This window comes from Schistocerca americana, chromosome 1 (genome assembly GCF_021461395.2).
Source record: "Schistocerca americana isolate TAMUIC-IGC-003095 chromosome 1, iqSchAmer2.1, whole genome shotgun sequence".
In the NCBI taxonomy this organism is placed as follows: Eukaryota; Metazoa; Arthropoda; class Insecta; order Orthoptera; family Acrididae; genus Schistocerca; species Schistocerca americana.
This window is the reverse complement of record NC_060119.1, coordinates 332,150,700-332,272,595: the sequence shown is the minus strand read 5'-3', so window position 1 is coordinate 332,272,595 and position 121,896 is coordinate 332,150,700. Positions and strand designations below refer to the sequence as shown.

The following is a 121,896-nucleotide window of genomic DNA, read 5'->3' as shown; positions in this document are numbered from 1 at the left end:
TAGGAATTTAAACGTTGCTATAGAAGATTGGCATCTTCTCGAATAATTATGTTGCATTATGCTTCCGTTAGCATATTAATGTCCGGTGCAAATTTTAGATACACAGGTTCTTCTGGAAATATATAAGCATGCTGCTGTTGCTGCCAGTTGGTATTACGCGTACATGAATACATCGTGTGTTGGAACTCTGTGTATCGTAGATCTTTGAACTGCTGTAAAACAGAAAGGTCTTTGCCGACCGTAGGGGATGGTTGTTGGTGGGGAGTTACAAAGTTTGTCAATAGTTGAAAAACTGCCCAAGAATGTCAGAAAAGTTGGACCACTTGAAATGGGTAAATCTCGGATTGAGAGTTGGAGGAGCCATAATTTTACACCCAGTAGAATATGCAAAAGTCCTTATTCAGGTAAGATAATGCTTATAACTGTACGTTACTCTGTATGCATAAATTTAATATATCTTGATTACAATTTTTTGTGTTTTAGATTGGTTATGAACCTATAAAACCGTATCCAACGAAGACCCTGTTCGGAAAGCCGGCTCTTGCTCTTCCAAATGTGTTTCAATATGGTAAGTTAACATCTTACACCTTAAATAATGAATGCAGTTACTTTTCCTTACCGGTGATTCGTAAGATTACCGGCTATTGCTGATTAGTGTATTGTGCAGTACGAATCTTGAAATGCGGGTTAAAGGAATGATGATGAACTATGTTGAGCGACAGTATTTGTGGTCATGCTTATTATTCAGTGTCGTATTTCTTGGGAATCAAACCTTACCGGAAAGTATGTAGAAATCATTCATTCCACAAAATTCCTAAGGCGACACCCCAGACAAATATCGCGATGGTTACTTTGAAAGGAAATGGCCTTTGTTCCGTCTATAATGACCTTCGTTATCGATGGGACGTTAAACGGCGATCTTATTTCCTAACGCAGCGTGCCGTAAATAACGCCGCCTTGTAGTTACTAATCACATTATCTCCAGTGGTCATTGATATAGCGCAGTATATGCAAGAAATCTGTGGGCAAAAGTACTGCTTTATCACTGGGACAAGAAATTCAGTATACTTTGGGAATAGTTAAGTCAGATGCCCGTATTTGGCTGCTATGTATGTGCACTAGGAGAGTGCTATCCCACAAATTCAGGTTTTACGTATTTGCCATACTAGAATTTTTTTGTGTCGTTGTGTGCAGTATTGGTGAAATAAATCGTTTATGGGTATCTTGCACTGACAGAAGAATGGGAAATGATAGTTCAAGCTTGCCTTACATTATACTGTAGGTAGCTGTAGAAGTTATTTTTATTTTCCGTAATTTCTATTGTTGCTACAAATACATCTATGTCACATATGCACTTCATTTGTATACGATACATAATGGTTTATCACACCCTTATGAGGTATACTTTCCTTTCTACATAGAATTTCGTATGGGAAGGAGTTCACCAGTAAATTGTGGAATATTTAGGTGTAGTCTTGTTCTTCAGGCATTAACTGTTTCACTACATTTAAGGTTTATTATAGTATTTGTACTGCTTTGAACCATCTGCAGAGTAAAGAGCTAATTTTATTAGTCCATGGACTTACATTTTGTTGTTATAGCCAACTGTTCAGTGTAAGGAAATATGTTGACAGCAGGTCAGGAGTATAAGTATGAGCAGCATTTTTGTACAGAAGAAATATTTTAGCTTGTAAACTTGGTAACTGGATATTAAGGTAAGCAAATCCTAAAGCTTTACTGACTTTTAAAGTTTGTCTGTTTCTTATCTTTGCACATGAATCAAGAAGGAGAGTTATAAATGGGAGTTCAGTACTGTATGGTTTTGTTTTCTACTGGGTAAAGAGCCTTTGATGCAAATTTGTGACTGTGACAAGGCTTTGTCTGATTAAAGTTCAGCGTCCTTCTGTGCCCCTAACATGTCATTCCAGACAAGAATTCTGGCCTTGTTATTGGGTCCTTTCCACTATATAGCCAGGATTGCAAAGTATTGCACTGGAGCACAAGATAAACGGACAGTAAAAATCCCTCTCAAGACCAAAAACGGGAATTTGTGTGTGAACAGCACACTACTTCATTGTCTGTGGGTTCTCACAATAAGCAAAATATCATTCACTGAGCCGGCTGCTGCCATTGTGTGAGGAGAATTTAACTTGGTCACAGAGCATATTGAACGACTTATTGAAGCTGACAGTACACATCCTGCACGAGATGTGATCCTGTGGCTAGTGTGAGGACACTCTTGCTGACATATGAAGTAGTAAGTCTTAAAACTGCTGACATCAATTCTTCACTTATCTCTCTGAGAGTCTAATTACTGGATGCCCATCTATAAAACTTTTTGCACACAAGCCTGCAGCTGTCATCATCATCCTCTGCAGACTGAGTGCCGTACAACTTTTGTTAACAAGCATGTGTTGAGCACAGCTTCCAGGATTGGTGATACACCTCCATTTAGTATTCAATAAAAGTAAATTTTTACTCACAAGATAGAGATGTAAGTACCAACATTGTGTTCTGTGCATCGGTTTGCACTTATGGAAAGATGGATAATCTTGCCCATAAAACGTGGTTGCTGCAGAGACTGAGTCTGTCATTCACATAAGGCCGGCAATAAAACAAGCTGCACCTGAGTTCTAATTCTTGTCATATGCACGATCAACAACACTATAGGATGTGGAAGTGTCTGGAGAAAGTCTTCTCTCTTCTTGAGCTGTTTCAGTGCTGTATCTGCTCAGGGTTTAGTGGTAAACGTTGCACAATAGGCACATAGTTGAGAGTTAGTCCACTGCTTCCTCTATTTTACTGCATTTTGGGTGTCTGCTAAATGCATGTCTCATGGAACCTCAAAGATAATTAACTTCACTTTGTCCCACTAGTAATAGCAAAAACTTCCAGAAATAATTCCACAAAACAGCTAATGGCTGTGTCAAGATCAGAATAATTTATGCCCGAGAGTTTCCTCATCCTGCAGCGGCCATCCACTGCCTGGCATCAGATGCCATCTGATCAGCTAAATGCGGTGCATTGTTAAGAGTGTATTTGTTGACTAGTATTTATCTTGCAGTTGTGTATTGAATTTTGGATATTTGAAACATATGGACATTATTCAAGTGTTGTAAAATAGAATTACAAGTAGAAAAAGGTCTTAACATTTGCAACATATTGCTTGCTGTGGTTGAGAGTGGCGAAGCTAAAAGAGGCAGTTCAAAACCCTGTATTGTGTATGGGATAGTGCTTTTGGGCAAAACACATACAATTTTTTTTTTAAGAAAGATTGTTCTGGCATGAATGATTTTCCACGTTCAGGAAGTATCGAAAACTGACTTGTGATCAAATGTGACCATCTGTAATGTGACACTGCATTCAATAGTCATGTTTAATTCAATGCAGCATAAATTGAAGGGTGACTATTACTGAGTTTTTGCTTCAGCATCATCAGCTCACTCGTTGAGCATTCCTCTGCAGTATTGTTACTGTTGACGAGCAATGGAAATTAAAGGCAGAGCCCTACAACACTTGAGCAAAGGGCCATATGAAAATAATACTTCGCAGGTGGTGCCTTGAGAAGAGTGTTGTGTAATGCAAAGCACACCCCAAGGGCATGTACATCACACCTGGTGTTTGTTGCCAACTGAGACACCCATCGCTCTCTGTGTGAAAAACACTGATAAAACTGTCATATGTTGCTACTACATGATAATGCAATCTGCTGATTTCAAAAAAAAAAAAAAAAAAAAAAAAAAAAAAAAAAAACCCAAGAGTTTGTTTGGTAATTATCCCATATTGTTCTGATCTTATGCTCTCTGATGTTTATCCTCCTGTTCCTTACTGAACAACCTTTAGAAAATTTCTGGGCAGAAATGCATTTCAGGCCTGGTTTGACATTATCTTTTAACTCGGTAAATAGTTTTCTAGTCATGGATTCGTAAACTACCTGAGGGTCATTCCATCTCAAATCAACTAACAGTCTGAACCTTGATATCTCAGATTCCGATGAATTTTTTTTTTCTGGTAATGTACAAACTAACACTAGCTTAAATTAGAATTTTCAAATTTTTCTGACCTTTTGGTTTTTGAGTTTCAAGGGTTTAAAAATAAAAAAAACTCCGTTTTTGATCAATCGATGATTGTTTTAAAATGCTGTAGCTCAAAAACTATACAACCTAGAGAGCTCAAACTTGCACCATTGTTTTCCTCTATAAATTCCCTTCAATTTGATATGTAACATGACTATGCTACCTATATCTCAAAATTTTAAACTATTCCAAAAAAACATTTTTTGAAATTTCCAAAATACGTACTCTCGGATTTTTTTATAAAAATTGTATGTGTGATCCAGTCTGACTACGTGCATGCAAAATTTCAAGATGGGATCTCAATGGGTTCTTGTATAAAATAAAATACCGCAATACACGCCAGTGAGGTGAAAAGCAGACTATTTCTAGGCTATGAATACTAAGGTAGGCCTATGTAATTCTAACAAACTAGTGTTAGTGGGTACATAACCTGAAAAAAAATTTATCCAAATCTGAGGGGTTATGGTTCAAATCATGTAGTACAATTGGTTGATTTGACATGGAATGACCCCTGAGCATTGTCAGACTATTTTAGATAATGCGGGAAAATACATGGTGTTTGAAAAAGAACTCCCTAGTTTTTGTGTGTTCTAGAATCTGTACAAAGTGACATACACTATTTTAGTTTGTGGTGTTTGATTCATCAACTTTAAAAGTTCGGCTCCCCTGAAGTTAGCAGGTCTGCTTGACCTTGAGACGGCACTAGTGCTGTTTTTTTCCTGTTTCCTCAGTCTAGTCCAGGCGTGCATGCAGTGCAGAGCAACTTGGCAACAATGTATACTCGGCAACAGAAAGTGCAGTGTGTTACCTGGCTTGTGAAAAGTGATGAGTCAGTTATAACAGTGCAACATAATTTTAGACGTCAGTATAGTGGTGAACCACCTACAGCAAAAACTATCCATCATTGGTTAATGTTTTTCAAGGAAACCAGTGAAATGTGGTGAGAAGTGGAATATCATCTCGACGTGTGCAGGGCAGCAAATGGATCTTACGTTGAAGTCTACTAACATTAAACAGTACTTGAAGGAATTCTTTCATGGCATGTACTCATTGATGTAATTTTTTCATTAATTTCCCCATTAAATTTATACTTAAAACTGGGGAGTTCTTTTTCTAACACCCTGTAAATTGATCAATTTCCCTCTTGATATTTACTGTTGTATCCAATAAACTAATGGAAAATGCCTTAAAGTAAGCACTGTACTATCACAAATGAAATAAAACTTATGATAACTTTGACAAAAGTTTATTTTAATACCATGAGGTATCTGCGGCGTGAGCGTGCCTGTTTTGGTTCGAATTATAATTACTTACTCTGGGCTTCAAAATGGTTTATTTAGTTGTTGTCCTGAATCATAGTCAGGTGGTACAGAAACGTGGTATTTCATAAATTCATTTATTTCATAAATTCACAGAAGCCAAAAATTATGTTGGCAGAAGTGAAAAGATGCTTTATCAGTTGTGAAGTATCATACTTCTTCACCCTTACATTATGGGGTACTGGCATTAAGAAGCATATGATGAAGATTTAAGATTTGCTTTTAATTTTCAGACAGGTTGCTTGTAGCTATGTCACAGAGTAGATAATAAGATGGCCTCCAGTGAGATTTCAAGCGAGACCCTGTGCAGCTTTCACCTTATAGCGTGACTTCGTTACTTGTGAGCTGTTCAAGAGCTGCAGCATTTGTCTCCATTATTGTCCTAGTGGTGGTTGGGACAGGTAAATCACAATGTAAAAGATGATTAGTTATATTCTTCATGTCATACAACTTGCCTGGGCTCAAAAGCATAACTTGATGACCATATCTTGCATCTTAAGCTTAAATTGCTCAGCTAATTCAATAGAAATGATACAAATATATAAAGTGAATTTAGCAAGGTAATTCCAGGAAGTAACTTTTTAGTCATAGTTGCCTAAAATAATGTGTATTGTTGCAAAGATTCAGTGATACTACCAGCAGGAATATTACCAGCCGCTGTGTTCCATGAATGGGCTTGGAAGTGACTACAGCTTGCATCCCAAAGACACGGCTGCTGAGGGCCAGAATTTGCAAAGTATTTGTCAGTTGCCTTACTCGCATTTCTGTAAGTAGGTTTATGGACTAATGTAGTTATTAATAATACTCAGATGCACAACTACAAATTAAGCACCATAAAACAGTAACTGTCACAGTTACTTGCGTAATTCTGTGTGAAGTGTACACACAACTAAGAAGCATTATTCACCAGATACATTATGAGTAGGAAACATATCGTTTTTTATAATTGTAGGCTTAGAAAATACCTTTCTTGAGATCAGCACTATCCCTAAAAGATAGGCACACAAATGCTGAGACAGCACTACAGCATTGATTACAAAATGTGAACATCTACTTTGTAACTGACGAATACATTGAAGTTACAAATCAAGAAGGGCTACTGTGCAGGAAACTATGTGCTGTTATTTGTGTAATTCTGTGTGTAAAAAAAACAATTTAACATGGAACCAGTGAATCTATCCTGTGCTAAAATTCAATTCCAGCTTCTGCTAACACAAAAGAAGCATTTGTTATCAGAGCATGGAACAGTGACCACAAAATGCTGACACTAGTGTCTAGCATAAGTAATGCTTAAGCAAAACTATCGTTCAGATTATAAATACTGAAAGAATGACACATATCATCTACTTTTTATGATTACAGTATATCCACTGCTAATGCTTTATTAGTAGAAACAGAAGTGCCTATTTTGAAGAGCTTTGCAGTTTGCGTATGCCCGCTGCTTGAATACTGCTCAGCAGTGTGGGATCCGTACCAGATAGGGTTGATAGAAGAGATAGAGAAGATCCAATGGAGAGCAACACGCTTCGTTACAGGATCATTTAGTAATCGCGAAAGCATTACGGAGATGATAAACTCCAGTGGAAGACTCTGCAGGAGAGACGCTCAGTAGCTTGGTACGGGCTTTTGTTGAAGTTTCGAGAACATGCCTTCACCGAAGAGTCAAGCAGTATATTGCTCCCTCCTACGTATATCTCGCGAAGAGACCATGAGGATAAAATCAGAGAGATTAGAGCCCACACAGAAGCATACTGATAATCCTTCTTTCCATGAACAATAAGAGACTGGAATAGAAGGGAGAACCGATAGAGGTACCCAAGGTACCCTCCGCCACACACCGTCAGGTAGCTTGCGGAGTATGGATGTAGATGTAGAACCCAAAATAATGACAGGTTCACCAAGCTGAGCATGTGTCTGAGACTATGTAGCACCTGAGCATACTATTATTAATTTGTTCCTTGACATTTTAATATGAATGATGCTTTTAGATTACTGCAGTATGCACATGGGAATTATAAAGTTGTAATATGTTGTCTCAGATAGGCAGGCAGTTCTAAAACTTGCTGCTGATTCATAATGCCAAAGTAACACTATGTTGGATTATAGTCTAGACTTAAATATCTACCGGAAATAGTTGCTCAGCAGTGCATCAAAAGCCTCACACCTCTGCACCCCACATAGACAGACCTGTTAGACGTCAATTAATCGGAGAAAAATTCCCTATGCCTGTATCTTTCGACCAATAACGTAATTTCTTTTGCAGCACATTGTCACCCAGTTGTGGAGGCAATAAACAAGTGTTACTGTTTACTACCATCATTCACAGCTGCACCCTCCACCCACCTGTTACCCCCAGTGAGGATGTGTCTCAAATTGTGACGTGAATGCAGATTCATTCCTATATTAACCGGCTTCTTGTTGCAGCTTCTCTGACTGGGTATTCTGCCACTGCTCTGTAGTTAAATATGAATATTTTGCATGGTGAACATCCAATGTTACCATTCAAAAAACAGTGAAAATGAACAACAGAAAATGCCTATGAACTAATAAAAGTTTGGTAAACTACATCAGTCACCTGACGATTACAAAAAGCTCCTTTTTGTAACTACACAGCATTGAAATACGACTCCAAGGATTTCGTAGGATTCCGTTACTTAATTTCTTTGCAGTTGTTTTCAATTACAATAGAAGAACAAGAGGAGGAAGACATCTAACTTTAAATGTACTTCTAGTGGGATTTGAATCTATATATAGGCCTACAGTTGCGGTAGGACACAGCTAGCAAGACATCAAGAATGTAAACATTCTCTTTTAGCTGTTGTAGTCTAAGGTAGAAAGAAGCAGGTTTCCCACAAAGTGAATGAGACATTGTAATTTACTCATAAAATAAGCTTCTTGCAGTCAAAACATTTTCCAACTCAGTCACTTATTATGCCTGAATTGTTTGTAATATTTCATCAGAATTACAACTAAATAATGAGAGAACTTACTGGGATAATTCAGGTGCAGTCTTGTAAATCCATCAACTGCCACTTCAAGTATGCAAAATCCACTATGTAAATGCAAGGTACACTTAATGGCATGAACATTATGACCATCCATTAACTATCAATATAAACCTGTCCGGGCGACAAGTATCTCTCTCTCTCTCTCTCTCTCTCTCTCTCTCTCTCTCTCTCTCTCTCTCTCACACACACACACACACACACACACACACACACACACACACACACACACACACACTGTGCATGCTGTTCGTGTGTAGAATGGGGAAGGCACGTGATCTATCTGTGTTTGACTGAGGGCAGATTGTGATGGCCCATAGTCTCGATACAGACATTTTGGAAACTGCACAGCTTGTCAGTTGTTCGAGCAGTGCTGTGGTTGAGGGTCTTATACACATGGTGAAACTAAGTAAAGGCATCGTGGGGCTGGGCAGCCACCCCTCATTACAGATGTCAGACATCGTAGGCTGGGCAGGCTGGTGAAACAACTGTGTCAGAACTAACATCAGACTTTAATGCTGGACTGAGTACAAGTGTGTCTGAACACACAGAGCACCGAACATCCCTAAGGACGGGCCCCCACAGCGGACAATCCATACATGTGTCAGTGTTAACATCACAACATTGGCGACTATGACTGAAATTGGCATGTGACCATCAGCACTGGATGTTGGCCCAGTGGCAGAGCATTGCATGGTCTGATGAATCCCGATACCTTCTTCATGAAGCCGATGAGAGGGCATGATTCAGTCATCTTCCAGGGGAACAGCTCTTTGACACCTGTACTGTGGGACAGAGACTAGTTGGTGGCAGCTCTGTTATGCCCTGGGTAACATTCACATGGACATCCATGGGTCCAGTGGACCTTGTGCGAGGCATCATGATGACCAAGGAGTATTGTGCACTGGTTTGCAGACCATGTACACCCCTTCATGACTATATTGTTTCCTGAAGGCAGTGGCATTTTTCAACAAGATAATGTGCCATGTCACAAGACCAGGAGTGTAATGGAGTGGTTCAAGAAACACAGTGGCAAGTTCCAGTTGCTGTGCTGGCCCCCCAACTCGCCAGGTCCGAATTCCAGAATTTATGGCAATTAGGTGACTTGAGTGCAGATGTGGTGCCAGTCCCCTCCAGCACTCTGCCAAAGTATCCATGACAAAGGTGAACATACTGGCTATTAGGTGGGTGATCATAATGTTCTAGCTGGTCACTAAATATTAGAACTTCAAATAAGAAAACTGCAGCTGATAAATATACTCATACACCACTTCACATTCACCTGGTCACATAGTCCGGGGCAGAGAAAATCCCCAACGCGGCCTGGAATGAAACTCGCGATCTAGAGGTAGCAATGCTAGCCACTAGACCACGAGCTGCGGACACTTGAGAAGAGAGAGCTTCCTCCAGATAGTTCCACATAATATAATGTTGCCAGGTGGTTCCTATGGCCAGACTTTGAATTCTGAGGGATTGCTGGTTTTATTGGCCTCATTAAGTGAACGACTCAGACTTTCTCTGGCAACTAGGTAAGACAGTACCATTGATGACTGATATGTACTAGCACCTTTGAATTCAAGACACTCAGTTTTAGTAGGGTTGACTGTAGACATCATAGGCTTCCATGACTTGAAATAATATGGCAACATAACTGGAGTTAAACATAGTTGATGACACTGCATTATGGTTTTGTGATGCATCTGTTTTTATTTATTGTATTTGTTTTCATTGTAAAACTCTTTATTCTTGCAACTTAACTTGCTTATGATGTTGCTGCATTTATTGCTTTTCATCCAAGAATCTTCAAAAATTCTTTTTCTATATTATATAATGAATTTTACAAACAAGTTATCTTCCTTGTTATTGCTTAAACAAATACTGCCCATAGAAACACCATGGTCATGATTACACTGGCAACAAGCAAAGGACGCAACTTGGTGTGCAAAGTGATGTGATTATGTGCAATGTTGCATGATGCTGAAGCAACAGTAATCTGTTAGTATGATGATTATATGTATAATGAAGATAATACTATGTATATAATAATTAATGTGAATATGATTATGAATAAGAATGATGAAACTGTCTATAGGTGGAAGGATAATATTAACCATGTGAAAAAGACAGAGATGTCATTCACTGCTTCCCTTCCAGCATGGGGACTTTTAAATGAAAAGTGGTTATCTCGTTGCTGGCCACTAAACAGGAACATCTACAGTATGATAGAAAGATACAAATTTAAAAATAGTTCAACCTACCAAAATTATAATTTTCTAAAATTGTTTTCCTGAGATAAGGATGGAAACAGAAAAAGGAAATGGCATGCATTAGGACTGAGTGGAAGTAAATCCCTACAAACCTTGAACACACAAGAGATACACATTATAAGAAACAAAGTGGCAATAACAATTGTATAACACCTTGAAATTCAGCACTTCTGTGTAAGAGTTGTCAATAAGTTGTAGAGAGAAGCTTAATGCAAAGAAAATAAGTATGAAAGATGAAGACATAACTCAAACCAAATAAATGACAGAAATGTGTATGGGAAATTGGTATATGTTAACAAGGTTTTCAAAGTTGTGGCAGACGATGTGAATGGGCTGTTAGTGTCATTTAGGATAATTAAAGTTTTGTTGTTTCATACCTGTTTAACAGAGATGCTGGAGGAAAGGTGGCAGTGACTGGAATGTTGAGGAACTGGAACACATGGGAAGGGTACTTCATCTGATATCTGTGAGATCTTCATAGTATTTGGATAAGTTCTACTTATTTTGCCTGGGTTATAGGCAAGGGGCATTATGATGTGTAAATTGACAGCTGTTGAATAAAAGCTGTAGTTGGGGGTATGGGTGTTTCAATGTTAACAAAGGTTTGGGAGCTGTGTGAGAAGTGGAGCTTAACAGTGTTTCCCCTCTAGCTGCTGTATGCAACTTAAAACTGGCATTCACTTCACTATGCTTCCTGCTATCCTAGTCTCAAAATTGATTGCATTAACAGTCAGCCACAACATTATTAAATCTTATTTTCACTTGTACTTCTCATCTCTCTCCCCTCTTGTACCCAATAAAACCCAGAAATAAGCCAGTACACCGTGCATTGAATTTCTTTGTTAGTTTGAGTGGTTGTCATTCTGTGTGTTGGTTAGTTGCTTGTGTTTACATGTCCAGAATTGTGACTTCTTGTTATGATATGGAACAAATCACTTCTACAATTTTATCTTCTCAGTAGAAAATGCGACAACATGCAGATGTTTTGTATGATGTCTTAAGTTTCTTCTTCTTCTTCTTCTTCTTCTTCTTCTTCTTCTTCTTCTACTACTGCTACTACTACTACTGTGCCATTCAGAAATTGTTGTTGCAAGTGGTGGAAGAAGTTGTGAAACAGTTGTGCGGATGTGAAGTGTGACTATTTTGTAATGTGTTTATTGGAGCACAGCAATGAATTTTTGCGGTAGCTATGCATCTGTCGGCTGTAACATCACATTAAATACATAGGAATGTGTGTAATTCTTCTTTTAGCAAATATACAGTGTACTAACAAAAATTGTTTTGTTGACAGTGTCTTACATCAAGACAATTGATGGTGTCTCTGGATGTTTTAGAGGTATATCTCCAAGGCTCAGTGGAATTATTGTTAACGGTCTTGTCTATTCACAAACATCTACATATTTAGGAGGAGACAAATATCTCGAGGAATGTGATGAGAGTAGACTCTCGGAGCAGGAAAGGTAAGTCTCCTGTAGTGTATATTGCTATTAAAATGCCATAAATTAAACAAGGTCTGGGTTGTTACATTACAAAATAGAGAAAAAACATTGATTGCAGAATTAGTTGTGTTAAGTGACTTAGTTGTGAAACTGAAACAAAACAACATTCCAGTAATTTTCCAAAGGTACAAACAGTTGTCCCACTTCATATAAACAAATTTTCTCGATTTTTATTGTATGTAGAGATTGACAAATACCCAGTGAACCCAGTGAATGGGTACTGTTACTTGTGAAAAGCTGTACTCAGGAAGAAAGTGGAGCAATAAAGTGAGGTTATGGTGAACCTTTTTTTTTTTTTCTCACCGGTAATGCAGTTTCTTGGTAGTAATAGTACATTTCCATTATTTCAATAAATAGCTACGTAGTGATGGTAGGTATGTGAAAACATTGTGTGGTAGAAAATGGTGGTTGCAGTAAACTTTCTCAGGAGTTGTATGTATGCCACAGTGTCTTTTTGCTATGGTCATTTACTTCTGTGTTAAATGTGTGAACTTGATCATAATGCTGTCCTTGCTTATCTTTGTCAGTTTGTAGCAACTTGGGCTGTATTAACAAATAAAAAAGTTTCTGATAAGTTACATCATAGAATCTTGAAGAGGCAGCAATTAGTAAGACACCAGAGAAATTTCAGACTCCACCTTACATGCCTGCTAAGTGCTACAAGCTCTGAATATAACAACCTGAGTGGTAAAATGATGGAAGGTGAAGCTGCTGGGCTTCGTTTGTTACTGTTAGAACTCCTCAACCATTATCCTTAGCACTCACCTATCAGTAGTAGCTTTATTGGAACATGGTCACTTCTTCTGCATTAGATCTGTAGGTGGTTGCAATTGAAATACACAGTTCTGTGTCTACTTAACCCTCATGATGGCCGGCCAATGTGGCCGTGTGGTTCTAGGCGCTTCAGTCTGGAACCGCGTGACCACTACGGTCGCAGGTTCGAATCCTGCCTCGGGCATGGATCTGTGTGATGTCCTTAGGTTAGTTAGGTTTAAGTATTTCTAAGTTCTAGGGGACTGATGACCACAGATGTTAAGTCCCATAGTGCTCAGAGCCATTTGAACCCTCATGATGACACATTTTAGTTCTGCAGTCGTGACTTTGTCTGCCACTAGTGTCCCAGAATACTCTTGTAACCTTACTCACACACCTTATGGAAAGTGTTGAATACCACTTAATAACTACCTACATTATATGTTTAACAGAGAAGAGTATTGAATGGAGGTATTATGACTGGATGTTCAGAAAGGTTAACTGGGCTCTTTACAATCAACTGTAAGTTATATTATACATACTTCGCTAGTGTAAAAGAACGGGTGGGACCTGTGGTCATCAGCTCAGTCACTAACACGTCCGTACTGAGATCTGTTAGTCATTATAGAAGATATTCATTGAGGAACAGACACACAGAACTACAAAGATTGATAATCAGTTGTTTGGAGACAAGCTATCAGCATGTTAGTAAGCCGGGCCTATAGCTAGGAAGAGATTTGAGAAGATGAGCACATAGTGTGAGTTTCTGAACCATATAAACAGTTCCCCATCATTTGATGTAGTACAGTCTGTAATGTGGTTTTGTGGGTGAGGATGAATATGTCCACTCACTGCTGTACTGGAAATTAAATTAAAAAGAAGTCATAGTTTCCGCTACGGTGCTGAACAGCCTGAACTTTTTTGAAATTACAATTGTAGCCAATCCAAGACCCATATTGAGTAAATGGTGTAACTGTAGAGAAATATTGATGGAATTTTTAACAGTGCTGCAAAAATAATTTAAAAAAATATTCTACTAGATGTTCACTGTGTGCCATAAAATTGTCAGTCAGACTTTGCCATCCTAACTCATTTTTTAAAAGTTTCAGTAAATGTGGAATTTTCCAGCTCCACGATTTTATCCTCATAATTAATTTCAGTTTCACTGCAATAAAAGCTACTAAACTGCTACAATTTCACTTTTAACAAGGGAGTGACAGTCACTATTAAATTCGTGGTCATCTCCGCTGGTTCTTCTCTCCATGACTGTTGTTGACCTCCTCCTTCCTCTAGCCAGTGCCGATAATGTCCAGTACATGTCCACTGTGGTTAAAGCCTACTACTCCCTAGTCCACCATAGCATCTCAAACTAGAATCAAACTTTACATGGGTAAGGTGAAAAGTTCTCACCCCAGCACAGATATGACATTGATAGTAATAATTTTGTTCTGTTGTGTTCACACATGTTAAACAATAAATTATTGACTCATTATTAATAATAGTTTTGTTTATATGGCTTTTTAAAGATGACATGTTGTCTGTTCTTTGTTTAAATGGATTAACAGTAATATCAAGACATCATAGAAATCTAAATTATTATTTATTATCACTAGAAACTGATCCAAAGGTTTTGAAGCTTTACGAGGAATCTTTTATGTTTTTCACCAATTAAGAAATGTAAAACTGAATTCAAATTTGGTTGTATTTTTTCTTCTTAGAGATTTAGGTGAAGGGTGTCAAAGAATTCAACCACAGATAAGAAACTGTACAATATGGTATTGAATATCACCATCTTGAGCATATTTTGAGCACTTTTGTAGGATCACACCTAACTCTAGTTCACGACACTGTGTTGTGCAGCATTGCAGCTAATTATCACTCAGTGATCCTATGAAATTATAACAATGTGTTTTACAAATAAGATTTATATGTTGATCTCGAGTTGCTAGATCTTTCACGTTTCAGTGAGAGATGTAATTGATAGTTCATCCAAATCTAAAGACTCTGAAAGTGATAGTAACTTTCCAAATGGTTTACCAGAATCAGATCAGAAACAATGGAAGAAAGGCACCTTTACAATGCTGGAGATATGTAACAACTGTAAATTTGCAGACAAGTCGGAAACTAATTTTCACATCTACAGTAATGTCATGGTGGTGACAAAGCTTAACACAACTGAAGAAGCCATCACAAAAAGCACCCCAGAAATATTCAGCACAGAGCAAGGCAGGCTGGATATCCCTGTCCCAGGAGGAAGCCCAAACGGAGGCTACTTACCATGAGTAGGTACATTAAACAGTTATGTTGCAGCACTCAACTCTGCATTGGAAGGCATGTCTGTAGCAACCAGAGGGTTAATACATTTCGCAAATAACACTTTTGTTGAGTGAGCAAAATATTTTGAGAACTATGTGGGAAGAGTAGAGTGATGATGGATCATAGGGAAAAACATCAGAGTAGGAGGGGTATGAAGAAGCTTTTTATTCAGATAAGCTACTGCCTGGTGCCATGTTCATTGTCACTCGCAGATAGTGCCACTGGTATGACTTCGTTAAGTTTTGCTTCATATTTTCCATATAACTAATCTGAAGGCAAGTCTGTGACTATTTAAGCACTCTCCAGTCACCCAATGACATTATCTAAAAGCAAGTAATCTGCATCTCCAGCATAGAAACGTTGAATTTCTCAAAACAGGTCAGAGTGCTGTGTGAAATTGCCAAACCAACGGCCTGCTGCACCTCAGTTTCAAAATAGTCAATGAAAGTTCTATTCAGCTACATGTATTTTAAATCTTTGTGCTTCGATTTGTGTGTAGAGGAATCTTAATTTTTACAAAGGGTTTGTTTGATTTGTTTCATCGTGAGAACAATTTGGAGGACCCAAGACAGTTGACCATCTTGTGGGTGACCTGGTTATTTAATGTGCTGCTGCAGTGAGATGAACAATTCATAACTCACATTAGTAAATATTAGCCAGGAAGCTAACAAAAAGCAGCTCTTGTTGCTGTAAGGAACTTTGAATCATACTGAAAATAAGGGAGAAGGAGCTTATTAAAATCTGGAAAACACACTTCCTGAACATTGCAGTGTCACGATAATTATTGCAAAAATATGGTAATAACTGTATGATGAGAGTCTTAAGTGTCAGATATATGTTTGAGACATTGTATTGTCAGTTAAAGAACAGAAGAAAAGTTGGAAATATAAGTATTTAGGTTTAAGTAGCTGTTAAGAAGGACTTACAGCCTGTGGAGGGATGTTTTGACAAAAAGGTCAAATCCATACTTAAATTCATAGTCTTGCAGCAATGCAGGCATGGCATCATATGATTTTTTGAAATCTTCAAAGTTAGCTATATAAAGTGGGTATGATGAAATCTGCTGGGTGAAATGAGAGACTTTAGTGATGGGTAACAACTTTCCTAGTATTTGGCTCATTTCCTTCCATAATTCATGTACATACTCAGCAATACAGGAAGTGTCTGCCAGAGGGTAATTAGCGCTGTACAAAATGTTAGTTCCTTCCTGGTTTGAGTGTGTTTGAAGTGCAGGAAGATGACTGTTTATCTGCATACACTTTTCTTCATGCCTCCACCTCCACCCTTGCCCCTCCCACCTGCACCCTTGCCCCTCCCACCTTCCTCTGTGCTCCCTTCTCCTCTTTTTATTTACTAAATCCTCTGCACCCTTGTGCAGCCACTGAGTCATCTGTTGAAAGACCTATCTCACACTATCCCCCTACTCCCTCCTTGCCTCGTTTGCTCTCCGCTACCCCCTCACCACCTCCCTCAGTCTTCGAAACTGCTCTCAATAATCATTAAACTCAGTGCAGATGCGATTTTATGCTTTTTGCTATTCATATGTGTACTTTTGCTTAAAACTTTTTCACATGTAGAATTGACTCTGATTTATATTTTTTGCAGAACATGTACCATATGTTAAATCAAAGTTTCACTTATCTCATCCTTCTCTGTTCTGAGCTGAAAACTTCACACCTTGTCTTTCTGTAATAGTGGGGCGTGGAAATCCTTTCAGTAATGTAATTTATCTTCTTATGACTGATGTTCATTTTCAATCAAATGGGCAGACTTAATGCTTTAATAAGGCAATAGTACATACAAATCATGTTATTTGGGTGTCAAATGAGAGGCCAATTTGCAATGCCATTTTAAAAAAATGTTTCCCATACTGTCTGATATTTTGTCTGCAAAATTGTAATTTAAACAATGGAAACTCTATGTTGGAATATCAATAATGTAGGAAAAGATAATTTGGTAATTACTGTGAAGATCACATGTTAAGACACACACACACACACAAGTAAGACACTTACACATAAGCATTTGGCCACAGCCTTTGTCAGAACAAATCTTCACGGTAAGTAATAATCTATGTTGCCTCCATGAAGTAACTGATGATCAGTGAGATATTGAGGGTGCCATTTATGCATTTAGCTGTAATCGCTGGGTGAGGTGGCACAGTAGTTAGCACACTGGATTCGAATTGGGGAGAATAATGGTTCAGATCCCTGATCAGCCATCCAGATTTAGGGTTCATGTGATTTACCTGTCTCACTTAAGGCAAACACCAGTATTGTTCCCTTCAAAGCTCACGGGTGATTTCCTTCCTCTTTCCATATTCTGAGCCTTCACACTGTAATGACCTTGTTGTCAATGGGATGTTAAACTCTAATCTTCCTTCCATCATTCTTTATCTGTGCTCCTGGCTGCAGGTGGCAGGAATCAGAGAGAGGATGCATCTTGTTTCACTATGTGCCCTCAGACTCCAACATGAGGCATCCCATGTTTTGCTAATATATAATCTGCTATCTTTGTTCATTAGACTCTGTGGAGAGATGTGCATGGCTTCTTCACATACTTAGTCTTAGGCGAAAGTAGTCTGAGCACCTTTGTTTCTCCATAAACCATGGGCAGTTTCAAAAAATTGATATGCCGTGCCCAATTGATGAACTAATGGGAGTTCAGTTTTTGATTCATGTCCATGACTCTAGTACTCAGGTGAATTATTAAAAATGAAGGTACTCAGATGGTTGTGTTTCTTCTGGAACTGTGCTTAAAGAAACAGTAGGTATTTTGCTTGGCAGACATGCAGTGAACATAGATAATGTTTCTATCTTTGCAATATATGGGACCCTATTGACACGCAGAGGGTGCAATGTGAAGCGAGATATAAACCCTTGGTGATGCAGCAGCTAGCAAGTCACTGAAGTATGGCTGTACTGAGCACAATGGTGTCTGTACCTGGGGACAGAAGTCTCAATAATTGTATAAAAGGATGTGCTGCACAACTAACTCATCATTCATCAGCAGTCGACTGACGATGTCTCACTGCCAAAAACAATGCAAAACTGCCAACTTCTCGTGGCAGAACACTGAAGAACTCAAATTGTCCTTGTGCTGATGCAATTGGAAACAATTTATTTTATGTACTGGTAAAGCAAAAAGAAATAGTTTGTCTAAACAAACACATAGTGAAGAATGATAATAAATTAATCTATAATTGTGTTGTAGGGAAATTAAACAAGATTTGTATCCAATTCTTGCCTTTAGTTTCCCTCTCTTTTCTTAATTGACATGGTACTTTATACAAAGGGTCCTTTACTGTACTTTTCCTGAGAGTGTAAATGTTTCATTGCATAAATAAAGTAAAAATTATCATATTAATGTTGGGGTTAATGTGTTTCTTTTTAAGGTTTTCGCGACTTGTTAATAAACTGACTATTGACATAACAGCTCGCACAGCTGGAATTATTGCAAGCCAGCCACTGGCTGTGATAACATATCGGATGATGGCGCAATTTATTGGTGGTGAGGACAAATATAGGTAAGATAGAAATAAGTCATCAGATTTTGTTATTAAAATACTTAGGCATTCAGAAGCAAGACCAACTAACTTGACTTATCATGGGACTGGACAAATAAAAATTGGAGTAGTACTATTTTTAGCAGAAACAAAAGCATCATTTTCAAGTGACAGCAACTGTTGTAATAAATTTACAGATAAATCAAAACAGGCCATGTATTATTAGATTTTTCGTTCATCAGGCACAGGCAGCCTCATTTATTCATTGTCCTGGCAGCAGCATGATAGCCCATGTCTAAGATGTGGTTAATTCCTCTTTTCCTCATATTGATTACTGACAAAGCTAAAGAAAACAAAGAACTAGATCCAGGAAAGTCGTACGTCAGTTTGGAAATCTTGTCTGTCCCCATACCAATCTTTGGTCATTTTATTTTGGTTTCAGTGGTTTGCTGCAGTGGACTGAATCATACAGTAGTTAATAAGGGCTCCATAATGAGAGTAAGTTGAAGGTGGTTGTTCCCAGATGTTAGAAATATCAATAACCCTGTGTTATAGTTGTGCAGTTTCTTGTATTTATGTTACAGGCTGTGTTGAATGGAGTAATTGTTAATAAACCTGTGCCCATTTGTATATCAAAGAGAGTGCTGTTGTTAAACACTGAACATGCATTAGAAAAAGAGTACTTTAAAACCTTGTCTGGTCATCCTGATTTGGATTTCCCATGGTTACCTTAATTGCTTAAAGCAAATGTCAATATAGTTCATGTTCAGAGGACATGGCCTATTTCCTTCTCTATTCTTGTCCCACCTGAGCTTAAATTCTCTCTAATCACCATTTCATTGTCAACAAAAATAATAAATTTTTGTCAGTATAATGTAATTGGATAGTTAAAAAATCTACTCTCCAAGTGGTGACAGAACATGCACATAAAGGAGGTTATACTTGCGCAAGCTTTCGGATCCAGTGGCGCCTTCTTCCGGCAGAAGGGTTGAATGGGAAGGAAGAGGGGTGTAGGAAAAGGACTGGAGTAGTTTAGGTTTAGGAAAAGAGGTAGATTTCGGAAAAGTCATCCAGAATCTCGGATAAGGGGAGACATACCGGACGGGATGAGAAGGAAAGACTGATCGTTGGGGCTGCACTGGACAAAATTTCGAAACCTGAAAGCTTAAAGATAGAAGACAGTGTAATATGCAAGACAGAGATTACTGATAAAACATTGTACACAAGTTAATAAGAGTGAAAAGCTAAGTGCATTGTATGTATCAGAGGTGGGAGGGGGACAGCGAAAAATAGACAGGTCAGAAAATGAAAGATGTAGGAAAGTAAAATGGAGTGAAGAAATGCTGAGACGGAAGAATTAAATGTAAATTAAAGTCAAGTGGGTGTCGAGAACCAAGAACATGTTGTAGTGCTAGTTCCCACCTGTGGAGTTATGAGAAACTGATGTCTGGGAGAGGAATCCAGATGGTGCTTGTGGTGAAACAGGCACGGTGGTCACCATTGTCATGTTGTAGAGCATGCTCTGCAACAAGATATTGTGTTGCCAGTACACGCCCTCTGCCTATGGATATTCACCCTAACTGATAAATGAGTGAGGTGGTGCAGTGATTACCACACTGGACTTGGGATTCGGGAGGGCAGTGGTTCAAACCCGCACCCAACCATCCTGATTTAGGTTTTCCGTGATATCCTTAAATCACTTCAGGCAAATGCCGGAATGGTTCCTTTTAAAGGGCATGACAGACTTCCTTCCCCAGCCTTCCCTAATATGATGGGACCAGTGACCTCACTGTTTGGTCCCCTCCCCCAAATCATTATTATTTTCCTCCTCCTCCACCACCACCACGAAACTTAATTTGGAGGCAGTCATCCCGATGTAAAAGGCCGAACAGTGTTCACATGACCTGTCATTTCACAGGTGGTTCTCCCTTTGATAGTATATGTTTTGCCAGTTACAGGATGGGTGTAGGTGATGGCAGAAGGATGCGTAGGCCAAGTCTTGCATTGGGGACAGTCAGAGGGGTAGGAGCCATACGGTATGGAGATGGGTGCAGAAGGTGCATAAGGCCTGACAAGGATATTGCAGCAATTGAAAGGGTGACGAGAAGCTATTCTAGGTGTGGTGGGCAAAATCAGATAGAATGGATCTCATTTCAGGTCATGATTTAAGGGAGTCTTGACCTTGTTGAAGTAGCTGATTAACACATTCCAGATGAGGATAATATTGAGCAACAAGTGGCGTGCTCTGAAGTTGTTTTTTGGTGGGATCAGCAGTACCACGATTGAAATGTGGGGGCCTGGGATATCTGCTTTTGAACTAGGCTGGTGGGGTAATTACCTCCAGTGAAGGCTGAGGTGAGAATGGGGGTGTATTGCTGTAAAGTGTCTCCACTCCAACAGATAAGTTTGCCTCAAATGCCAAGGCTGTGTGGGAGGAAATGTTTGACATGGAAAGGATGACAGTGTCAAAATGTAAATATTGTTGTTTGTTTGTAGGTTTGATGTGGACAGAAGTGTGTTGCTGGCTTTTGATGAGGATGAGATCAACATCTAGGAAAGTGGTATGGGATTTGGAATAGGACCATGTGAAATTTAATGGGGAGGAGGTATTCAGATATTCCAGGAATTTTAACAGATCAACCTCACCAATGAGCCCCTATGGTGAAGATGTCATCAATGTCTCTCAACCATACCAGGGGCTGAAGACTTATGGATACCAAAAGCCCCGTCTTAGTGATCCATGAAAAAGTTGGCAAAGGAAGGAGCCATCCTAGTTCCCATGGCCATGCCCCTGATTTGTATATCTACTCCTCAAAGGTGAAGTAATTGTTTGTAAGTACAAAATTGATTAAGGTGAGCAGGAAGGCTGTCATAGGTTTGGAATCAGGTGGCTGACTGAGGAAACATTCAGTTCCAGACAGACCATGTACATGGGGGATGTTGGTAGAGAGGGAGGTGGCATCAGTGGTGACAAACAAGATGTGTGGTGGGATTGTGACAGGCATGGATTTCAGATGATTTAGGAAATGATTGGTGTCTTTAATATAGGAGGGACGTCTTTGTACTGTGGGATGAAGGTGTTGATCAACCAAGGCAGATATACTTTTGGTGGGTACTTTGAAGCCATCAACTATAGGACTTTTGTCAGGATGTTGTTCTAATCCTCCTCCTTGGTATTTATATTTTGTTTTTGAGGATGTAAAATAAACCCACTTTACAGATGGTAACACACATTGTGATGCCAAAACATTGAACATTTCATTTAGAACTGCCAAAAAGAAAGCTTGGTCTTCTTTATCTACAGAGAATTTCTTGTGCAGAGTGTTTACAATTATATGGTGGTTGGTTATGGAGCAGTTCCTTAAATAGGGTTTTAGTTTACTTAAAAGTGACAATGTACAGCATTCTATGTAATTGGCCTAGCTTCTGGAAGGCTAACTTACTGTAGTACTTGGATTCAGCACAAAGGAAACCAAATAAAGTTGCAATCTCTCAAACTTTAGCAACAAAGGATGTGAAACTAATTGAGGGTAAACCAAATAGAAATAAAGAGCATATAAAATGTAACTCTACACTGAAACATGTGTAAGGTTCTATGAAAGTTTTGTTCCTGTTTGCATTATGTCCCTTAGGTACATAACACTCTAACATTTTTATTTTTTATGTAGTAAACAGTTGGTTGGATCAATATGAAAGTAGTTTGAAAAATAGTATTTCCTACACTTCTCAGTTACTCAGTATAATAGCGACTGACGTCTGCTCCTTTTTCACATGTTCACATTGTAATTTCAACTAAATGTACCAAATAAAATTTCTAGTTATGTGTCAACAGAAACAGGCCACTCAAAGATAGTAACAAAATTGCTAGGTTTTTGACTTAAATTTTCTTGATCTAACAAAAGAGTAAAGAGCTGGAGTAAACAAGATTAGGCATAAATTAGGAATGTCAACTGAGACCCCAGGCCAAGAAGAGACAGATGGAGTTTCTTGTTCATGAAACCTAATGATTTTGTGAATATCTATGTCTGTGCGTCTCTCTCTCTCTACAGCTACTTGGCAAGTAGATTGTTTTGCATAAAAATGGAAGTGAAGGTCCATTTTGATTATGTACAAGGTGCTTGGAAATTCTCATTACAAGCTACTAGGACTTCTAGATGGGAGTGAGTAGATACTATTTTGAATTAGAACTATTATCTGTAACCATGCCATTTCCACACCACAACCATTTGAAAACATGTTGGTAACATGGCCACTTTTACAAGTAATTGATGCAGTATGTCATTTGTTTTACAATTACACTAATTAACAGTCGAAGAAATTGCTCTTGGACTCATCGACGGATTCCTCTTAAACGTGATGCAGTAGGGCCTGTTCTAATTTGGGTGTGCAGTGTCTCCATAGAGCACCACTGTCATGCCAGCTGACAGTGGAGGCATCTTTTCTTAGAGTTGTGTAATTGTGGTAAAAAGTGTATGTGATGAAGTCAGACGTGGTGGAGAAAGATCTCCATAAAGGCAACGAGCAGCTCTTCCATTATAGAGAGCTTCGCCTTTGAGAAGGATCACGTCATTGTGTTCTACAAATGTGGACTCAACCATATTGCTCCAACACTCCCAATCACATGAATAAGGCTCAAACCAGGTCAGAGAGGTAGAGTAGATGTCAAATGACATTAGATGATCCGGTGTAACCACCCCTACCATGACTACCCTGTTGCATGCCTACCTAGCAAATATAACAACAAAAATAATCGATTTTTGACAGATAATGTAACTGTGTAGATAAAAATCTACTCACCACACGGCATCAAGAGAACGCGCATATAAGAAAAAGGTTTTAAGTATGCAAGATTTTAGAGCTAGTGGCTCCTTTACTGGCAGAAGGGTTGAAGGAGAAGGAAGGGGGGTGAAGGAAAAAGACTCGATAGGCTTGGGAAAAGGAGTAGTTATGGGAGGCTCATCAGACTGGATGAGGAGGAGGGACTATAAGTCTCCCCTGACCTGCAGTTCTGGGTGACTTTTCCAAACTATATCCCTTTTCTTAAAACTCTCCTTTTCTTTCACCCCTCTTTCTTCCCCTTCAACCCTTCTGCAGGAAGAAGAAGCCACTAGCCCTGGCAGCTTGCGTACGTGAAACCTTTTTTTATACTTAGCAGCCATGTGTTCAATTGGCTGTAGCACAGAAACGGTACATTTCCATATTTAGGTTTCTATTCAAAATATTACCTACTCATTCCTCTCTAAAAGTCCTAGAAGTTTGTTATGGAAATTTCTGTACACCCAGTATATCAAATATAGGTGGGTTTTCTTGGCCTTAAAACCCACATCCTTTCGTCTTTCCCTCTACCTCTATCGGTTCTCCCTTCTATTCCAATCTCCTAATGAACTATTAAATATGAGCTCGTGAGTGTGGGATGATGATCATGTAAATTATATGAAATGTGAGAAGGCTGCTTGAATTTCTAAAGAAATAATTGTCACAATGTATTAATGCACAACTGTTTTTTGATCTTGAACGATGTCCTTATTCTGTGACAAGTTTGTTTGTACTTCATCATCTTAGTGGCACTGGACTAGTGGCTTTCTACAGAAGTATTCTTGTGTTCTGTTTGGTCATGTGTACAAGGTAATATTCAGTTAGTAGTGTTAGATTTCAAAGTAGGAACAGCGGAGTCTGCACAATCCCGTATTCTTTCCTTACACTGCTCGAAACATTCTTGCATGTCATTTTCATGATTACTGATGCATTTGCCTTCCAGCGGAGTGCAATAATATATCTATGGCAAACTGCTTGCCCCCTGCCATTGATTTGATAGAGCAAGTTGAAGGTTGTCACAGCATAAGGACACACTTAAAGATTGAACAGTCACACACTAATACACAGTAATAAGCTGTTATGCACTTAGGAAAATTGTTTATTGCTGATTCTTCCACATTCAGCAGTGGCTAGTCTCTCATCAGCCCCCTTATGGAAAGACTGTTGGCACAGTCAGGGCATCTCCATGTTACAAAAGCCTACAGTCAATGTAACCTAGAAATTTTTTGGAGGGACTGTGAGCAAAACTCGTGACCCTTAAGTAGTTCAGTGAGTGACATGTTATTGCTGAACATATTTTGTCTGGCTCATCTGCTGTGCCTTAGTTGGTGTGTGGGGCTGAACCAAAAGTGAGGCTAATACTGGCATAGCTCTAAATTTCATGTGGGCTTAAGCCTTTTTGGCTGTACTGACAGTTTTCACCTAATGTGTTTTCTGCAGAGGAGAGGGTTTTAATTTGTTGTTGATTCTGTAAAAAGTAAATGATTTTCTTTGTTTCAGTAACATCTTCAGTTCAATTGTCGAAATATATAGGGAGAATGGTATTGGTGGCTACTTTAGTGGTCTAATTCCAAGATTATTAGGAGAATTATCAGCTGCAATCCTTGTAGCCACACTGGAGTATGCAATTAAGAACTTTTTCGCTGCTGAAAATGATAAGCATCGTGTTGTATCGTCTTTAGCATCAGTAAGTATGACGTCAGCACATTAGCTATACATTACTCACTATGAATGTGTGCTTTAAGCATTATATTTCTCAATAATATATTAATTGGTATTCTCAATAGAGATGTGGAGGAAGCCCTCCCTGCAGCTACTGAGGGTGCAGGGTACAGTAGCTGTTGCCCAAGTCGGCACCAATGATGCCTGTTGCTTGGGTTCTGAGGAGGCCAGCCTCAGTTCCTACAGGAAGCTGTCAGTAGTGGTGAAGACTGAAGGCCTCGCTCACAGGGTGCTAGCAGAGTTCATAATTTGCAGCATCATGCCCAGAGTCGATCGGAGTCCTTTTCGTTTGAAGCTGAGTGGCGGGCCTTGGTCTGAGACTGTCAATTCTGTGACTATAGGGTGCAGGTTTCTGGACCTGCATTATAAGGTGCATAGATGTAGGACTTCTGTTGATAGATCAGGAGCACACTATACAAAGGAAGCAACTATGCTGGTAATGGAATACTTGTGGAGTGCACATGGGGGTTTTTTGGGCTCTGGAGGAGTTTGAGGTTCTTTGATGAATGCATGCCAGTATATACACAGAAAACGAAATCAGATCACGACTGAAGTACACACACTTTGACTGTCAAAATTTTAACAGTGAGTTGTCGAAGTATTCATAACAAAGAACCTGAATTTACTGCTCTCCAGGTAATTTCTCACATTCGAATTATTCTGTGGATGGAGAGCTGACTGAAACCCAGAGTAGAAAGCTCTGAGATACTTAGCAATTCACAGGGTGTATATCAAAAAACCAGATTAGATACCACAGGAGGGGGGAGTGTTTCATAGCAGTTCACAAAAATATTGTATCTATCAGGGTTGGATTGATGTTTGGTTTGTGGGGTGCTCAACTGTGGGGTCTTCGGTGCCCATACAAATTCCCAATCTGTACACATTCCTATCTAGCCACTTTGACTAATGATGATGGAATGAGGAGGACAACAAGAACACCCAGTCCTCAGGCAGAGAGAATTCCCAACCCAGCCGGGAATTTAACCCAGGACCCCGTGACCCAGAGGTAGCAATGCTTGCCAGTAGACCACAAGCTGCAGACAAGGTAGGATTGAGTGTGACAGTGAAGTTGTCTAACAAGTCTAGGTGAAATCAAGTTAATTGTTGGATGTTTTTACTGGCCACGTAATTCTGCTATGACTTCTTAGAGCCATTTGAGGAAAGTCCACAGTCAGTATCACTGGAAACACTGATCATGCAGTATTAGTTGGTGACTATAACCTACAGAGTAAATACTGGAACGTCTATGGGTTCATTGCAAGCGGTAAAGGCAGATATTCTTGTGAAGTACTTCTGAACACATTTTCTGAAAACTGTAATGAACAACTGTACAACCCACACACAGTGGAAATAGTTTAGATCTTGTTGCTACAGAAACGCCGAATCTTGTTCAAACAATGTTTGGGAATACAGCTGGGTGGCATCGACAATCGCTGATATTTTGACAGGAGTATGCCCTGGCATTTTCAAGACAAAACTGAAGCAAGCAAGCAAGAACTGTGCAAGGGAATTTAAAATCTTGGTTTTGCAGAGAAACTGTGGATGTTTTTTGACGAGGGAGATAGACCATGCAGAATTCAAACAAAAGCATCATCTCTGTTTATAAGGTTACTTGCTAATTTAATTTCAACTGCTTCCTAAATAACACTGTCCCAACAGCTGTAATTGCATGCCAGAACCTAAGTGTTGTTATGTGTTATTATATTCCACAGCTGTATAGTTTTGATAGTCTGACCAATATGTGACATGCAACAACTTTACAGAATATGATAGATACCTGTGCTACACAGACCGAGATCATAGATCGTCCTTTATGCAACCAAAAACATATTTTCGCAAAATATGACCAATCCTTTTCGAAATGCTTCCCCCCCTCCCTCCCCCTTCTCCTTTGGGGAAAGTTACCTTCTTCTGGTAGGCGCTTTCTGATAAACAGCTTTTTTCTAATGTTGGTCAGTCTCTTCAATGACAGTTCACCTACCCACTTAAGCGCTGCCCGTGGCTCCTTTTCGGCTATGGATTGTGTAAGATTCCTTCCCCCAGTTCCATGACTTCATTACAGTGATCACAGCACAAAGCTCTAATGACAGTGACCCCTTTCTGGTGATACTGTCACTTTGTCACTTCAGTAGTGACCACTTACCACAATGGACTCTTCATATCTAACTGGTAATCTGCCAGCATCTTGACCCCAGTCTGGCTGCATTGTCAAGGATAAGGTTGACATCTTTGATGCAAGTACAATCACCACTGGAACTGGGATGCTCCCATCTATGGGATCAATCCGCTGCTTGTCGCACTGTGGTATACCAAGACATTAAAACAGCTATTTAGGATTGCCAAAGGATCCTGCAACGTCTCAGGTCACAACCTTCATAGAACTGGAAAAACATGCCTTTTCATCCCAGGTAAGAGCCAAGCTCTGTAGTCTGCTGGGCTGCCAAAGATAAACTACTGTTCCAACTCTCCTCCTTCATTGTGGTATATCCACTGATGCATTTGTTCTTTCCAAACACATTGCGACCCACCTTGCAAGTGGATCAGCATCCTCTTCTTACCCACCTATCTTTTGTAGGCGTAAAAGAAAAATCAGACATTTCCCTATTCCGTCTGTCTGTTTCCTGCCTCCCTTGTCATGCCAAATTAAATAATGAATCTTAAACTGACTGGGAAGAGCTTCAGACTCTTGACTTATGTGATAGGGCCCCAGACCCTGATTCAATTTCTAATCAGATCCGACATCTGAATCTCACTCAAGGGCTCTATTTATTCAAGTTCTTCAACCATATGTAGCTGGGTGTTGTTTTCCATCAAAATGGTGAAATGGTATCACTGTCCCAATCCTTAAACCAGGCAAAAACCTAACTTCCATCAAAACCTGTTGACAGGTTAGCCTCACCAACATGCTCTGCAAACTGTAAAGGAATGGTAGTCTGATTATGCTGGGTTATCTGATCATGAGGCCCTTTATCCCTCTATCATTATGGTTTCTAGGAGGGATGATATACAACCAGCCACAAAGGCAGATGGAAACAGCACTCTGAAAGGCTTTCTAAACTCGAACACCTCGGTTGTACATAAAGCATACTACAGCACTAGGCAACATCTCAATTTACTTGGCCCCTATGACTGGGGATTATGAGGCTCCCTAGACATTTTTACTCACTTTTACACATCCTGGCATTCTGAAACACCACTTGTCATCAGCAGTGTGTAGTGTTTCTGGAGCTGATGTCCATTAACATAGCCCTATGTTTTGTTAGACAGACATACCTTGACCACTTTTTAATTTACGAGTATTGTGACTCAGTGAGCAGTGGGTTATTGGCTTATGTTACTCTTCTCATACTGTGATACCAGTTTATCCACTCAGTATTTGATTTGATGATCCCAGGTTTGGATTTGAGGATGCAACATGGAACATCATCTGATGGACTATTGCCCCTCGTAATACACTCCACACACATTATTCTCATATAATATTTAGTCCAATTTTCAAGCTTTAGGTAGCTTGCACATTGTGGAAATCATGACTGAGATCTACATGGGCATAGTCCTTTGAACACAGTATTGTGTCCCAAGCTATAGTGGGGTGTGGTTGTCAAAGTGTTAATTGGTTTGGCGGATATGGGCCGGGCGTCGGGGGTCAAATGAAAGTACGGTCTATCTAGCCCATGGATGAATCCTGGAAGACTTCTCATCTGCTTGACCTACATGCCAGCCTAACACATATACTTTCACTTCTCCTTAAATTATTTGAAGTAATTTTAATTTAAAATATTTGTCTGGCTTTAATGTTGTTTCTTAAGCCCTGATTTTACCACTCCTACATACTTTTATAATTGGCTCAAATTTCTGGCTTACATCACCAACTTTTGACCAAGAGACTGATGACTTCACCGTTTAGTCTTGTAAATCCAACCATCCAGTCAGTACTGTCAGTCTGTCTTTTATAACTCCATTTGGAGATTGTTATATGTATAAAGTTACAGATATTTATATAAATAAAGCACATTGCACAAAGTCATATGCTGCCAAATAAAATACAATTTATTTTGTTTCTAAAATGTCACTACCTATCACCCAACAGTTCCGCAGTAGTTGTGATTTACAAAGTATGGAAGTAACTTTACATCATAAAATTTGTAATGCATAGTTACAGAAAGTTATAAAACATATAACAATAGCTACGTACTACTTACTTTGTCAAAATTCATTGAAAATTTAACGAAAATGTTTTTAAAACCCCCGCCACCTGCAGCACACTGACAGCTGGAATACCCATTAGTGGGCAGTAGGGACCAGTTGACTATCACTGCTCTTAACAAATCCTTTCAAAACAGACTTCTCATCGCTTCAATTTATATTTGATGTTAACAAATTTCTCTTCTTCGTGTGTTTCTCTTTTATTGTTAGTGTGCTTTTTATACTCCCTCCACTTTGGCTCTCATCAGTTATTTTAGTGGCCAAATAGTGAAGCTAATGTACTATTGAATTGCTGATCCAATTTCCTCAGCTTCACCTGATTTAATTAGCTACTTTTCATTATCCCTTTGTTATTATTAATGTTACACCCTGTTTTCGAGACGCTATCCATTCTGTTCAACTGCTCTTCCAACTCCTTTTCCATCCCTGGTAGAATTACACCCATCAACAAACTTAAAATTTTGAATTTCTTTCCCCTGAACTTGAATCTCTTCTCTAATTATTTCTTTGGTTTCCTTTTCTGCTTGCTCAGTGTACAGACTGGATAATTTTGTGGGTGGGTTACACCCTGTGTCAGTCTTCTCAACTACTTCTTCCCTTTCATGTCCTTAAACTCTTTACAACTGCAGTCTGATTCCTGTACTAGTTGTGTATACCCTTTTGCTTTCTGTATTTTATCAACACTGCTACTTTCAGAATTCAGAGTGTAGTACTTTTAGCAGTGTCAAAAGCCTTCTTTAACTCCACTAATGCTTTAAATGTGGATGTGCCTTTCTATAATTTATCTTCTCAGATAAATTGTAGAGTCACACCTCCCTTGTTTCTACAGTTCTCCATAACCCTAACTGATCTTCCCTCACATTGGCCTCGACTAATGTTTCCATACTTATGTAAATAATGTATGTCAGTATTTTACAACCACGGCTGATTCAACTGATAATTCAGAAATATGAACACCCATCAGCACCTGCCTTCTTTGGAATTGGATTTATTACAGCTTGTACAATGGGTGGAACAGTGTTGTGATGTCGCGCTCTAGCAGGGATTTCACCAGTTCTGAGGGAATGTCATCTACTCCAGGGGCCGTGTTCTAGATTAGGTCTTTTAATGCTCTGTCAGATTCTTCTTGAAGTATCATGTCTTCCATCTCATCATCTGTTCTCCCTTCCCATTATATAATAATCTCATCAGGGTATTTCTGTTGTATAGCTCTTCTATATATTTCTTCAACCTTTTGGTGTCCCATTCTTTGCTCAATACTAGCTTGACATTGGAACTCTCAGTATCCGTTCAGCTGCATTTGTTTTCTCTGAAGGCCTCTTTAATTTTCTTGTAAGTGGCATCTATCTATCTTCTAGTCATCCAAGTTTTTACAGCATGCAGTTATCTGCTAACCATAACTGCTTAGGTATTTTGCACTTAGTCATCCATTTTTAGATACCTTTATTCACTTTTGCCTGTTCACTTTGCTGCATTTTATATTTCCTCCAGTTGTCAGTTACATTCAATACCTTGTGTTATCTAAGTATTTGTGTTGAGTCTTATGTTTTTGTGTATTTGATCCCCATATCTTAATAACTGTTAAGGATCATATTGTTTGAAAAATCAATGTATCCATCTAACAGATGTGTGGAATACACTGAGGTGACAAGTCACTGGATTGTGTCTAATATTTTCGGACTTCCTGTTGCATGGCGTCGAGCAGCAATTCAATATGGCATAGACTCAACAAGTCATTGTAAGTCCCGTGCAGAAATATTAAGCCATGCAGCCTCTATAGCCGTCTATAATTGCGCAAGTGTTGTCAGTGCAGGATTTTGCACATGAACTGACCTCTTGATAATGTTCTGTAAATGTTTATGGGATTCATATTAAGTGATCTGGGTGCCCAGATCATTTGCTTGAACTGTCCAGAATGTTCTTCAAGCCAATCACGAACAGTTGTGGTTCAGTGACATGGTGTATTGTCCTCCATTAAAAATTCCATTTTTGTTTGGGAAAATGAAGTCCATGAATGGCTGCAAATGGTCTCCAAATAGCTGAACATAACCGTTTCTGGTCAATGATTAGTTCACTTGGCCCAGAGAACCCAGTTCCTCCCATATAAACACAGCCCACACCATTATGGAGCCACCACCAGCTTGTACAATGGCGTGTTGACAACTTGGGTCCATGGCTTTTACCATCAGCTCTTACCAACTGAAATCGGGGTCTCATCTGACCAGGCCATGGTTTTCCAGTCATCTATGTTCCAACTGATACGGTTATGAGCCTAGGAGAGAAACTGCAGGTGATGCCCTGCTTTTAGCAAAGGCACTCGCATTGGTTGTCTGCTGCTGTAGCCCATTAATGGTAAATTTTGCCACACTGTTGTAGGTCCCACATTGATTTCTGTGGTTATTTCATGTAGTATATCTTATCTGTTAGCACTGACAACTCTACGCGAATGCTGTTGCTGTCAGTCGTTGAGTGAAGGCCGTTGGCTGCTGTGTCATCTGTGCTAGGAGATAATTCTGGTAATTTCATATTCTCAGCACACTCCCGCCACTGTGAATCTTGGAATATTAAATTCCCAATCGATTTCTGAAATAGGATGCCCCATGCATCTAGCTCCAACTACCATTCTACGTTCAAAGTCTAATAATTCCCGTTGTGTGACCATAATTGCATAAGAAACCTTTCCACATGAATCACCTTAGTACAAATGACAACGGCACCAATTCACTGCTCCTTTATAGCTTGTGAACGTGATACTATTGCCTTTGTAAATGTGCCTGCCTTTCTCACATGATATTTTTCACCTCAGTATGTTTGATGGACGAGTAGTTCAGTTTCATTTATGTAGTTGTTATTAATGCTGTTCGCATAAAAAGTGGTAGGTACATTATAAAGGCGAATTTATTGAGTTCTGTAAATCTTACTTCAAACCTTCCTCCAATTTGACCTGTCCTGACCTGTCCAGTGATAAGTAGAGGTATCAGATTTGTGGACCTCTAGAGTGGATGGTAGAGGAACCATTCTTTTGGTTTTTCAGGATGGCATTTGGCTCTCTCATCTGGGAAAAATGGATTTGGTGGGTTGGCAGAAACTACAGGAATTCGTAAGGGGTGCAGACGGCCGCAGCAAGACAGGTGGCATTCAGGAAAACTTTCTTTTTGATTAGCCAAATAAGGTAAAAGTGTCTGGTGACATTGGCCCATGTTTCTTCGTATTGATGTAGTGGTGGCAAATACCCCTGAAGATTATGCTTGCTGCTGGGGACCAGTGCAATAACTAGGTGCTGAGTGGCATCAGCGGCCAGTAGAGACAAGTGCAGCATACATGCAGTTCGTGGTGACTGTACTTAGCACAGTTGGTGGTGTGTAGGTGAAGTATGTGGTGTTGAGGCAGGGTGGCATAGCAACTCAAACTCCAGATGTCAACTTAGGAATGACAGGCTGATGATGACAGAGGCTGTCCATCAGATGCTGGAAGGTCCAGCAGTCATGTGGTTATGGTTGCTGGCTCCAACCTGCCTGGCAGCTTGGCCAGCAGATACTGGAGGTCGAGGGATGCTCTGCCAGTAGGTGCAATGCTGCGGTGCCAAGTAATGTGGGACACTTCGCAGTTTGGCTGTGTTGTCAGCTGCATGCATTCAGGATGGATAGTTGGAACACCAGTGTTGTGAAGCCTTGGCATGCAGAATTTCATATTTTTTCAGCAGCGTAGTGCACTGGCCCACATGAGTTATTTGGCACAAAATTGGATGTCAGACCATTTTGATATAGAATGAATTTTATCCTGTAGCAATGTGTGCACCAATTTGAAACTTCCTGGCAAATAAAAACTGTGTACCAGACTGGGACTCGATCCTGGGACTTCTCACAATCTGTGCTTAGCTTTGCTTTGCTTCTGCCAGTGCCTTATCTCTGAGCTTCCAAACTTCACGGAAGTTCTCCTGCATATATTGTGGGACTGGCATTCCAGGAACAAATGAGAGATGGCTTACCAACAGCCTGGGGGATTGTTTGCAGTAAAGCTGTGAGGGCAGGTTGTGTCATGCTAGGACAGCTCAGTCAGCAGAGCACTTGTATGCAAAAGGCAAACGTCCCAGATTATGTTGTTGTGTTTGTTTGTTATAATTTGTTTTTTTTTTTTTTTTGTAAAGCTAATGTTAAGTGGTGGACAGTCATTGTAGTGCCTTTAAATGTGTAACTGGTTTTCAGTATGCTTCAGATGCTGAGACTTGAAATACAATCCGTTTTCCTGTGTCAGCTGTAGTTTCTGAAATCCAACATAAATACCTTACTTAGGGTCGATTGTATAAACGTCGCTGACTGGAGATCAATTTTGACGTTAGTTCAGAAATTGAACTCTCTTCAGAATTACTCTCTATTATGTAACACTAAACTTCGATTCATCGAAGGTGGTTCAGTGTATATCTAAGATAGTGAGAAACATGCTTGGCAACACCACAGGAACTACTATCTTGCTGCCTATGCAAACATTAACTGAACATTGTAGGTACACAGTATTTATTATTGAAAAGGTCATGTTATGAAGATAAAGGAAAGTAAACAGACACAGAACCAATCTTTGAACTTCTCCCCATACAAAAAAGATTTTTTGCTGGAAATTGTGTGGAGCCAGTATAATGATACAACAGAGTGAAAAAGAAGCAGCTTAAATGATTTATCACTTGGTTATGAGAATGAGTTTGCTCTCTGTCATCCTCAGTAGACTCATCAGAATACTGAGATATCTAAAAAGTAAATGAAAGGAAACCAAATACCATAAGTCACATGGTGTAAGTTTCCTGCACACAGAACGCTGCCCTCCAAAGTGGCCCAGAATACTCAGAAAATAGAAAGTTATGTTGTTTCAGAACATATTGTTGTTATAATTATCTTTATGGCCAATACAGCAGACAAAGCAGTATCAGATGGAAAAAAAAAACCTAGAATTGATCTGAATTGGAACTTGAGTTCCTACATACGAGATAACCAAACGCAAGCTGTGAGCTACCGAAACAGTTGTACAAATGATGCCTAATAAATAACAACTCGCTAATCAACTTACATATACTTGCTTATTTCTCTGTTTTTCATCAGTGCTCACAATGTTGCCAGAGCAGTTTAGTCATGTTTGATAGTTCAAATATTGATATACGTTGTATTGTTGCTGCCACTAGAGCAGAGAGAGCACTTTTAAGAGACATTCAGTCATTATTGACTTGTCAATATCGGTATATGTAATTGTTCATGGTAAATATTTCGAATTTTCCTTTCTTACTCTGCTGCTAAGTGTCTGTAAAATGCCTTGAAGTTAATCACATAAATTGCGAGATGTCTCCGTGAATTGTTATGAAATAAATTATTATGTGCACTCATTACATATTTAGCTGGTAAGTCCCATAACCTAACCTTGTATATAGAACAAATTTTGTGAGCTTCAGCGGTGTGTGAATGCATATTTACATGTTAATAACAACTTCTTTATTATTTCAATTTGTGTTCGCACAAAAGTGTTCTTTTTATAATGTCGCACTATAAACTGATAAATATTTACCACAATATAATCTGGGATTAATGTTAATACAACTCAGATTTAAGAGTTAAGCTTAATTTGAGGCAATGTTTTGTACTAATCCAGGGTTGAATGCTTTATACAGTCATTATTATTATTATTATTATTATTATTATTATTATTGTTGTTATTATATAATTTTGCCTGCTCCATACTTCATGCAGGAAATTTTCTACACACACAGCCGAAACATGCTCCATCTCAGTTTAACGTGTTTATAAATTATTTCATGAAACTTGTTTTTATTTGCAGTGAGGACTGGATGATGTTATTTATGTCCAATGGCAAAGCTTTCTTTAAAAGGCCACTGTTTTCTCACCTAGTGTTGATCTGTAACTGTATAATCCTAAAAACATGTAAAGCACAGATACTTGGTGTATTTACCTTGCTAGAAACAAATTCACCATATTCAAATCAACCTCAATGGTCCATTAGCGATCGTAGTAAGAGATTTTAACCAAAACTATGGTTACTGTAGCCTGATTTTTATGCATACAAACTGAATAGCCAGTTGGGATGCACCTGTATAGGTTCCCATTGTGTAAAGGTACACACTTGAGGCTATCCTTGGTACAGTTTATAAATGTCATTCACTTGGTATCTGTTTTCTTACACAAAGTTTTGTTAGCAATCCTTTCAGGTTGTTACAGAAAATAAGTTAGTTTCCTTTTGTGAAGAATGGCAAAAAAAATTTCTCTCTTGCAGTAGAAAGTGATTTTGTTTCCCAGTCAGCCTAGAAACTAATAACTAGAGATTTCCTGTACATTCAGCATTGGCAATTCACGTTTCATGTGCTTCTGTTTATCGTTTGACTACTGTGCAAATGTTCTGTGCATATCTTGTACACAAGATGTGTCCAAGCCTTACCTTGTTCTCCAAATCGTACTTTGAAACAGGCTAAATACACTCTTTTTACAAAGTCAATTACACATTTCCTTTGCTGAACAAATGTGTACACCTCACTAACAAAACAAAACTCCTTTCGATGATTCAGACGTTTTCTGTGTCATGCAGCCATTTCAGTTCTCATGAAAAATGAGAAGACCATTACATTTAAATACAGCTTGTAGAACAGCATCATGGATGTACATAAGTAAATTTAGTTATTTAGATAGGTGACAATAAAATTTAATATTCAAAGCATTGTACTGTAATAAAGTGCACAAAATACACTGTAAAATATTTATCACTATCATTAAATGCATTAAGATTACACTGTTAAAAATTAATTTTTACAGATCAATCATTACATCAGCAACAATATCCAACACAATGTAGTGACTATCTCAAATGTTTATTCTGCTAAGTTCTGACATTGTATGTACCAAGTTGCTGCTGACATTTTTCAGTAAAATGCATATAATGAATACTAGCAACATCATGTGTTCATTGTTCGAAGCTCCAAAGTAGTAGCCATGAAGATGATGCTGCCATCTTTTGGCTAAATCCATATCTTTATTTGGAATGACAAGTAGTGAGCTTAGGCACACCTGTCTTAAAATATTTATTTATACTATAGATTGTGTACCAACATATTCATAAAATAATAAATATTGATTAAAAAGTAATCATAAATTACAATGTAAATAATTGTATCATCAATTTGTAGGAAACTAGAGTTGCTAGAACAAAATCGATGGTATTTTTGGAATCTTCAGCACCACACTTACACAGGATATGGGAAAAATTCCAGGCACTGCAAAACGGATTTTTCATTTCTTTCCCAGTGCAAGCGTTGGATTTCAGAAGATGTTTTCAGTTTTAAAGTAGCAACTTTTTTTGGGTGCTATGCTGATTGTAGTGATCGGAGATATTTTATTGTCGTAGTAATAAATTATACACCGATGGAAAAAATTGGAACTTCAAAACGTAATTAATGTAGAGTAATGAAATGTCAGGAATGCATTTGGCTAGATAAATATATTTAAGTGCTTAACATCGCAAGATCACAGGATAATGTAAGTGCGAGATAAGGCGTTGCAAATGTGAAATGCTGATACATTAATAACCAGTGTAACTGCCAGAATGCCGAATCCAAGAATACAAAGGTGCATGCATTGGGTTGTACAAATGTCAGATGTCTGTCTGTGGAATGGAGTTCCATGCCTGATGCACTTGGTTGGTCAATAAAGGGATGGTTAAGCTGTTCATGGATGACACTGGATTTGTCGTCTGGTGATGTCCCACATATGCTCGATTGGAGACAGATCTGGTGATAAAGCAGGCCAAGGCAACATGCCAACACTCCGCAGAGCGTGTTAGGTTATAAGGGCAGCATGTGGCCGAGGGTTATCCTATTGGAAACCCCCAGAGATGCTGTTCATGAATGGAAGTACAAAGGTCAAACCACCAGACTGACGCACGGAGCTGCAGTTAAGGTGCTTGGGATAACAACGAAAGTGCTCCTGCTGTCATATGAGTTCACACCCTGGACCATAGCTGGAGGTGTAGGCCCAGTGTGTCTAGCTACAATGCAGATAGATTGGTTGTAGGTTCTCAACTGGCCACCTGCTAACCAACACATGGCCATCACTGGTACCAAGGTGGAACCAGTTTTCATCAGAAAATACAAAAGACCACCATCTTTCCCCCTAATGAGATATCACTTGACACCACTGATGTTGCAAATGGCAGTGATGCGGGATCAGTGGAATGCTCACATTAGAGGGCTTTTACGTCAGAGCTCCTTGAAGAAAATGATTAGTAACAGTTCATTGTGTCACTGTGGTGCCAACTGCTCTCAAATTGGTACTGGAGAGAGCAGTGCAAATCCGCTAGAGCCATACATTTGAACACTATAGTCTTACCTCTCCGTAGTGCCACATGGGCATAGAACAATTATTCCACAGTATTCAAAAGGCAGATTAAAAAGTACAGTAAACAATAAGAATTAGCATAAGCTACAATTACACATCATACCCTTATTGGTTAAAATCAAAGCATATCTTGTTAATTAATATATTTATAGAACTTTTATTCAAAATATACTTTTCCTGTGATTTTCCAACTTAATACTCTGTTGAAAAAGTTCAACACATTCTTTTAAACAGGTCCAGGCATTATTCTTCTCAAGAGTATTCAAATTAGGAGGCAGTTTTAAAGGGTTATACGTAAGCCCTGAAATAGGTTGTTAGCAGCTGCTGTTAGTGAAGGCAATAAAGCTAACAAGAATGGTGATCAAATAAGAAAGCGGCCAGTGAAGTGATAGGCAGTGTGTTGTGTGTGCCTGTGAATGTTTCACTGAAGACTACAGTTTTACATTTTTTGTTTCCAGTTCTTCGTCTCTTCGCTGACTCATCCTTTCGTTGTAGTGAGCACATGTATGGCTGTTGTGGACTCTGGGTAAGTAAGAACTATGAGGGATATAATAGGAATTCATATGATGGAGCTTAACATTAGCAGGTGTAAAACCACTTGCCTTTCAAGAAAGTAAGCTGTTTCATAGTTAGGAATACACAGCGGGACACTTCCTTTAAAAATAAATGGTGGTCCAGGATTGTTTCGTATGTTAGAGAACTAGAGTTCAGTGATCAGTGTGGGGGTGGGGTGGGGTGGGGTGGAAGGGAGAGGGAGAGGGAGAGCGCAGGGGCACTAGTTTGGTTTGTTGAAGGATGTTGTCCTAAAGCTCAGCAATGTTTCTAGTGTTGTTTATGTACCTATTGATCTCTCATCAGTGCTCAGCTGTAGAATGAGTCCTTACCTTAACTCCTTCTGTTACTTGTATTCCTTCCTAGACGTTCATCTCTCAAGTTAGCATTTAAGTTGGAGATTAGAAGACTGTAACTCACAAATACTCTGTTCACATTCCAACAGTGGCGAAGAAGAAATGGACTTAACACATCCACAGTAAAATCACACGCGGTATTGTTTTTGAGGCACAGAGTGAATCTGCAAGTGAAAATAGCACTAGGCCCATATTACTTCGTTTTAAGATAGCAGTCAAGTACTTGGGACTCACCAATCATACGCTAACCTGGAAGGTGCCATGGCTACAAATTGAGAGATGGCTGTCAACATAATCAGAGCTGTGACAGGACTTCAGTGAGGATTAAACATCAGCACAACACTAGCACTATACCATATGTAGGTACATACAGTTATTGATCTGGGAATGCTTGTTACAGTTGTGCAACTGACACTTAACAGAATTAAAAAATGTCAGTATTAATAGCTGAGAATTTGTTTGGTAGCAGTGCACACCACTCCTGCCAACACATTCATGATTGAAGCATATGAACCTCTATTCCATCTACACCAGCAGTATGTCTGTTCAAAATTTCTTCTCAAAATGAAACAATATGAATCCAACATTCCAGAATCCAGTCACTTCAAAGTTCACCACACAGACTGGACACTTCTGAATCACCAAAACTCTTCCTCTCCTGATCCAAGCATATGTAGATACTCAGGAGATATCGTGGACTACCATTAGAGGCTCTAGGCCAAATAGGTTGTGTTACATTCCCTCTGAAACTGTCTAACATGAAATAATAACTGGTGTTACATTTGGCCATGAGACATACATTAACAATAAAACTTTGACACGGGTTTTAAGACAGTATTCAGAGGCAATATATGTTTACACTGAGGGCTCCAAAACAAGTAAACCTGTCAAGCACGCACACATGCACATGCACACACGCACGCAGATATTCTAACACTAATATTCTATAAATAGCTGTATATTTTATGTAAGTATAAGCTACTTATATGGCATTCAGCTTATTTTAAATGCTTAGAAATGTAACATTTTGCACTTCACAAAATGAAAACAGCGTTGGCACTGTATGACTACAGTATCACCCAGTCACAGTTGGAATCAGTCAACTCATATAAATACGTGGGTGTAACAGTTTGTGGCAGTGTGAAGTAAAATGATCAAATAGGTCCAGTGCTAGGTTAAGTAAGTAGCAGACTTTACTTTTTTGGTAGAATAGTGGGAAAATGCAGTCAATGTACAAAGAAGATGTCTTGTAAGACACCCTTTGTGGCCCATCGTAGAATATTGCTTAAGTGTTGGGCTTCATATCGTATAGGACTAACAAAGCATGAGCATGTACAAAGAAGGGCAGCACAAGTGGTCACAGTTTTGATTGACCCACGGGAGAGTTTAACAAATATTGAAAAAGCTGACCTGGAAGACACTTGAAGAAAGATGTCAACTATCCCACAAAAATCTACTTAAAAAGTTTCAGGAGGCCAGTTTGAGTGAGGAATGTGGAGAATATACTGCAGCCCTTTAGATATCATTTTCAAAGGGACCTCAAAGACAAGATAATACTAATAACAGCGTGACAGAGGCACTTAAGAAAGTATTTTTCTCACACACTGTTAGCAAGTTGAATAGAGAGAAAACCATATTTGGTACAACACAAAGTAAGTCTTGGGTGTGTGTGAAACAATATGGTCAGAAACATATAGGTCAGTAGACTTTTCTAAACATTTAATAGTCATCAAGAAAGTTCTAAGCAGTCTTCATATTGAGTGAAGCAGATATAGAAACATGCTCACAAGCAACATTCATGAAGTGTCCCAAGATTCTTTGCATCTGGAGCCATTTGTGAATGACTTAGTCTGTCAATGTTGACCTGCATTCTACACACTAGTAGTAAAATATAAATTTTTGGAGATTTTTTTGCAATCAGAGCTGCATTGGCAGAAACTTTGAGATTTCTGTGAAAGTAACAAGGATATGTAATTTTCTGTAAATTTAACTCTAAATGCTCAGAATGTCTGCAACCACACACACACACACACACACACACACACACACACACACACACACACACATACACACACACACTTTTAAACATTTGTGTGGCTCTTACATTACTAGAACTGAGATTTGAATGAAGATTTACAGAAAATGAGACATCTCTGCAAGCAATTTTCATTCATCCCACAGTTACAAAAACATAAATATCTGCGTCAAAGCTATGAAGAGAGGCTTTGAATTTCATGGTGTTGAAAGTCTTGAAGTAGTAGCTAGTGTGCTTTAGGAAGAAAATGGATTGTGACAGAAAAGTGATATTCATTTGAAAACTGAAGAGAGTACTGCTGAATTATATCACATTTCACCACTCACCTATTAGTCAGCGTGTCTCAAGTTTGTGTTTATTAACACCCTCAGTACCCGCCTGATAAGTGCCCATGTCTGCAGAATTCAGGCAATTTTAGATATGTCCAAAAATTAATGCCTCAGAAAATATTGAACATGTAAATACAAAATTAACAGTATTTTATGCCCAGTTCATCGTCTTTAATATGCAACTATGAACAAAACCAAGTTTGATATTACGTAGACAAATTAATTTATTACATGTGACAATGTTTTCATAAAATTGTCATACATTCAAATAAGTAGAGTGAATGAGTTCATATATACGTAATGACCAGGGCTAAATGTTGTAGCTGTACAGTCAAGGGCACCTTGCCATGGTTCGCACGTTTTGCATCACCCCAGTTCCCAGAACTCCTGAAGATATACATTGAACGTGGATGTTGTATCACAGACACAGTCCCTTCGACTGTTCAGAGATGTCACTAAACCCACCCAAAGATGTAAAGGACTCTGTATGAGTTGAGCCTATTACACGGAGGGTGTCCGACAGCTGATCAGTTCGTCATTCCACCAGGAAGGAGGTATACAGCTCGTGTTGTCTGTAGTTCAGAAATGCCCAGACAGTCAGTACCGCAGTCTAATCATGTCCACATTGTTACTTTGTGCCAGGAAGGGCTGTCAACAAGGGAAGTGTTCTCACGTCCCGGAGTGAACGAAAGTGATGTTGTTCGGACATGGAGGAGATACAGAGACAGGAACTGTCAATGACATGCCTTGCTCAGGCAGCCCAAGGGCTACTACTGCAGTGGATGACGGCTACCTATGAATTATGGCTCAGAGGAACCCTGACAGCAACGCCACCATGTTGAATAATTCTTTTCGTGCAGCCACAGGATGTCATGTCATGTTATGACTCACTACGCACAATAGGTTGCGTGATGTGCAATTGCACTCCCGACGTCCATGGCGAGGTCCATCTTTGCAACCAAGACACCATGCAGTATGGTACAGATGGACCCAACAACATGCCGAACGGACTGCTCAGGATTGGCATCACGTTCTCTTCACCAATTAGTGTTGCATATGCCTTCAACCCGACAATTGTCAGAGACGTGTATGGAAGCAATCCGATCAGGCTGAACACCTTAGACACACTGTAAAGTGAGAGCAGCAAGGTGGAGGTTCCCTGCTGTTTTGGGGTGGCATTATGTATGACGTACGCCACTGGTGGCCATGGAAGGGGCCATAACGGCTGTACGATACGTGAATGCCCTCCTCCGACCGATAGTGCAACCACATCGGAAGCATATTGGCGAGGCATTCGTCTTCATGTTAGACAATTTGCGCCCCCATCATGCGCATCTTGTGAATGACTTCCTTCAGGATAACGACATTGCTTGACTAGAGTGGTCAGCATGTTCTCCAGACATGAACCCTACCGAACATGCCTGTGATGGATGGAAAATGGCTGTTTATAGACGATGTGACCCACCAACCACTCTGAGGGATCTACGCCAAATCACTGTTGAGGAGTGGGACAGTTTGGACCAACAGTGCCTTGATGAACTTGCGGATAGTATGCCACGACAAATACAGGCATCCATCAATGCAAGAGGACGTGATACTGGGTATTAGAGGTACTGGTGTGTACAGGAATCTGGACCACCGCCTCTGAAGGTCTCACTGTATGGTGGCAAAACATGCAAAGTGTGGTTTTCATTAGCAGTAAAAAGGGCAGAAATTATGTTTATTTTGATCTCTACTCCAATTTTCTGTACAGGTTCTGGAACTCTCGGATTCGAGATGATGCAAAACTGTTTTTGATGTGTGTAGTAAGTTTAACGTGTTTCTTAGGTATTTCAGCCTCTTCCATTACATTCCGCAATGCCACTCATGAAATGCTATCACAGGCTTGTTTAAAATCGATATAAAGCTGGTGTATATTTATTTGATCTTTGTAGCATTTTTCAAATATTATGTGCAGTGTGAATATCTGGTCAGTTGTTGACTTACTTCTAAAGATACTCTGATAGCTTTCAACCTCTCTTCCACATAGGGAGTAAGCCTCCTAATTTGGATCTTGGAGAACATTTTATACGTGCTATTTAGCAGGGAGATTCCTTGATAGTTACGCCAGTTTAATGTATCTCCTTTTTTTGTGTTTGGGGCACATTATAGCCATGTTACATGCCATTGGCATGCTCTTCTCCTGCCAGATGCTCAGTATTCGTTTGTGTATTGCTTTCCACAGTGTTCCCCCACCATATTTGAGTAGTTTAGTCTGTATCTGATCTTCTCCCAGTGCCTTGTTTTTTAAGGTCTGAAGAGCTTGTTTCCATTCTCTTAGTGTGGGGTCTGGTTTTAAGACCTCTGTACCATAAAAGTTATATCCACCAGTTCCTCTTGTTCTAATTCTTCTACTTCTGGGTTCAGTGACTCATCGAATTATTCTGCCCATTTGTTACTCTCCCCTATCAAATCATCTTCATTACACATAAATATATTTATCCTGGCTTGAAACCCAGCCTTTCCTCCTTTGATCTTTTGGTATGTTTCACAAATTTGCTTCTCTTCTTCTAGCTGTTCAATTTCTTCTTTTCTAGTGTTTATTTCTTCTGTCTGCAAATCCTCTTAGCAACACAGCACTTCCCATTATATTCATTCAGATTGACTCTAGTTCTTCTCTGAAATAATTTCATTCGTGCTGTCTTATGCTCCTCAATTCTTCTCATACATTCTTCACCAAACCAATGTGTCTTCCTTTGAGCCTGTGTGTGTTCCAAAACCTCGACAGTTGCCTTGAGGATTGCAGTCTTACATTGTTTCCACATTATTTCTTTGTGTTCATTTGACATTTCGGTATCATTTTTAATCACCTCTTTTGTTTGTGGTCTTTTTGTTTACTCAGTAGTGAGATCCTTTATCTGTATTTGTCACTAGATGATGATCTGGATTGCAATCAGCTCCATGTTGGCTCCTGACATCTATTATGTTTTAATCTTAACATGGACATCCATCCATTGATTGGTTCTAAGTGCATCACCGCTTGTTTCAGTCATTTAGTGACCACAAAACCTGTTCCAAAGGTATTCATTGTCCTGCACTACAAAAGATAGTGAAATTTCCGGAGTTCATTATGTCATTTCCCTTTCACCTAATTTCCTGGAGAGCCAATATTTTTGTACCGTAGTTGCTTACTTGTGTTATCAGGTGACGCAGTGCTCCAGCTTGGTATAGGCTCCGCACATTCCTCGTTTGTATTTACGTATATCTTATCCTTTGTTTTCTGGGGTTGTCATCAAACTAACTGTCCAACTTATTCCTTTGTTAGCATTTGAAACAATCGATTTTTACTGGGGAAGACTGTTAATCTTACACCCAGCCATTTGGGGAGGTTGCCCCTTACAGCTCACCAGGTAGCTGGCTCCATTTACAGGGGAGCATTCTAAGCCATTATAAATCCCTTTCCTGACTGCGAGGCAGCAGTTAGTAGTTGGGAACTCCTCTCCTTTCTTCTAACCCATTGGCCCTCATGCCTGCTGATTTTGGTCCATACCATGTATTTTATTACCTGGTACCCTCCATATCTGGATAATGTTCCTCTATCTGCCACCTGGGAAGGCACCCCAATGAGGGACCAGCAACGCCACACAGGCTTTTTCAATTTAGCTGTAACCAAAACCTTAGGTATAGACTTTCTGTCTTTATTTACAGTCCCAGTGCCAGTACCTTTGTGAAATAACTGCTCAGTGAGTTCTGGGCTAGGATAACATCTATTTAAATAAACAGTGTCCTTTATTTAAACAATTTCTGCTAGGCAGCAGCTTCATAACAACTGTTGACAATGAATTGTCAGTGGTGTGTTTTCCGGTATAAACTTTTTAAGTTTACATGTGGGGACAGTTAGCTTCAGCAATTCTTTGTAATTTCAGTCCTTACTTATGTAGTTTATTCTGCATGTAAGTACAAAGACTGACAGTCACGAAATGGGCAGTTTTTCAGAAGGACCAAAGCTTGGATGCATCGCTCTTTCAAATTACTGTAGTAAGGAAGCACTTTGAAAAGTGGATGAAAACTGCCACCTCCTAATTTGTTTTGGTCAGTTATCAACAATATGCAGACTTGATAGTATCCGCTTGAAATTGAAGTGACTCATTATTTGCGGACAAAAATTTCAATGGACCATGTTAATAGTGCTTCAGTAATCTGATAATTTTGGCCTATGTGACTGAAACATGATGCCCAAGAAGTGTCTTAATTTCAGCTAGAGAAACTAACTTCCAGGAACTGAGTACACTGACTGAGGTTCAGTTCATTTTTGCTATGCTTTCTTTGAATTGTTTGTGATGTATACAGATTTGTTTGCAAATTATGTCATTGTCAGTTATGAATGTACTAACACAATCAAGCGCTAAACTCGAGCGAACATTGTCCACATGAATTAGTCTCTTGAGTTGTGTTCACATTTATAACTGGAGCAGTGTCACATTCACTCCATTCACCAATTTCTGTTGTGGAAGGAACAGTGGTACTTTACATAATATCATTATAACTACTGTAGCCTTCTGATGAACTGATTTCAACTGAAGCTTCAGCTAAAAAAAGGGAGAAGACATAAAAACTACAAGTTCTGTAAAGTTATACACGCTATTTGTCTGATTTTGCTAAGCACTGTTAATATATGTTTTTATAGAAGTTTACCAAAAAACGTACCTTTAAAGACACCCATATCAACCAAATCATAACCTTCACCATCTAGGACATCGATAGTGTTTCCATAATTCAGCAGATCAGCAGTTTCATCATCAGATAAATCACAGCATGCCATTTCTCTTACACAGAATACCAGTGATGTGCTCAGTCTACGGGTGAAGATGGTAACTCATAATGAACAAAATACTATGAAAACAAGGTACTTGTTCATGCAATCTATCCATGCAACTGATAACTAACAATATAAACAATGTATATCAGTAATCAGAGGTGCAAAAACAATGCACAGTGCTCTTTAATCAGCAGAATATGCTGGCCGTGAAACCTATAGGTTTGGCACTAATGGAATGGCACACGGCCTGTGCAAATGTACAGGCTTGGCACTGAGAGTGTTAAGTACCTACAGAGAGAGATTAAGAGAGATAAATTTCCAAGTACCTGATGTATATGACTTTCCTTAAAATAGATGAAACTTCTTTTGGTTTTTTGTGAAAAATAGTAGATTTCCTATTTCCCATTATAATTTTCCCAAAACTTTATTATACAATATAATTCCATATTTCAGTTGTAGGTTTACAGCACCAAAGAAAAGAGGCAAAACATTCAGTTAATTCCAAATGTAGTTTTTATGTACCACCTATTCTTAAATAGTAAATTTTAATACCAGTATTTATCACGCACAGAAGTTGTTCCTTTTTGTATTTTATCAAAATAGATGTGTCAAGTAGAACAGTATTTTGAGTTTTTTACGTAACTCGCATGCAATTACCAGTTCTCAACAAGTATCTGCTGTGTTTTGTAAACTTGTACCTGCTGTGCATTATTGCCAAAAAATAAAGGTGTGTGTGTGTGTGTGTGTGTGTGTGTGTGTGTGTGTGTGTGTGTGTGAATTTTTTGCAGTTAAAGACAACCTTTTTCAATTTTAGGTTAGCAGCTGGGAGGCCACCACACATGCCATTGTACACATCGTGGATTTGTTGCTGGTCTCATCTGAGTAGAGCTAAACAGCTTAAACGTGGATCCAGCCTGGTGTTCAGATATTATACAGGACCCTACTCTGTTCCCACAAATGATTCCAAGAATATTGAGAAAACTATGTGATGAAATAGTTGAATGTCTGTCCTGGAGCAGATCTCCTCATTTATTTTATTTTTTTTTACACTCTAACAAGTACAAAGAGCACATTAGTAGTTTTAAGCAAAGGTATTTACATGATGTTACTCGGAGGTTGGGGAATCATGACAGTTATTTATCATGTACCTTTGTTGTATACAGACATTAGTTCAGGATAATGCATCTTTCAAAGACTCAGATGGTGATTGTATTATATTCTGGAAGTGGTTGTGGATCAGTACCTATTAGTAACAGTGAAATATTCATGTACTAACAGGTCTGTCTTTCTGGACCAGAAACAGGTTTATAGAGCCCTCTTTTTCAACTTCATAGTGTGCCAGAGTGTATTACACACGGATTTGACTCTGAAATGCACTGTTAAAGGTGTGTGCATTTTGTCATTGCAGATACCCCGACTTCTGTATAGTGTTGTTTTTAAGTAAAAAGTACGTAACGGGAGGACAGTTTTGTGATCAAAGCTGTTTAATTGGTTTATACTTTGTAATTTGTTGGTTTTTGTGCAGGAGACTTGAAACACATTTTATATAATGAAATACTTCTTTGTACAGTAGTTGTAACGTTAATGCTGTAGTACTTTTTTTACAAATCTGTAACATACTATTATACAGAATAAATACATAGTACCACAAAGAGATTTGTCGTTGATTTCATTAATTGGCCAAAATCTGCATTTCTTTCTTTGGTGTTTCAGTTTAGATTATTATTAAGTGCAAGATTTAGCAAACTAGAAAAGTAGTATTTCTCAAATTTAGATCTGTCTGTTGTTGTGTGAAAACCTTGTAGTTTCTGGAGATGACGTGAATGACTACACTTGAGCAACAGATGTACTCTGTGAAATAATCGAGAATTGGATCCTGTCACCATGGTAAATTGAATAACTCAGTATGAGTGGGATTATGTTGGATCTTTTAATGGCTGCTAGCAGCAGAATGAAATGCAGTATGGATGAAAGGTGTGATGTTAGTGAATTTGGTTGTTGCCAGCTCATGCAGCTGCTGGGCCCATGACATTACAGTGTCAAGGGTTTACTAGGAGTACCTCTATTTGAGGAAAATCTCTGTAGCCAGAGTCAACTGTCTCGCAAGAAATTATGTGGATAGTGGGTTGTCATTCATCATCACAGATAGTAAGAGTGGGTAGATTGGAGACAGTGTATTACATTACTAAGATTCCAGTGCTTTACAACAGCTGTTCAGAAGCTGTAACACCCAGGAAGCCTTCGAGCTACATGTGTGTCTCAGATCCAGCTACAAGAGATCTCCATGACATGAGCAGCAGCTGTGGATTATAATAGTTCTCTAATGGTTTTAGTATCTCACAGTCTACCCCAAATTCCAGTAAAATACAATCTTTGATAACAGTTACAATATTGGAAAGAAGCCTGTTTAAGATCTTGAATTAAAATTATTATAGTGCTTCTGTCAAATGAAGAAAATTTTTTCCCATAGGACATTATGATTTTATTGCAATCAAAAGATTCCTCCTTGGAAAAAGGACACAGAGTATTCTTCACTAAACAGTTTATGCACCATCTCTAATAACCTCGTGTTCAATTCACTGCTGAAACATAATCTTCCCTTCCTTGCAAACTGGCACCAAATACAGGGCGTTTCAAAAAGAAAGAGCAGATTTCAAACATTTATTTCTCAAAAACTACAAATGATAGAAACACAATTCAAACGTTTCTTGTCAGAGAAAGGTTCAAAGTTTTTCAATGGTCCGCGCAGAAGTTCCATGCAAATCCGCAGTGGCGCTGGCGTTTGTTTGTAGGAAAATGGCGACGACACCACAGGAACGATCATTTTGTGTGCTGCAATTTGCAAAGTTAGAGTCCATTGTTGGTGTGCAACGTGCATTCCGCCGTCAATTCAACAAACAGCCGCCTCGTCATAAGCAAATTTATGAGTGGCATCACAGATTCGTAGAAGATGGTTGCATCTGCAAGCGAAAAGCACGGGTCGTCCACGCACATCGGATGAAAATGTCGAGCGTGTCCGTGCAGCTTACGAAAGGAGCCCTAGAAAATCCACGGCACGGGCAAGTCACGAACTAAACATGTCTAAAACAACGGTATGGCGCGTTCTGAGTAACCGTCTGCACATGAAGCCGTACAAACTGCAGTTATTGCAAGCATTGCGTCCTGACGACCACAACAAAAGGTTCGAATTTTCAACTGCAATTCTACAGGACATGGAAGAGGACAATTTTGCCGAACGATTAATTTTTTCAGATGAATCAACGTTTCACATTTCTGGTAAAGTTAATCGGCATAACGTACGAATTTGGGCGAGTGAAACTCCGAGGGACGTTATTCAACATGAAAGAGACTCACCAAAGGTTAACGTCTTTTGTGCAATTTCGGTAAACAAAGTTTATGGACCTTTCTTTTTCATGGAGAAAACTATCACAGGAACCATTTACCTGGACATGTTAGAAAACTGGCTATTTCCTCAACTTCAGGAAGATTCAAATCACTTCATCTTCATGCAAGATGGTGCCCCACCACACTTCTCTGAACCTGTACGACGGTACCTAAATAACACCATTCCAGGACGGTGGATTGGAAGAGCAGGAGCACAAGATCAATGTCATCGTCTGTGGCCTCCCAGGTCACCAGACCTTACTCCCTGCGATTTTTATTTGTGGGGGTACATAAAGGACTGTGTTTATGTCCCACCTATGCCCGCTACTCTTCAAGAGGTACGACATCGAATTGTTGCGGCCGTGAATTCGGTAACTAAAGACCAGTTGCGTCGTGTGTGGCAAGAAATGAGATACCGGTTTGATATTTGTCGTGTAACAAATGGTGCTCATATTGAGGTACAGTTTTGATATTTGTTGTGTAACATTTGGTACTCATATTGAGTGAAGGACCGTTGGAATTGTGTTTCTATCATTTGTAGTTTTTGAGAAATAAATGTTTGAAATCTGCTCTTTCTTTTTGAAACGCCCTGTATATGAACGTGAACTGTTGATGAGAAAAGCATTGTGGAAGAGGCTTTTACGGAAGCACACCCAAAGTGCTTTAGTGAAGAAAGACACACACAAATTATTTTTCATTAGTTAAGGTATCCCCCCCCCCTCCCCCCCATTAACCATGGACCTTGCCGTTGGTGGGGAGGCTTGCATGCCTCAGCGATACAGATAACCGTACCATAGGTGCAACCACAATGGAGGGGTATCTGTTCAGAGGCCAGACAAATGTGTGGTTTCTGAAGAGGGGCAGCAGCCTTTTCAGTAGTTGTAGGGACAACAGTCTGGATGATTGACTGATCTGGCCTTGTAACACTAACCAAAATGGCCTTGCTGTGCTGGTACTGCAAACGGCTGAAAGCAAGGGGAAACTACAGCTGTAATTTTTCCCGAGGTCATGCAGCTTTACTGGTAGCATGGAGAGCTGCACCAAACCAGTCTTTGGACTGAAGACCACAACAACACTTAACGTATTTCACCCCTGTAGTAAGAAACATTTTCAGTTTGTTAATAAAAAAGGGTATTTTCATACAGAATAAATGTAACAATACCTATTACACAATATAAAAGTACAGAAGTCCTATCAAGTGTACATAACAACACCAATTCTTGTAACCCAAATTATTGGGCAAGTTGATGACCAGTTCGTGGCAGGGGCTTTGTCTTCTTATCTTGGTGCGTAATGTTCGTTGAAATTTGCATCACTTTTATTTCAGCGTAATAAATTTTTCCTGAGACAATGTTGTCTAGTATCAATGTGTTTAGTGTGGTCTTTGTATTTAGTTGGCTTTGATAGGTCAATTGCACATTCAGTGTCTGACAACTTAATTAAGCCTTCTTTCTGGTTGTTGGAGCGAGGGTGCTTCCTGACAGCCGGAAGTAAATAAATGCCAAGTGTTGTTCTTGTCTCCAAAGCAAGTGTCGTGGGTACGTTCTTGCAGTTCCATGAAATTGCTGCAACTTGAGACTTGCACAAGAAATCAGTCTTCAGTCTCCCCAAGCCAGTCAGTAGATGACATGGTTCTCATCTTTCATGCAGCCACTGGGCTCATCATAGTCCCGTGTCAAGGGTTTACTACGAGTACCTCAATTTGAGGAAAATGTTTGTAGCTTTTTATTGCCTGTCAGTGGTATATTCTGGGTTGTAATTAAACCAATTCACCATCCCAATTGCACATTAGCCCAATCAAATGGTAGTTTTCTGTACCAAAATGGCAGAAGTTTTTTCTCTAAAGTTCTGTGCATTTTTCTGGGTGCTGAATCCAAATTTCATGTTCTCTGCCTCATAGGAGATCGGCTTCATAAAGAAAAATACAAATACAATGTCAGTTTTCTGTATTTATCAGTTTTTGCATGTATCTTGAATACTTTGTGTTTTTCAAAGATGATCACTCTATACAAATTTAAACAAAATTTCCCACAAAATGCACTGGTCAGGTTTGATTTTTGTGGTAGCAGTGCTAGGCCACACTGAAGATGCAGCAAGTTTTTAGCCCTTCTGCGAAAATGTCAGAAATGCCCACATGCAGTCACAACTCGGTATATAAACCAAGATGATGTGACTTACCAAACAAAAGCGCTGGCGGGTTGATAGACACACAAACATACACACAAAATTCAAGCTTTCGCAACCAACAGTTGCTTCATCAGGAAAGGGAAGGAGAGGGAAAGACGAAAGGATGTGGGTTTTAAGGGAGAGAGTAAGGAGTCATTCCAATCCCGGGAGTGGAAAGACTTACCTTAGGGGGAAAAAAGGACAGGCATATACTCTTGCGCGCGCGCGCACACACACACATCCGCACATACCCAGACACAAGCAGACACACATTATATATATATATATATATATATATATATATATATATATATATATATATATATATATAAAAAATCTGTGGGTTATGCTTAGGAGATTGTTTTGAATGAATTTATGGCAAAGCTTGTTTGATGAAAACATTAACGTATATGTTGAACATTTTAGGTTCATGACACTGAATAGGAAGATGAATATGAAATTTGTATGTAGTAATGTACATACAGGGGCGAGTCTAGAAGTCGGTCGAGGGGGGGGGGGGGGAGTTGGGGGAATGTAATATGGCTTAACAAATGGAGAGTTGGGGTCCTCTACTCACAAATCGGTAAAATTTGATGTTGGTTAAAGTAGTTTTTGGTAACCGTTTTGGAGTTCAGGGTAAAAAATGTGTATTAATAAAGAGACACCTATTTTAAGTTGAATGATATTTATTGGTTTAGGTAGTAAGCTATTTGCCACTCTTATTCTTTTGTTAAAATGTGTTTGGAATACGTTGCAACCTATATTGGTACATAATTATAAAAAAAATAATTGAATATGTTGGAGTAATATATACGCTGATTTCTGAAGCCGTTTCATCCAGTGTAATACTATACTACATGAGGGGGCTATAGCCCCCCATAAGCGCCCCCCCCCCCCCCCCACTCCCCCCTTGTCCCAGCCCCTGTGTACCTGCATCGTGAAATGAGTGAATGTTGAGCCCAGGATAGGTCATCACTTCAAGTTGGTTCTCCATCTGGAAAAGAAAGATGGCATTTAGCAGTAGAATATGGATACACAAGATGATAAGTTGTGCAGTGAACTGCCAATGTATGAAGAAATAAGGTGTATCTGTAAGTGTGCGGTTTCTTTACTCACCTTCCTTTGCCTGGCAGTGTTTCTTGGGCACTAGAAGGTCCAGGTGAAGGACCTTGGGCAATGGAAGTTCCAGGCAAAGTGTCAGCAACTGTGGAACGTCCGCAATGAAGTGTTAGTTGTTCAACTGAAAAAACTGTACTTGAATTACCATTAATATGATATGCATAATGGTGCAAAATAATACACGAGCTAATTCCTCCAGTTACCTCAGCAGTGGTACTGTGAATTGCTCATCCAGTTTGTCTTTGTCTCGTACATCAAATTTCTTGTTGGTGCTCAAGAAGACTATTCACATTGCTGGCACAGTTTCGTGCAGAACAGCTCTGCTCACTTACACCCACACCAGCCTTGCCTGTCTGTCTGGCACTTGCGAGATATAAGCTGAACAGGCCTTTCAGGAGCAGGGGCTTTCAGTGTGTTAATGGGAGCCAAGTCAATTTTTGTCAACTTCACCTGCAATTAGTGCAGTATGTGCGATTGATGGATGCTTTTTGTTGCACAAAACAATATGGCAGAGTTGGCATACCTCCAACAAATTTGTAACTCAAATATATGTTATGTATGAAGTAAGTACTATCAAAATGCAACAATTGTTTGATGGGTACTCTATGGGACAGAAGACTAGAAAGTCCATGGAGCGTTTGAAGAGGTCGACCAAAAAGCAGTATATGGAGATGAAATTTAGCAACAGTTTCACAAAGAAATTTTGTACCGACAATAAACAAAGATAGAGTAATCATCTTGCTAATTACAAAATCCAGTGAAGGTGAATCACCTCCAAGCAAGCAGCTGATGATGGAGACACACTGATAGTGCAGATGGTAGAATACTTGGATAGGGCACAGAAGAGTGTGACAATTGTCAGGGAAGATGTTGATCTTCTGCCCATAATGATGGATCTCCAAAGTCAGTGTCCCCCCTTCTCCCCTCGTCCCACTCCTTTTGCCCCCCTCCCCTACCCCCTCACTCTCTACCCTCCCCACCCCTACCCACACAACCTCTACCCTCCCCTCCCATACCCTACCCCCACACCCTCTCCTGTCCACATCCCCTCACCCATACCCTCCCCCTCTCCCAACACCCCTCTCTCCCATCCCCCCTCTCTTCCCTCCCCCTCTTCCCTCCCCCTCTACCCCCTCTTCCCTCCCCCTCTACCCTCTCTTCCCTCCCCCTCTACACTCTCTCCCCTCTCTCCCCTCCCTCTCTACCCTCTCCCCCCTCTACACTCTCTCCCCTCTCCCCCCTCTACACTCTCTCCCCAAACTCCTCTACCCTCTCTCCCCAAACCCCTCTACCCTATCTCCCCTCCCCCTCTCCTCACTTCCCCCTCACCCCTCCCCCTCCCTTCCCACCTCCCCCTCACCCCTCCCCCTCCCTTCCCACCTCCCCCTCTCCCCTCCCCGCTCTTCTCACAGCCCCCTCCCCCTCTTTCGCCTACACCTCTGCCCTCCCCTCTCTCTCCCATCCCTTCTCTCTCCCCACCCCTCTCTCTGCCCTCCCCTCTCTCTGTCCTCCCCCTCTCTCCTCTCCCCTGACCCCCTTCTCTCCCCTGACCCCTCTCTCTCCCTTCCCACCTCTCCCATCCCCCTCCCCCCTCTACCCACCCCCTCTCGCCCCTCACCTCTCTAACCTCCCCCTCTCTCCCCTCACCTCTCTACCCTCCCCCCTCTCTTCCCATCACCCTCTCTCTCTCGTCCCCCTCTCTTCCCATCACTCTCTCCCATCCCCTTCTCTCTCCCATCCCCCCCTCTCTCCCGTCCCCCTCCCTCTCTCTCCCCCCTCTCTCTCCCGTCCCCCTCTCCCTCTCCCCTCACCCCGCCTCTCCCTCTCCCCTCACCCCCCTCTCCCATCCCCCTCACCCTCCCCCTCTCTTCTGCCTCCTCTTCCCCCTCTCCCCACCCTTCTCGCCTCCATCTACCCTCCCTCCCCCTCTCCCCTCCCTCCCCCTCTCCCCTCCCTCCCCCTCTCCCCTCCCTTCCCCCCTCCCCTCTCTCCCCTCCCTTCCCCCCTCCTCCTCCCTCTCCCCTCCCTTCCCCCTCCCCTTCCCTTCCCCCTATCCCCTCCCTTACCCCTCTCCCCCTCCCTTCCCCCTCTCCCCTCCCTCTCGTCCTCTCTTCCCCCTCTCCCCTCCCTTCTCCTCCTCTCTTCCCCCTCTCCCCTCCGTTCCCCCCTCTCCCCTTCCTTCTCCCCCTCCTTTCCCCCTCTCCCCTCCCTTCTCCCCCTCTCTTCCCCCTCCCCCTCTCTCCCTGCCCTTCTCCTCTCCCCCTCTCTCCCCTCCCGTCTCCCCTCTGTCCCCCTCCCCCTCTCTCCCCTCCCTTCTCCCCTCCCCTCTCTTCCCTACCCCCTTCCCCTATCTCCCTTCCACTCCCCCTCACCATGCCCCTCCCCCCTCATCATGCCCCTCTCCCCTCACCATGCCCCTCTCCCATGCCCCTCTTCCCTCACCATGCCCCGCCACCTCTCGCCTCACCATGCCCCTCACCACTCTCTGCCCTCCCCTCTCTGTTCCCTCCCCTCCCCCTCCCTCTCCATCTCTTCATTTCGTCTTCCACTTGGAAGTGCAGTGGAGGACGGTGTTGCTAACCACATGCTCATCCTCCATGCAGTGTGTTGTTGCAAATCTACTTCGACTTTATTCAGTTAAGCCAAGATTAAATTTCTCAAGATCCTCACAAAAAATCCAGAACTCAAATCAGACACTTATCCTTCTCCTAATCCAAAAGAAATAACAGCTGCTGGTGGAAAATTTATGAGTCCCCATTACGAGGCAACCATCCAAACACAACACTCATCTAGCTGAGGAAAAGCAGTATGTGACATCATCCTACGAGGCCTCATAACACACATCTTCCATACTTCCCACCAAAGCTGCAACTTAACAACACAGTTTGTCAGTGTTCATCAGGTGCAGCAGCAGATTGGGTCAAGAGCAGTGGTGGTGAAAGCTACAAAGAATGGAGTGGCTCCAAGTACTCCAGCTCCCAAAGGCTTCCTTAGCATTATATCTTACAAATGCAAGACAGATTGCCAAGGTCAGTGTGGGCACAGATAAGCATTCACAGGGTCCTTCGCATGGATCTTTCGGTGACCAAGGAACATGACATCATTACAGGTATTTCTTCATAAATTGACAGTTCACGACACTATTTATCTGTCTTTCGTATTCATATAATATCACTAAATGCCTTTTTTTCATATGGAGAACCTACTTGGAGTGATGACCTAGTCACGGGCTCAACATTCACCCATTTCATGACACATGTACAGTCTTAGACATAAAAACTGACCGCCAGCCAACCACCACAGAGACTAAGTCTGAGTCGTTCATTTAAGGTGGCCAATAAAACCGACCTCCCCTGACAATGCTAAGTCTAGCCATCTGCACAATCTGGCCGGCCGGTGTGGCCGTGCGGTTCTAAGCGTTTCAGTTTGGAACCGCGTGACCGCTACGGTCGCAGGTTCGAATCCTGCCTCGGGCATGGATGTGTGTGATGTCCTTAGGTTAGTTAGGTTTAAGTAGTTCTAAGTTCTAGGGGACTGATGACCTGAGAAGTTAAGTCCCATAGTGCTCAGAGCCATTTGAACCATTTGATTTTGCACAATCTGGCAACACTGTAAGATGCAGAAGTGTCAGGAGGAAGTATTGTCTACTTCCGAGATACTGTCGTGTTGTGTGAGCCCATGGTCTAATCGTAATCGTCGTGCATTCTAAACTTACAGTCACATTCGTTTCCAACCATATCTCCTTTTTTAAAATTTATTTTTGTACCATATTTCGGCACTTGTCTATAGTTGTAAGTCTGATTGACATCGAAGATAATTAGCTTCACATTTTACCTACCAGTAATAACAAATACTTCCAGAAACAATTACGCAGGACAGCTCGTGGCTGCGTCGTGATCAGAACGGCTTATGCTTGAGCATTTCCTTACGCTGCAGCGGTTACTGGCCACCGACCAGACGCCACCTGCCGCCTGAAATCAGGTGCCGCACAGGTGAACGCGGCGCGATGCTGTCAGTGTATGTATCAATTGTCAGTTTCAAATTTGAAGTTTTAGTTTTCATCTTGCAGCTAAGCATTGGATTTTCCATACTTGAAAATCATGAACTGCAATTAAACATTGTAAAATTGGGTTTGCGAGTGGAAAAAGGTGTAACATCAGCAGCACAGTATTTACTTTGGGTATAATAGAGGGGTGAATGCAGAGTAGGCAGCTCGAAAGATTTGAACTGTGTGTGGAGTGAGTGCTTTTGGGAAAAATACGCCAGAAAAAGATATTCTTGTTTCAACAAAGATCGTTCTGGCGTGAATGATTTTCCATGTTAAGGAAGTCTCGAGTACTGATATAAGTGGTGGATTACCAATTAAGATCACGGGGCATTTGCATTCAACAGGCAAGGTTCAGAAGTCTGGTGTAGGAGTACTGCATGCTCTAATTCGAAACAACAAAAATCGATGGAGTGACTATTATTGCAGTTTTGCCTGAATATCATCAGGTTGTAAAATTAGAAATTTTCCCGGCGAATCAATTGTTCAAAAAGATTTTGGGCTTGCAGCTGGTTGTCGTAAACTTCATTGTACGATATTTCGGCTGGACAACTGCCAGCCATCTTCAGGTAAGCCGAACGAGGACTGACAAAGACGTTCTCTGCTTCAGCTTATATAAAGCAGTGATAGTACTGCTGCGCATGCATTGCAGTCACGGAGACAGAAAGGCCACACCGCCCAGTGACAAAAGTACCTCTTGTGGATTCCTTGATTCTAATTGGTCAGCAGTTTAAATCGGAAATTACGGCTCTGTTTCGACATGCTCTTTCCTCAACTTATTTTGCGTTTAACCAGGAATATTTTGTACAGTCTGACGGTGTTGCCATGGGGGCAGCCCTCTGTCTCCTTTGGTGGCTAACCTTTTTATGGAGGATTTGAGGAGAGAGCACTTGAATCAGCGGTTTGAAAAGCGACTGTTTTTTTAGAGATATGTCGATTACACTTTCATAGTGTGGGCCCACAGGGAAGAAAAGTTTTGGAGCTTTTTCATCATCTTAACTCCTTCCATGAGAATATTCAATTTACTATGGAACTAGAGAAAGATGGCTGCCTTCCATTCCTGGATGTTTTGGTTAAACGGAAGAGTGACGGCATGGTGGGACATTCTGTCTATCGTAAGCCCACTCACACTGATTTGTATTTGCATTCTTCAAGTTGTACACTGATTTGTATTTGCATTCTTCAAGTTGCACACTGATTTGTATTTGCATTCTTCAAGTTGGCATCACCCATCCCAGACCATGAGTTTACTTCAAACCCTTCTGCACAGGGCACATGAGGTGTCGGATGCAGAGAATTTGCCTAAGGAACTTGCACATTTGAGGACGGTGTTCAGAGGCAATGAGTAGTCAGCCCGGCAAATTAACAGGGCCTTCTCAACTAGTGCCAGGAACCGGGAAGTGGGTAAAGAGGGGAACGCACCAGCCAAGTCCCTAGCTTTTCTTCCCTTCGTTGGAAATATCTCCTTCAAGATGGCAAGGATTCTTAATAATTTTCATGTGAAAGTGGTTTTTTCGTCCACCTTCTAAGATTTCGGATTTGCTGGGATCGGTGAAGGATGATTTGTTACTGCGGAATGTGGGAATTAACAAAACACCGTGTCAATGTGGAATGGCCTATATAGGACAGACAGCACGACAGTGGAAGAGCGTTGTGCAGAACATGAACGTTGCACTCGCCTACTGCAACCCAGTAAATCTGCAGTTGCGGAACGTTGTATTTCTAACGGACATTCAATGGGGTACGACGAAACTTTGGCCACAGCAACAAGTTTTTGGGACTCCATTATCAAAGAATCCGTTGAAATACGCATTGCGGGAAATCTAATGAACCATGACAGTGGTTACGAATTGAATAACACATAGAATCTCGTCGTCTTCGAAATTTGCTCGAGACGAAGACGCCAGAAGACTTCGATAGCTGCGGCCAGCGACAATACCGATAGCAGCTGAGTACTGCAGTTCCACCAGCCGTGACGGCATCGCGCGCGCGCGGCAGTACTATCAGCACGCTATATAAGCTGGAGCGGAGAACGTTCCTCGTTCAGCTGACCTGAAGATGGCTGGCAGTTGTCCAGCTGAAATATCGTGCAATGAAGTTTAGAACAGCTGGCAGCAAGCCCAAAATCTTTTTGAACATCATCAGGTCGCTCATTGAGAATTTCAGTGCAGTACTGTTACTGCTGATGAGTTATGATGCCTTCATTGTTAACTTCCTAAGAAGAAATGAAAGGCTGAGTGCTACCAAAAGCCTCAAACTCGAGCAAAGAGTCGTGTGAACATAGTATTTTCCATCTGAAAGCTACAAAGTGTGTTTTGCACTATGAATGCTTCCCCAAGGGTGTGTCCGTCACAGCTGGAATTTGTTGCCAATAACTGAGGCACCTTTCGGTTGCCATGTAAGAAAATTGACCAACAAAACTATATCAAGCATGCTACTGCATGATAACACACTCTGTTGATTTGAGAAAGAAAACGATCCAGGAGATTGATAGAGAAGTTATATCTCGAGCATTTGTATTGATAGGGAAGTCATCTCTCAGGCGGTTGTCACTCTGATCGTGTGCTCACAAAATTTTACCTTTCTGTCAAGGAAATTCATTTCTACACGGAAATGCTCTTTAGCACTGTCAGATTGTTTTAGATACTGTGAAAAAATGTATTGTTGCCAGTTGATTTCCCTTTTATGATTACTGTCGTGTTCAATAAACTAATGGAAAATACAATTAAAATATTCACAGTACTAATACAAATTAAATTTAAGTTACTACAGAAATGTTATGATGACAGTCTATCTTAAGAAAGCATTAAGTGACTGTAAGATGATTAAGCCTATTTTAACACGAATTAGTAGGATATTACTGACTTTTGATTTCAAAAGGGTCTGTGTTCACTTCATGTCCTGTATCATACTCAAGTATTATGAAAATGTGGCAGTTCATAGATAAAATTATGTATTCACAAAAAAAAAAAAAAAAAAAAAAAAAAAAAAAAAAAAAAAAGTTGGCAGAAAACAAAAGTGTCATTATGAATTTTGCAGTACCATAAGGTTTTCGCTCTGACACTTAGGGGTACTGAAAGTAGCAAGACGAATTTTGCTTGGGCGTTGTCTTAAGATTCCCTTATTGAGTTTCTATCTGCCTGCTTGAAGGTCTGCTCCAAAAGACGTAAAAATCTGGCATTCAGCGAGTCTCAAAAGGCGAATGAAAGCATATTGCACCTGGTAGGCAAGCACTTTACCTCAGAGCTAGCGAAGAGGTGTGGCATATATTTCTTACTTATTGGCCCAGTAGCTGCTATGACAGATAAATCGCGATGTAAGAGAGGAGACTAGTTGTATTTCCCATGTGGGAAGACTTTCACGGACTCAAAAGCATTAACTGATATCCTTATATCACATCTCAAGAGAAAATCACTCAAATTATTCAATTTAAATCACACGATAATATCAAGTGAATTAAGAAGGATAGTTCTGTGCCATCAAGGAAGTAACTCGTCGGTCACAGAGTTGCCAAACATATTTTCCATTGTTTTTAAGTTTCAGTTATATTACCGGGAAGGATACCAGCTGATGTTTTCTGTGAGTGACCTCGGAGGTGACTTTGTCTCAAAAGTTGTGAGTGGCAAGGGCCGGAATATCCATTATATGTCAGTGAGTCTTATTCGCGTTTCTGTGACTAGGTTTAGGGGCTAGAGCGTATTTACTCGTAATACATTGATGCACTGAGTGCAAACAAAACGCCGTAACTTAGTAACTGTGACAATTATTTGTGTTTTAATTGGACCAAAACTTTGAAAGCGTATTCATCAGATGTAATTCACAATTTTGGAACTTCTCTAGTGGTTGAGTTGGCAACGTACCTTTGCTGTACAATATTGTTATTAAGATCACTGTCATTGGCACACCTACCAGAAGACAGGCATGATTTGGGTTCTCGTTGTCAGCTTTTCTGATGGATGTTCTGCCGTTGCTTGAGACATGAGCACTTAAGGTGAATTCGAATATTCCATATGGCAAAAATCTGATGTTTCTATTCTTCCAGCTCCAACATTCAAAAAATAGTTACAATAAGCAGCAGAAAAGTGCCTGTGAACCAACAATTAATAACACAGTCATAATTAGTGGAATCTGACAAACTCCATCTGTCATCTGATAATTGTCAAAAACTACTTTTTTCATATGCACAGCACCGCAGTATGAACTCAAGGGTTCGTAGGATTCCTATACTTAATTTTGTTGTGATCTCTTTTCAGAGACAGTAGAGGAGAAGCAAAATCATCTGACTTGAAATATACTTTTTCAGCAGGATTTGAATCTTTGGCTACAGTTGCAATAGCACTCCAGTGAGGTATCAAGAATGTGAGCATTCACTCATTGCTGGCAGAAAGAAGCAGGTTTTGCACAAAGTGAATGATGAGAGACACTATAATTAACACATAAAGTAACCATCTCACAAATGTAAATTTTCCAAACATGAATTGCTCAGAAAATTACGACTATATCTAGTGAAATGAGTAGGTTAATGCAGCTACAGTCCGTCACTGTCACAGAGTTGCCAAACATTTTCCAAATACCACTTAAGATAGAACTGCGTGTGCATGTGTGTGGAGAGAGTCTTTTCTTTCAGACATGTCTGAAATGCCAGACACCACACATATATGCATATGCAGGGTGTTTCAGGAGGAATAGTAGATATTTTAGCAAGTGGTAGTATACTCAAATTGCATAAAAAATTCCATATAAATGTGTCAACTTTTTATTGAGTACGGTGGTACAGCTGTTAGTATGTAAACCTAACAAACTGAAAGCAAAGGTAAATGAGGATGTTCAAAGTTGATTTTCAAAAATTCCCCCTGCCAACTTCGATGGACTTTTGACTTCTCTTGATAACACCACGTGTACCTCTTCTGAGGTTGTCTTTGCGTTCTTTTATGAGGGCTGCACTATTCATAATCCGAACAATTAAATCAGCTCTTGGGTTTACTTTTTCTTTGTAGACTTTGCCTTTCAACCATCCCCGCAGGCAAAAATCCATAAGGGATAAGGTGCCCATATCTAGTGATCAATCTTCCTTGATTTGTTAGGTTTGATGATGTGTCACCTGATGACTAGAATGTACACGAGCCCCGCCATGTTCGAGGAACATACGCATTCTTTTAGCTAAAGGAACATCCTCCAGTAATGCCAAAGGGAAATCAATCGGCAACAGTATATTCTTTCACAATATCTAAAACAATCTGACCATGCTAAAGTAGTTTACAAATTCTACACCTGTAGAAACCAACTGTTCTAACAATGTAATTAAACCAGTGTAGTTTGAAGAGCATTTTCGGGTAGAAATGAATTTCCTTGATGGTTGATCGATCAAGAGCAAAAAGGTACAATTTTACAAGTACACGTTCAGAGTGACAAGTGCCTGAGAGATGACTTCCCTATCAATACAAATGCCTGAGACATAACTTTCCTATCAATCTCCTGGATTGTTTTGTTTCTCAAATCAACAGAGTGCATTATCATGCAATAGCACAAGTGATGTAGTTTTGTCGGTTGATTTTGTTACACTGCAACCGAAACGTGTCTCAGTTATTGGCAACAAATTCCAGCTGTGATGTACACGCCCTTTGGGAAGAATTCTTAGCGCAAAATACACTTTTGGATCTATCAGATGGAAAATATTACCACACTACTCTTTGCTCAAGTTTACGTCTTTTGGTAGGGCTCAGCCTTTCATTTATTCCTAGGAAGTTAACGATAAAGGCATCATAACCCATCATCAGTAACAGTATTGCATAGGAATGCTTAATGAATGACCTGATGATGTTCAGGCAAAACTGCAATAATAGGCACTCCAATGATATTTGTTATTCCAAATTAGAGCCTGCAGTACTCTTACACCAGACTTCTGAACCTGGCCTGTTGGATGCAAATGTCGCATGATGCTTAGATGGTAATCCACAACTTATATCAGTAGTCGAGACTTCCTTAATGTGGGAAACCATTCATACCAGAACGACCTTTGTAGAAACAAGAATATCTTTTTCTGGTGTATTTTTCCCAAAAGCACTCGCTGCACACACAGTTCAAATCTTTCAAGCTGCCTACTCTGCATTCACCCATCTATTATACCAAAAGTAAATACTGTGTTGCAGATGTTACACATTTTTCCACTTGCAACTCAATTTTACAATGCTTAACTGCAGTTCATGACTTTCAAGTATGCAAAATCCAATGCTTAACTGCAAGATGATTACTGAAACTACAAATTCAAGAATGATAGTTGACACATACACTGACAGCATTGTGCAGCGTTCATCTGGGCAGCATCCAACTTCAGGTGGCAGGTGCTGTCTGACCAGTGGCCGGTAGCCACTGCAGCGCGAGGCTGATTACGACGCAGCCATGAGCTGTCCTAGGGAATTGCTTCTGGAAGTATTTGTTATTTCTGGTGGGTAGAATGTGAAGCAAATTATCTTTGATGTTAAATCAGACTCTCAACTTTAGACGAGGGCTGAAATGTGGTGAAAAAAGAAAAGGAGATATGGTTGGACGCGAACCATGCAACTGTAAGTTTAGAATGCATGATGATCACCACTAGACCATGGGCTCACACAACACGACAACATCTTGGAAGTAGACACCATTCCTCCTGACACTTCCGCATCTTACAGTGTTGCCAGATTGTGCAGATGGCCGAACTTAGTGTTGTCAGGGGCCATCAGTTTTGTTGACCACTCTAAGTGAACGACTCGAACATAGTCTCTGTGGCACCTGGCTGGCTGCAAGTTTTTATGTCTAAGACTGTACATTACTTCACACCGATTTCTTATTATAATTCTATTCAGGGTCACATACCTAATACGTCGTAAAGGTTTTCATCAAACATGCTTTACCATAAATTCCTTAAAAACAACCTCTTTTAAGTGTAATGCACCGAAAGTGTAGCACCAATGAGCTAGACAGGAGGGACGGGTCATGCAACTGTAGGGCGCAGAAAGCATGTATCATAATTTTTCGCTTTGTTCCCACTCCCCTTAGAGAAATTTGAATGTTAGCAGATGTATCCGGTAGGAAATTTAATTTACTTTCATGTGGTGTACAGTTTTTCGTTGACAGCACGTGTATTTTAAGAGTTGGAGGCTGAGATGGGCAGTTCTGACTTTTCCAAAAGGTCCAAAAATTCACTGCTTTTCAGTGTGCTTTAGTACTGATACACTTTGTGAGCAAATAGAACCTTGCCAGAGTGTTTTGTAGGAAATTTTGTCTACTTTAATTTTGTATCGTGTGGTCTTCTTCAAAAAGCCCATAGCATTTGAGATATAAGCAAAAACCTGAAAAAGTATGAAGAATTTGAGGTTGTTTTGCGTTTTTCATTTTGGATGCAGCACCCCAAAAACCATATAAAAAACTTCCACAATTTTGCTACAAAAACAGCTGTTTTGAACCAGTTGACTGAATTATTTGCAAGGTCTAAACTTGTACCTAATTATGCAAGCATTGGACTACCTATTGTTCTCTGTGTAAGACATTTAATTCTTTGTTATTAACCAAGTGTGTGGATACTAGATTGTAGTCTTTTATGATATTTTGTTCTAAAATTGATGTATGTAGTGGCTCTAGTCCTTCTTTAAAAAAGTCAATGCCTCTAGGGATTTAATGTTTAAACTTCAGTTAGCAGCAAATCTAAACAAATATCTAAATAAAATGTTTCATATCAACAGTACATACATTTTTTCACAGTCTACATCTTCGACATGTACACATTCCTTAACAACTAAGTGAGCTGTATGGCAAATTACACTGCCTGACGAAAACATGCGAAGCACCCAGAAGACATGGTCATATGTCAGTGTATCTTTGTACACATACAGAAAATGATTACATTTGCAATTATTTGTGAAAGGTAGAACAGCCAGCGGAGTGTGTAACAATGTTGTGACCAGGCCTGGTAAAGTGTATAAGGGGTATGATCATCATCAGTTGTTGAGTGATCGCTGTGTGAGGCAGTTTTATCAACAAATGAGAAGAGTTTGAAAGGAATGACATTGTGGTTCTCCATTTGTCCTGCTGGTTGAATTGTGCAATTTCCGGTTTGTGGAGCATTCAGATAGTGAACCAATGTTGGGCTGCATGGGAATATGAGGGGAGGCATGCTCATCGTCAAATCACTGTGAGGGAGAATCGCTGTATTGTGCACCAGACATATAACCATTTCACATCTTTGCTTGCCATCTGAGAACAAACAATGGATTCCCTGCAACATTGTGTAATCATGCATCACTGGACAGAAACTAGCTGCAGCCTGTCATGGAATTATTGTCCCCTGCATGGGCTACCATTGCCATCACAACACAAATGGCTGGCTCTGAAGTGGCACCATGACAGGGAAACGTGGACTCCTGATGAACAGCATTGCATTGTGTTTTGTGATGAACCACAGTTCTGCATTAGCCTAGATGAGAATTGTCAAGTATGGTGGCAACCTGAGGGGAGATCAAAGTCTTCCAATGTTTTGGAGAGGCACTGCAGTGTTGCTACTGGTGTCATGGTGTGGGATAACATCACCTAAGACTTCAGGTCACAGCTGGTTGGTTGGTTGGTTTTGGGGAAGGAGACCAGACAGCGTGGTCATCGGTCTCATCGGAGTAGGGAAGGATGGGGAAGGAAGTCGGCCGTGCCCTTTCAGAGGAACCATCCCGGCATTTGCCTGGAGTGATTTAGGGAAATCACGGAAAACCTAAATCAGGATGGCCGGACGCGGGATTGAACCGTCGTCCTCCCGAATGCGAGTCCAGTGTCTTACCACTTTACAGCTGGTAGTAATTGACGAAATTCAGACTGCACAGCAGTATGTCACAGACATCCTGCATCCCCAAGTGTTACCTCTCGTATTACAGCATTACATTGTTTTTTTAACAGGTCATGCTCATCCGTACATGGCACGTGTCTCCACAACCTGTCTGCGTGGTATGGAGGTACTTGTGTGTCCAGCAAGGTCACCAGATCTGCGCCTGATAGAAAAAACGGAACCAGCTCAGATGTCAACTCCATTCCATTTCCAATATATTAAGGACCAGTTACAACAGCTGTGGACCAGCTTACCTCAGGAGAGGATACAACAGCTTTATGACACTCTTCCAAATCAGTGCATGTGTCCAAACTAGAGGGTTGCAACACTTGGGCCCATTTGGCACAAATTGCTTTTTTGCCTAGAAACAGGATTGCCAATCCGCTCATTTCATTTTCTGTATGTCTTCAATTCTCCTTTATTACCATAAAGTCATTTGAGACCTTGGAGTGCAACACTTCTTCCATAGTTGGGGATCTTAGGAGGGCATATAACCATCAATCTTTGGTTAAGCAGTTCAAACAAGTTGTAGCAAAGAAGAAATTCATAAATCCTCTGAGAAAGTATGACTGACATGTACAAGGCTACTATAATGATTTTTCATTTTCAGAACTATATTTTCCAAAGTATTGCGTGCACAAATATGATTGATCATCTACTGAGTTTGGATTCTGCTTTCTACAAATGTTCTATGATTCTCCTTTTGGTCATGCAACACACATTCAGGTGGTAGTAAAGTTCATTCAATATCTTACGTAGCAATAGGCTTTCAATGGCCATTACATTAATGAGCTCTCTGAGCTGTTCCAGTTTTCTTGGCAATGGTACACACAGTCCTTAATGTACCGCCAAAGAGAAAAGTCTTAAGGCATTGGGTCATGAGATCTGGTGGGGGGGGGGGGGGGGCAACGGAACAGAGCCGCATTGTCTTCTCCACTACACCCAATCCAGCGATATGGAAGATTGTTGTGTATATAGCGAGAAATATCGATGCTCAAATTAGGGAGTGACCCATCTTGTTGGAAGATGGAAGTCTTGAAATTATCAATTAGTTGTGGGAACAACCACAACTGCAACACATCGAGGTAAGACATACGTGACAGTGTTCTCTCAAAAGAAAAATGGCCCGTACAGAGTCACCTTTGCACAGAAAACATTACCCTCCAGGGAACCTCATTCATGCTCCACAATTTCATGGGGATTTTCAGTGTCCCACACTACCACATTGTGGGAATTAACCATTTCCACATAAATGGGAGGTTGCTTCATCATTGAGTCTCAGCTTGGAGGCGAAATGTTTATCCTCAAGTGCTTCTTGTATTGTAGTGTAGAACTGAAGGGCTGCCCATAATCTTCCAGATTTCATTCTTTTTATGAGCTGCAGACGGTATGGTTTAAAGGTAACTACTGTCACAATCTTCCGTACAATTTTCTGCTTTAGTCCAAGTTCATAGCTTGTGCAGACTGTTGATTTATTTTAACGCATATGAAACTGTCCCCTCACCCTCTCCATGGTTGCATATGGCACACTTGGTCAACCCGTACTTTTATATTTACACGGAGAACCCGCATCTCCAAACTGTCAGTACCAACAAACAGTGCTCTATTTACAAGGTGGCTCTTTTTCATATTTCCTTCTGAATGCACACTCTACTGTTACAACAGATATCTCGCATATTCCTACAAAAACTATTTTCTTGCTTTGTCATCATTTTGTCAAGGCACTGCACTCGTTAACACCAAGCGGTGGGCACAATGCAAACTTGGTGATTTTATGACTGTTTTCATGCATCAGTTGTATTTGTATGTGTAATACTTTGGAATCTGTAGAACTTCAAAAACAAGTGAATCATTTATAATAGCCCTGTGTTTCGCCACATATTGTGAATGTACTCTTGTGCTGTTACAGAATAGACTGAAGTCAAGGGCCATATCTAAATTACAAATTTAACTTCAGATGGTTATTTTTAGCACCCGATAGAAAACTGTGATGCTGGTTGCCATACCATCCATACTGCACTTAAGGCTTTACCCTACAGCAGTATTTGAGAGGTACATGGTCAGTGTACCAATCTCCCTGTTGACAGTGTTTGCTTTCAGAAAAAAGGGCATGATTTTCACTAAAATTGGCTCATTCATTGTCCTTACTTGACTGAATGGCAGCTATAACTCATATCCTCCATCTGTCTTACGCCAATGTTTAGGATTTGTGTTGAAGATCATTCTCAACAATTCTAAACCAAAAGAGCGTATGTTACAAAATTCCACCATTTTTACTGTTGTAACGATGTAATCTAGAAATATTTCAGGTTATTAATTTATAGGGCGCCCCATCATAAACCAGACAAATGTGCTTGTAAATGTAATAGTTCTTGCAAAATAATAAATACTACGAAAATCTAGTAATCTGGTACATGGGTTGCCATTACTGAATAGTCATTTAAAGTACTCACTTTCAGCTGTAATAATGGCGTTCCGTGTCAGTCTGAATTGTGCACCTGCGCAACGGAAATGTATGTAAGTTTGTATTGGCAAATGCTATCTCAGTGGTGGTCCATAATGATGTCGTATTGGAATGTTGATATATGTTGGTGACCCTTTCAACTGAGCTCCATCCAAACTAATCTAGGGAATTTAAATCAGTGCTTTTGGGAGGCTGAATTGCCTTAGACAAAAATTTATCAAAATTGAAAGTTACTGGCATATTAAAACTGTTTGCCACACTGGGACTCAAACTTGGAACCTTTGTCTGGAGCGGGCAAGTGCTCCACCAACCAAGTAACCACATATGACTCACAAACCATCCTCACGGCTTTAATTCTGCTAGTACCTCGTCTCCTATCTTCCAATACAATGGCTTCCTTTGTAGTTTCCGGAAGTAAAACAGGTTCTTGAGGTTTATACAATATTAATTTACTTCATGCAGTATTCAATTGTAAATGAATATTCTAGGCCTTTATGTATGTAGGTTAGTATGTATGGACAATATGTAAATAGTGTGGAAGGCATTTACTAGAGTAGTCGATATAACAAGATGTATACATGTCTGCTTTTATAGACTGATTTTGGTCCTCAAGCTACTCAATTATGTCTTCAATCAAAGCTAATTATGATCCTGAGTACTGCAATATTGTATCTGACTGGAACTTGAGTTGTGGGCAAACTTATGCTTAACTCTGTTTTGGGTACCCTAGTCATCATGATTGTGTCTGTGTGAGTTCTCAAGGAGAGTGTACAACTATTGATTGAGGTTAGATGCTTCTTATAATTACTCTTTACATATGATTGAACTTACTGATATAATTATGAACTTTATTCATTTTGTTGTGTTTTTTGTTGTGTTTTTTGCTGGTTTTTACCCAGTTTGATTTGGATTCATGGGTTGTTCCCCACATCGTAAGCTTAGGCCCTAATATTTTTTCATTATTGTGTTCTTTCACAACTCAACATATCCTTATGTGGCTCATTGTTTTTGTGCTTTATATTGTGCTGAGTATATTCTTCTGGCCTTTAGTTGTCGTCGTGAGTTTTTCTTGTCAGCCTACTCGTCGTACACTTAGGATCTGAATTGTTTTCTCTTCGCTTTTGACAATTTTGAAGGAATGATATTATGGATGTAAAATTGCAATTTGTAATTCTAGTAATTTACATTGTCTTTGTATTTATTTCTATAGTTTAGTACTGTAATGTTGTACTTTTGACTTTGTATTGTCTTGGGACAGTATGTTCCACAGATCTGAAAGCCATGTCCTGATATATGTATAGATTATGACTTGTATAGTAGATATTTTTCTTCATTTTCTGTAGTATCTTATATATCAGATACTTCTATACATCTGTATTCTATCTTTTGGCATCATTTTGTACGCTGTTTGCCAAACCTGCTAGTCTGTCACAAAATATTGTAAACACATAGTTTTCAAATTTTGTAAGGGTGCTATTGTAAAGGGACACCCTCCTCTCATATTACCTATATTCAAAAGAAGTAATCGATACCAAAAAATTTTCAAATCTTGTATAGGTTAACATTATCTCAGCTGTTTAACTAAAAGGATTTCATATGATTTTGTATATTATATGGTATATTTTAGGCTATAATCCATAAAAAGAAATTACTCTATTTTTCATTGTTACAATCGATATGTACTATCTAAGTATTAAAGTTAAAATAATTTTTTTTTTTAATATTTGAAGCAATAAAAATCTGGCACACTTAAAATTCCTTTTATTAATTGCGCAATCTGATGATATTTATTATGTTTATTTCTGGATTCATGTATAAAATAATGATATAAATTGGTGGAGGTTCATTTGTCAAAGAAATTTGTAAACTCTTTTGAATATTGTTAGTACCGTAGAATGGATTTTAGTAGTGGGCATGCCTCTGATGTGATCAGACTTGTTTTTATTTTTGGCAATAACAACATAATTTTTGGTTTTGAAGTGGAAATTGTAAAGACAGTGTGATATAGAAAAACTGGAACCATGAGAACCTACAATGTCAAAAATTTCAGCTTCAAGAATCAGCCCCTAGACATGAAGAACTGGAGCCAACTACAAGAAAAGAAGATAAGTGAAAGTTTATTGTAAATCTTGCCCCTCTTGAGGTTTATTAAAAGAGTTAATAATGAAGTCAGTGACAATCAGCAAATGATGTAAGGGAGGGGTAGATTTCAAGTTTTAGCAGTGCCAGCTGTTTCTCAACACCACTGACATTAACATCTACATCATTTATCTTTGCAGTTGTCTGAGAATGAAACTGGGCAGTACTTACAGGATCTCTAGTGAAGGAGACTCTGCTTTCAAAATTAAATACCTCAAAGTAAGATCAGTAGATGAATGAAACAAAAGGTTTCTTTATTGTGAGAGCTGTAAGAATTTTATACAGAAATTGTATGAAAGCTACAAAATAGTTTGAAAAGCTGCTGACAGATGCTGTTATGCTGTACAGTTCACACAGTATCAGTGTGCATAATTAAACTCACCCTACACAATCTGTCTTTGCAATCACATCATTGTCCGATTTGTCAGGTTTTCTCAGTTTTGTTAGTTGATAGTGACCTTCTGGGTGTTTAGTTGAGCTGTTGTTTCCATTTTCTGCACAATATTTTGACTGACCCAGCCACCTTCCTCAGGTGCTACGAGTTTTGCTATTATGGATACTCACTACCTGGACTCCAACTAGACTGTGAGCTATTGTTGATCTCCCACCACTGTTTATAGCTGAGTACGATTCCCAATTTCCACTATGCACTTTGGCCTTCTGGAATCACAGTTCGGAGCGCCCACATTAGGCGTGTTATGGTGCCCCTTAGGGACTTTGCTGACAAGAAGCGAAAGAAAACCAAAGTGCACTCCGTGTGCATACCAGGTGGAGTCATTCCAGATGTGGAAAGGGTCCTCCCAGAAGCCATGAAGAGCACAGGGTGCAGCCAACTGCAGGTGGTTGCTTATGTCGGTACCAATGATGTGTGTCACTTTGGATCAGAAGAGATTCTCTCTGGTTTCGAGCAGCTAACAGAAGTGGTAAAGGCTGAGAGTCTTGCTTGCAAGATGAAAGCAGAGCTGATCATTTGCAACATAGGCGACAGGACCGATTGTGGACCTCTGGTACAGAGCCGAGTGGAGGGTCTGAAACAGGGGCTCAGACAGTTATGTGACTGTATAGGCTGCAGATTCCTCGACTTCCACCAAACGGTGGTTGGGTTTTGGGTTCCGCTAAATAGGTCAGGTGTCCACTACAAGCAGGAGGCGGCTAAATGGGTAGAAGGGGCTGTGTGGCATGGACTGGGCAGTTTTTTAGGTTAGAGGGTCTCAGGAAAACACAAGAAGGGCTTCAGTCACAAAGGGTGCAGGCTGAACACAGGAAGAACATAGATACAGGAACCATTGATATAACAGTTGTAAATTGTTGTTGTGTTGGGAAAGTACCAGAGCTCCAAATGCTAACAGAAAGCACTGACGCTCAAATTGTTATAGGCACTGAAAGCTGGCTAAAGCTAGATATAAGCTCAGCCAAAATGTTGGCAGAGAACCTAATGGTGTTCCAAAAGAAAAGGATAGGCTAAACACAGTTGGCAGTGGCATGTTTGTTGCTGTTAGAAGTAGTTTAACTTGTACCGAAATTGAAGTGGATACTTCCTGTGAGTTAGTATGGACAGAGGTCATTGTTGGCAACTGGAATAAAATAATAATAGGATCCTTTTACCGACCTCCCAATTCAGGTGATACAGTTGTTGAAAGGTACAAAGAAAACTTGAGATCAATTTCAAACATGTACCCAACTCATACGATAATAGTTGGTGGTGACTTTAATTTACCCTCGATATGTTGGCGAAAATACATGTTTAATTCCAGAGGTACGCATAATATATCATCCGAAATTGTGCTAAATACATTCTCTGAAAATTATTTTGAACAGTTAGTTCATGAGGCCACACGAATTGTAAACGGTTGTGAAAACACACTTGACCTCTTAGCAACAAATAATCCTGAGTTAATAACGAGCATCAAAACCGATACAGGGATTAGTAAACACAGGGTTGTCATAGCGAGATTGAATATTGTAATCCCCAAACACTCCAAAAATAAGCAAAAAATATACCTAATCAAAAAAAGCAGATAAAAATTCACTTAACGCCTTCCTGAGAGACAATCTCCACTCATTCAAAATTAATAATATAAGTGTGGACCAGATTTGGCTTGAATTCAAAGAAATATTATTGGCAGCAATTGAGAGATTTATACCAAATAAATTAACAAATGATGGAACTGATCCTCCTTGGTACACAAAACGGGTTAGAACACTGTTGCAGGAACAATGAAACAAACATGCCAAATTTAAACAGACACAAAATCCTCAAGATTGGCGATCTTTTACAGAAGCTCAAAATTTAGTGTGGACTTCAGTGTGAGATGCTTATAACAGTTTCCACAATGAAACTTTGTCTCGAAACCTGGCAGAAAATCCAAAGAGATCCCGGTCACATGTGAAGTATGTTACTGGCCATGGAGGTAGAATAATTTTTACCTCCATGGTTAGCGGCAAGAAACAATCAATGCCTTCTCTGCGTGATAGCAATGGAGATACTATCAAAGACAGTGTTGCCAAAGCAGAGTTACTAAACACAGCCTTCCGAAATGCCTTCACAACAGAAGATGGAGTAAATATTCCAGAATTCGAATTGAGAATAGCTGCCAACATGAGTAACGTAGAAGTAAACATCCTCGGAATAGTGAAGCAACTTAAATCACTTAATAAAAGCAAGTCTTCTGGTCCAGACTGTATACCAATTAGGTTCCTTTTGGAGTATTCTGATGCATTAACTCCATACTTAACAGTCATATACAACCATTTGCTCGACGAACAATCCGTACCCAAAGACTGGAAAGTTGGGACAGGTCGCACCAATATTCAAGAAAGGTAGTAGGAGTAATCCACTAAATTACGGGCCCATATCGTTAATGTCGATGTGCAGCAGGATTTGGAACATAGATTGTGTTCAAACGTTGTGAATTACCTCAGAGAAAACTGTCTATTGACACTCAGTCAGCATGTGTTTAGAAAACATCATGCCTGTGAAATACAACTAGCTCTTTATTCACAAGATGTGTTGAGTGCTATTGACAAGAGCTTTCAAATCAATTCTGAATTTCTGGATTTCCGGAAGGCTTTAGACACTATCACACAAGAGGCTTCTAGTGAAATTGCGTGCTTATGGAATATTGTCTCAGTTGTGTGACTGGATTTGTGATTTCCTGTCAGAGAGGTCACAGTTCATAGTAACTGACGGAAAGTCATCAAGTAAAACAGAAGTGAATTTTGGCGTTCCCCAAGGTATTGTTATAGGCCCTTTGCTGTCCCTTATCTATATAAATGATTTGGGAGACAATCTGAGCAGCAGTCTTCGGTTGTTTGCAGATGACGCTGTCGTTTATCGACTAATAAATAAAGTCATCAGAAAATCAAAACAAACTGCAAAATGATTTAGAAAAGATATCTGTATAGTGCAAAAATTGGCAATTGACCCTAAATAACAAAAAGTGTGGGGTCATCCACATGAGTGCTAAAAGGAATCTGTTACACTTCGGGTACACGATAAATCAGTCAAATCTAAAGGCTGTAAATTCAGCTAAATACCTAGGAATTACAATTATGAAAAACTTAAATTGGAAGAAACGCATAGAAAATGTTGTGGGGAAGCCTAACCAAAGACTGTGTTTTATTGGCAGGACACTTAGAAAATGAAACAGATCTACTAAGGAGACTGCCTACATTACGCTTGTCCATCCCCTTTTAGAATACTGCTGCTCGGTGTGGGATCCTTACCAGATAGGACTGACGGAGTACATAGGAAAAGTTAAAAGAAGGGCAGCACATTTTGTATTGTCACGAAATATGGGATAGAGTGTCATAGAAATGATACAGGATTTGGGCTGGACATCATTAAAAGAAAAGAATATTTTGTTGCGATGGAATCTTCGCACAAAATTCCAATCACCAACTTTGTCCTCAGTATGCGAAAATATTTTCTAGACACCAACCTACATAAGGAGAAATGATAACCACGATAAAATAAGGGAAATCAGAGCTTTTACAGAAAGATATAGGTGTTTGTTCATTCTGTGCGCTATATGAGATTGGAATAATAGAGAACTGTGGAGGTTGTAATGGTACTTGAATTACGTAACTATTACGGCGCCTCACCTGAACCTCTCGATACCAGTAATATTCTACTGTGTTTCTGTAGAAGTAGTTAACATATTTCTGAGACAACATTCAGATTTGATTTCATTTGTGATACATTGATATGTTTATATTGCAATGATATTATTCTTATGTGTATTCTTTCTTTTGTCACTATGATCTTTGACGTACTTGTAACTCTGATTTTTGGGCACATAAGCGATTATTAGTTAGTTGTTAGAGTCGGACCTTGAGAGGGTGAAGTCTCGGACGTCATGTTGGAAAGACGCATATTGTAGTTGGCTTATAAAATGTGAGGAAGATGGTTTCAAGTATGTTTTGTATTGTGAAGTGATGTTTTGTGTGTTACGTAATATTGCAATAAAAGCAATTAAAAGGAAGTGTAACTTAAATTCGGAGTGCTGATTATTTTTTCTACATCACCATTGTGCTAACTTTGAAAGGTTTAATCTTAAAGAATGCTTTGTGAAGCGCATCTACAAAACTTTTGAATATAGCAGAATAAAACCTAGGCCTCTTTGCATCCGAGCTTGGAATCATAACCACCTAGATTTTCGACGATTGAGCCATGATTTTACAACGAGACCAGCGTGGGAAACACGAAAATATGAGTGTCTAGTTTACTCATTATTACATGAAATGACTTTATTAACTATGCTCTAATGACACCTGTCATATAATAACTATGTTGTTGCCCGAAAATGCAGTATTTAGCAGCGTGAGCAACACCACAATCATTATTAAATTTTGACCTTTGTTGTGGTAGGGTTGTTAGAACGTGGGGGCTCAGCCAGGATAGGCAGCACCAAATATTCAAAAATTAACTGTAGATGTGTTTCAGGAAAAGTACACAGTGAATCTGTTATGAAAAATATCGACAAAAACCTGAAAATCAAAAGGAGACAACCACAGGATTAGAAAAGGACGCAAAAAACAATGAGACGACAAAGGATTTAAAATAAACACTACAACTCGATTCCGACGGAGAAGACTTCAGCTATAAGTTAAGTAAAAATTCTAACGAATTTTGTAATTTGGTATCGTCATTTCTAGTGGTTCATTTTCTGTTAACAGTTAATAATGGATAAAATTAATGCAGGGGAAGAAGTAGAAGGGGGGGGGGAGGTCCAAAAATTGATAGGTTAGAATTAATTATGTATCTTCTGAGTAAGCAGAATGAAAACATAAATAACTTAAAATCTGAAATGAGGGCTGAAATTGGCGAAAGGTTAGGGGAGAATTTGAATAAGCAATTAAATGCAATAAAAACTGAGTTAACTGAGATCAAAAATACACTGGAAGGTAACTTTAAAGGTGATAGTATCGAGGGTAGACAATGTGGAGAAAAAAGTAATTGTTTTTGAAAATGAATTCATTGCTGAAAATAGTAACAGAGCCAGGGAAATTCAGGAACTTCAAAATGAAAATGAATCACTAGATGAAAAATTAAATGACTTGAAAGTAAACAGTGTTAATGCAGTCTGTAGTGTTGAGAAAAAGGTTGACAGTTTAGAATTAAATCTTACCAATAAATTAGACACTTTAAAAAGGAAAATAAATAAAGTTGAAGAATATGTTTGAACAAGAATTTGTACAGTCATGGACCAGTATGGTCGAACCTGTTAGTGAAAAGGTTTCCTTGTGATAATTTGCACCCAGTTGATTTTTTGCACCATTGCAAGGATAATTTTGTGCCAGGAATGTCTGATAATTCAAAAATTAAATTTGTCAAAAAAATTTCTTGAAGGGTAGGCCCTATCCTGGGCTAACCAAAATTTTGATCAGTGGGAAACCTTTGCAAATTTTGAGAAAAGCTTCTTAAACAAATTTTGGTCAGTATCTGAACAGGGGAGGATTAAATCTGAATTTTTAAATGGACCTATTTTCAGAGGGAGAGTGGGCACCATGAGAAAATTAATACATTTAGATAAACCTTTTGATGAAATGACACAAATAGATGCACTGAAAAGAAGGCTACCTGAAAAATTGCAATGGGATTTAGTTCACGGGTCTGATGGTTCTGTGGAAGAATTTTTAAAATATGTGGATAAATTGGATAGGGCATTAGAAAGAGCAAATATGCAGTATTTTGACAATGGTGAACACCAACAGGGGGGGGGGGGGTGGTATTCAAACAGGTATGGAGAGAGAAGACAATACAGAGACAATAGATATGAACAACACAGGGGAAACAATAGGGATCATAATGGTAATGACAGAGACAGGGATAGAAATTTTGGAAATAGAAACAGATGGGATGACAGAAACAGGAGGGAACAAAATTGGAGATCAAACAGAGAAAACAGGCAGGAAAACTCCGGACCGCCTCAATGAGGGTCCGCAGTTTTGGGGCGAAAAAATTTAATCACAATAGGACCTACAATAACAACTGTGAATTTACAGACAGAGGAAGAAAGAGAAATGTAACTTATTATTATAATAAAACTAGTGGAAGACAAAACAAATACACACCACAAATGACATTCAACACCAAATTAATACTTTAAATTTTGATCAGAAATTTTGGGATACAATAAGAGAAAATAATCATGTTGAAAGCAATAAGGTAACTACTTCTGAGAACAAGCCAGATGAGGATATTGCAGTTGTGCCAGAATTTTATAATTGAGTAGAGAATGATAATCTATGTAATTCTGAAGTATCTGACAAACATTACAGCTCTGATTTGAATAAGTTATTTAATGAAAATGAAAAGTTATGTGAAGAGAGAGAGAGATGGAACTTAATGTGAATGTGGACAGGATGCATGATGAGGAAAGTTTTGATTTTAATGAAAATATGGAAGCTAATGATGTTGTTGAGAGTTAAATGGAGGTAAGTAATGGTGAGATTAATGCTGTGGGTGAGTATCAGGTATTCGTTGAGATTATTTCAAGTGAAGTAGTGAAGCTATGTGATAATGAAGTTGATAATTGTGAGCATTATGATGAAGTAAGTGTGGTTAGTAATGAGGAAGAGGACACTCATGCATCTGAAGAACAGGTAAAGTTAAGTCAGTGTAACCAATTTAATGTAGCAGAGGACTGTAATGTTGTGCCAGCTAATAGTATGAAGTATTTAAACCCACATACAAGTTCTTAAGGAAAAGGTGAAAATTTTTTAAAAATATTATGGAATAGCTGCAATTACAAAACAGATATGGAAGAGTTGTGGAACTATTTAGCTAAAATTTGTAGAAGGTTATATGCTCACTGGTGGCAAAGTGTAAAATGTAATGAATATCTGATGTATGCTCAACCTGTTGTATCCATAGATGATGATAATGAAAGTGTCAATGTGTGTGTAAAGTTGTTAAAAACTGATCATGAAAATAATGAGGGTAATTTTAGAGAAATTGAAAATGACCTGTTACATGAACCATTAAAAGAAAAAGTAGAAGAATGTGAATTAGGGTGTCCATACATTAAAGCTAAAGTAAAAAATTGGGAGGGTAAATGTCTCATTGATACATGGAGTCCTATTTCAGCTATTTCTGAAAAATTTAGAAATAAAATTAAAGACAGTGTTAATTTTGTTGAGGCCCCTGTGATGGAAGTAAAGATAAGAGGAGCTACAGGCAAACACAGTAAAATCATCAAAAGTCAAGTATTTTTATCATTTGAAATAGAAGATGTAAAATTTGAGCAGGGTTGTTTTGTTATTCCAAGTTTAGAAGAGAACATATTGTTTGGCATGGGCTGGGTGTTAAAGCTAAGTGCTGCATTTAGCTGGAGTGAGATGAAGTTTATTGTGTGTGAACCCAAAAGCAATACAATTGTGTGTACACAACTGTTTATTATACACTGTGGAGAAGGCTGCAATCATGTTCGGAAAATCATAGACTATGAAGAGAATTTGTACTGTTATGATAACAAGCCTAAGCAAAATTTTTCTGGTCAAAATTATTAAAACCTAGTAAAAAGCAAAGTAGAGGAAGCAATAAATTTGGACAGTAATCAAAAGAGACAGTTGGAAAATTTATTGTGGAAATTTCAAGATGTTTTCAATGAAAAACCTGGAAGAGTCAGGAATTATCAATGCATTTTACACCTTAAAAATCATGAACCTTTTTTCCTCAAGCCTTGTAGTATTCCTTTTGCAAAAAGAAAAGAAGTAGAGTGTCAGATACAAAAAATGGAAGCATGGGGTATAATCGAAAGAAGTAACAGTGATTATAATAATCCTTTGGTGGTGGTTTCCAAACATGGACGGGGTGTTAGACTTGTATTTCGTTCTAGGCACCTTAACAAATTTTTGAAAAGAGAAAATGATCATCCAGAAAACATAGATGAACTGTTACGTAATTTTGAATGTGTGAAATTCATGAGCAGCTTAGACTTAACGTCAGGCTTTCACCAAATTTCTTTAGAAATAAATTCTAGAAAATACACTGCATTTTTGTATGGGGGGGAAAAGTTATCATTACTGTGTTGTGCCATTTGGACTAACTATTTCTTTTGCTGAGTTTATTAGAGCATTAGATCTTGTTTTGGGGGATGAACTACTGTCTAAACTTGTATATGTAGATGATATTTTGATTTCTGGAAAAACATGGGAAGAACATTTTGAATTTCTAACACAGGCGTGTACAAAATTAAGGGAAGGGGGTATGACCTTAAAGTTAGAAAAATGTAAATTTGGAGTAAGTGAATTGAAATTTTTGGGACACATTATTTCGGAAAAGGGGATTGAACCTGACAGAGAAAAAATTGAAGCTATAGAGAATTTTCCTGTTCCTAAAAATAAAAAAACAATTAAAATATTTTTTTGGTCTTGCTGGATTTTACAGAAAGTATGTCAGTACTCAAGCTATGAATGCTTCTTGTTTATGTGATCTATTAAAGAAAAATACTGTCTGGGATTGGTCATCTGATTGTCAAAAAGCATTTGATGAGATATAGAAACAACTTTCACAGAGACGAATTCTATATAGCCCTGACATGTCTTTACCCTTTTGTTTGATGACTGACAGCAGTGATACAGGATTAGGAGCACACTTCTTTCAGGAAAAAGTCATAAGAGATCATATTGAACACCATTCCATTGCATTTGCTAGTAGAGTATTACAAAAGTATGAAAAGACTTACACTGTGACTGAAAAAAAACTTTTGGCTATACATTGGGCTTTCAACAAATTTAAAAATTATCTTCTTGGGCACAAAGTAATTGTTTACTCTGACCACAAAGCACTAAGTTACTTACAGGAGTGTAAGCTTTATCATAGTAGAATCACCAGATGGGCATTATTCTTACAACAATTTGATTATGAAATTAAATATATTAAGGGGAAGGAAAATGTTATTGCTGATGCACTTTCTAGGTCACCTATTGGGCTAAATTTTGATAATGAAACAGGCATTGATGACAAAAATTTCAAAATTATGTATTTGAAGGGGATAAAAGAGGAAGGAGAAATTTTAAAAATTTGTAATGACATTAGGAGACACCAAAATCATGATGAAAATTGGAAATTGGTAAAAAGTTATTTGGGAGTTAAGCAAAAGGAAGATGATTATTATAAGGTACACAAAGGGATTCTGTTCAGAAGATTAAGACCTGATTTGGATGACCGGAAATTATGTTGGCCTGAGCAGCACATAGACACATTAGTTAAGTATATACATGAGAGCTTTGGACATTGTGGTTCTGTCAGATGCATACAAAAGATTCAGGAAAACGTCTATTTTTATAACATTGCCAGAAGAGTGGAGAAAAAATTAGCAGCCTGTGACTGATGCCAAAGAGTAAATGTGAGTAATCAAACATGCAGAGGGATGATGCAAAATATTTTGCCCAGCAAAAATTTAGAGCTGACAGCTTGCGACATTTATGGACCCCTCCCCAAGTCAAAAGGAGGTTACACTTTCATCTTTGTGATCGTTGATATATTCTCAAAATGCATCAAATTGTATCCATTAAGGAAAGCCACAAGTAAACAGATTACATCTAAATTAACCAGTGACTATTTCAATAAGGTAGGTACTCCACAAGCAATCATGTCAGACAATGGCTCACAATTTACATCAAAAGTATGGAAAGATTTTGTTGAAAATGCAAACATAAAACATAAACTGAAATCAAAATATCACCCATCCAGTAATCCAGCAGGGAGGTACAGGAGAGAGATAGGGAGGTTGTGCATAACATATTGTAGTAGGAACCATGTAAATTGGATGGAATATGTAAATGATTTCGAAGACATAATGAACAGTTTGCAACATACATCCACTGGCTTTTCACCATTCGAAATTATGTTTAACAAAAGACCCACTAACTTTATTACTGAACACACAGATTTTCCAGTTTGTTAAATTTTGTCACCTCAGGAAAGAGAACAAATTGTAAAAGACACCATGAAAAAAAAAGCAGATTACAGAAAGAAAAGACATGATGCAAAAGGCAGGTTTTCACGCTTTAATATTGGTGATTTGGTTAAAATGAAAGAAAAATCTAAACTTACGACTTCAGAATTAAAGAAATTTTTTGACATTTATATAGGACCATTTGAGGTGAAAGAAAATCCTCACCCAAATGCTTACAGATTGATCTATCTAAAGTCTAGGAATGTAACTGAATTGAAACCTTATAAGTCTGATTTCTAGAATGAAATTTGCAAATCTCAATAACCTGGAATACAAGGAAAATTTTTCGCATTTTATGTTGTTTATGAAGTTTGTTTCCTATCATGTGATATGGAAACTATATATGATACTGAAGCTTACTTATTGCTGAAAGGAAGTGCAAAATGATTTTGCTTGATGAACCATGTACACATGTAATATTCATACTATTCATTGAATATATGCCTAGATGTAAGAAAATATTTTGATGGTTGCTTCTGCATTTTATTTTCTTTGTGTGGTAGGACATGTGCTATTTTAGTTGTAGTTTACTCATGTTAGTTATTAGATATTTTGGTGAACGTTTTTACATTCATATTTTGTGCTTACTATTGTTTAAAAATACTCTTGAAGTATTAGTGGTGTGACTTGTTAAGGAAGTTGTGTGGTGAGTAGTGGAGTCATGAACAATTACTCATTTTGGTAACATAATGTTTATGGATGAGCCTATTATGTATACATGCTTAAATTTTCTTCATGTGCTGATGGCATTTATGCTGAAAATACCTTATTGCTGTTATTATATTTTCTGAGCCTATATGTTGGAAAAGACTGAAATTGGAATATTATGAACAGGCTATGCCTGCTTATTTGCCCACTTGACAGTTGGGATGTATAAAATTGAGGACTTTCCACACTGTGGAATTAAATCATTCTTTTGTGTATTATTGGTGAAGCATTCTGTCTGCCTGTGGAGGCAACACACAGATACTAACAGTTGTCATTTTTCTTAATTTTGTCTTTGTATATAACATGCTTAGGATTAGTGTGATACCTTTTGATATTTTGCATATTATGTTGATGAAATTGAGGATGCTTGTTGTAAAATCCAACCTTTACTTTTGTCATTTTGATAATATTTCTTCTGTTTTTGTAAGACTCAGTGTAGCCATGAGCACTTTTCTTCCTTTGTACATGTCATATTGGAGGTTTTTATGCTATAGTTAGATTGGACCTGTTTGGGGGAGGGGGGGGGGGGGGAGGGGGGTGAATATTGGGATAGACGATATATATCAGTGATGGGTTTCTTAAGCTACTGTAGGGGGATTATCACAGTCATCCGTTCTGCCATGTCTGCGTTGTATTTTATATTGGTGGGCGGCTGTTGATATTCCGCTCTCACTTATTTTTTTGAGCCCTCCCCTTTTATTTCTTATCCTACTGCCTGTCACTGATTCTATTCTATTTTTCTTCTTCTGCTCATGGGAGGGGGCTAGGCTGAACTCTCCAGTAGTACCTATTTCTATCTTTCTTTTCCATCCACATATTTTGAGGTATCGCTCCTCCCTTGTTGCAGTGTCTATAATTGTACCATGTCCTCATGCTCTTCAAGACAGATCAACAAACAATTGTTTTCTTAAATGCTGTCTGGTAATACTTTTCTTTGTCACAAATTACCATGTTAATGTAGTAAACTGTATCTGGTTGAATAACTTTGAAATTAATTTCAAAATTTATTTATATACTATCATACCATATTATAGTGGAGTAAAAATTCCAATTACTTTCACATCAGAATGTTGAAGGGCTATGGATGATAAAAGCTTGCTTATGACATGTCATAAACAAGATTTTTTCTAAAAGTAATGTTAGAAAATGAAAAATTTAATGTGTGTTGTAATATATAGAATTTTTATTGAATATGAATCATAATTGTTAGACTATTATAATCTTTCATATTGTTTCTTTCATGTCATTCTACTAGTATTTGATCATTCTTGGTGACACAATATAACACTGAATATTTGTGTAGGAACTTATACTGAACTGAAGAGTAAAGCCTATGTAATAATTTCAGGTCACCTACCTGTGTAGATAAAGAACCCACCAGCTAAAAGGAACTATGTAAAGGAAATACCTATGGACCTGTTATTAGAGAAAAAACTTAACTAGGAGAACAGGAACTACAGTGGTGAAATTGACAGTGAGTTGTATATAAATGATGGACTGAAAAGAACAATTGGACTCTTGTTTGAAAAAAAATTTAATACTTTTCTTATTTTATTGCCAAGAGACATACTCTGTGCTCAGGTATATAGTTGTAACGAAGATTCAAAAAAATTATGATTTTTTTCTTTGCATACAATATGTTACAGATTAACAGATTACATTTTGATATTTATGTGTACTGTTGTAAAGAGAGTGAAGGGAGGCCTGTTACAGAATTTAGTAATTTTTGCAAGTTTGAAAAGATATGGTTAAAGCAACTTTTAATCTATTACATTTCAATTCTTTAATGTTATACCAAAAGGATCAATAATCTGTATGTACTGTTTCAAAGATACCATTATTCTATATAATGATTATTGTAACTTACTACCTTATTTCTTGCTGTTTGGGACACCCAATCCCATGCAACTCGTGCATGGAATTGTGTGTGGTGTGTGTGTGTGTGTGTGTGTGTGTGTGTGTGTGTGTGTGTGTGTGGGGTGGGGGCATGTTGTAATGGTACTTGAATTACGTAACCATTACGGCGCTTCACCTGAACCTCTCGATACCAGTAATATTCTACTGTGTTTCTGTAGAAGTAGTTAACATATTTCTGAGACAACATTCAGATTTGATTTCATTTGTGATACATTGATATGTTCATATTTCAATGATATTATTCTTATGTGTATTCTTTCTTTTGTCACTATGATCTTTGACGTACTTGTAACTCTGATTTTTGGGCACATAAGCGATTATTAGTTAGTTGTTAGAGTCGGACCGTGAGAGGGTGAAGTCTCGGACGTCATGTTAGAAAGACGCATATTGTAGTTGGCTTATAAAATGTGAGGAAGATGTTTTCAAGTATGTTTTGTATTGTGAAGTGATGTTTTGTGTGTTACGTGATATTGCAATAAAAGCAATTAAAAGGAAGTGTAACTTAAATTCGGAGTGCTGATTATTTTTTCTACATCACCATTGTGCTAACTTTGAAAGGTTTAATCTTAAAGAATGCTTTGTGAAGCGCATCTACAAAACTTTTGAATATAGCAGAATAAAACCTAGGCCTCTTTGCATCCGAGCTTGGAATCATAACCACCTAGATTTTCGACGATTGAGCCATGATTTTACAACGAGACCAGCGTGGGACACACGAAAACATGAATGCCTAGTTTACTCATTATTACATGAAATAACTTTATTAACTATGCTCTAATGACACCTGTCATATAATAACTATGTTGTTGCCCGAAAATGCGGTATTTAGCAGCGTGAGCAACACCACAATCAGTATTAAATTTTGACCTTTGGTGTGGTAGGGTTGTTAGAAGGTGGTTCGATGAGCCCTCTGCCAGGAACTTTGTGATGTGATTTGCAGAGTATCTATGTATGGTTTCTTGGTGCACCTAAATAGTATTAATCGAGAGATACAATTTACTATGAAGAAAGAGAGCAATGGACAACTAAATTTTTTGGATGTATCAGTAACTAAACAGGCAGATGGGAGTCTAGGGCATAAAGTGTATAGAAAAGATACACACACCGACCTTTACCTCCATAAGGATTCAAACCATCATCCCAGGCAGAAGTGAGGTGTCATTAAAACATTGGTGGACAGAGATAATAAGATCTGTGAGGCAGTTTATTTGCAAGATGAACTAAATCAAATGGCTTTTAAGAAAAATGGATACACTGACAACGAGATAGATCGAGCGATTCATCCCAGAAGAAAAGTGTCTGACAACATTCAGCAACAACAACTGTCAGCTGGAAAAGTTTTTCTTCCATTTATTTGCAATATTATGGACCATATTGGGAAAGTTCTGGCCAAGTTTCAAGCCGAAGCAATCTTTAGACCCACCAAGAAGGTTAATGAGTGTTTAAGATTGACAAAAGATGCATGACACCCTTTAGCAACTCCTGGAATGTATAAAATTTCATGTAAGTGTGGGAAGATTTATATTGGAACAATGAAAAGATGTGTCAATAACCACTTAACTGAACACAAAAGGAACTGTTGACTGGGACATACCGATAAGTGAGCTGTAGCAGAACATGTTTTTAAAGACGGTGATCATGAAACAAAATTTAGTGAGACGAGCATGCCAACCAGGATATCACATTATTATGCACATATGTATAGGGAAGCTATAGAGATGGTTGGTTGGTTTAAAGGTGGGAGAAGGGACAAAACTACGAGGTCATCAATCCCTTGTTCCTAATAAAACAATACCACAAGTGTGAAAATAAAATGGACAAAACATATAACACAAAACGGAAAGAAAGGAAAAGCCACAAGAATGAAGGGAAGGCAATGAACACTAAAAGGAACAAAAGAGGACAAGAAAACAACAGAGAGATGCTAGAAACAGAAGAGAGTAAATCAGGAAAGCAGATTACAGTGGCTAGCCAACCATAAGAATAAAAAGGGAAATGCAGCCACTCTGCAACACATTAAAACCTCCACCCTAAAAGCACTATGGTGGAGGACACAGAGGAACAAAGAACATGCGCTAAAACCTACATAGAAGTATAAAACCCACTCTCACGGATAAAATGTAAAACTAAAGCTGCTGTGGAGGCACTGTCGCCCAACACCGAAGGCACGGCGCTAGGAAAGTTAAAAGTCTGCCGCAGAGCGCCTAAAAGTGGGCAGTACATCAAGAGGTGGACGACTGTCATTTGGGAGCCACAACGACACTGAGATGGGTCCTCGCAATGGAGAAGACCATTAATGGCCACTAAAAATAGAGACAAACTCAATGTGAAGCTGTCAGAGGACAACTGATTCCCTGCGAGAGGCCTGCATGGAAAACTTCCACACATTCATAGTCTCCTTAATGACATGCAGTTTGTTGTGTGTGCTGTTATGCCATTCCGTCTCCCAAAGCCGGAATACCCCGCAGTGTAAGACAGAATGCAGGTCAGCTTCAGAGATGCGTATCTCCAGAAGCAGTTTCCACATCACCTGTTTGGCCAGCCTGTCAGCAAGTTCATTGCCGGGGATTCTGAAGTGGCCTGGGGTCCACACAAACACCACAGGATGGTGGGACTTTTCCAGGGCATAGATGGACTCCTGAATGGACACTACCAAATGCTGGTGAGGGTAGCACTGGTCGATAGCTTGTAGGCTGTTCAGTGAGTCAGTACACAGGAGAAGTGACTCGCCAGAGCATGAGCTGATGTACTCAAAGAGCACGAGATATGGCCGTCAACTCTGCAGTGGAAACACTGCAGCCAACTGGCAAGGAGTGCTGCTCAGTATGTCCTCCGTGAACATATGCGAAGCCTACATGACCATCAGCCATTGAGCCATCGGTGTAAACCACTTCAGAGCCCCAGAACACATCAAGGATCGAGAGGAACTGACAGCAGAGTGCAGCGGGGTTAACGGAGTCCTTAGGGCCATGAAAAGGGTCCAGATGAAGCTGTGGCCGAGGCGTAACCCATGGAGGCATATGTGAATGGACTGCAAGTAGCGGTGGTAAAGGGAAGGACTCCAGTTTGGAGAGAGGGGACCGCACGCAAACCGCAATCGTTAGCCCCAATCTGGGCTACCGATGCAGGAGATGGACTTCCGTGGGTGGAAAAGGAGATGGTAATTTGGATGCTCAGGAGAACTATGAATGTGTGCTGCGTAACTGGCGAGCAGTTGGGCACATCTGATCTGCAGAGAAGGGACACCAGCCTCCACCAGTATGCTGGTCAATGGACTCGTCCTATAAGCTCCTGTCGCTAATCAAACCTCACAGTGGTGCACAGGGTCAAGTAAATGCAATGCTGAAGGTGCTGCCGAACCATAAACCACACTCCCATAGTCAATTCATGATTGGGCAAAGGCTCTGTAGGGCTGCAGCAGCGTAGAGCGATCTGCACCACAATTGGTATTGCTCAGGCAATGGAGGGCATTGAGGTGCTGCCAGCACTTCTGCTTAAGCTGATGAAGATGAGGGAGCCAAGTCAATCAAGTGTCAAAAACCAGTCCTAGGAATCGATAAGTTTCCACTACAGTGAGTGGATCATCATTAAGGTAAAGTGGTTCCAGATGAATGGTACGACGCCGACAGAAGTGCACGACACACGACTTTGCGGCTGAAAACTGGAAACTGTGGGCTAGAGCCCATGACTGCGCCTAGTGGATGGCTCCCTGGAGGCACCGCTCAGCAACAACAATACTGGTGCAGCAGTACGAAATGCAGAAGTTGTCTGCATTCAGAGAAGGTGAGACGGAGGGCATGACAGCTGCTGCTAGACTGTTAATGGCCACTAAAAATAGAAAGACACTCAATCCAGAGCCCTGTGGGACTCCATTCTCCTGGATACGGATGGAACTATGGGAGTTACCAACTTTGGACACAGAAAGTACGGAGCGACAGGAAGTTTTGGATAAAAATCGTGAGTGGTCCCCGGAGGCCCCACTAATACAGTGGCAAGGATATGATGTTGCCAAGTTGTGTCATATGCTTTACGTAAGTCGAAAAAGATGGCAATCAGGTGCTGCCATCTGGAAAAGGCTGTTTGGATGGCAGACTCGGTACACACAAGATTATCAGCGACCCTGGCGAAAGCCGCCCTGACATGGAGCCAGCAAGCCACGTCACTTAAGGACCCAACCCAACTGCCGACACACCATACATTCCAGCAGCTTACAAAGGACGTTGGTGAGGCTGATGGGCCGAAAGCTATCCACATCAAGCAGGTTTTTACCGGGTTTGAGCACCGGAATGATGGTGCTCTTCCGCCATTGCGACAGAAAGACGCCATCGCACCAGATCTGGTTGAAGATGACGAGAAGATGTCCCTTGTAGTCAGATGAGAGATGTTTAATCATCTAACTGTGGATGCCATCAGGCCCTGGAGCTCTGTCGGGGCAATGTGCAAGGGCACTGAGGAGCTCCCACTCTGTAAATGGGAGTTATAGGATTCACTGCATCGTGTAGTTGCATCGTGTAGTGAATGAGAGGACGTTCCCTTCCAACTGCCATTTGAGCGCGCAAAGGCGCGAAGGTGGGGGGGGGGGGGGGGGGGGGGTGTAATTCTCCAACACAGAGGCTCAAGCAAAGTGCTTGGCAATTGCATTTGCATAGGTACATAACTCGCCATTTATGGTAACACTGGGGACAGCTGTTGGGGCCTGGTATCCAAAAAGATGTTTGATCTTTGCCCAGACTTTGGAAAGTCATGTGTGGCACCCAATGGTTGAAACATATCTCTCCCAACACTCCTTCTTCCGTTGTTTGATAAGGTAGCGAACATGGGGACGAAGCCGTTTAAAGGATGTGAAATGTTCCGTGGAAGGGTGCCACTTATGCTGCTGTAGAGCTCGCCAACGCTCCTTAATTGCTTCAGCGACTTCCGGCGACCACCAAGGGACTGCCTTACGCCTTGTGCAGTCTAAAAAGCAAGGGATCGCATTTTCTGCTGCAGAAACAATTATGCTAGACACCTGCTCAACCATCACATCGATGTTACCATGTGGGGGAGATTCAGCGGTGACAGCACAGGTGAAAGTTCCCCAGTCCGCCTTGTTCAAAGCCCATCTGGGCAGGCATCTGTGCGCCTGACGCGGGGGCAGTGACAGGAAGATGGGGAAGTGGTCACTACCACACAGGTCGTCATGTGCTCTCCAGTGGATAGATGGAAGAAGTCTTGGGCTGCAAATTGATAAATCAATGGCCGAGCGACTACCATGAGCCACACTGAAATGTGTGGCGGGCCCAGTATTTAAGAGGCAGAAGTCAAATTGCGACAGTAAAGTTTCGACATCTCTGCCTCAGCCAGTAAGCATGGTACCACCCCACAAGGGGTTATGGGCATTAAAATCTCCCAGAAGTAGGAAAGGTTTAGGGAGTTGATCAATTAGTGCACCTAATACATTTAGGGGTACTGCATCACCTGGAGGAAGATATACATTGTAGACAGTTATTTCCTACATCATCCTTATTCTGACAGCCACACTTCAAAAGGTGTTTGAAGGGGCGCATGTTCACTACAGACCAAGTTTAGGACATAAACGCAAACTCCACCTGACACTCTATTATAGTCTCCACAGTTCCTGTAATATCCCTTATAGCTGCGGAGGGCAATACCGAAAGCAGGTGTAAAGCTTAACAGTTGCCATAGCTCAGCCAGGCAGTGGAAAAAAACGCCGAAATTCCACTGGAGGATGACATTGTGAGACTGGGAAGGCATGGAACATTCAATGAGGCAGTTTATGCCTCAGAGTGACCTGCTGCCACCGATTTATTACCCGAGCAGTCTATATCCATTATGTCTTGAGTGTCTGGCGAGATCTAGGTCCTCAGCAGATGCCAAAATCACCACCCCACCCTCAGCTGCAGAGCTTGTAGGTAGCGGTGGTGTGGGTGCCACTGCAATTTACTTGGTCTTGGGGGGGTTTCTTTGTGGATTTCTCTCGCTGCTCCTAGGGTTTCCCTGGCAGGGAGGACTTCACGGGTTGTCTCTGAGACTGAGGATGAGCGTGAAGCCCTATGACCAGCTGCTTTTGGGCTCTTCAGCCACTGGCAGGTGTCGTCTTTCCCACTAGATGAAATCTGGGAAGGAAGTGATCCAAGGGACCCCTTCCTCAAGAGAGAAGGCGAAGTCTTACGCTTCTCCGCTTAGAAGTGGGGACGGACGTCCCCGATGTTTGGGGGGATGTTGCTCCCGAAGTAGGTGGTGCAGGAGCAACAGGAAGGGAAATGCCCCCCCACCATCAAGGGGGCAGGTGCAGTCTTCCGGCTCTGAGAGGTGACCTGGGTTGTCGGAGCTGATGGTACCAGAACTGTTGTAGTGACGGCATAAGATGATGTCATACACACAGGATGCAGGCGTTAAAATTTTCTCTTAGCCCCTGTGTAGGTCAGTCTGTCCAGGGTCTTGTACTCCATGATTTTCCTTTCTTTCTGGAGAATCCCGTAGTCAGGCGAGCAAGGCGAATGGTGCTCTCCACAGTTGACACAGATGGGAGGCAGGGCAGATGGAGTATTGTGATGTGATGGGTGTCCGCAATCTTGGAATTAGACACTGTACATACAGCAAGAAGACATATGGCCAAACTTCCAGCATTTAAAGCACCACATCGGGGGAGGGATATGGGGCTTTATATCTCACCAGTAGACCATCACCTTGACCTTCTTGGGCACTGTATCACCCTCAAAGGCCAAGATGGAGGCACCGGTGATTATCATTCGGACCCTGGTGGACACGCCAGATGAAATGTACACCTCGCCATGCACAGCTAATCGTCGGACTGCATTAGGTCTCTGTGAAATATGATACCCTTGACCATATTTAATCTCTTATGGGGCGTGATGTTTACAGAAACATCCCGCAGCTTGTCACAAGTGAGTAACTCCTGTGGCTGGGCAGAGGATGCTGTTTTGATCAAGACTGACCCAGATCTCGTTTTGGACAAGCCCTCCACCTCCCCAAACTTGTCCTCTAAATGCTCAACAAAAAACTGAGGGTTCATTGTCATGTAAGATTCTCCGTCAGCTCTCGAACATACAAGGTACCAGGGCGAATAATCTACGCTGCCATCCTCAGCCTGACGTTTCTCCCGTGGTGTGGCCAGGGAGGGGAACGATTTGGGGTCATACTTCTGTGCTTTGAATTGAGCTCTAGAGACTGCTGGTGTTTCACCACTAGCAAGAGATGATGGACTCCGCTTCATTGGGTATCATCCACCCTGATGCCACCCACTCTGACCTGGGGCCCTCCCCACAGGCACCACCCAGCCGCAGCAAAGGCCACCTGGCAGGTTGGCTATTGCCAGGAGTCCCAACGCCCCAGGGGGATGTGCATCTACCCCTTAATGGCGCAGACATCAGCAGAGCGATCCCTGTGTGGTCAGGGGGCTACAACCAACAGGGTACACGGCAGCCCTACCACCACAATGGACTGGCTACCGGGCTGGAAGAACACGCTCATCGTCGACACAGAAATCAACACTGCATAATGCATAGTGGAAAACGCACCCAGGAAGGTGTCCTCGCCCGAGAGATGGAGAATGGGCAGGACTGCAATGCGACAACGAGAAAGTGGGCTAAAGATCTCAATGCATGATGGACATGATGCACCTTGCAAGGCGCCCTTCCCCAATTGGCTCACCCTTTGGAAAAATTTTGAAGAATGGAGGTCAAACGGTACACAGGACCATCACACAAAGGCCGAAACGTGTGAAACTCCTTTTAGGCACCTCGTACGACAGGCAGGAATACCTTGGGCCTATTCTAACCCCCGGACCCGCAGGGGGGAGCTATAGTAGACAATAATGACATTAGTCAGAGATGGACTTACAGTCAGTCTCACGTGATGTATGGTGGTGCCCTCTATGCACTGTACATAAACGGGACTTTTTTGAGATTGTGAGAGGCCCCATCACCTTTCCTTTAAGTGGAGTCATATGGAGTTTCGGGAAACAACATTTCACCCTCCTTGTGTAAGCCGGCCGGAGTGGCCGTGCAGTTCTAGGCTCTACAGTCTGGAACCGAGCGACCGCTACGGTCGCAGGTTCGAATCCTGCCTCGGGCATGGATGTGTGTCATGTCCTTAGGTTAGTTAGGTTTAATTAGTTCTAAGTTCTATGCAACTGATGACCTCAGAAGTTAAGTCGCATAGTGCTCAGAGCCATTTGAACCAGTTTGAACCTCCTTTTGTAGTGCAAGGAAAATGATCATGACAAAATAATATTAAATAAGGAGTAAGTTGCAGATATATTCTGTGTGTGGGTGTTTGTTTTCATACGTGCGGGCATTAAATAGGAGGTGTGGAATATTAGAAAACGGCAAAAGGTGAGCAAATAAATGGCTTCACCTGCTGTGGATTGGGTCTTTTGCGTTTTGGTGTCATGGCTTGACCACAAAGAGCAACCACACTCTCCAAGAACGAAAACAAATGACAAGATGTTTTTGTAACAAATGAAATATATTGTATTCTTCCTTGTCATGTTGAGCTTTCGATGTGTACGTAATGAAAGGTTGTGTTTTACTCAAATTCATAAGTCATGCTAAAGATGTCTACACCCACTCAAGGAAATACGTGTTTACAAAAGGAAAGTAGTGGATGTGCTTCTTTGTGATACGAGTAGATGTTATCTTCTTTTGCTCCAATAGCAGCTGCAAAATGTGAAGAAGTCAAGCCTTTCCTCGACTACCCACAGAATTTCAGAGGCAATGATTATCAGGACCTCTAGTTCATGAGAATGAACTATGGCTACTGCCTTAAAAGAAAAAGATAACTACGTCAAATGTTATGTCACATGGCAGATCTCATGAGGTGTTCTGAGTCAGCTTCAACTAATAGGGACGAGCCAGCAGCTACATAAAACCCTAAACCAACAAGAAAAACACTTCAACTTGAGGTGCCTTTGGTATCTCTTGTACATGACTCTCCAGAGTCCTCCCAATACGCCAGTTTGCAGCAGCTTTCAATTGATTGTCAGTAGTCAGGGTGATTTCCAGCTGTTTACAAATATCAAACAACTCATACTGTGTTTAAGAGCGGAATTTAGAGTGGGACTTGTGCAGTGTTCCTACCTTTTTGGTTCATCATCTGAGGGAATTATGCGTAACATTGGAGCTCCTGTGGTAGGCATGAGTTGTGTTCTTGTTGGAGCTGGTAGCATTCTATGTCTACTGGAATGGCCTTTTAAAAATTTTTAGATGTGCCCAATGGTATTTGTGACCCTTACCAGCCATATCCCAAAGTAATGCTATTGTTCTCACAAATAGCCACCTTTGGCACACAAAAGAAATATGTCACACTAGCTCAAGTATCCCTTGAGGTGTGCAATGAACAGATAAAGTGACTGCTAGCAATTACTTGTTTACAACAGTATTACATATACATGACTGCTCTTCAGTTCACACTTGAGTGTCTGTCAGAGGATTTGTCAAACTTCCTTCACATGATTTCTCTTCTGTCCCACTCTCAAACAGTGCACAGAAAAAAAATAACACTTCAATCTTTCTGTGCGATCTCTGATTTCTTGATTTTATTACAATGATCATTTCTCCCTAATTAGGTAGGCATCAGCAAAATACTTTGGCATTCAGAGGAGAAAGCTGATGATTGAAATTGCTTTAAAAATCTCACCACAATGAAAAACACCTTTGTTTCAAAGATTACCACTTCCATATCATGTCCATGCCCTATCTCCTCTGTTTTGCGATAATTCATGATGAGCTTCGAACTTTTTGTGTCCTCCATCAGTCCTATTTGGTAAATATCCCATATTGTGCAAAATGCTCCAGAAGAGGATGGACAAGTGTAGTTTAGGCAGTTTCTTTAATAGAGTTGTTGCATCTTGAAGTGTTCTGCCAGTATAAAATAGCCTTCCAAACAACATTTTCTACGGGATTGTTTCCGATTAAATTGTTCATAATTGCAGTATCTCCACATTTAGTTGAATTGTCAGCCTGAAGATTTGTATGATTTATCGTGTAACCAAAATTTAACTGATAATGTATGGAAAGCACTGGCTGAAAATTACAAATTATTTAGCAATAAAGGAGACAACTCACGGAATGACAGAAGTGCTGCATCATCAATAGGCACACAAACATTAGTTACATTTTACAATTGGCTTTGATCTTCTGATGACTTTACTATATGGTAAACAATAGCATCATTGCAAACAATCTTAAAGGGCTGTTCAGATAGTCTCCTAAATCATTTACATAGATTAAGAGCAGCAGAGGGGCTGTAATACTTCCTTGGGAATGCCGGATATCACCTCTGCTACATCTCGATGACTTTCCATCAATTACTACAAACTAACACCTTTCTGAGGACATCACAAATCTGGTCACACAGCTGAGACAATAATTGAAACAGTCATGATTAGGTGCAACAAAAAGTTACCTTTTTAATAATGGAGTTTTTGCTTAAGCACAGTGTGATAAAAGGCTCAGTAATGAAATATTATAATATAATAGTGCTAACATGAATAATGTATTTGACTCTTTTACTCACTGCTAATATTCCTTGATGTGAGGTTTAGGAAATATGATTTATGTGAGGTAAACTTTTATAGAAAGAGAAAAAGTATGAATTATCACTTTGCATAGAATTCATAGATTCTGTAAAAACTTTTATTCAGTTTCAACCTAACTAATTTTACCTGATAGTGTCAATGTAACAATTGTTATAAAGACCAATCATTTTCAGTGAGAAGGCAGTAACTGTGGAAACATGTAGCTTTTGAGGTACTCCATTTTTCATGGTATTCAAATGAATGGCTCCATCTGGCAGCGAAGTTAGTGCATACTTTCCAACACTGTTAGTAATCATGTGGCACTTCAAAAAAAATCCTACCTTTTTAGGAACTTGGAAATACAAAATTTCCATTCCAGGTTTTGAATGGACATGATTTTTACTTGCAAAGTACTGAGCATGGGAGTTAAAAATATACCATTTTTTAAAATACACCGCATACTTAATGAGTACATTTTGTAATACAGGCATGTGCAAAACAAAAATGAATCATTACTGAATAGTAGAAAAGTAGGCAGAAGAAAATATAAAGCACACAGAATGAAACTTAAATCTTTGGAAGTGCTATGCTCATGCTACACAATAAAACTATTTGTAAAAAATTAAGGCCACAGTTGCAGATTGGTTGTAATGTGTTAGGAGGGCCATTCATAAAAAGTACTCTCCCTGTTTGACAAAAGCTTTATTTACTTTTTAGTTATAATGAGAAGTTAACATAGTTACAACTGATGTGTCTCTTCTAAAATAAAAATTAGGAGTAAACACTTCCCAGATAATGCTATACTTCTGTGAGTACTATGAAGCTGACAATAATACATACAGCACATCATTGCCTCATTAAAACTTGAATGCAATGTCATAGCAACTTATAAAGAACTAAAAAGGAAATCCTCCATAATGACTGGAATAAAAATCTACGACATCACAGCACTCCATCTTCCGGCTAACGGTGCAGCACCCTTTTGAGATGTTCAATAAAGAATAGGCAGTCTCGGTTGCACTTTAAGACTACTGGCAAGTGTACAGAAAGTCCCACAATCACAAAAAATGGCATGTTATCCAATAAAATTTACAGGACACATCCACCAGGCAGAAACACTTGAGGACCACTGGCAAGAGTACAGAATGTCTCACAATCACCACTAATGGATGACGTTCCATTTTTGGTGATTGTGGGACTTTCTGTACACTTGCCAGTGGTCCTCAAGTATTTTTATCCGATGTCTGATGATGCTGCTCCTGTGAGAGTGAAACACATCACAAATAAAATAAATAAAAAAAAAATTTTACAATGAGACTGCTTAGTCTTTCTTAAAAATCTACATGGCTCCACATTAATTTTTGGTTTCTGGAAGAATAGGAAAGTTTGTATCCAACGAAGGACATTCCTGGATGGAACAGTATGTAAAAAGGGAATGGCAATTACTCACCTATAGTAGACTAATGTGTGGAGCATGGAACAGGAAACACTATTCACACTAGCTTTCAAGCTCTCACTCTTTTTTATAGTAAAAGTACACACAATTCCACATACAACCATGCAAACATGTGTTGTAGTTTGGGTGTAACACGCCTTTCTTTCAAACAGACATAGTTGATAATCGGAATAAGAATAGTCCATACAAATATTTCAAATTTATAATTTTGGTGCAAACAGATCTCCATTATTTAGGAACACACATTTTCAGTAACTTTCCTGTAAGGGTAACAGATTTTATTACTAAATTACAATTTAAAAGAAACCAGAAGGATTTAGTGTTGGCCAACTTCTCTTACTCTGTTAATAAACTTACTACAACCTCTCGTAACACATGTACTATGCAAATCTTGCATCTGGATAATTTCAGTGCAGTAGCTTGGCTACAGTAACACATGACTTTTCTTTTGCAAAACATGTAAGTATGTGCATACTGAAGTGGCAATTTGCATGAGAAATATGTTTACACTTTTTGACTTAGTCTGTATCTTTCAGAACCATTTCACTTAGGATCTGAAGAAAGAACATAAATATTTTTTTGTGTTGTGGATTTTTGTTTTTTGTGACATTATCCTTATCCTCAAAGACCTCTCACTATCAGTCTAGGGAACAAGAAGTGTATCTGATCTGATCACATCAGAGTTTTTTAAGCAGCTATCCTTTAATAGTAGAAAGTGTGTACTGTACATAGGGCTTAGTAATCTAAGAAGTGAAAGTACAATCACGTGTAGAAAAACATTTTAATTACAAGGTGGCAGCAAAAGCAGTCTGAAGCCTTTGGGGCAACCTGAATTTTGTTTAACAATCACCCACCATTGTTTACAATCCAAGAAAACTGTTTAGTAGCAATTAGTTACATTGCTGAATATGAGTGATCCTTGCTAGTGGCAACTGTGTAACTTATTTATCACATTTAGTGCCTGTTCTAGGCACCTGTTAGCCAGTCTTTTGTTATCGACATTTACGTCTATACCCTGTCAACCACTGTAAAGTGCATGACAGAGGGTACTTACCATTATATCACTTTGAATGGTTTCTTCTCATCCCACTTCCATTGGGAGCATGGAAAGAATGCCTAAATGCCTCTGTGCACAATGTAATTTGTCTGATCTTGTCCCTACAGGAGTGATAACATAGGGGCTTGTAGTAGATTCCTACCTAGTTCACTTAATATTGGTTCTTAAAATTTGTAAGTTGGGTTATATATACTCTGCAGATTACTGAAGAGCGTGGCAGAGGGTGCTTCCTATTGCATTGCATCACATTTTAAGGTTTCTTACTGTTTCAGTACCTTATGAAATTTGGTCAGGAGGACTGCTTTTATGCCTCTGTATAACGGAAATTCTCTAACTTATAGCAAATCTATGCATGGAGCACAGAAACATGTAACAGAAAACAGCACTCACAGTAGCTTTTGAGCGCTAGATTTCTTTCTAGCAGTAGTATACGCATTCACATACACAACAACACAAGACACCCAAACTAAACCTCTTGTGGCCACGGAAAGAGTCTGTCGTTAATGTAATACTGCCTTTGCTGTCCCTTTGGGCACAACACGTAGGAGGCAACATCATATTCCTAGATTACTCACTTAGTTCTGCTTCTTAAAAATTTTACGGGCAGAATCTAACTTCAAGCAGCTGCCAGTTCAGGGTTTGCAGCATTCCCATGATGCTCACCCATAGCTCAAACACACCTAAGACCATCCCTGTTACTGTTCTTTGTATCCAACCAATGAAACAAAGACTGACACCTACAACTGAGCCTATCCATTCAATTCCAAATGCTAAAAATTTTTATATGCAGGTTTTGCATATGTATACATCTTCTAACTGCGCTTTTTTACATTGTAATCATCAGATAACATGATTTTAACCAATGTGGCTGGGAGTGTTAGCGACCTTACTTGTGACAATTATTTATGAAGAAACAGTCATGATTGCAAAATTTTATTTACTTAAAATGACCAGTTTGGCACATGTAGTAGGGCATATTCAGATCGATTGCACCATTTGCTGGAGTTCGTGACATGCTGAACAGCTGCATGTTGCAGCTGTGACCAGTTATTGTCTTGACAACACTCACTGTTCAGCATGTCATCAGCTCCAGCAAATGGTGCAGTCAGTCTGAAGATGGCATACTGTATGTGCTGAAACCGGTCATTTTAAATGAATGATATTTTGCAATTGTGACTGTTTCTTCATAAGTAATTATGGGACAATATGTTGCTGCATTTTTTGTGAAGTGTAAAATTTTACATTTTTGAACATTTAAAGCAAGTTTCCACTCTCTCTGCCACATTCAAATCTTATTCATTTAAATATTTGTACATCTTTTTTCAGACAGTGCTCTAGCTCAATAACTGCATCATTCGCCAAGTCATAAATATACAATATGAATGGCAAGGGTCCCAAACCACTTCCCTAGAGCACACCTGAAGTTATTCCTACATCTGTTCGATGGCTCTCCCTACAAGATAACCTGCTGTGTCCTCCCTACCAAGAAATTCTCAATCCAATTGCAAACTTCCTTTGATCCCAATGTGACACTACTTTCGTCAATAAAAACTCGTGTGGTACCAAGTCAAATGCTTTCTCGAAGTCAGAAAACACCTTATACACCTGACTTCCTTGATCCACGGCTTCCTGGACATGTGAGAGAAGTGCAAGTTGGGTTTTGCACGATCAATATTTGCTGAATACATGCCGGTTGGAAAGACAGAAATTATTTTATTACACACATCATTATGTTTGGATTCGTAATATGTTCTAAGATTCTACAACACATGGATGTCGAAGACATTGGTGGGTAATTTTGTGAATCACTTCTGCTGCTCTTTTGTAGATAGAAGGGATCTTGGTTCTCTTTCAACCACAGGGCACAGTTTTTGTTTTTTGGAATGTATGGTGTATTATGGCTAAAAGCCACAAATTCTGTACAGAAGTGGATAGGAATTCTGTAGGGCCTTGGAGCTTCATTCAGTTTTAGCAATCTCAACCGTTTCTCAACGCTGCTGACACTAATATCTGTATTACACTAATATCTATATCACTCATCTTTGCAGTGGTCTGAGAATTAAAAATTGATCTTCCCTTGTACACAAACATTTGAAATTGGAGTTCAGAATTTTTGCTGTTGTTCCATTACCGCCAGTTTTAGTTTCTGCCCCATCCATGAGTGTCTGGATAGTAACTTTGGTGCCACTGTCAGTTTTTGCACAAGAGAAGAATTTCTTTGGGTTCTGTGAGGGGTTCTTCAGTAATGTCAGTGGGTTAGATTGAGGTGTGAATTGATTAAAACCGATAGGACGGCAGTCACCACTCTCAAGAGGCCTTAGAGCAGGGCCAAGTGACAAAGCACTGTTGTTGCTAGCTATAATATGGTGGGTACTAACGTGTAGGTTATAGCAGAATTCTTTTGCTACCAAACTTGGGAAATTGTTAATGTAAAGACCAGGAACATTCCCAACTACAGTGGAGGAGGAGGGAAAGGACCTGAGACTATGCAGGGTTTAGGCAAAATTTGATAGCCTTAAGAGGAAGCATGTGTGACTGACTCCTGTTCAGAGTGCAAGGAAGGAAAGAAGATCAGAATTTAAAGTCTCATCAACATCGATGTATTTGGAGCAGAGCACAAGCTCAGAGTGTTTCAGGAGAGAGGAGGAGGAGGAGGATATTAGTGTTTAACGTCCCGTCGACAACGAGGTCATTAGAGACGGAGCGCAAGCTCGGGTGAGTGAAGGATGGGGAAGGAAATCGGCCGTGCCCTTTCAAAGGAACCATCCCAGTATTGGCCTTGAGTAATTTAGGGAAACCACAGAAAGCCTAAAGCTGGATGGCTGGACAGATGTTTGAGCCATTGTCCTCCCAGATGCGAGTTCAGTTGCGCTAACTATTGCGCCATCTCACTCAGTTATTCAGAATGAGCAGCAGCGATGCTGTGGAGCAACAACTCGCCCTTTAACAACCTCTCATGACACTTTGTCTTGCCAGCCTCCCATAACTTCATCAAGATATTTCACTATTAAGCTCCCGTGATGATTTGCCCCTTGCATAGTCTGTCACCACCATCCCAGTTGCTGTGTGAACTGTGTATATAGCTCAGGAACAATCGGAAGTGAGAAAGCTGGCTCACGTACCTCTCTTGGAACCTGCAGCAGCTTGCTGTAGACAAACTGCATGGGAGAGCATTGTATGCCTTCATTCACTGTTGTTCCCAATCCGAACATGGCCACAGGCAGTGATTTGGACCATGGTGAGGGGATAAACATTAGGCCAGTTTTGTGTGTGTTTCGGAGCTGCTCCACCATCCTGTTGCCTGTGGGATGGTAGCATGTTGTGCAGCTGCACAGTAGTAGGAGTTCATGGAAAAGCTGGCTTTCCAAATGCCTCCCACAGTTTGTGGTTATGTTCTCAAGAATGCCAAACCTAGAGAAACTAGAGTGCACTAGCACTCTTGCAAAGATCCTGGCAGATATGTCCTGGTTTGAGGCAACTTCAGGCCACCTGGGAAAGCAATTGACGACTGTGAGTAAATAGCATTGTCCTGTAGAGTATGGTAGCATGCCCATGATGTCCACTTGCATATGTGAAAATCTTGCTGATGGTATTGGAACATGAGTGATCAGTACAAAGACATGCCTGCTGATCTTATAACACTGGCATAACAGTCATGACATGATTTTGTTAGATAAGAACTTGGATGTGGCTCGGAGTCCTGAATGGACGACATTGTGCAGTGTATTGAAAACCTTACAGTGATGCTGTTCTGGTGTGTACAGTTGCTGTGTGTCCTTGGAGCCTTTCATGGTAGTGGGCTTCAATTTGGAGCCGAGATGCTGTTTCTTTGTGAATGGTTTTAAACAAACACAGTTGCAAACTAGGCAATCTATGACAAGGTTGTTTTTTCCTGATATGTGACACACATTAATTGTGAATTGTGCGATATAGTCAGACTGCCTGCACTGCTGCAGTGTCTCACTAAAAGATAGCTATTAGTGGCTTGTGGCCCATAAAATTACAAAGTGGTTCCCTTTATCAGATGGTCCAAAATGCTTGATAGCTAAGTAAACAGCAATCAATCAATACCACTCCATTTTTGCTGCTGCTGCTTTAAGATTTTAAAAACAAATGTGAGTGGTTGCCATTTACCATCCACTTTTTATTGAGGAGCTGTGCCCACTACTGCTTGACTTTTATCAACCATAAGCACTAAAGACCTGCTCAATCTTGGATGTCCCAGCAGCACTGAACGTGACATGTTTCTATAAGGTCATGGAACACTGCTTCAGCCACTGGACTCCTTGGTATTTTGTGATATCCTGTAGTGAATTTACCAGGGAGGGGGTCCTGGGCAGCTGCTACATTATGCATGTAACATCAGTAATAATTCAGCATATGGAGGAATCTGTGGATCCTATTTAAGTTGTGGAAAGGATCATCTGTTGTACTGCTTTGACCTGTTTGGGCAATGGTGACAGGCCTGCCATGGACAGCAAGTAGCCCACGAATTTAATGCTGTGCTTTCCCAATGCACACTGTTTTGTTAATAATTATGCAATACTCTTGTAGGTGGTTAAAAAGTTGCCACAGATGTTCAACATGCCACTATACTGAAGTGGAGAACACTATAATGTCGTTCACATGGGAAAAAAAAGTAATTCATTAAACACCTCATGCATAAACCATTGACAAGTTTGAGTAGTGTTTCTGAAGCACATGGCATAAAATTACATTGAAACAAGCCATGGTGTGATCACTGCTGTTTTATTGATGCCAGGTGTAGCCCTGGGAATTTGGAAAACACCTTGGTACAGTCTGTAACACTGAATATTTTGGCATTGCTAATAGTACTGTTGAAAATAGCCACTTTGGGTACAGGGTAGCAGTTGGAATTGTGCAGACATTAAGTGCCCTATAGTCTCCAAATACTCTCCAACTATCCGACTTTGTCACAATACCTCCTTTCAGGATTTGGTTGATTTCTGTTTGCGCCATGAGGAACTTAGAGGGGGGAGGGGGAGAGGGAGGGAGGGGGGGGGAGAGGGGGGGGGGGGGGAGAGAGAGAGAGAGAGAGAGAGAGAGAGAGAGAGAGAGAGAGAGAGAGAGAGAGAGTTGAGTGAAATTGTCTTGTATGTAGGTAAAGACATGGGAGGAGTAGGGGTAGGGGAGAGGCTTTTCTTTTTCGCAGGTTGGCAACATCCACAACATGAACGGAAACAAATGAATAGACAAACACTGTGGCAGTGCAGAATGAGAACTAGTTCAAGAAAGTGAATTTTAAATAGTGCAGCACAGGAAATACTGCGAAATGCCAAAAACTGCCAAGTGCAGATGTGAAATGAAGCCTTTTGACACCAACCGCCACTAGCAAGGAGAGAAGGAGCAAAGTAGGTAAAGAAACACAATAAGTATCTTGCAGACCAACTTTACAAAGAAAACTGTTTTCAACCTAAAACAATCAAAAATGTACAAATGTATGTATCCAATTTACAGAATAACCACAGAAGGTGCTTTACAAATAAAAGTGAAATGCATCTGGTGCAATTTTTTTAATTAGGTTGCAGTCAGGTCAAGGTGGATAACCTCTAGTAACAGATCACAATATTCTTCTTGTGTGATGCGCATGTGTGCACCCTACATTGCTGCATGTGCAAAACCAATCATAATACCTCAGCACAGGTGGTGCGGCAAAGGTACTGGAGAACTTCGTACAGGAAATCACAGGCACATCATACTGCACTTGACCCCCTTGGGAGGCAACATCTTTTCTGTGTATGCTGGCACCAATTGATGGCTGATCAGGTCGGGCACAAGTCAAAAAGTTGTGTTAAAAGTCTGCACCAATGATAGGGCAAGGCATGTCTGCAATCACAAAGATCTATGTTGAGTGGAAGTTGTAATCCAAATGCAACTGTAACTGCTTTTGGCCGTAGATAGGGATTCTGGAGTAGTTGGTTGCAATAAGTACATGTAGCACTGTTACCATTAGTACGCCACCAGTCGTCCTTGGATACACAATGAAATTTGAACCCACCTCAATCAGTACCTCTTAACTTGATGTTGGTGCAACCGGTTGATTCCAGATAGTGTGGCATTCGCACATCTTTGTACCATGCTCAGTTTTGGGTGCACATGCTGTTGCTGATGGATGTTAGTGTCCAGATCTTTTCAGTTTGGGTAGGGGTAGTTGCAGAGTTGAGTATACTGATGGGCAGAATTGCTGAAATGCCTGTGGTATAACACCATTGCTCTGCCGAGTCTTGTGGCATAGCGTTTTTTTCCATTTTTCCAGCTGTGACTTCGTAGCTGTTGTTGATGTGTCACTACCTGCACTCTGAGTTTTGTCTCTTATGCTGCCAGTTACTCCTTGGTGGTGTCATAAGATGTGTGCTGCTGATGGGAAGTATTCATGTACATTTCAGAGTCAGTGATGTCAGCTTCATACGAAGCACATTCTGCGCCTGCTGTCTTGGCTGTTATTGATGTTTGCACATGTAGAAATTTCACATAAACTGTTTGCGAAGGTATCTGCTGTTTTTGCTAACTCTTACAATGTTAAGTTCATTTGTGCTGAAATGACAGAATGGAGACTGGCTGGAAGTTTATGAAGCCACAACACACTTAAGGATTGTTCGGGCAGTAGTTTAGGACCTGCTACTGACCATAAGAATTTGAGGCCTTGTGACAGAGACTTGTGTAATCACAACTCTGGTGACAATGTGTAACGCTGTATGAGTGCTTCCTTTAATGCAGCATAACTTCATTGTGACAAAGTTTCTTCAGTCATTTGTAATTCCAGATGTAAAACCACTTCTCTAAATTTATCAATGTTATTGAACATCCTATGCTGCTGAAATATACATTCAGCCTGCATTAACCAAAGCTGTGTCATATTCGCCAGAATGTGGAACGCTTAATGTTTCTGTGTCAAGCATATGTACTAACATCTTACGAGTTTTCATCTGTTATTCTGTACATAAGTTTGCTGCATCCCTGGAATATTTACACTAAGCTGGCTCTAAAGCAACTGAGTGGTTGGAAAAACTTAACACTGATGTAGATATGCAGACTGAAGCAATGAGTGAAGATTTGTACCAAAGCCAGGATTCAAACCTCGGTCTCTTGCTCACAAGGCAGATGCACTAACCACTACGCCACCCTTGTACAATGGCTTTGCACAACTGCATGTGCACTGTTCCCACGCCACTGATGAGTTTTATTATTTGCGTAGTTCAGCTCTGTCTTAATGTTGACTAAATTCGTCGAGTGAAAGAGGGGACGGCACAGCTGATGAAGAACATGTTGCATATGGCGATCATTCACCAGTAACTGACACTGTCTGACTGCTTCTCGTAATAACTCTTATTCAGAACTCCTTTTTTACAATAATTACAGCGATTTATTTCTGATACCTATGTACTTGAGGTACCACCTAATGCATTACTGGCCGTTAAATTGCTTCTTCCCACTTTCGCTGTTATACCCAAAGTTCCTCATTATACATTCTTCGTTTTTTTCCTCCGAAGTCCAACAACCGCCTCGGAGTATCCTGCCGCTGCGACTCTGAACCTGCATGGAGCGACGTCATCAGCCTCACTGTGTTTGCTCAATGACGGCACACTACTTGCCGCGTCAATGAAAGTCTGTGCCGGTTGCTGGCTTGATGTTTGTATTATTTGCACATATAAAAACCAAATACTTCCGCAGTATTTATGCATATAACTAACAAATCCTAACCCGCAACTCAATTTTATCATTTAATTAGAATTTGTGCTAGGCCAGGGGCGATAGATGGCGCATGCAGCAGACCACTTGTCTGTTACACCACACACAGACTACTCTAGCATGCCTCTCTCCTCAATGTAAATTCCTATTCATACCTCAGCCCATTTGGTATTCCCCCTAAACTCAAACAGCATAGCAGAGACTCTTCAACTGAATTGGAATTGCATCTCAGCACTGAACAAAGTGGGGGATCCTGCCTGAAAACCAGATGTTAGTGCTTTAATCAAATGAAACTATATTTTCCAGGGACCTCCTTTATTGCCAGAATGCAACAGGCCTACTAGAGAAACTGCCTTCCCCTCCATCCTCTTCTGGAGTACTGCTGAATGGTATGGGATCTGCATCAGATAGGATTGGTGGAGGAAGTCTTAAGAAGTTCAGAGAACAGGTCTTTTATATTATTGCGAAATATGGGAGACAGTACCATAGATATGATATGCGACTTGAGGTGCAATCATTAAAATAAAGTTTTTTTTTTGTTGCAGCAGGTCCTTTTGTGAATTTTGAAGCAACAATTTTCTCCTCCAAGTGGGAAAATATTCTGTTGGTAGCCACCCACCCTACATAGGTTGAAATGATCCATCATAATAAAATAAGAGAAATCAGAGCCTGCACTGAAAAATTTAAGTGTTTGCTTTTTGCCCATGCTGTGCGAGAGTCGAAGGTAGAGAAATAGCTTGAAGGTGGTTCAATGAACATTCTGCCAGGCACTTAATTGTGAATTGCAGAGTAATCACGTAGACATAGTAGATGCAAGCCCTAGATTTGACAGAAGTCTGCTTCTGTTCTTACCCGTTCTACTCACATCTATTACATATGTGTTGCAGGGACTTATCTTCTTCTCTTTCTATGAAGCATCTTCTTGATGGAGTTGCTGACAGAGATGCTGACCACCTACTGGCTACATAAGAATTGTGACATTCCTGTTGTCATCAGTTCATACACTGTTTTATTTCAGCAAACAGGTGAAGTGTGTGTGTGAGTGTCTGAGGCAATGAAATTAACAATGTTGACGCTATTTAGCGTGTAACTCATCCGAGCGACTATACATTAATGTGAGGTACTGAACCAAAATCAACAATTCAGTGCAAATTTGATTATACCTTCCTGGAGATTGGAAACCCCTATCTTAGTGTGTCACTTGGTCTAATGACCTTAACATATTCCATCACTCTTTATAGATGGCTAGAGGTTACAACATGACCTTCATGATTTCATACACAATTACATATGCACCCTATTTCTGTTCAACCAGCAATTGCACAATATGAATAATTTAGAAGGCTATCAGAAAACATCCTTTGGTTAGCTGACACATACACACACACACACACACACACACACACACACACTCTCTATTCACCTACATCGTGCCGGCTGGACACAAAAGAGTGGGGTTCCAGTTCGGCAGGTGGAATATGTTGGGGGTTGTATTGGTTGGGGTAGGCAGAGGGAGTGAGAAAAAGGAGGAATAGTTTGGGACGGGTAGCTAGCACCTCAGAGGACACCAGCACAACAGTTATGCGGGAGCAGTGTTGGCAGGTGCACAAGCTCGAGCTCAGCATGTGACACGGGCACCATGGCTCTGATGAGGTGCAGTGCACTATGATGGTGACAAGGAGGAATGGATTATGAAGGGGAACTGTTAATTCGAGGGTGTGGGTGTAGTGGGCTAGCAGAAGTCGAGGCCAGGGGAATTAAGAGAGCACAAGTTGTGTTGCAAAGATAACTTTTATCTGCGTACTTCAGAGGATTTGGTGCTGGAAAAAAGTATCACAAAGGCAAGGGTTGTGAAGCAACCATAGAATTCTAGCATATTGTGCTCTCAGCAGTGTGTTGTGCCACTGGGTGGTCAGCTCTGCCCTCTGCCATAGTTTGGTGGTTGCCATTCATTCTGGTGGACAGTTGGCTTGTGGCCATGTCCTCAAAAAAACAACGTGCAGTGGTAGGAACACAGCCAGTATAGGACTGGGCTGCTTTCACAGGTGGTTCTGCCTCTGATGAAAGAGCATAATCCTATGACAGTACTGGAGTAGGATATGCAGGGTAGGTGAACTGGCAGGTATTGCACCTTTAGCAAGGTGTTTTAAAGTCTGAGGAGCATAGGGATTGACCAGGAGGAAGTGTAGGTTGGGTGGGTGACAGAATGTCACTTTAGAAAGAGTGGGAAGGCTCTTGGGTAGGATGTAGCTCATTTATGAGCATTAGGACAGATAATTAAAGCCATGGTAAAGGATATGGTTCAATTGCTCCAGTCAGCACCTCCTATAGTACCAGTTGCGAAAGTTTCAACTAAATCGCACGCTATTCTATGAACTGCTCATCAGCTAGACCACAATTAAAACACTACCCTAACAACAAACCCCCACATTTCATCTCCAAATCTACCACCCCTCCTCAAACATTGCTCTCCTATCAGAATTTTGTATCTTTCCTTTTCCTTCCCTGTGTGCGACAATAATGCTCAGATTCACCAATTTGTCATTCCATGTCATGTTTTCCTAGCAACATTCCATCGCAAAAACACACACAAAAAAAAGTTTTGCATCACCCCTGTTCCCAGAACTCCTGAAGACAGACATTGACTGTGTATATTGTATCAACAGTCGCTTTGACTGTTCAGAGATGTCGCTAAACCCACCCAAAGATGTAAAGAACCATATATGAGCAGCACCTATTAGACGGAAAGGGTCCGACAGCTGATCAGTTCCAGTCATTCCACCAGGAAGAAGGTACACGGCTCGTGTTCTCTGTAGTTCAACCACGCCTAGACGATCGTGTCCGCATTGTTACTCTGAGCCAGGAAGGGCTCCCAACAAGGGATGTCTCTAAGTGAACCAAAGTGACGTTGTTCAGACATGGAGATTCACAGACAGGAACTGTCGATGACATGCCTCACTCAGGCCACCCAAGGGCTACTACTGCGGTGGATGACCACTACCTACGTATTATGGCTTGGAGGAACCCTCACAGCAATGCCACCATGTTGAATAACGCTTTTGATGCAGCCACAGAACGTCATGTTACAACTCAAACTGTGCGCAATAGGCTGCATGATGCATGGACCGCTCGGGATTGGCATCACGTTCTCTCCACCAATATGGGAGTCGCATATGCCTTCACCAGACAATTGTTGGAGACGTGTTTGGAAGCAACCCAGTCAGGCTGAATGCCTTAGACACACTGTCTAGTGAGTGCAGCAAGGTTGGGAGGTTCTCTGCTGTTTTGGGGTGGCATTATATGGGGCCGACGTACACCACTGGTGATCATGGAAGGCACCGTAATGGCTGTATGATATATGAATGCCATCGTCCGACCGATAGTACAACATATTGGCAAGGAATTCGTCTTCATGGATGACAATTCGTGCCCCCATCGTGCACATCTTATGAATGACTTCCTTCAGGATAATGAGATTGCTCGACTACAGTGGCCAGCATGTTCTCCAGACATGAAACCTATCAAACATGCCTGGGATAGATTAAAAAGGGCTGTTTATAGATGACGTGACCCACCAACAACTCTGAGGAATCTACAACAAATCTCCATTGAGGAGTGGGACAATCTGGGCCAACAGTGCCTTGATGAACTTGTGGATAGTATGCAAGAGGATGTGCTACTGGGTATTAGAGGTACTGGTGTATACAGCAATCTGGACCACCACCACTGAACGTTTTGCTGTACGGTGGTACAACATGCAATGTGTGGTTTTCATGAGCAATAAAATAGACGGAAATGATGTTTATGTTGATCTCTATTCCAATTTTCTGTAAAGGTTCTGGAACTCTCGGAACTGTGGTGATGCAAAACTTTTTTTGATGTGTGTACATCACTGCACCATATAGGTGCATCAGTTAATGAAAGTATCCCTATCCCTTGCTAAAATCCAGTCCCATATCCTTTTCTCTAAATGCTGACTAAGCCATGGAATCCCACCCCCCCTCCCCCTCCCTCCCTTCCCAACAGCCTAAATGTAAAAATTCCCTTCACTGAATTGCAGCCATCTTTCCATAGTTGTTTCACATAGCAGATTCTGCCAGTTCCTGTCCCTCACAAATCTGGTACTGCAGAAATATGTCACCATCATTCAGGCATCACAGAACCACCTCTGCTCCCTCTTCAAGGTATTGATGGCGTGCAATCCCCACTATGTACACAACATCACAAAAACTGAAAGCCTTGCCCTCCATCGGTCTGGAAGAGCTCTCCAGACAACACCTCCACAAATTATCAAACTTGCTGACATCCTACTCCCAACTTGGGAGTATTACCACCCATCAATACCTATCCTACCCACACTGAACCTCTCTGTCAACCCTTCACATGCAACACATACCCTGCTTTGGTGACTTTCTATTTGCCATATTCTCCAAAACTCCATTCCAACTACGAAATCCAAATCTCAAATGAACCCGAAACAGTGTTGTTAACCTTTTCACCAAGAAACCTCCATCCTATAGATGTTTCAGCCCTACCTAAAAGCCTTACTTCTATCACACACGCAGGTTTAACCATGTTGGACTCGTCAAAGACCTACTCTCCTCCTCCCAATCCCTACAATCTATGCTCTTCTTTGCTACCAATCCCCCAAACAGTGCCAATCTAATACCAACATTAAACTCTGCCTCAACCATTTATATGAATATTCAACCATCCATCCATCCATCCATCCATCCAGGAATTCCTTACTTCCAATTTGGCCTCATATTCCCTCCCCAAGAACACAAACCTCTCAATGGAAGACAGACCCCGATTTAAGGCGACTTCACACACCATCAGTGATGCGACGGCACCTTGACCAAGCTGTAATTGCACCGGCCGTGACGCCACAGTGATGCCTAGCCACAGTGGTCAGTGTTTCTTGTAGCGCATGGCAGTGCACTTGAGCAGCTGGAATAGAGAAGTCTTCAGTCGATGATCTCGTGCTGATTGCTGTGATTCTGGATAAAGAAGAGGCAAAATGGAAGTGGATTCATCAGGCACGGAAAAATAGAGCAACAGAAGGGGAATTTGTGACTTTGTACAGGGTACTGATTGGTGAGCAAAGTTTTACAAACAATTCAGAATGTCAGAAAATTCATTCAACTTATTACTGGAAAAGTTGGATGTTCGTCTAAAAAAGCAAAACACACACTCGAGAAAAGCCATCACACCAAGAGAATGGCTCGGTGTTTGCTTGAGGTTTGTTAGTATATATCATAATTAACATATGCTTTGAGAGGTTATTGCTAGTTAATTATATGAAATCAACATTTATCATTATTGGCTACTGATGTATAGTCTTGAGTGTTTTCTTCTGTTTCATGCGATTCTGATTTATTACCGTCATGGGCATCTGCGAAAACTTCGTTTGCTGTATTTGCACTGTCTACTGTTTTTCAGAGATTTGGTCACTCGAGAAAGGCTAAACATGATTTCATTTAGTTATCACATGGGGCTAGTAAGGTTCACAAGATCATGCAAGAAACCTGCAAGATAATTACAGACAATATGATGGACGAATAGATGCCTCCTATGACAGAAGAAATGTGGAAGAACATATCTAAGGATTTTTATGAAATGTGGAATTTTCTGAACTTTATAGGAGCTTTAGATGGGAAACAGTTTACTATACAGGCTCCTTGAAACACTGGATCACTTTTTTGTAACTACAAAAAGACATTTTCCATAATTTTGTTGGACCTCATAGACACTCAAAGTAACTTTATTGCTGTCAGTGTTGGAGCATATGGAAAGAGTGATGGTTTTATTCTAATTCAAAATTAATTAAAGTGCTTCGACAAGGTTCCTTGAATGTACCAGCATATTCTACCATAGTCAAGTTCCATACATAATTGTAGCTGATGAAGCATTTCCTCTAAAAATGTACTTCATGCAACAATATTCAGGACATAATTTGGGCAATTGAAAGTGTAGCTTCAACTCTCAGCTCAGTTATGCCAGGAGGACATCAAAAAACAGTTTTAATGTATTGTCTCAAAAATTTAGACTTTACAATAGGCAGATTCAAGCTGCTCCAAAATATGTAAATTACATAATTAGGGCCAATTGCTTACTGCGTAATTTTATCATCCCTGAGGTAGATTGATGAAAGCTTCCAGCTGGGGAAGGCAGTTCAGAGTACATTGGTACAGAATAATCTGCCAAGTGAGACAATTCTGGAGCTACATACAATTATGTCACTCAGCAAGTCAATACGAGCACTGTAGGTCACACTGCAAAATTTAGATTTACAAGGAGGGAACATAAAAATGGATATATTTCACGTAAGAGAAATATTCACTGAATACTTCTGTTCTGAGGCTGGGTGTAATCTTTTGCCGACCTTGTTTGTATTCATTGACAAATTCAGAAATATACTTGTATTACCAGTTGTTTTTATTTATGCTCTTATTTTGTTCCATAGTATTATTCTTGAGATCTGTTTCACAGATCGCTCAGATTTCGGATATAATGTAATGAACACACACGTGAATAACAGTAAATTTTGACCCTTTATTGCCAAATAAATATCTGAAATCAACATTCATCCACCATCGCTAATCAAAACATGCACATAACAAATCAAATATATGTTACATATGTAAGAAATAAACCTGTGATCTGTGTGTTAGTTTGTGTACGTGCAAAGCGTGTTGAAAACACTTTCATTTAGACATGGAAATTAATCATGACTGTAACATAAAAATGAAGGTTTAACTAAATGTAAAACTGTCTTTTAACTTCGTTTCCATTCGGCAGGAGGATGAGCATACTGTTTCAATGAACAGGTGAGTGAAGTGGCCTGTTGGCCCGGATCAGTAGACAGTGCTGTTAGTAACTCATTCCCTGAAGTAGTCTGATGACAGATTCCTTTGAACTGTTGCAATAAATGGTTGAGAGAAATTGACTGTTGGCTTTGATTAATAGAAGATGTACTGTGACATTCATTCCCTGAGGTAGATTGATGAAAGCATCCAGCTGGGGAAGGTAGTTCAGAGTACATTGGTACAGAATAATCTGCCAAGTGAGAGAATTCTGGAATCTGCTGGTGGTCCATACACATTTTGAACTCATATTTTTGAACAGCAGCAAATATATCTGCTTTGGCATAATGCCAGTAATGTGGGGGCTAAGTTTTTCAAAGCCGGAGCTAAAAAAGCGTCAACAGGGTGTAGTGGTGATGAAGGGCAACGTGTACTTACTTTCTTTGTAATGCGGTACAATGGTAGTTTCTGGGAGAGTAGCATTTGGTACCAGGTTTTTTTCCTTCAATGGTACAGTCTGTTGGGTTTGGATTGCATGGGGTGGGACTTTGTGATTCTACACATTCAGGATTACTGGCCTCTGTTGTATATTCTTCAATGTTTTCTTAATTTTTGTGAGATTCTGCTTCACTGCTGCTGAGACCACCAGGGACATTTTCATTTGTTCTTTCACCATCAATGTTAGTCCTGGTTTCCCTCTCATCAAAGCATTTCTCCAAAAAGCTCATATGCTCTGAAATTTATAAAGCTTTAAATTTTTGTTCTGTTGGCCACTCACTGAATTAGTTTTCTTCAAAGATTTTCTGAAGTTTTCTAATATTTTCCCATCTAGCATTACGCAACAGCCCTGAAATATACAAAAAAGTTATTTTAGCAGCTGAGGTTCTTTCAGTCTCAATTTCAAAATCAGCTATTTACCCTACTGTCAACTTTTTTCAGATATTTGGCCAATGGAGATGTGCTAAACAGGCTGTCATTTAGCTATCACATGAGGCATAGTGCAGTCCACAAGATCGTATGAGGAACCTGCAGGATATATTCAAGCAATATAATGGACAAACTGATGCCTACTCCGATAGATGAAATGTGAAAGAACATGCTGGTTTTTATGAAATGTGGGATTTTTCCAACTTTATAGGTGCTTTGGATGGGAAACACTTTTCTATTCAGGCTCCTTCGAACACAAGATCTCTATTCTTTAATTATAGAAAGACATTATCCATAATTTCATTGCCTCTTTTAGACACTCAATGTAAGTAGCTATATAGCTATTGATGTCAGGGTATATGGAAAAGTAATGTCACAGTTGTAGCAAGCAGTCTCAAACAACAATCTTTGACCTACTGGCTGTATTCACTTACGTAAAATTAGATATATACACACATATGTACTTACCAGTGTTTTTATCTCTATTCCTATTTTATTCCAGAGAGTGTTATTCAGCTCCGTGTCTATGTATTTGGGATTGAAGAGATCACACAAGAGATGTTAGTTGCACATTAAATCAGTAAGTTTTTCATCATTCATGTTTATGATGATAAACTACTGCACAACAATGTACCCAACCTGTGTAACAGCCGTAAAGTGAGAAAATATCTACTGCAAGAAATACAGCAATCTCAGTACAGCGCCGGCAGCAGCACGGTTTGCACTGTTATGGTCATGCCATTCCTAGAACAATACTTTCACACACGTCGCTGGTCTTTTAACAGGCCGGTCACGGCACTATTGCATTAGTGAAGAGCATGAAGCTTTAATCATCCTCCCTGCAGACAAAAGACCCACTACTATCATGATGAATCACAATGAATTTCTAGAGCTTTTTCCAATTTCCAACAGGAGGATACAGCAACCAGTGACAAAAGTTTTGAAGCCATCCAAGACTTTTATCTCTTCAAAGCAATGACTATTTGACAGAAAGCGTCCACCAACTAACTGATTCCTCGAACTACAGGATCTGCCTAAGTGATCGCATCCCAGGAGTTCAACATAACTTCTAAACCCTACCTGAATGCTTAGGCCCATCCCAGAATCTCTCCCTCCCCCAAGTCCATATTCATTCTCACCCCAACAATCTCCCTATCACTTACACACTCACCTCCTAATGCTTCCTAAAATCCACGATGCCCCATTGTAGCTGGTTACTGTGCTCCTACTGAAAGAATATCCACTCTTTGTCAATGAACACCACCAACCAATTGCTTTAAGCACAGCCTCTCATATGAAAGATACAAACGGCTTCCTTCACTATTTCTTGACCATCCCCAGCCCATTACTACCTGGATTTCTATTCGTTACTGTTGATCCGACCTCCATACACACCAATATTCCTTATACCCATTGCCCTGCCGCTATCAAATATTACTCTAAAAGTCCTTCAGACTCCGAACCCACTATCTCATATCTGCACATCTTACTATATCCTCAAACACAATTACTCTCTTGAGGAAGATATACAAACAAACCTGTGGCGTAACCATGGGCACCTGCATGGCACCATCCTATACCAACCTAATTACCAGTCATCTAGAGAAAATCTTAATGGATTCCCAAAACTCCCTAGTCAAGTTCAGGTTCACTGATGATATTTTCACGATTTTGACTCAGGGCCAAGACAGTCTATCCTCATTCCTCCAGAACCCCAACATCTTCTGCCCCATCCACTTCACCTGATCCTTCTCAATTAAATGTGCCACCTTCCCGAATATTGATCTCCACCTTCCTGATAGCTCTATCCACACCTCAGTCCCTATTAAACTCAACATATTGACAGCTGTCATCCCCTGTATCTCAAAAAATCATTCTCATCAGCTTGTCCAAGCATGGGCGGCATATCTACAATTACGAGAATTCTCTTGCCAAGTATGCTAAATGTCTCAAAGACAGGCACTACCCTCCAAATCTAGTCTGTAAACAGATTTTCCTTGTGATATCATCACGTATCACTCATCATCCCATCACCCACCAGAAACAAGCTGCAAAGTAGTGCCCATCTCATTACACAGCACCACCCCAGACTAGAGCAACTGAAATACATCCTGCACTAGGGATCTGATTAGCTATCATAAAGCCAGAAAATGAGGGGCATCCTACCTAAGATCCTTCCTATTCCTCCTATTCCAGTCCTGTCATGGGCTTATATCACCCCTTCAGTGGCCAGGCCACCTGTGAAAGCAGCTGCATCATATACCAGCTCTGCTGCAGTCACTGCACAACTTTCATATTGGTATGACTACCAACCTGCTGTCCACCAGGAGGAACAGCGAAGAGTAAGAAGACTACCCTTTGGCACAACATGCAGCTGAACATGACAGGCTTGATTTCAAAGGTTACTTCACTATCGAGCCATCTGGACCTCCACTCCACCAATAGCTCTTTTTAAATGCGCAGATAGGAGTTGTCATTACAACGCATTCTTTGCTCCAGAAATTATCCTGGCTTCAACCTGTAACAACATACTGCCCCATACCCTCCAGCCAACAACTTCCTTTCCCTCTATCCTATCACCTCCTTTCTGTTCTCATACCCCACCCTCTGTCTGTGCCACAATCAGCCAATGCAACTGCCCTTCTTTCCCCACTCCACTTCTTTCTGCCACTGCTCCCCCCCTCCCTTCTCCGCAGCCTCCCAAAGCTACACCTATTGGCAGTCTGGTTCTGCACACTTCACCAGACAGCCCTCTTCCCTCCCCCCACCTGTACACTGCAATCCTTTCTCCTTCCCCAACCCCTCCAGATTTCTGCTTCCATCCTACATGACATTTGCATTCTGGTCTGAGCTGCCAGAGGTGGGTGCATGAGGTACGCTCGCTTGTGTGAATGAATAGGTGTGTGTGTGTGTGTGTGTGTGTGTGTGTGTGTGTGTGTGTGTGACAGAGAAAGGCATTTACAAATTTCAAAAAAATTAATTTATTGCTTAGTTACAAAAGTTACACACTTTTATTAATACTTTGTTTGGCACTGGACTTTTTATTAGGTCTTTATGTTTCATTAGGGTTCTGCAATGGAGGTAGTACCAACCCCAGTGCAGAGGCAGTGGTATATGACATGTATTGAATTTTTATGGACACTATGATGTGACAGGTAGGCCCCACGGATCTTTCTTTTGATGAAGGAGTTCCAGAGATGATTCACATATTTTTGCAAGTAAATCTTGAAGTCCTTCTGTAGTGTACACCTGATGGACAAACAAACACTATTGAATTATTCACTATTATACAGAAAGCACAATAATACAGATTTAAGCAGACAGCAAAACTGGTACATTATCTCAGCAGGCATACTGTCACTGCCTTGGCCGAGACCATTGTCTACACAGTGGACACATGATTTTACTGATGTAAAAGAAGTAAATTTTAACAAAATAATTTTAAAACTCAATCGTCAACAACTAATTTTGGTGTATGTCCATTGTAAGTACATGAAATGGTCCCTTATATATATATATATATATATATATATATATATATATATATATATATATATATATATATATATATATAAAAAATAGAGGGAAACATTCCACATGGGAAAAATATACCTAAAAACAAAGATGATGTGACTAACCAAACGAAAGCGCTGGCACGTCGAAAATGTCTGCTTGTGTCTGTGTATGTGCGGATGGATATGAGTGTGTGTGCGCGAGTGTATACCTGTCCTTTTTTTCCCCCCTAAGGTAAGTCTTTCCGCTCCCGGGATTGGAATGACTCCTTACCCTCTCCTTTAAAACCCACATCCTTTCGTCTTTCCCTGAGGCAACAATTTGTTGCGAAAGCTTGAATTTTGTGTGTATGTTTGTGTTTGTCTATCGACGTGCCAGCGCTTTCGTTTGGTAAGTCACATCATCTTTGTTTTTAGGTATATTTTTCCCATGTGGAATGTTTCCCTCTATTAATTCATATATCAATTAGACTTGATCATAGTAAAAATTACAAAGTTACACATGAAATAGTAAGAATAAGTAATGCTACCTATTTCTTATGGCCATAACCTAGGTTTGTCTGTATGACTCTCAAAAGGAGACTAACTATTGACTAATATTATCCTCATACATACTGTGTCAGCTTGTTAAATTCCCATCTGATACAAGAATATATGATCCAAAGATACATTTACAGCAACTCCCACAATAACTTTATTTTTTTGTATTTAGTTTCTAAACCGACACCAACATCATTACATGATTAAATGTGGCTGAGAAACATGTCTTTTGTGCTTGTTGCTAGTATTTGTTAACAACACGCTGCTGTAGAGTGAAAATTTAATTCTGGAAACAGCCCCCAGGCTGTGGCAAAGCCATGTCTCCGCAATATCCTTTCTTCCAGGAGTGCTAGTTCTGGAAGTTTTGCAGGAGAGCTTCTGTGAAGTTTGGAAGGTAGGAGATGAGGTACTGGCGGAAGTAAAGCTGTGAGGATGGGGCAAGAGTCAAGCTCGGGTAGCCCAGGTGGTAGTGTACTTCCACGCAAAAGGCAAAGGTCCCGAGCTAGAGTCTCAGTCCAGCAGGTTTCGTATCAGCGCACACTCAGCTGCAGAGTGAAAATTTCATTCTATCCACTAAGCATTTGCTAAGTATGATTGTAGTTCTTTCTTTGTGTCACTGAAAGATTTTGAAACCTCTAATTTAGTCCCTTTCCATTCATTAGAAGAGACGAAGTACACTTAGCGTCATTTGTAAGAGCACAAGGTAGGTCTTGAAATTCACAGTATACAGAAATGTGTATGTATATACTTGCCTTGTATAATCCATAGTGTTCGTCAACAACAAGATCAGCAAGTTGTATACACTCCCTGTAGTCTCCCATTTTATGATGTAATGTGTGAAGCAATAAGACAACCTGAAATTAAAGGACTTAGCATTTATCTAGTAACAACAGAAGTAAAACAGTAGTTTTCCATTGCTAAGAAAATGTTACTGTGGGATACATAATGTAAATTAGTACTAATCTAAATGTACATGTAAAATGCAAGAAACCCAGTTCGCATAGAATTGCCTTTCCGCAAACTGCTAAGTAATGTACACTAACAATAACGCTAAAATAAGGACACACACACACACACACACACACACACACACACCACTTTGCCATTGTTCAAGAAGGCTTTCTAAATTGCTGTTATTAATTACCAGGCTATCAGAGTAGATTATATTAATATGTAATTCCCATAACTGTCTGATATTTTCATACTGTTGCTTAGAATAGGGTGGCATTCATGTTTTTCAGTAAGACTCAAACACGTTTAGCATTGAAAATGCCTCCTCCAGTGATGCTGTTTATTTGCGAGTCCAATATTAAGTGGTGTAGCTTCCTCCAGTAAGTTAGCAATTTTTATTTTTGGCTCACCCATAAAATGCTAGTGGTGTTGCAGTACGAATTTCCTGCTGAGGTACTTTCTGCTTATTGGTAAAGGTGCTTCCATTGTTTTGGCTAATTGTGAATTTGTCAGAGTGGATCCTAAGGCTCCCATGCATAGTTGCAGCGCTTTTTAATTGATACCTGTTCAATGTCTGCAGCAGCAGCTGCACAATGCAACATGTAGGCATAGTCTAGATAAGGTCACAGCAGCTCATGGTACATATGTAGAGCTATGATGGGCTCAATGACCCAAAGTGCATGTAAAGTCTTAACCAAGACATGCATAGACAAATCTTCCCAAATGGAGATAACAAATTATGTAGATTGATTACAAATGAAAATGTGGAACCTCATAACAGTACACAAAGGCTGATTGATGTGTTAGTGAACTTTACTGCTGATTGTATAACGTGCACCCTTCTATAACAAAAACAGGTAGATAAAAATGTATTTATTTTATTTTACATATCTAATTCTGTAGGAGCAAATGTCCATTGTCATGGAATGTGTCAGTACACTAAATTACAACAGAAAAGTAATAATAGATTAAAAAATGTTTACAAATCCTAAAAAGACAACAAACTATAAGTTTAATAAATGTGATTGACAATGTAACACAGGAATTTTTTTCCAGTAACTCCTCAACAGAACAGAAGGAGTGGCCCACGAAAAAACTCTTCAGTTTGGATTTGAAAGCATGAGGATTACTGCTGAAATTTTTTAATTCATGTGATAGCTTACTGAAAAATGGATGTGGCAGAATACTCCACAGCTTTCTGCACGTGAGTTAAGGAGGTGCAATCCGAACGCAGATTGCGTATCTGCCAAGTATTAATTGTATGAAAGCTGCTAATTCTTGGGGAATAAACTGATACTGTTAACAGGAAATTACATCAAAGAATAGATACACTGATGACCCAAACATTATGACCACTGCTCCCTCCTGATGTTGGATGCTGCCTGGTGGCACTATGGGCACGAGACGTGGGCTGAGCGACACGGATGACGAACCAAAAAGCGAAGATATGGGCTGCAAATGGAAAATCCATTGAGATAAGTGACTTTAGCAAAGGGCACCTTCTTATTATGCAGAGCTTGTGAACGAGTATCTCAAAAACGGCAAACCTTGTCAAATGTTTGCATTCTACTGTCATGAGCATCTACGGAAAGAGGTAGAATGACAATGAAACTTGGACAGGCGCTAAATGGTGGCCATCCATGACTTCACAGAATGCGGGGTTAACAGACTTGTCTGTGCTGAAAGTAGGATACATGGTGACTTGTGACATTTCTGCTGAAAGAACATAACGCTGGTGCATGCACAAGTCTTTCGGAGCACACCATTCATTGTACAATGTTGAACATTGAACTCCACAGCATACCACCCCTGCATTTTCACATGCTGACTCAGTGATATTGTCAATTAGGATTTTAGTGACAACAGGACCACTGAGGTAACAACCAATAGAAATGTGTCGGCTCTTCAGGCGAATCACATTTTTGCAACATTATGTTAACGGTCGTCTCCATAAATTGTGCCATCGAGGTGAATTTTGACTCTAAATATGCAGCACGCCACAGACGCAGGTTGGCGGAAGCAGTATTATGCTATCGGAGACATTCACCTGCACTTACAAAGGACCTGTGTTAGTAATTGAAGATATGCTGCCAGCTGTGAAACATCTGCATCCCTTCATGCTCAGTGTCTTCTCTAATGGCAATGTCATCCTTCAGCAGTGTAACTGTCCTTGTCTCGGAGCCAGAACCTTGCTACGGTGCTTTGAGGAGCATTATAGCGAACTCACATTGGTGTGGGTGTGGGCAAATCTGCCTGATGTAAATCCCATGGAACCCATACGGGTCACTATCTGACGCAATCACCAAATCTGCGGCCCGTTATTTATGCAAACTACAGTATTCCTTATCACATCGGCACTTATCGAAGCACATACTCTGACAATTCTCTCTCACATATCTTCAGGTGTAGTTGGAACAGATTTACAAACAATGTCTTTAACGAATCACCACAAGAAAAAATCCAGAGGGGTCAAGTCTGGCAAATGAGCCGGCCATGACATATCTCCTCCTCGTCTAATACAATGATTTGGGAATTGTCTCTGCAACTCATTTCTAGTCATCAGCGAAAAATGTGTCAGACACCCACCATGTTGATACCACATTCTGTTCCTTGTTCCTACAGGTATTTCTTCCAATAACAGACTTAATGTTTCTTGCAGGAATGTAGTGTACTTCCTACCATTAAGATTTCCTATGATGACATAGTGGCCTATAATTCTGTCCTCCTGAATCCCACACCATACATTCACCGAGCATTGTTTTTGGCGTGCAACTTGCCGCAGCCAACATGGATTTTCAGTTGCCCAATAATGCATATTATGCAAATTAACATTTCCAAGGTTCATGAATGTAGCCTCGTCAGCAAATAAAATCAGATTAATAAATGTGTCATCCCTCTGAATCTGAAGTCGAGCCCATCAGTAGAATTCAACGCAACACACACAATCTGTACCAGTTAATTCTTGGTGGAGATGGTAAAAATGATATTTATGGAAATGCAGAACACGAACGACACTAATCTGACTCATGCCAGATTCCCTTGCGTTTGACGCGAACTAACGCAAGGATCTCAAACCACAGTGGCAAGAGTGCCAACTTTCGTTTCCTCATTAGCAACTTTTCTTTGCCGGATATATTTCCGATGCATTAAAGATCCAGTTGTTCTCAATTTATCACACAAATATTTAAATGTACAACCTGTAGGATTAGTACATTGAGGTTATCTTTCAGCTTATAAGTCTCTAGCTCTCACTGAATTTCTTTGGCAGTCTCCATAAATGAGAAACATATCAACTTGTTCTTTGAAGGAATACATCATTTACATTCGCTTGATTTGACAATACTAGTCTTACTGTTCCCATTAGTGTTGTACTGCGAAACTGTCAAATGGTGTTTACATGTCAATGGCATATTAGATGGATACGGCATATTCGGCAAATATTTACTATTTGCACGATATACAAGAGAGAATTGTCAGAGCATGTGCTTCAATAAGAGCCAAAGTGATAAGGAATACACTCAATCCATGATAAGAAGATTGCAGCACTGCACTGATGCCAATGGTCATCACCTCTAACATCTTCTGTAATGGACATTCATGCCACCTTTTTGACCTTCGTTGACCTTCAAAGACCTTACTGTTACACATCATTGGATTAGTCTCGATAGCCGCTATTAGAAAATAAGTACCAAACTATAGCATCCCATTTCAAAAAACAAAGTTGACCTTCATATCTGTGACACAACCACAGCTAGCAACAAGAAACCAACATCATATTATGGCCCCCATTGTCTCATGCAACTTTTGTCCCACAAACTTTACAGCTACCATCATACTTTCAGAGTTATTCTAGGTGGCAATAGTTACTGACTCACCCCATATATACAGAGGAGTCAATGTTAGAATACCATACTAATGAACACGAGTTGACAAGAGGTTCATGATCTTACTGCTTATTGCCCAAACCGCCTCTTTCTGAGCCAAAAATACCCTTCGAGAATGGGAAGAGTTATCCCTAATATGATACCAAATGTCATATGCGAACGAAAATAAGCAAAGTAGACTACTTTTCATCATTTTTGTTTCTCCAGAAGTTATTCTTGTTTTAAGTCGGACTAAAGCTAAAATTTATTTGCCATGAGTGAGAAGTGTATGACTTGCCTTAGGATTATTAGTTCCGGGGTGTGGTGCGAGGCTTGTTGCAGTTTCTTTTATGTGGGTGACTGTAGCGGCATGGGAATTGGGGAAATAAACAAGGCTCATTGGTTGCATAGGATCTGCTGTAGAGATAGGAAGATAGTGGAACAGGAGAAGAAGATTGGTGCCCTTCAGGCAGACCTAGACAAAGTGAAACAAGATCTGGAAAGGTTAAGGGGGGAGAAGGCAAAAGTGAGGTGGGAAGTGACAACAGGTTATAGGAGAAATAGGAATAGGACGTTCTCAGACAGTGTGGTTGTGAATGTGGGAAACAGGTTTGATCTGTTGTCACAGTTGGAAACTTATGAACCACAAATAGATGTAGACAGTACACAACAAACTTTCAAAAAGTGTTTGAAAAGTCAGAAGTCAGAAAAAGCTGTGAAGAAGAAGAAAGTTTTGTTGTTAGGTAGTTCACATGGTAGAGGTATTGGCCAACTGTTGCAGGATCAACTAGGGTCAGGTGATAGAGGATTTAGGTTCACTTTGTAAAGACTTCACAAAGGAAGACACGGTGGTAATAGTGTGTGGGGAGGACAACAGCATAGATAGGCACCCTTATTATTCAAGTGAGAGTGACCTGGTAAATATAGCTTCAGCAACAAGACACACTGGTGTTGGGCTTGTCTCTGTTCTGAGGCGCCATGACTGGCCTCATTTAAACTCCTCTGTTAGGAGAGTTAATTTAGAGGCGGAACAGCTGCTTGAATCAGATATGGGGTCTCATATCAGTGTGGTTCCTGTTGACCATCAGCAGGTGGGACCCCAGATCACGTAAGAAACAGATTGACCGTCCTTAGGGCGGAACAGGCAACCGTGAAAATAGTTTTCCCGTCGATCAACAGATGTCACAGGCGACGCTACAATGCTAACTGACCTGTCCATGTCGCAGAATTGGCAACGCTGTATCTTCGATGACGTGAATGACGCTGATTTGCGCTCGGCTAGAGCGCTGCGCGCGAAATGCATTCGTCACACTGCTGAGTGTAGCTCATGATCGGCTGTGGTTTTTC

At 40.1% G+C, this 121,896-nt stretch overlaps 2 protein-coding genes and 1 long non-coding RNA gene across 3 annotated transcripts in view; 1 reads left to right on the top strand and 2 right to left on the bottom strand.

Moving 5' to 3' along the window:
- Nucleotides 1–212: 212 nt before the first annotated feature.
- LOC124599087 (mitochondrial carrier homolog 2-like) lies at nt 213–47,588 on the top strand. The gene is made up of 7 exons (XM_047136047.1): nt 213–404; nt 484–568; nt 11,959–12,127; nt 18,630–18,761; nt 25,056–25,242; nt 38,323–38,390; nt 46,749–47,588. Exons 1-7 carry the CDS (start codon nt 303–305, stop codon nt 46,921–46,923), a joined length of 918 nt encoding a protein of 305 aa, XP_046992003.1. The 5' UTR covers nt 213–302; the 3' UTR covers nt 46,924–47,588.
- Nucleotides 47,589–52,422: 4,834 nt separating this feature from the next.
- Nucleotides 52,423–72,556, bottom strand: LOC124553684. The gene is made up of 4 exons (XR_006968119.1): nt 72,524–72,556; nt 60,558–60,734; nt 52,601–52,688; nt 52,423–52,478 (listed from the first exon to the last, which is right to left on the bottom strand). It is a non-coding gene; the product is annotated as an uncharacterized LOC124553684 (long non-coding RNA).
- Nucleotides 72,557–114,648: 42,092 nt separating this feature from the next.
- LOC124599071 (nuclear pore complex protein Nup107) overlaps nt 114,649–121,896 on the bottom strand; it is a 225,362-nt gene continuing 218,114 nt past the window's right edge. Inside the window, exons 15-16 of the mRNA XM_047136046.1 lie at nt 116,488–116,589; nt 114,649–114,932 (exon numbers count right to left, since the gene is read on the bottom strand). Of these exons, the coding sequence (XP_046992002.1) occupies nt 114,825–114,932; nt 116,488–116,589 (210 nt within the window). The 3' untranslated portion in view covers nt 114,649–114,824. The remainder of the gene's footprint in view (nt 114,933–116,487; nt 116,590–121,896) is intronic.

Coding starts and splice junctions, on each gene's coding strand:
- LOC124599087 (XM_047136047.1), top strand. CDS start 303: ATGTCAGAAAAGTTGGACCACTTGAAATGGGTAAATCTCGGATTGAGA. Junction 569..11,958: donor TCCAAATGTGTTTCAATATG/GTAAGTTAACAT, acceptor TTTTGTTGACAG/TGTCTTACATCAAGACAATT. Junction 18,762..25,055: donor GGTGGTGAGGACAAATATAG/GTAAGATAGAAA, acceptor TCTTTGTTTCAG/TAACATCTTCAGTTCAATTG.